This window comes from Marmota monax, unplaced genomic scaffold (genome assembly GCF_021218885.2).
Source record: "Marmota monax isolate L192 unplaced genomic scaffold, Marmota_monax_Labrador192_F-V1.1 WCK01_AAM20220418_F8-fsc00008, whole genome shotgun sequence".
NCBI lineage: Eukaryota > Metazoa > Chordata > Mammalia > Rodentia > Sciuridae > Marmota > Marmota monax.
In genome coordinates this window covers 28,669,189-28,791,084 of record NW_026694432.1, presented here as the reverse complement: position 1 = coordinate 28,791,084, position 121,896 = coordinate 28,669,189, and the positions used below count along the sequence as shown (strand labels likewise).

The window sequence follows — 121,896 nt, the reverse complement described above, 5'->3', positions numbered from 1 at the left end:
CCTTCCACTAATTGTTGTTTGACCAGATCATGGGCTACTTGTATCTTTTCTTTAGTCAGGAGCCACTGAGGAACCCACACTGGTCTTTCTGATTTCCAAGTAATTTTGATTGTCTCAGTGGCCCTTTCTGAAAACCCAATCCATGTCTATTTATTCCTTGATCTATTTGAATTGGTGCTTCTATACCTTGTTCTTTTTCTCCTAATCTTTTTTCTTTCCTAAAACCTTGTCTAGCCCTAGTAGTGGGCGCATTAGGATTGATGTTATTTGTTAACGTCAAACCTAATTGATCTAGGACATCTCGTCCCCATAAATTTATAGGAAGATGATCCAATACATATGGCTGTATAGTTCCTTCACATCCTCAGGATCCTTCCAATCTAATACCATTGCACTTCTATGGGGATTAGTCGCCACTCCTAGGCCTCGAAGCATTTGAGTGGCTTGTTGTAATGGCCAATGTTTTGGCATTCTTGACGAGATATGATGCTAAGGTCAGCACCCGTGTCCAATAGCCCATTAAACTCATGTCCTTGAATATTTAGTTTTAGCATTGGGCGAGAATCTAAATTTAAAGACAGCATAGCCCAATCTACACCTGTGGAGCCTAATCCCCTGGAACATCTTTCTACACTATGGCTGGAGAATTTATCATGTAGGCTGGGTATTATTAACAACTGTGCTATTCTATCTCCTGGTGAAATTACTGATATACCTCTTGGAGAACTAGCTATAATTTTTATTTCACCTACATAATCGGGATCAATTACCCCAGGACTTATCATAAGTCCTTTTAGTATAGAAGAACTACATCCCAATAATAAGCCTACTGTTCCTTGGGGAAGAGGTCCTTTTACTCCTGTGGGAATGATTTGAACTCCCATCTCTGGAGTTAGTACTGCTCTGGCAGAGGCGCAGATGTCCAACCCTGTGCTCCCTCTGGTTTGTCTGATGAGGGATTTAATGGACAATGTGTCCTGGGCACTTCCCTGATGGTGTTGCTGAGTTCCTCCACTGCCCCGTATATTTGTGGTTGTGGGCCCGGGAGCATTGGGCCCCCCAGTCCATTTTTTGGCAATGGAGTCTGATGCCTTTCTCCACGATATCATGGGTAAATACCTGGTCCTTGTCCGTTTTTTGATATGGGAGTACCCTCTATGGTGGTTTGAGAATGGCATTCATTAGCCCAATGTCTCCCTCTATGGCATCGTGGGCAAATACCCGGTATTCTATTCCTTTGATACCTAGTTTTGTTAAATCCTTTTCCTATGGGGCAATTCCTTTTAAAATGTCCTGTTTGTTCACAATTATAGCATGTTTTTGGCCTGGCATCTAAAGCCTGTTGTACTGCAGCTGCCAAGACTTGCCCTTGCTCATTAATGTCTCTACATAATTTAATATATGTGTTTAAATCTTCATGTTTCCATGGTCTAATAACCTCTCTGCAGTAACGATTTACTTGGTCATAAGCCAGTTGTTTTATTAATGGCATTGCTTGTTCTGTATCCCCAAAAATTCTGGCAGCTGTTTGAATAAGCCTATCTACAAATTCAGCGTAAGGTTCGTTAGCTCTCTGTATTACCTTAGATAGCTGACCTTGTAAATCTCCATGTCCTTGTAAAGTCTTCCATGCCCTAACTGCATCTGGAGCAATTTGTGCTTATATAGCAGGATCATATTCAATTTGTTGCCGTTGACCCTCATAAGGTCCTTTTCCTAACAACATATCTAGATTTCTTTGAGGGTAACCAGCCGCTGCATTTCGCCTAGCTGTCTCCGTGCAAAATTCCTCATTGGCAACCTTCCATAACAAATATTGTCCTCCATTTAGCACAGATTTACACATGCTAGCCTAATCTGCTGGCGTCATGTCCAAGTTGGTAATGGATTCGACCATGCTTACCGTAAAGGGTGCTTGGGGACCATAGGTTGTTACAGCCTCCTTTAACTGCTTCACTGTTTTGAAATCTAAAGCACGGTGAATTTGCTGCCCTCCTGTCTGCTCAAGTACAGGGCATGCTAATCTTTGAGGTCCTGTCTCATGATCCCATTTATCAACTACGGGGGTTGAGGGCCACTCAGCTATCTCCATAGGTGGAGCTGTTGGTTGAATTACGCCCTCTGGTGATAGAACAAAGTTAGTAGCAGCCTCCTGTTGTAGCCTTTTTCCTAATAGCCCCTTTTCCTTTAAATTTTCTTCCTCTGTCTGACTAGTTCAGGAGACCTTCTCTTTTGCTTGATCTAAAATGTCTTTCTCCATGGTCTGAACCTCTAACAATTTACTTAACACTCTTTCAGTTTGTTTTTTACTAATTTCTAATCTACTATAAAGATAACGCAACCCAATAAGATAACACAAAACAAAACCGAAACTGAATGAAACAAAAACGGAATAAAAAATCGTTGTATCAATTTTCTCTTCCTCAGGGCCGACAAACTTCAGACCTTGAGCCAACCATTTTTCCCAGTTTGACTGAGAAATTTCTAGGGATAGGCAGCTTGAAACAAAAACAAAATAAATCAAAACAAGAACACATTGTTTTTTGAAATGGTCACCCATTCTCTCGCCTTCCCTCAGGGGCGAGCAATTTCACTTACCTCCAAGTTTCAGGCATTCCCCGTATGGGCCACCAAATGCCGCAGTCTGGCTGGGCACAAAATCAAGAGACACTCACAGCCTTGTAGATTCAAACAGCAATTCTTTATTCTCAAACTCTCACCCACACTCTACACCACGTTCTGGGAAAATCCACACTTCCACTGGGCTCTGCATCCCAAAATACTCTCTGAATCCCGCGAGAACTCAAGGAGCAAGCGGGCGCCTGAGGCAGCAGGATATGCCCTATTCCCAGCAGGGTCCACCTTAAACCTGGAACCGCACTAATCCAGCAGGATCCTCCCTAAACCCGGATCCACCCTGGCCTTGAGCAGGGTCACCTTTCTCATGCAATGTCACTGCAAATGACCTGGGTCCAAGGCAAGCCCATTCCCACAATGGAGAGTCCTTCCTCTAAGCAACATGGGGTAGGCTGACAAGGAAATTGCCATGTGTCATTCCTACTTAGCTATGGCTCTCAGCATTTGACTTTTTAAAAAAATTGTAGGTGAACACAATAGCTTTATTTATTTATTTTAAAGAGAGAGAGAGAGAGAGAATTTTTTAATATTTATTTTTTAGTTATTGGCAGACACAACATCTTTGTTTTGTACGTGGTGCTGAGGATCAAACCCGGGCCGCACGCATACCAGGCGAGAGCGCTACCGCTTGAGCCACATCCTTAGCCCAATACCTTTATTTTGTTTAGTTATTTTTATGTGGTTCTGAGGATCAAACCCAGTGCCTCATCCGTGCTAGGCAAGCACTCCACCACTGAGCCACAACCCCAGACCCAGCACTCTGAAATCCCATCCATAGTCCCCAGAAGTTAGGGGGCACCCCCTCTACCCCATGAGGTTGTTTTTATCCCCTTGTTCCCAGACCTGACTGCAGCCTGGTTGGGGAGATTCTGCAACCCACCTTTCTACTCACCCCGAGAGAGAGGGGGAGCCCCAGGAGAAGCCCGAGTCTCCCTGGAAGTTGTCTTCTGAGTTACACCCTCTGGTCTCCTTGGGACTTGTTTCCTGATAAAGAGGTTCAGAAGCCCACGTGCCTGCGGTTGGAGGTGGCCATCTGAGGGGCGAAAGAGGAATCTGACTCGCACATCTTTACTCAGTTTAGGTTCTTTTATGAAACAATCACGTGTTACTTTGGTAAAATAAAAATCAGTTTGATTAAAAAAAAAAAAAAAAGACCCAGAGAGAGGAAGTGTGAGTGGGAGGACCTCAGGCCCTGCAAAGATGAAAGAGGAAGCTGTGACGATAATCTGCACCTGGTAGCCCCAGGTGGGGCCAGACTGCAGAGCCCAGCTGCACTGCTGCCCAGCTGTGTGCCCCACACAGTCCCTTACCCTCCAAGTCTCAGTGAGATACTGCAGGAAGGGGGAAGCCCACCCTGGCACTAGGAGGTGAATAGTAATCTATAACTAAAAAGAATGAGGCAGAGAGTGCAAAAACACACTTCAAGCACAGCAGGAGGCACACGTCCCCCCCCACACACACTTAAAAAAAAAAAAAAACCTGCTCCTCAGCTGTTGCTGGGTCCCAGGATACTTGGAAAATTATTTGGAAAAATCTATGCTTTGAAAGCCAGCCCCATCTCCAGCCCAAATTAAACAGTAACCACCCAAGGTCAAGGAAAGGGACTTAATGGAACAGGCTTCTCTCCAAGGGGTGGCTCGGCCTTGACCAGGCAGGCCCACCCCCACCTGCCTATAAAGACCTCTGCCTGCTCCAGGGCCACACAGCCCCAACACCTCACCATGCTGGGTGTCACGGTTCTCGCTACACTCCTGGCCTGCGGTAAGCTGGGGACAGGGACCGGGTGGGCTGCACTCAGCCACTGGGGAGCTCAGACTGGCCTCCTGGGGACATGGACAGGAACAGGAGACCTCCGTCCACCAGGAAAGTCACTTTGGGGTCCAGGGTGGGCCCGGCTACTGAGCAAAGGTCAGATAAGCCACCTCCTGCTCGGCCACCCTGTCTCCACCTCAGCAGGACAGGGCTGAGAAGCCGACTCCCCGGGTGAGGACTGGAGATGAGGGGTGGAGGCCCAGAGAACAAGGAGGCTCCTGTCCTGCCCAGCCTCCACCGCCTCTCCCCCTGCCCACCCTGCCCTTCTCAGAGGGCAGCCAGCCCCACTCACCCGCCCTCCTCCCTCCTGTTCCTCCAGCCTCCAGCTGCGGTGTCCCCAGCTTCCCCCCCAACCTCTCAGCCAGGGTGGTGGGAGGGGACAATGCCGTTCCCCACAGCTGGCCCTGGCAGGTGAGTGTGCTGCAGAGTGGGATCGCTGGATGGAAAGGGAGGTGAAGGTCCCCAGGACCTGAGGGCTGACAGGCGGCTCTTCTGCACCCTCCTGCAGATCTCTCTCCAGTACCTCAAGGATGACACTTGGAGACACACCTGCGGTGGCACCTTGATCTCCAGCAACTTTGTCCTCACGGCTGCCCACTGCATCAGGTGAGTGACATGACACCCACATCATCCCAGGGGAAGCCTCATGAAACTGCTTTCATTGAGCACCTGCTGCACACTCCAGGCTCTGGGCTCAATAAACTACTGACATCCACTGAGTTCATTTATTCAGTCAATGAACATTTCTGTGCACCTGCTGTGTGCTGAGAAACTGCAGTGAACACAGCGTCTGCTCTCAGGGAGCTGATATTCTAGTGGGAGGCAGAGCAACAGGCAGACGAGGAAATATGAGAAGAGGCCAGAAGATGTTAAAAACTCTGGGTTTCTAGGCGATATTGGAGCAGAGAAATGAAGGAAATGAGGTGGATATCATCCATCTGGGGAAGGGTACTTCACATGGAGGGAACAGCCAACATGGTGGCCAGGAGGAGGGAGCCTGCTTGGTAGCTTTGAGAAAGAACAAGCAGGAGCTTCAGTCAGGGAGAGCCGGGAGGGGATTTGGAGAGGAAACCAGAGGCCGATCATTGAAGCTTCTGTATGAACTTGGGCTTGGACCCTGAGCAAGTTAGAGCTACTGGAAGGGCTTTGACGGTGGCATCCAGAGACTCACAGCTGAGTCAGAAGAGGGCCAGGGCACAGGCTGGTGGCCAGCGAATGGCAGTCCTAGGAGGTGAGCTTGGGCTTCCCCACCTTACAGAGGAGGCACAGGTGGTCCAGCCCCCTGGATAGAATGGCAGGGCCACACCTGGAACCCCAGTCCCTGGAGGCCAAGCCTCGGGCCCTTCCCCTTGTCCTGCAGAGAAGCAGCAAGACAGATGCCCCTCCCCCAGTGAGACCCACAAGGGCCTCACAACTCAGCCTCCAGAGCCCCAAGTCCCCTCGTCTGACCCCTGGCGGGCAGGGACCACTGGCCACCTTGACCTGGTTCCCCTCCCTGCCCAGCAACACCCTGACCTACCGCGTGGCCCTGGGGAAGCACAACCTGACAGTGGATGAGGAGGGCTCCCTGTTCGTGGGTGTGGACACCATCTATGTCCACGAGAAGTGGAACTCCTTCCTGGTGCGGTGAGTCCCCCTGCCCAGGGTTAGGGGCGGTGGACAGGGAGCTGCAGAGCCTGCCCCACCCCCAGCCATACCCTGTCCCCCACACAGCAGGCAGGTGATGGGGCTCTGCTAGGAGGAGCAGGGGACCTTCCTATCCCATCCTTACCTAAGCATTCCCAGGAAGGTGCCCCTGGAAGGAAGACCCCATCCCTCCACACTGCCTCCCCTGACTCTCCTGAACTGAGTCTGGGCCACCACGTGGCAGCAGACCTGATAGATGCCCTCTCTCAGTTAATCTCCCAACAGCCCTGGACAAGCCACCAAGACTCAGAGAGGTTAAGGAATATGCCCCAGGGTGCACAGCCCAGCACATGGCCAACTAGGGATCAAGCCGGGCCTGTTTAGGGTTCCCAGCCTCCATTCTGGTAATGGAAAATATTGAAATGTCATCTTTTATTATTATAAGCACGCTGTTTTACCATTATACATACCCCACTTTTATTCTTACGATTTTCAATTTCATTTCTGATGGTGCCCACCCCCCACGGTTGAGAAGTCTTCTGCTTCCCGTCTCTTCTGATCTGCCTTTCACTGTTGGAATGTTTAAGGACACTCTCTGGTCACCTTTTCGTGACCACAGCTCACAACCCCAAGTCTCCTAGCACATTCTGGAGAGGTCAGGGCCCCTCTGCCCACTCATGCCCTCTGCTTTGGATTCCAGCAATGACATTGCCCTCATCAAGCTCGCAGAGCCTGTGGAGCTGAGTGACACCATCCAGGTGGCCTGCCTGCCAGAGGAGGACTCCGTGCTGCCTCAGGACTACCCCTGCCTTGTCACTGGCTGGGGTCGCCTCTGGAGTGAGTACAGACCCAGGGGGAATCCCCAGAGGCTTCCTGGAGGAAGCAGCTCTCAATCAGCAGCCACACACACCTCTCTTCCTTTCTGCCTGAACATTCTCACCTCTTTTTGAACTGTACAATAACAACTGCTAATATTTTTTAAGCACATACTATGTGACAGATGTTAACAAATGGATGTAATGGGTGCAGTAAGGATTAAATAGATTTGTTTACAGCAGGGCTTGGCATGTTGTAAGTGACATATAAGCCCACTAAATAAGCCTTGTGGGGGTGGAGAATTAGATCTTATGGTATACCCCATGCCCAAATAGATTGCAGCTGAATTAAAAGATTAAATGCAGGGGCTGGGCATGGCTCAGTGGCAGAGCGCTGATCTAGCATGTGTGAGGTACTGGAGTCCATCCTGAGCACCCATAACAAATAAAATTAAGGTATTCTGTCCATCTACCAATACAAAAAAAAAAGATCTTTATAAAAATTTTTAAAAAGAAAATATTGCTAAGTGCAAATAAATGAAACTATGGGAAACAGATTCAGAACATTACTTAGGACACCTTGGGGTAAGATTGATCCTTAAATATTTAACCCCAAAGTCAGACCTACAGGGAAAGGAGTGAGGATTCAACCCCCAGAATCCCAATGAAACACAATTCAATCTGGGCACAGTAGCAGGAAGATCACAAGTTCAAGGTCAGTCTAGCAACCTACCCATTCCCAAATTAAAAACAGAAAGGGCAACCAGGCACAGTGGCACACTCCCATAATCCCAGCTGCTCCAGAGGCTGAGGCAGGAGGATCATGAGTTCAAAGCCAGCCTCAGCAATGCCCAGGTGCTAATCAACTCACTGAGACCCTGTCTCTAAATAGATGTGGCTCAGTGGTTGACTGCCCCTGAGTTCCACCCCCGTACCAAAAAAAAAAAATACAAAGGGTTGGAGATACAGCTCAGAGGTAGAGCAAACTGGGGTTTAAACTTCAGCACACACACACACACACACACACAAATGTTTTCATTTAAATTAAAAAAAAAAAAAAACAGACAACTCAGCACACAGCTGTATCTTGAGGCTCTGAAGGTAGCCCCTGCACTCCTTCCCCACCTTTAGCAGATCCTTGGCTGGCTGAGGGTCCCAAAGAGCACTTGTGTGGTCCCTATTGAGTTGCAGCAGGACTCAGCTGCACCCTGTCCCAGGCTCTGGCCCCTGAAGGCCTGGGCCTGGATGGACACAGGGCTGCCTGGCTGCTCCCTGCTCACTGCCCACTCCCTCCCTCCCTCCCCAGCCAATGGCCCCATCGCTGATGAGCTACAGCAGGGCCTGCAGCCCGTGGTGAGCTATGCCACGTGCTCCAGATGGGACTGGTGGAGCTTCATGGTGAGGAAAACCATGGTGTGCGCTGGGGGCGACGGCGTCATCTCCTCCTGCAACGTGAGTGTCCAGACCCCACACAGGCCCTGCTCCACGCAGCCACACCACTGGGGACACTGGAGGGTGGGGCAGAGCACATCTCTCCTGGCAGGAGACTGACCCTGCCTGGGCCTGGTAGGCTCAGGGGAAACCTGTCACCACTCCCCCAGCACAGGGTGACAGGAGGAGAGCTGAGCATCAGCAGCTGCATCAATTCCCTGTGCACCACTTAGGAGCTCTGTGACCTGGGGCAGACTGGTGAACCTCTCTGGACCTCAGCCTTCCCTCTGATGGAAAGCGCTGTAGCAAACACTCCCCAGCCTTGCTGTGGGGACTACATGAGTCAAAGGGCCACAGAACAGGCTGCACTGAAGTCTCTGTGCATGTCCCTGCCACCAGCTGTGTCAGTCCAGGCTGGCTGGGGCGTTAGGGAGTCTGAGAATCACAAAACTTCTAAGATAACCAGGGACTGTCCTGCTCCTGACCCACGCCCTCTCCCCACTCCCACCCTCCTGTGCTGCCCAGGCTCCAACAGGGCTCCAGGCCCCAGGGGTTCTCTGGGCAGATCACAGAGGCTTAGCCATGCAGACCTGAACAGCCAGGAAACCAGGGCACAGAGAGGGCTGACATCATCCCGAGATCACACAGCCAACCAAGGGCTATTCTGATGCCCCAGGACTCCCAGAACCAGGCCAAGGCAGCCCCACGCCACACTTCTGTGCCTCCCTCACCAGGAGCAGGCTGAGGCCAACAGTGGGTACTGAGGCTGACAGCTCAGCACATGCCCGCCCCAGCCCATTGCTGAGTCCCCAGCCTGTCCCTGAGGGAGGCCTGGGGACTGATGCCTGCTGGGGTCTCTTGCAGGGGGACTCGGGCGGCCCGCTGAACTGCCAGGCGGAGAACGGTGCCTGGGAGGTGCATGGCATCGTCAGCTTCGGCTCCAGTAAGGGCTGCAACGTCCGTAAGAAGCCCACGGTCTACACCCGTGTGTCCGCCTACATCGACTGGATCAACCAGGTGGGCCCCGCCCACGCCTCGCCACGCCCACGCCCTCGCTCATTGACAGTCCACCACGCCCCTCCCTGTCTTTGGAGAAGCGCTGGCTGAGCGCTCACTGCTGCTGACCTGAGTTGGGCGCAGTGAAGGTCACAGTCAGGAGCGACATCCAGCCCTCCCTGGGCTTCAGCACACACCTAGGTCCCCGCCCAGGACACACCTCCCCCCCAAGAGGGAGCTTTGCGCCTAGAGTTCAGGGGCCCCAGCAGAGAGCGGGTTCCACAGCGGCCATTCACCGTGGGGGGCGGGGGGTGAAGTGCCAAGTGGGGATCGGGTCCTGGGGCAGAGACCAGGGTGGCTTCTCTGGGCCAGAGGCTGCCTGCTGTGCCATGCACGCCCCCTCCCCAGGCCACCGAACCCCCAGAGCTTCGTGCTGTCCCAGAAGGTGGCAGGTTTCAGAGGCCTAATATTGTCCCCTCTCCTCCAGAAAATGCAGCTGTGATTCGCCTCTGGGAACCGCGGCAGCCAATCCCACAAGAGCAATAATAAACTTCCTTCCCTGAAAGTGGCCTGGACCTTGATCTCTGCCCCCCCCCTTCCCTGCTGTCTGGCCAGCTCCCCAAGAGCTGCCCCTCTCTACACAGGGGCCCACTGAGAGACACCCTCAGCCAGGCTGGCAAGGCCTTGGAAGGAGGCAAGGGAGTCTTGGGGCAGCGTGGGTACCTGAGGGGCCAGGATTAGGACACTTGGAACATTTTTCCCCTCCTCTGACCAAGCTATGAATGAGGTGGCTCTGATCAGCTAATGGCTTCTCTGGTCCTGCCACCATAGTGAGTCTGGAGCGGCCTCAAGGGCCCCAGCTGCAGGTGGAGCATGGGCTCTCCCCAAGAGCAGCCTCCCCAGCCCAGAGAAGCCAGGCCCCAGGAGGATGCACAAGCTCAGGACCCCACTGAACCCTTGGGGAAGGAGCTCCCATCAGGTTCCCCCAGCCCCAGCCCCCGGAGATGTTGGCCTGGGCTCTGTGCTTGGAGCAGCACGTGGTGAGCCCTGACGGGGTGAGATCTGCAGGGACTCCAGGGGGAGCTCTCACTATGTGAGACAGGGAGGGAAACTGAGGCCCCCAGAGGAAGAGCTGGGCCCCGAACACACAGCCTGAGGAGCTCGGGAAAGGAGCTCTCCTGTGGTCGATGGAGGGCCACAAACGCAAGCAATCCAGTGTCCAGTGAGGGACAGCCGAGGTGGGCATGCACCCTCCTTTGGCCACTGGGGCTTCTAATCTTAGTGCTCCTAGGAAAGTGCTGATCTACTGGATGGTCCCCAGCCCTAGACTCTGGCCTCATAGGAGAGCCTTAGCTACAGCTTTTCTGATTGGTCCAAAATTATTCCATTTCCCTATCAGACTTCAACTCCTGGAGGTTAGGACCTGGGACCTGCCTCCCACCCTCCCATGATGCCTAGCAGATTGTCAGGAAAGACTTTATTTACTCAGCAAGAAATGGATTCCACAAGGAGCCAGGCACCTGCTTGGTTCTGGGAATCCAAGGATTGTTTGGACAACATCCCTGTTCTGCTAAGGGAGCAGATTGCTGCATGCCTCAGTACACATGCAAAAATAGAACAAGAGACCCGGAGACACTGAAGCCAGTGTCAGCTGGCAGGAGGAGTCTGGGATGGCTTCCTGCAGGTGGTGACACCCCAGCTGAGTCTTAAAACTTAATTAGAGGGGGCTGGGGATGTGGCTCAAGCGGTAGCGCGCTCGCCTGGCATGCGTGCGGCCCGGGTTCGATCCTCAGCACCACATACAAACAAAGATGTTGTGTCCGCTGAAAACTAAAAAAATAAATAAATTTTTAAAAAAAATAATAATTAAAAAAAAAAAACTTAATTAGAGGATATCTGTGTACAGATGATACTGCTGATTGCCCCACCAAAACTGCGTTCCCAGCCACCTTCTCTCATGTCTGTTTCTGTTGGAGATCATAAATGCTAAATATTGACTGTCCCCAGCTCTGACCTAGGGTAGCACAATTAATCTCTTATGTTGATTGAGCACTTAGTATGTGTTAGGCTCTCTTCTGTAGGTTTTACATTTATCTCTATACCCCCAAAACAACCTTATGAGTTAGACTGTTATTAACAACATTCGCCATTTTACAGATCAGAAAACTGAGGTCAGAGAAAGCCAGTGACTTCCCAGCGTGGCTTAACTAGAAAGTGGTGGAGCTGAGATCCAAACTTTGGTAATTTGGCTCCAAAACCCATGTATCTGACTACCACGCTGCACCGTCCTGCTGTGTAAGGAGAAGTTTGCTAGAAAAGTAAATGGTTCCTGCTAACAGGGGCCTGATACAATTGCTGCTATGCCTTCCCCTTCTTGTCCTGAATATAGTCATGATGGCCAGAGCCAGGGAAGCTGCCTTGTGGCCAAGAGAACTGCAAGGACGTCAGCTCAGACCCCACCATGTTACAGATCCAAGGCCAGCAATCTGACTCTCCTAAATGTCTTGCTACATAAATAAATAAATAAACAAACAAACCTGATTCATTTTTGCCACTGTAGTAGGCTTTCAGTTACTTGCAGCTCAACACATTCCTGATTCATATCAGAGGGAAAAAACAGAAGAGGTCACTTTCCTGGCTGAGGGGACAACTTGAGCAAAGCCACAGCTACCACACAGAAAGAACTCTAGCAGCTGGTCTTGCCAGAGCAGAGGAGGTGTTGGGGTTTTATTCAGAGGACAGCCATGGAGAGGTTTTAGACAAAGAAGTGAGGACTGAGGCAAGCACAAAGGTGCAAGCCTGTAACCTCAGCAACTCAGGAGGCTGAAGCAGGAGGATTGCAAGTTCAAGGCCAGCCTCAACAACTTAGTGAGAACCTGTCTCAAATAAATAAATAAATAAATAAATAAAAAAGGCTGGAAAGTGGGTCATGGTGAATTGCCCCTGGGTGTTCAATATGCAGAACCAAAAAATTAAAATAAAAAGGACTGGGGATGATGTAGCTCAGTGGTAAAGTACTCCCGGGTTCAATCCCCAGCCCCACAAAGACACAAAGAGAGAGGTAAAGGCTGAAGTCATGTGTACAACGAAGTGTTCTGATGACCATGTGGAGGGTGGCTTGGAGCAGGCAAGAGGGGAAAGAGTGGAGGCAGGGAGGCCAAGTTAAGAGGCTTCTGCAATTGGTGTAAACCAAAAACATGTAGCCTGGGCAGAAGCAGTAACAGAAAAGAGAAAGGGAGATTCCGTCATTATCTAAGAGGTGCAAACTGAAGTGTTGAGAAAGCTCCCAGCCCCAAATCTATATAAACTTTTGGGAATGTGATCAAATGATTGAAACTATTATTTAGTAACTAATACATAGTGAATCATGAGCCACAGTCCTGTTCATTTAACAAGAGTATGAAACTCTCAGGCTTAGAGACAAAATCTGCTTTGTCCCCAAGAATCAATGCCCTTGGCCCCAAAACCTTTGCACATGATGCTACATGGCAAAAAGGGATTTTTCAGATATGACCAGGTATCCTGAGAAGGGGTGATTATCCTGTATTAAATGGCTGGGCCCAGGGTCTTTGTACAAAGGAGATCTGAACTGATCACAGGGATGCACACCTGTAATTTGAGTAACTGGGGAGGCTGAGACAGGAGGATCACAAGTTGGAGGCTAGCTTCAGCCACTTAGTGAGACCCCCATCTCAAAATTAAAAAGTAAAAAGGGCTGAGAGTGTAGCTCAGCAGTAGAGCCGGTTCAATCCCTAGTACCAAAAGGAGAAGGAAGAGGAAGAGGAAGACACCTAAGGACCAAAGCAGGGAGAGATATGCAGATGCTTCCCTAAAGGCTTTGAAGAGGGAGGGAGGCTCCCAGCCAAGGAGCACAGTGACCTCTAGATGCTGGAGGAGGTGGGGCCCTCCCTCCCGGGTCCAGAAGGAGCACAGCCCTGCCAACACCTTGACTTTGGTCCAGTGAAATAGTGGCTTTCTGATCTCCAGGGCTGGAAGATGATAAATTGGCGTGGTCACAACACTGCACCCGGGGTGACTCATTATAGCAGCAGCAGGTTCCTGAGGCACGAGCCACCCTCCTGGGTTGGAAGGAACTTTCAGAGAAACTGGGTGAGGGGGAGGGCAGGCTCAGGAAGGACTTCCTGGGACCTTTGGGATTCATGGACTTTATCCAAGAGGTCATAATCTGGCTGTTGGAAGGTAGGGAGCAGACAGACCAACCTCTACCTCCACCTCCATCGCCTGCCTGAGAGGAGGGTCCGGCCAGGGTGCCAAGAGCCCTGTGCCAAAGGTCCACTGCGATGCCACTAGGTGTCCAGCTGTGGTTGCTATAACTAGTGTGCACCGAGCACTTGGACACCTTGCTGGGCACCACCCAGGGCCCTCGCCTACACTATCTCATCTAATCCTCACAAACACCCCCATGATTATCCCCCTTTCTAGAGGAGGAAACTGAGGCTCAGAGTGATTTAAAACCTCACCCCAGATCACACAGCTAGTGACGGGACACCAGGACTTAAACCCAGGGAGTGTAACTGCAGGGCCTGTGCAGCCAACGAGTGACCTGCCCACGCTCAAGTCCTCTAGTGACAGGGGTTGGGGGGGGGTGCTGGAGGGAACTGACAACTTCAGTGACGCAGACAGGGAGCCCAGGGACACGGAGACGGGAGGAGAATGCTCCACATGGCTTCCAGCCACCTCATCAGCTGCTGTGGGGTGCAACTACCCGACCACAAGGCCCCTGTGGCGGGCCACGGTGAGTATCTGTTGGGGCCAACCAGGGGTCAGTGAGGCTGCCCGGCTCCCTCGGCTGGCCTCGCTTCTCTGCCTGGTAGTCTGCTGGGGCTGGCTGCCTGGTGTGGGACCCTGGGCAGCTGGGCTCTGCGTCTCTCGAGCTTACCCCTGGAGGCCACTGTGCTGAGGTGCGGCAAAGGGCATGGATAGGAGGGGTGGAGCAGGGCCACCTGCCACTCCCACGTCACCTCTGACCCAAACTCACAGTATACATTACAGCAGGGCAGAGGAGAGGGCACCCCCAGGGCTGTAGCTCTGAACCCCAACGGTGACAGGCAGTGTCAGCCGCCAAGGCACTTACCTTTCTGATCCTCGGGTCCCCTCATCTTCAAGTGGACACCTGCCCTGTGTCCCTCTAGGGAGATAATGAAATTACAGTGCTGTGCGTTGATGGACTCACTGCCGCCACAGCCTCACACCTGAAGCCCTGGTCTCACGTCTTCCCCCTGCCCTTTGTCCCCCGGGAGAGGGAGCCTCATTCCCAGCAGGCCTCAGCCTCCAGCACGTCCATGGGGACTGTCCCCAGAAGCTCACTCTTGTCAGCTTGAGACACGTGTCTACAAAGAGTCACGTGGCAATGGGCTAAGGAGCCACATGAAGGCAGAGAATGAACTTCACAATGGAATAAACCCAGCTCTATGACAAAGTCGCCAAGTTCAGCTGGGTGAGGCCGCGCACACCTGTAATCCCAGTGGCTAGGGAGGCTGAGGCAGGAGGAGCACGAGTTCCAAGCCAGCCGCAGCAACCTGGAGGCACTAAGCAACTTAGCAAGACCTGTCTCTAAATAAAATACAAAATAGGGCTCAGTGGTTGAGTACCCCGGAGTTCAATCCTTGGTACCCACCCACCCCCTCAAAAAAAGTCACCAAATTCAAATTAAGCTTTTGAGATGAAGAATGAGACTTTTTCCAAAACAGTTCACCGCTGTGCTTTCTGCGTGCTTGACTCCAGGTCACTGTTGCTGCTGTAAATGAGAGACTACAACCAACCCAGTTTTGTAAATAAAGTTTTATTGGAACATGGTTATGCCCATATGGCCCCTTGGCCCTACCACTGTGAAGTTGACTGGATGCAACAGAGACTGTGTGGCCTGCAAACCTAAAATATTTGCTGTCTGGCCCTTTCTACTAAACGTTTGCCCACTCCGATCCACAGGGATTCTTGGGAAAGTCTGAAGATCTGTGTGCTATTCTGATCTCGAGGTTTGCCTGACGAAGGAACTAAGAATGGACATTTATTGTGCATTTACTATCCTGAGTGCCTTAGATGAATAACAGGTGTTCAGTTCTAGCCAGCACAGGAAGGGCTCCATGCCATTGTTATTGTTTCTATTTCAGGTGGGGGTGGGGGGATGGAGACAGGAATAGAGGGACCCAGCCTCGACCTGGTGCAGAGCTTCTCAAACCTTAACATGAGGGGAGCAGGGCCGCCTGGAGAACTGATACACTGCAGACGCGGAGGCAGAGGTCGGGTGTGGGGGCACTGCATCTCCACCCAGCTCCTGTGCACCAGGCCAACATGCAAGGGTCCAATCCAGTCACTGTGCAGAAGCTCTGGGTGTAAGGCCAAGCCCTGAGCCCCGAGCTAGGTGGCTTGGAAGCCTCATTCTGAATCAGTCATAAACCCATGAGAATTTCACATCTGCCCCCACCAATGGATGCGGTCTCTCCAGCACCACAACAATTGGTTCAGGGATGGTCATGTGACCAGAGGCCGGTCCAATCAGAGAGTTTGCAGGACCGTGGGCGGGGAGCAACCAGAAGACTGTGACCCTTTGCCCTCAGGGGATGTGGGTGGGCAGCAGAGAAATGGGGAGAACGCTGGAAGAGGGTTGATTTTGAAACCACCCCCCCTACATTTGGTAATGTGTGGAAACGGTTTGGGTTGTCACAGACTGCAGTGGGTGATAGTGCTGGTATCGGTGGGTGGGGGACAGAGACCTTGCCAAACATCCTCTAGTGCACAGGACACTCCCCCTAACAATCATCCAGCCCCAAATTCAGAGCTGCAGTTCAGAAAGGCTGGGCCAGAGATTTCTGCAGTGATCTGGTCCCAAAGGAAGGCAGAAGCTGGTGCTGCCACAGGCACACTTGATGGAACCTGAGAAAGTAGAGACAAAAAGCAGAGAGAAACCTGGGACCATATCAGAGTCCTGAATTCAGCTGTGCCTGAAACCAGCTCTGCTCCTGGATTTCCATTTTGGGGTCCAATGAGTGACTTTTGGGCCTATGCCCATATGGGTGTTGTTTTGTGTCCCTTTCAAATCCTCACAGCAATGTGGCGGGACAGGGCAAACGTTCCTTTCCCTGTTGTTTTAGTCAAGTGTTTTCAATGCCGTGACCAAAAATGACCTGATGAGAACAATTTTAGGAGGAAAAGCTGATTTGGAGGCTCACAGTTTCAGAGGTCTTAGTCCATAGACAGCCAGCTGCATTCCACAGGGCTCCAGGAGGGAGGCAGAACATCCTGGTGGAAGGGAGTGGCAGCGGAAAGCCAGTCAGGTCAGGGCCATCAAGAAGCATGCCCTCAGGGACCCACCTCCTCCAGCCACACCTCCATGCCTACAGTTCCCACCCAGTTAGTCCCTGTCAGTGGATTAACACACTGATTGGGGCTAAGGCTCTCATAACCCAGTCATTTCACCTCTAACCCTTCTTGCATTGTCTCATGCCGCAGTCTGGCTGGGCAGAAATCAGGAGCCACTCAAGAGGAACAAACTTTATTTCTGAACTCCACCAGCACACTCCACACACGCTCCCCAGGAACTCTCCCAAACACCATGCAGCTCCTCCAGGAACCACCAACCGGAAATCCCGCCTCCGGCACTTCCCCAACCAATAAGAACTCTCCGGGAATCCCCGCGAGAACTCCAAAGTAGCGAGAACTCCAAAGTAGCAGGCCAAATGGGACAGCAGGGGTCTAATATACACAGCTTAACATAACCATTATCATCTCAATGGCTTGATGGCGTCACCTCTCAACCACTCCGTTCTGGCAAAAATGCCATGCGTCATTCGGACTCGGCTATGGCTCTCAGCAGTCTCACACATGAGTTTTTTGGGGACGCCTCACATTTAAACCATATAATTCTGCCCCTGGCCCCCAAAAGCTCATGCCTGTCTCACAGTGCAAAATACAGTCAGCCCATCTTCAAGATTTCCCAAAAGTCAAAAGGGCAAACTTCAATTCCATGAGGGACAAATAGGGACACAGAAAGAAGGGATGGGAGCAAAACAAGACCAAAGGCATCTGGGGCACATGGCATGACGACATTCTCTCCAAAGGGCTTGTGTAGCTCCCCCCTGTGGCTTTGCTGGTTGCAGCCCACCAGGCTGAGAAACTGATGTGACTCCATTTTTGAAAAAAACAGCCTCTACTTCAGAGCAGGGCCTGTCCAAAGGTGGGGGTGCAGGGATGACCCAGGTTCCTAGGCATGTAGCTACCCTGCTGAGTCATTGGTCGTAAGTCCTTGACTCAGCAAATGCAAGTTCCTGAAAAGACCAAAAGAATGCTTGAGGCCTAATTTCGGACCATAGCAACAACCAATCAGAGTGAGACAGGGAACATATCTGAAATGCCAGGTGACCCTCCCAGTAGTTTCGGTGATTGATAACGTGATTAGGCCACCCAGCAGTTTAGCATATACACTCTTGTAACCCCTCGAGGCCTAAACCAATCAGTTCAAAGGAATCCCCCTCTTGTACTAACCAATCACCCCCACCCAACTTGTTCCGGCCAGTGAATGTGCTAATCAACGTTAAGAGTTGCTGTTTGATTTTCCCGCGGTGTGAAATGATTTGCTGTGTGACGTTGTGACACATAGAGTATCCCCAAGAACCAATAAAATCTCACTGAACAAAGGACCAGGACTCAGTCCCTGAGACCGCTGCCTCGGGAACGGTTGTGAGTCCAGGCTCGAGCTTGCAATAAAGGGTGTGATTGCATTGGATTCGGCTCCTGGAGGTCTATTGGGGTCCCACGAATCTGGCATCACATGGCCTCTCTCTTGGCTTGTCTTCGCTTGATTCCTGGAGCTTTCCTCTGCTGACGTCCCTCAGGACTGGCTTTCCTTAATCTGGGGAGGAGGGATCTCCACCGCAGCTTTGGCTTCCTCCTCACATCGCCACCCGTCACCCTCTCAGGAGCAGCCTGCAGGGAATCCACCCCTGCTGCACCTGGCCTAAGCCTCCAATGACCCCCTGACCCCAGCATCCCGCTTTCCTACAGAACCAGCACCCCATGGTTGCTGCCAAGGTTTCCCTCCATCTTGAGCAACAGCCAAGCCTCCAGGGACCAGGGCTGCAGCAGCCTCTGAGTGCCTGGTGGCTGGGCCTGGTGCAGCAACTTCCTAGGCCCCCCTGTGCAAGCAGGATCCCCACTGGTCTCTTTGAGGAATTTTTACTTTTATTCCCTTGAGCCTGAGATGGGAGTGGTCTTGCGGTTCCTGAGATGTCCTCAAGCCATTTTACCTACTGTCTCAGGTTAAAGAACTTAGCATTTCTTTGGTAGCTATAATGTCTGACAAATCCAACTTCCTGAGCCACAGTTTCACTTGCAGTTTTCCGGCCAAATTGCAAACTTTTCAGACCTTTATGCTTTGCTTTCTGCTCCTGATTATCACAGTACACTTGGCCAAAAGCTGCTGGCCATATCCATGCCACGGCCTGAATGCTCTGCTGCCTGGAAACCTCCTCTGCCGGATTAGTTAGTCCATCACCTTTAAACACAGTCTCACAGAAAGTCTCAGGTCATGGGCAAAAGTTGATGACTTCTTAACCAATACCTGACATGAATAGCCTCTCCTCCAATTTCCAAAATAGTCCTCCTCCTCTGAAGCCTCATGACCCCAGTCTCGACTGTCCACAGTCCTCTGGGCATTCTGGTCCTCTGGCTCCCACCAGAATCGCCTCTTAAACTCTGCTTACAACAATCCAAAACCTTTCCAGCTTGCATCTCTAAAGTTTTCAAAACTCCTCCCACAAACTCCAAAAACCTCCTAAAGCTTCTAAACCACATGGCCAGGCTAGTCACAACAGCAACCCCGCTTCAAGCTACCAATTTCTGTTTCAGTCAGCTTTTTGGCTGCTGTGACCAAAAGACCTGACAAGAGCAATTTTTTTTTTTAATATTTATTTTTCAGTTTTCGGCAGACACAACATCTTTGTTTGTACGTGGTGCTGAGGATCGAACCCGGGCCGCACGCATGGCAGGCGAGCACTCTACCGCTTGAGCCACATCCCCAGCCCCTGACAAGAGCAATTTTAAGGAGGAAAAGTTGATCTGGGGGCTCTCAGTTTCAGAGGTCCTAGTCCAAAGATGGCCAGCCCATTGCTGTGGGCCCAAGATGAGACAGAACATCACTGGGAGAAAGTATGTAGAAGAAAGTAGGTCAGGACAGGCCACCAGGAACCACAGAGAGAGTTCTCACCACAACAAAACATTAACCCCAAAGGTTCAACCCCAAGGATCCATCTCCTCCAGCCACACCCTCCTGCCTACAGATACCCAGTTAATCCCCATCAGGGATCAGGTCAAGACTCTCCGAACCCAGTCACTTCAGCTCTGAGCTTTCTTGCATTGTCTCACACAGGAGCTTTTGGGGGCTGTTAGCTGCAGGGTAAACTGAGTACCCAAGCCCCACCCCTCCTTAGCCCTCTGGGTTATTTGGCACCTTTTCCCTTTACTTCCTCTTTTCAATTTGCAACCCACACCTAGCCTATGCTCAGTCCACTTGAAGGCAGAAGATGACACCCTTAGCAACCACTGTGTGACCCCATCAGTGCACACCAACAAGGCAAATTGCAGACCCAGGGACCCTATTAGACTTAAGCAGCACACCAAAGGGCTATAAAAACTTTCTCCTGCCAGCCCCCTCCCCCTCCCCCCTCCTCCCTCTTCCTCTCCCTCTCCCTCTCCTTTTCTCAATAAAGATCTCTTGGTCACTCCAAGTAATCATGGTCACTTTCCTTCCTAGGGCCACCTCACATCTAAACCATAATGCTTGTTTTGTAAAAATGGGCCAGAGCGCCTCTGTGATTTGCCCAAGGTCACACAGCAAGTCCCCAGCACGTGTCACCTGGTGTTTGTCCAATGACTCACACAGGAAAACTCTGTTTTTATATTAAAACAAACATATACAGAATGCCACATTCACATTTACCTTTAAGATAAAATATGAGGCCTCAGGAATAGTTGGCTGCCATAGTCTAAGGGTCCAAGGTGTTACAGGAAGTCAGGAGTAGGACTGGGACCAGAAGCCAGGTCCTCTGACATCCAACCCAAGGGGGACTCTGCAGCCCAGGTCCCCTCACCCTGTGTGATCCTTGGGAGGTTACCAAGTTCTTGCACCCCCAGATTCTAACACATAACACAATCCCACAAAATACTGGCAGGCAAAGACTTGATCCAGGTCTACAGCTGATGTCTGAAGTTTTTTTCCCTCTGCTTTTCTGGTTGGAAAAAGAAATAGAGTCTGTGATCAGAGCAGGGCCACCTCACCAGCACCGGCACTGCCTGGCACTGTGCTCTGCCCACAGCAGCAGTTAAGGCCCCAGGAAGAGCAGGAAAGCCCATCAGGAAAACTTGCTCTTTTTCTCCACTCTTCTCTTGCCAACAGGGGGCTTTTACAGCACTGAGATGTCAGACAGAATGTCATCTTCAGTGGCTCAAGTAATTAGACCATGGCTTTGGAATCAGACCATCCTGGGTTTGAATCTTCATTCTGCTGCTTAGAAGCTGTGTGGTCTTGAGCTAGTTACTTCACCTCTCTGAGCTTCAGCTTCCTCATCTGAAATAAAGGACTTTCTTGCAGGGTTGTCTACGGTTTAAATAAGAAATGTGCCTGCATCTAAGGTGCTTGGTGAGTGTCAGCGGGTCTGCCTTTATTTGCTCCCCTAAGAAGCTCTTGCTTTGTTCCCATTTGGAAGACAGAGTTTGGAAAAATGCAAACCACTGTTGTCTTAGGAGCAGACAATAAAAGACATCTGATCCACCCCAGTGACCCTGTCCTCTGCCAGCACTCTCCTCTGTCCCATCACTGGGACTGCTAAACCCCAACTGTGGGGGTCCACCTTGCCCTTCTCCTAAGCATGTTCCCCTATGCTTTGCAAATCCTCCAATGCTCTGAGACAAGCTAGATACGTTTCCCTCCCTGTTTCACAAACAGGTGACCCTGGTCCTACAGACTTACATGACTCAACCTGGGTCACACACAAGCCATGGCATTGCAGGGTTTCTGCATCTCAACACCACTGATGCTGGGAGGGGGACAGTTTCTTATGTCCTGTGCATTGTAGGGTGTTTATCAGCCTCTCTGTTCTCCACATTTCAGATTCCAAGAGTACCCCAACCCCAGCCCCAATGACCCAAAACAGCTCCAGACATCATCCAATGTCTCCCAGTAGCTAAACCCGAGAACCACGGGCCCGGGTGCTCTTTGCCAGTTTCATCTTTTCTTTGAAAAATGCAACCCCAAGAACCAATAACCCATAATTTTCTTCTCTTGACACACACATAACCTCTTGAAAGTAGATAGAACTCACATTTCAATAGCTACCTTTGGCATCTTTATCAGTGTGTTTTCAGGATGACGGTGGTAGAAGACGACGGAAAAAAAACATTTGGACGCCAACCTTTTATTCCATTGAGCTTTGGGAAAATCTCCATCTTGCAGCTCCTGCTATATCGCCTGCTGATAATCAGCTCATAAAACAAGGGCTCAGCCACGGCCGGGCTTCCAGAACTCCCACGGACTCACCATGATCAGGACCCTACTGCTGTCTGCGTTGGTGGCTGGAGGTAACCCCATCACCCGGAGGCGCCACTCTCCCAACCCCTGGTGGGACTGGGAAGGGGACCTCCCTGCCCTCCATCCCCGCCTGGCCCTCTCCCACTGCACTCCACCTGTGTAGTTATAGGAAGGTTGGAGTGGAGTTTCAGAGAAGCAAAGCAAGGCTGGACTGTGACCTCTGGAGTCCTTCTAGAGCAAGGCTTTTCTATCTGGGTGCTGGGTGTGCAGAAAGCACAGTCTCCATTGATTGGGTCGCTGCTTCCTGTACTCGCCTCTGTTTCTCCTTTCACAGCTTTCAGCTGTGGGCTCCCCACTCACCTGCCCCAACTGAGTAGGGTGGTTGGAGGTGAAGAGGCGACACCCAACAGCTGGCCCTGGCAGGTGAGTCAACCGGTCTGTACCCCCCTCCCATCCCATCATTTCTCATCCCCCCCTTTGCCCTCCCACCCTGGGGTCTGTTATGCTGGCAGAGATGAGGATTGGTGGGACCTCAGAAGGCAGCTTGGACAACTTCACCAAAAAAAAAAAAAAAAAAAATTGTGGCCTTGGCCAACCTGGGGGCTGGGGAAAGGGTCCTTTTCCAGCTTCCATAAGGAGCTGCGCCCAAGTTCCTAAATAGTCTCACTCTGTTAACCAATCAGACATTTGCTTACACACGTACTGTTATTTTTATGAGCCATTCATCACCATCTATGCAAATGTCCATGCTTTATGAAACCAATCAGTGCTGCTTATGCAAATTAATCTTCAATTCCGTGTTATCAATGAATACAAATGCTTTCTTACTTTGACATAATCATACAGAAATCAAGACTGAAACACCGTATGGGACACAGGCCCACATTATAGACTGTTAGTGACAGGGCACACAAAGATGAGTGAATTTACAATTGCTTAAACAAATGTAGGAAACTCTCCTGTCTGACATAATTGGGACTGAGTGATTGAAAAGTTGGTATAGAAAGATCATTTTCAATCTTACATATATGCTTTAAACATTTTACTTTGATTTAGAAATGCTTAATACACATTTTACTTATCTGTTCACCAATCTTTTGAATTCTTAACTTTCTTATAAAAACCAACCCCTGTAATATGGCATCTACGTCCATTTCTTTCAAGTAGAGCAGAATTTTTTTTTTTTTTTTTTAGCTACACATGACATTACAATGATCTTGGCAATTCATACATTTGAAACAATTGGGGTATAATTTCTCATTTTTCGGCTTGTACAGATTGCAGAATCACACTGGTCACAGAGTCACCTATGTACATACAGCAATCATATTGTCTATTCTATTCTGCTGCTCTTCCTATCCCCCCTTCCCCTCCCTTCCCCTCCCATCGTTTCTCTCTATCCAATCTAATGTGACACACTTTTTTTTCTTTTTCTCCTCATAACATCATACTTGTATTCTGTGTAATGATGAGGCTCTCCTTCCATCTTCCGTGCAACTCCCCTTCTCCCTCCTTTTCCCTCCCACCTCTCTTCCCTATTTAGTGGTAGTTTTCTTCTCATGCTCTTCCTCCCTATCCCAAGTAGAGAAGAACTTTAAGCTGCTCCTGAAGCAATCTGAGTAATGAGTTGGTCCTGACTTTTGTCATCTCTGCCCCATCCCCACCCCTTACCCCCTTCTTTCCACTTTTTTCACAGACACCTAATTCAATAGCCTTTTATTTTTTTTGGGGGGGGGGATTGCCATTTTTTAAGAGTCACCATTAGCCAGTGTCTTCCAAGCATTTAGTTTCTCTATAAATCACAGCTCTATTTTTTTAAAAAAAAATTAATACCTTTATTTAATTTATTTTTATGTGGTGCTGAGGATGGGACCAGTGTCTCATGCACACTAGGCAAGCGCTCTACCCCTGAGCTTCAACCCCAGCCCCCACAGCTCTATTTTTGAGCTCGTATTTCATCAGCTCTGTGTCTTATCAAAACACATTAATTGCAAGTGTAACTGATGGAAACAGGCTGGGAACAGACCCAGCTGGATCAGGGCACATTTCTAACCCAGGTGGTCAGAACACCTGTCAGAGATGAGTGCCCAGGGAGTCCCATGCAGCAGGTGCGTATTTCATCGAGGGAGTGAATGGCATCTAGGTTAAGGAAGTGACAACTGGGGTGTGGGGCATAGCTCAATGGCAGAGCGCTTGCCTGTCATGCAGAAGGCCCTGGGTTCCATCCCCAGCACAGCAAAAAGGAAAAAGTGTCAATGACAGAATGGTGCCTGATATTCCCCAATTTGCACTCATGGCTCTGGGTACTTCTGCTAGTTTTTCACCTTTTTCAGTCTCACACTGTTTTCTGTGGGAAGTTGGAAGACGGGCAAGAGCCCCTCCCCTATGGGATCCCCAAACCCAGAGTGTATTTGTGCTGAGAAACCAATTGATGTTGCATAAAATACTTCCTGGTACGATCCTTGCCTTGGGAACCAATTAATGTTAGTCTTGGGGAGCTCCCGCCCCTCCTGCTTCTGTTTCCCTGAGGAGGTGTTTGTTGTTGTTGTTGTGTTTTTTTTTTTAATTGGGACGGGCAGCCAGATCTAACCCAAGTAGAGTCTCAGTTGAGGCAAGTAAATCCCTCAATTTGGGAGAATAATTTAAGGGGGTACCACAAGGCTCAGCACCCAGAATGAGTAATATTTTTATGCAATATTTTAAAAATCAAACTATGCAAAAATATCCAGGATGAACAAAATGTCAGAACTTTAAACAAAGCCAGGATTAATTAATGTGCCTGGCAGTCTACTGCCTGAGAGGACTCTCCCACCCTCCCCAAGACTATGGCCCTATGTCAATACCCCTAAATCCAAACCATAACATGCTCAGAAATACCATTAAGCACTTTAGAACTAAAGTAGAATTTTTTACTTTGTTCTTGGCGTTCTGCATAGCAATAGGTTCACTCTGACATAATTATAAAAGCATGGGCTATAATTTGCTCTAATTCAGTCCCCAGTACTTCCCCTTCCCCTCCCCCTCCCCCTTCCCCTCCCTCTATTCTTTCTTTCTTTCTTTTTTTAAATGGGGAAAAAATGGGATTTATTCTTTTTATCTTTTACTTTGAAGCAATATTGCACAGCCTGGCCCATAACATTTTGATCTTCCACTTAATATAGCAACAACATAAATGATCTAATACTAAGGTCCCCTTCCCTCACCACCCAGACATGTGTAGTGAGTTACATAATGTTAATTAATTGCCTGTCCATATCCACTGGACTTTAAGCTCTCTTATTTTTTTTTTCAATTTTTATTATTAGTTGTTCAAAACATTACATAGTTCTTGACTCCCCTCCCTCTGTTCTACTGATCTTTCTGCTATTTACTTTTAGTTGATGGTGGAATTCACTGTGGTATGTTCATATATGTACATAGAAAAATTAGGTCAGGTTCATTCCACTGTCTTTCCCTATCCCATTCCTCCTCCCTTCCCTTCATTCCCCTTTGTCTACTCCTTTGATCTTTCCTCTATTCTTTTTTTTTTACCCCCACCTCCCTTATTTTGGATTAGCTTCTGCATATCAGAGGAAACATTCAACCTTTGATTTGGGGGGACTGGCTTATTTCACTTAGCATGACAGTCTCCGGATCCATCCATTACAAAAATATGTTCAGGAGCGGGGACCAGGCTCAGCTCTCGGCTCCGCCAAGTACTGTTGGATGACCTGGAACAAGTAAACTGACCTTTTTGCACACATCGTATTAGAAATAGTTAACAGTCTTTACGGCACAGACCACATTGTACACGTGCTCACAGCTGCCTTAATTAAGACATGAGCCAATACACACTCAGCTTAGGGCGGTGCTGGGCACAAGGTGAGCGGTCAAATTACTGGAAATTCATAGTGTTGGATACTATGATTATTAATCATCCTGAGGACCCTGCATGGTGAACATTATGGGCCCTATCTTCCGTATAAAGCGATCAGGACCCAAAATGTGCCCAAAGTCACGCAGGCTTCAGGAGGAGAAGGTAACCTGGAACAGAGACCCAGAGGAAGTGGAGGAGATAGGTTGATACCTGGGAGAAAAATATTCCAGCAGCAGGAATATTTTATAAATATTTTATAAACAGAAGCCAGGGCAAAGGCCCTGGGGCAGAAGTAGGCTTGGTATATTTGCAGAACTGATGGAGGTTAGCATGGCCAAGGGGAGGGGAGTGGGAGGCTGAGGTCAGAGAGGTGATGTAGGACCTAGTAGACCACCTGAGTTTTGAGTTTCCACTGGGCAAGAGGGGGAGCTATTGGAGGTTCTGAACAGAGATATAATCAGATTTATGTGTAGAAAGGATCATTTTGGCTGCTGTGTGTTTGGGGTGAGGGGTGGGCCAAGGTGGGAGCTGGAAGAAAGATGGGCGACTAGGAGCAGGGGTACAGCTCAGTGGTAGAGTGGGTGCTTAGCATGTGTGAGGCCCCAGGTTCCATCCCAGCACCACCACCACCCCCCAAAAAAACAGAAGACCAGGATATCATCCAGGCAAGGGATCAGGCGTCTGGGACAGAGAGTCAAGATACAAGGGAAGCATTCTCTCCCTGTATAAAGTCACCGCTGATGGGGTTTGGTTTTCTTTGGGGTTGTTTGCTTGGTATGGGATATTGAACCCAGGGGCACCTGACCACCAAACTACACCCCCAGCCCTTTTTATTTTTTGAGGCAGGGTGTCTCTCAGTTTCCCTGGCTGGCCTCAAACTTGTGATCCTCCCACCTCAGCCTCCTGAGTCTCTGGGATTGCAGGTGTGGGCCACCCAGCTGGCTCGCTCTTGGGTTTGAGTGAGGGGTAAGGGAGAAAGGGGCCCAGGGCGGCCCCAAGGATTTTAGCCTGAGCAGCCAGGAATGTGGAGGTGGCATTGACCGTGCAGGGAAACCTGAGGATGGAACAGGTTTGGGGGAAATTAAGAGTTTGGGTTTGGACACATTAAATTGGAGGGCCGTGTCCTAAGGAAATAGTTCCGAAGAAGGGGCATATCCCAGAAAGATGTTCAGAAGTTAATTTTTAATAGTCTAACTTTTCAATATTGTTTAATCAGGGCTTTTTGTGTAGATTTGGACTGTTTATATTCTACAAAGCACTAAAGGGTTTTTTACCCTGATGACTGAGGTTCAGGTGCCCCTTAAGTTTTGCACCTGGGGCGAGAGGTGCCACCTCACCTGTTCTCAGCGGAAGAACTAAGCCCACAGGTGCCTCTCCACAGGTCTCCCTGCAGTACAGTGCCTATGGCCAGTGGAGACACACCTGCGGAGGGTCCCTGGTGGCCAAGAACTGGGTCTTGACAGCTGCCCACTGCATCAGGTAACTAATTGCCTTTCCCAGGTCACCCAGGCTGCTCGCCCCACCAACCAGTGCTCACCTCCAAGAGAGGGGACCCAAAGGCCTGAACCACACTCTAAAGGGGCCTTGCAAATAACCACTTGCCTGGCCAGACACAAGTTTTAGATGACCTGTAATTCAGTCTGTGGTCGACTGACAATCTTGGCTGGACTGAGGAACGGTGTGGAGGACGGGGAGGCCCAGTTTCTGCCCTCCTGGGAGTATCAGATGTGGCCTCTTCATCTGGAACTGGGTCCACTTCACAGTGTAAATAACTTCTCTAAGTTTTAACATATCCCCTGGGGAAAAAAAATGAGATAACAGAATGTTGGTTTTTTTTTTTTTCAGTACTACCACTAAGACACATTCCCCAGCCATTTTTAAATTTTTGAGACAAGGTCTTACTAAATTGTCCCAGCCGGTCTCAAACATGCCATCCTCCTGCCTCAGCCTCCTGGGTGACTGGGATCACAGGCGCCTGGCAGTCATAACAGAATGTAGTGTGAATTAAATGAGAGGACACCCTCTTCCTCCCCATGTCCGCGGCTTATCTCACATCGGCTGGAACTCTTCAGCATTCCACTTGGGTTGGCGTGGGTTGGTCCTGAAATTGAACCTACCCCCACGGATGTATAGGCTTTAAGAGGGGGTGGGAAAAACAAAGAGGCCGGGTAACCAGGCATCCTGCGCTGCACTTCTAGATTCTCTCTGGCCTCTTTACCCCTCCCTGGGCCTCAGTTTCCCCAGGAGAAAATAAGGGTGGAGAATCAAACTAAAAAGGGACTCTTATTTTTCTCATTCCCTCCAGAGTAGTATAAGATTTCTATTATTACAACTTTTATTAAGTCAGTTTATAGTTACTTTGGGGTTGTTATAATTATCACAGTGATGGGTTTTATGTTATGGCATTTATGCTACCTAGTAACCAAAGATGGCTCCCAGGAAGGACAAGGTCCCAAGCCCCACTAGTGGCTCATGCAGCCGTCACTAACTTGGGCCCATCCCAAGTGGCACATGTCCTGGGTGTCCCTGCCTGGGGCGCCTAAGGGCAAGGCACTGACCCTCTGTGCTTGGCCCTCCCAGCTCCTCCAGGACCTACCGCGTGGTGCTGGGCCGGCACAGCCTCTCCACCGAGGAGGCGGGCTCGCTGGCCGTCAAGGTCTCCAAGGCTGTCGTACACGAGAAGTGGAACAACAATCTGGCCCAAGGGTACGCTCTGTCTCAGGGCTCCCCCGGTGGAGGTGGCAGGAGCACAGACGGGGTGTCACCAAGGCCATGGGCTGACCCCCACCCCCATGGCTTCGATCCTTCTGTAAGGAGGGGAAGGGCTCTGACCTCATAGAGGTGCGGCCAGTGCACAAGTTGCCTGGGTGGGGGGTGATGGGGGGCAGGGAGCAGACTCGGGGAACAACCTGGGTCTCCTGCCTCCTGAGCCTGTAAGCCCCTGTGTGCCCCAGGCCATCACTAACCATGTGTGTCTAGTCCGTGACAAGGGACACAGGGATGGTGATCTCAGTGGAGCAGGACACAGTCCCTCTGTACTTCCTGTCCCTGAAGCCTCCTAACAAGGTCTTTTACATTTTCAAAGATGCCCAGCTACACTCCCTGGGGACCAGCCCAGGGAACATTCCCCAGGGAAATCTCTCTGCACTCTTCAAAGCCCTGCTTGGCTAATGCTCTTGAGCTCTGCCTCCTTCCTGACCAGGAATGACATTGCCCTGCTCAAACTGGCCACACCCGTCACCCCGACTGACAAGATCCAACTGGCCTGCCTCCCACCTGCCGGCACCATTTTACCCAACAACTACCCCTGCTATGTCACAGGCTGGGGCAGGCTGCAGAGTAAGTGCTGGCCAGGAGCACCCGGGCCAGGCAGGGAAGGAAGGTGCTGTCACCTGTCAGGTTGGGTCTCTCACCCCACTAGTCATCCAAGGGTGTTTATCTTGCAGAGATAGGAGAATCTCTCTAAGCCGGCCTGGGTTCAAATCCCAGCTCTCCCATTATTTGCTCTGTGACCCTGGGCACATTACTTAGCCTCTCTGTGCTAGTTTCTTCATCTGTAAAACAAGGATAATAACAGCACCTACATCACAGAGAGGCTTGAAGGAGATAGTCCAAGGGAGGCACTCAGACCAAAAAGCAAGGGCACATAGTAGCTGCTGTGTGCTAGTTGTTACTGTCACTGGAATTGAATGAGCAGTACAGAGACCATATGACACTTCTGCATAGCACAGATGGGCCCAGAACAGCACAGATTCTGGGACCTCAAGGTTCTGGAGCTCCACAGAGGTCCCTGGAGCCCGCATGGACACCCCCCCTCCGCTTATCCAAACCTGTCTCCTGGGCCACTTGGTCTTGCTACTGAGAACATGGCTGATCGTGAGTCTTCTTTTGACATAAACCCAAGGGTCAGAAATCCCATGACACCAAAAGGGACAGAGCACCTACCTGTCCCTTATAAAATCACCAGAGGTTTGGAAGATTCTAGGGAGGTCTGTGCGGAAGAGGGATTTCTTTTTCATAATGACATAAATCTATGAGTGACAGATGAATACATCAACACTGATGCACTCGGAGAAATGACTACGGCCCTCCTGACTAGCTTGTCTTCAAAACCAAGGGCACAGAAAAACTGTGCAGAAGCAGGAAGGGTGGAGGGGGCGTCTCATGCAAATCAGATACAAGTGTGCCCCCCTGTTTGTTATCCAGAAAACCCCAGGGCAGGGAGATGGTGAGATGGTGGAGTGGCCAGGGCCAGGGATGTCCAAATGCCTGCCTGAAGATCACTATGTGACCTCAGCAACCCCCTCTGGACCTTGGTTTCCTCATCTTTAAAGTGGAAACTCTGTTGGTGAAGATTAGAAGACATGTGTGATAACGTGCCAGGTGTTATCCGAGTGTTAATTATATATCAGTGAGAGTGATCTTAGGCAAGGGACTTAATTTCTCTTGATTTCCGTGTCCCATGTATCAGACAATATTTATTGCTATTTCTGTGAGGACTGCCTCTTTGGAAAGCCTAGTAAAGGGCAAGAATGAAAATACTCCTTATCCTCTCCATTAGTAGGGGCGGTAACGCTGATGGGGTAGTATGTGACGGTGGCAGTGTCATAGGGGGCTACTAGGAAAGTGCTACCCTGACCACACCAACTATTTTTTCCAACTAGTGTGCTTTAAGATTTTAAGGATTGAAAAGTCTCAACCCTGGGGCAGAGAGACACAGCCAGCCATTAGGAACAGGCCAGAACCAGGAACTGGAGCCTGGAAGAAATTCATGAGCCCGCCCTAGGAATTTCTTTCCTGGGTGGGTCCCCCTGAAGCTTTTCTCCATGGAGAAAAAAAAAAAAAATAGCAGCCACTGCTGAGCCCTCCCTGGGCGGGAATTCTTAGTCTCCAACTCCAATTCCCAGGAGAAGCAGCTCATTGGCTTAGTGTAAGTCAGGTGCTCACCCCCGAACCAATCAGCAGCGGCCAGAACACTGACCAATCAACTGTGAGGGCACAGAATAGGAAACATGGCTGCTCCCATTAGAGCCATAGGAGAAAGTGACAAGGGCCACAGCGAAAGGGGCTAGAGGGACAGCCCAACAGGTGTCACCACTTCCTTCTTACTCAGGAGTCCCTCTGTCCCTCTGATCCGTTCTTTCTGGTCTCGCTCAGCCAATGGGGCTTCTCCCGACATCCTGCAGCAGGGCCTGCTGCTGGTTGTGGACTACGCCACCTGCTCCAGCGCTAGCTGGTGGGGCAGCTCCGTGAAGACCACCATGGTCTGCGCTGGGGGTGACGGTGTGACTTCCAGCTGCAATGTGAGTATCCAACGCCAGGGCTCCCTTGACAGTGAAATGGGACTGGGGACGAGGAGAGGTCCCAAAGGTCCCAGCATCCGTTCTCATCCCTCCTGACACAGCACTGGAAACCCCTCTGGACGTTTCAGAATCTGGTCCTTATAATCTCCAGAAAAGGTGGCTTGAGATGAGCCCAGCGCCTCAGGCATGCTAGAGAGGCACTCTACCACTGAGCTACAATCCCATCCCGAGATGGTGTCTTAACTGGGCTCTGCAATAGAGTGGGAACTGAGATGGAAGGGGTTCTCATGTCCTTCAGACCAAGTGTGCCCTCAATCTGCCCATAGAGACCCCAGGAAACTCCTTGTCATGGGAGGAGGTGGCCGGTGGTGGATAAGAGCTCAGCAGCCTAACTGGTGTGCAGCTCCGCAGGGTCATTTGTGCCAGGACAACCTCAAGCAAGGTGCAGCCTCTGAACACCCCAGGTTTTCCTCTCAGGTGAACTGGGTACTCACAACACTTGCCTCATAGCTTTTGTAAGGAGATGAGGCCAATAAAGTGCTTGGCTCAGCTCAGGACACCCAGGGACAAATGCAGCTCTTGTAAGTCCTACCGTCGCACCCAGAGCTGTGGCAACCCACGACAGAGCAGCATGAGTGCCTTGAGAACAGGGGTCCCCCTGGGCAGCCCCTTCCCTTCCCTTCTCTTCATCTGACTCTTGTTCAGGGCGATTCTGGAGGGCCCCTGAACTGCCAGGCGGCTGATGGCAAGTGGCAAGTGCACGGCGTGGTCAGCTTCGGGTCCTCTCTCGGCTGCAACTATTACCGCAAGCCTTCCGTCTTCACCAGGGTCTCCAACTACATAGACTGGATCAATACGGTAAGAACCAGACCAGTCCTGAGCCCCATGGGTCCTGCCCTGCTCACCTGGCCCCACAAATGCCACCTAGGGTCTAGAATTCCCTCCCTCAAAAGAGTGGGGGGGGGCCCTCAGAGGAAGCTGCATAATCGCATCCAAAATTTCTGCATGTCAAATTGGGTGAAAAGCAACATAGAGGGTGAGTTTGTCCAAGGAGGTTGGACACAGGACACCCCTCAGGCATTTTGAGTGGGTTCCTTAGGATTAGTGGGATATTTCATTTTTGCTTATCAGTGTGGGGGCCCAGACCCCACCATCTAGTGCTATAAATGACCATATTTATTTGCAAAGCTCAAACCTAATGGTCTGAGACACCCCCCAACCTTAATCATTAGAAATTAGTCCCCCTGGAGAGTATTCTGTAGGGTGACCAACCATCCTGGTTTGCCAGGACTGAGAGGGTTCCTGGGATGAACGTTTTCAGGGCTGGGTTGGGATGCTTGTGGGCAAATGGGGCCGAGTTGGTCCTCCTGTGACTGTAAACATGTCCCCAGAGAGCTGTGTTCCTATGAGCTTCCACAACAATTTCTATTTTTTATTACAACAATAACCATAAAAATCATTAAAAATAATTTAAAAAATAATCACTGTCCAGTAGCTCAGGAGGCTGAGGCAGGAGGATCACAAATTCAAAGCCAGCCTCAGCAATAGCAGGGGTCTTCACTCAGTGAGAACCTATCTCTGAATAAAATACAAAATAGGCCTGGGGTTGTGGCTCAGTGGTAGAGCACCCCTGAGTTCAATCCCCCATACCCAAAAAATAATCATCCTCATCCCAGTGATTAGAAGCAGCTGGATGACAGGAAGACTCATCCCTAAGAAAGGGACTCTGGGGGCAAGTGGAGGAGGCGCACTGTCTGGGGACCAAAGCCGGGAGGGAGAGAGACTGCCATGGAGGCAGGTTTTAAGCCACCCCAGCATTGCCACCAAGTTGGTTTGCTCTTCTGTAAAGTGGGACTTTACAGAAGAGCAAGTGGGGATTGCGGTGCTTCTGGCAGAGCCTGCAAAGGAGGGGAGCTGGCATCTGATCTCGTTTAAGTTTAATCTGCAGGAAACGGTTCAGTTGAATTAAATTGTCACTCTGTTACAAAACAAAATAGGAAATTGCAGCGTGAGCCTGGCCACATGAGGAAAACCATGCTGTCCAAACGAGCAGGTGGCTGCTTCCGAGTTGGCCCAGACTGCTTGGTGGCTCCATGTTCATTTGTCCACCTCTGGGCTCTGCTTGGCCAAGCGGCCACAGGCCCCAGAGATTCCAAAAACGTTAGTTGATTTTCAAGGTTGTGTTGATGCTGGGGCATTGTCTGTCGACTAGAGAGCCAGGACTGGATTTGGCAGGACACTTGCATGCCATTTTCAAGGAGCCACCAGCACTGCTGAGGGCCTCGCTGACTGAATGGAAGGGCACTCGGGGCTTTGGCCCAGCCAAGGCCTAGGAAGCTGTTCCAGCCCCAGCTGCCCTGTGAGTCTGTGCAGCTGGGCCTGGCAGCACCTTTAGACCCAAAGCAGGGCCCAGGGCAACTGCCCTGTTGTGTTGCCCAGCCTCAGCTGTTCCCAGCCCCAGAAGCAGCACAGCAGAGCGGGCCAGATGGCAGGGGGATCAATGGGAAGCCAACCTTGGGTGGCAGCTGGATGGAGGCTGCATCCACCACAAAGCAGCCAGGGTGGCACTAATGCCCAGCCACGGGTTCCGGAGTAGACAGTCAGGCAGCCAGCTGTCCCCTGGCAAAGGGTGTCCCAGCAGCTGCAAGAGGCTGGTAGCACCTTGCAGGGGTCCCAGGCCAGGGACACACCATGAGCAGCAGGAGGCACAAACAGCTAAGGCCCAGGGGTGCTTGGGAGCACCTGCTGGGTGAACCTAGACAGGTGGTGGGTCAAGGTCAGGAGCTGCCCATCTGTCTCCTCCCTGCAGCTGCCCAGAGGCAGGTGCAGGGAGGAGACAGATGGCCCGGGACTCCCACCCTCTCAACAGATGTCCCCTGGATGACAGCAACACATGAACCTTCAGCAGTCACTAGCTTTGTTTTCTTTTTCAGAAGGTAAAACATTTCTTTATAAAAATATTAAAATAAAACAGGAGGGCATCAGATAAAAAAGATGACGTTCCCACACTTTCCGTCTCTACTCTGCAGATATCGTCACTGCTAACAGTGCAGGCTCGTGACCTGGGCTATGTGTGCATATAAAAAATATCTACAGATGTACAACGATGCTCCCAGACTTCTAACCAAAACCAGGGTCCAACTCCTGATCTGCCACTTAGCTCTCCACTTGATCCCCTGTCACATTTTGACCCATGTCACTCCTTTGAGTGGTAACTGGTTTCCCCACTCCCACCATGAGGAGAGGGGATTCTGTTTCCTGTTTCTCACCCTTATGTCGCTACGGTGAACATCCCTGCACACACGTCCCGCACACCAGCCTGAGGATCTGTGCTGCAGAGATCCAGAAGCTTCAGTGGGTCCTGGATCATCATAGTAAAGTGTTCAGGGGCTAGAGGTGTACCTCAGTAGTTGAGCAGGTGCTTAGTAGGTGAGAGGCCCTGGGCTCAATCCCCAGCACCAAAAAAAAAAAAAAAAAAAAAAAGCCTGAATAGAATCTGGGAAACATTCTCTGAAGGCAGGTCGCAAGTGCCTCACAAACAGCACTTTGGATTTGAGAAACAAACTAAATAAAATCTAAGCCCACGCCCATCTGCATATGATTTTGAAGGGTTGATAGGCCCCTGATCTAAAGCCCAAACAGGACTCCAGGCTGAGACCCCTATTTACTGTAAGATCCCAGGAGTCAATGAAAAGCTGTGGTCTCCCGTTTCTCTCCCAAATGTCATCAGAATTCCTCAGGTGGAGACACTGCCACACGGGCCACTGGCTTATTTTCTTGTGTGTGTCCTGCAGGTCATTGCAAATAACTAACCAAAGAAGCCTCTGGACTTCAGAACTGGAAAGATGGCAGAAGCAAAATACTAATAAAGTAGCAATTACCACGATTCACATCTTGGTGTGACTTATTAGCAGACCATCCAGACCTCATGGTCCTGCAAACAAGGACAGCAGGGCTCAGGGCCAGGGCAGGCTTGGGCAAGCCCAGCATTGTCCAGGGCACAGCACAGTCATCTTACCTGGATGGGGTCCCTCAGCAAGGAAGGCACGTGGGAAGCAGGGGTCAGGACTTGGAAGACCTGGATCTGGCCAGATCTGGTAACAGTGTTCCCCTGGACAAGAGACTTGTCCTCTGCGTTTGTGGTCTCACCCCTCCCCTGGGATGCAGGGGGATTAAGTGGAATAAGACCACTTTCTCAAACAGGCAGAGTCTCCATTATGAGGAAGTACAAAGCACCAGAGCAAAACGGGGAGATATGCCAGAGGGTCCATGTTCACCTGAGAGCTGTTTGTGAAGACTAGATAATGCAATAAATTTCTGAAATTCCACTCAGAACTCACAGGCCCCTGCTGCCAGAGTCCAGAGCTTGTTGATTTAAGAGAGATGCTGGCTGGTTTGTAGCCCCAAATCCCTGCAGATGGATTATTCTCAAGCGTGGGCGGTTCTGTCCCCCCAGGGCATATTTGGCAATGTCTGAAGATATTTTTGGTTGGCATGACTCAGGATTGGGGAGGGATGCTCCTGTATCTGGAGGGAGGGAGCCAGGAACAGGGCAGGGAAGGCCCACAGCAAAGGGCCGTTTGGCCCTGCAAATAACCAGTATGGGGCCAGAGGCACTGCTCCGGGGAGAACGTGGGGTCACAGATCCAGGACTGGCCACCGATGAAGAGGTCCTGTGGACCCATGACTTTCTGCTCCTTTCCACACAGTTGGCATCTGCCTCCAGACCAGAAGCTGCCCTCTGGAGTCGGGAAGGAGCAGGCCCTGCACAGGCCACAGAACCCTCAACTTGTAGGAGGCCAGGCCTCTCCGCCTCCAGGACCACAGCAGAAGGTCTTGGGATGACGATGAGGCAGGGTGAGCATCCCGGCCCCTTTAAGTTTTAAAGAAAAGTTTTTTCCGGAGGAAATTAAAACAACCAGGAATCTGTTTGTAAATTCCTCTCTCTGAAACAGCATTAGCCACCTGCAAGAAGGAGAGCACAGGGAATCAGAGTTCAGTTCTCAGCTGAAGCAAACCAGGCTGGGAGGTGAGCACCAAACGGGCCCGGGGTGTGTGGTGTGCAGAGCTGGGACTGGACCGCCTCTCTACGCTCCCAGCTCATTATTACTTTTTTTTTTTTTTTTTTTTTTGGCAACAGGGTCTAAGTTGCTGAAGCTGGCCTCGAGCTAGCCATTCTGCCACCTCAGCCTCCCTAGTCGCTGGGATTACAGGTGTGGCCACCACACCCAGGACTACTATAAATTTAAAGAGCACAAAACGCAAAATTTCAAAACCCAAAACTTCACAAAGTTCAAATCAGAACAAAAGCTTCACATGAAGAAAGGTCGAGAGAAGAGACTAGACCAGGAGTCCTGGTGGCCTCTGGGGGTCACCTACCCAGGGCTGTGGCGCCTACACCCCAGCACTGTGGGAGGTGGCTGTCTGCGGCCTTGGCTCTGCTCGGCCATGCTCAGGCCAGAACCTCCCTCAGAAGCAAGCACGACCCTTAGAGCCCCTTCTCATGGTGCAGAACACCAGGGCAGAGCAGGAGGACCCAGAGGCAACCACATACTCTGGGACCCTTGGAAGAAGCAGCTGCTCCAGATGGGGTTTCCAAGGAGCGGGCCGAGCCCTGCCCTTCCCTGTCTGTCACTCCCTGGATCCCTGGATGCACTGCAGGGGCATCGTGATTCCTCAGGGTCAAGAGTAAAAACTATGCCATGGGGGGAGGGGACAGGGGGCCCACAACCAGCCTTCACTGAGCCATCCACTGTGGCAACAAGGACAGCTATGTCAACGGGGACTCTGAGGGAGCGAGGGGGCGTGACCCTTGCAGGCAGAGAGAATCAAAGCCCAAGGCTCAGAAGCACACAAGGCCCACCTGTCCCTTGCCTTTGGTGTGGGCTTGGTGTGCTGTGCCCGCCCATGCCCTGAGGAGGACATGCTGCCCTCCAAAGTGAAATGGCACCCACCCTGAGCAGGAGGGACAGCAGGTCTTCAGAGTGAGCCCAGCGCTCGAAGACGCTGTCCAGTGTCTCAATGTACCAGGAGCCGCTCGAGGTGTCCCTCCAGGAGACGAAACCTGCGGGAAGAGGAGAGCTGAGCTCCACTGGAGAGCTGTGGGGGCCACCTCCGGACTGGGGCCCATCTGCATGTGGCGGAAGGAGCCACGTCCCCATGGCCCTGTACACCGGTGGCATTACTTCAACCTCGTGATCACCTCCTGAGCTTGGCTGAGACTGTTTCCCCAGCAAGGAAACCGAGGCTCTGAGAGCCCAATGACTCACGGGGGAGAGTCAGCCCTTCCTTCCTCCTGTGTGCTAGGCACTGTGCCCCATGACGCACCAGCCCCTTGGATGATCCCCAAGAACCCCAAGGTAGGATTACTATTCCCATTGTAAAGAGGAGGAGGCTGAGGCAGAGCTGGGGGAGGGTGAGGCAGAAGCACCCCAACCCAGTGGCTGTGCACCTCAGGCATCTCACCCACTTCGCCCTGAGCTGAGGCTCAGAGAAGTGAAGTAACTTGCTTGGGGTCACAAAAGCAGCAAGGTCAGAACCAGGACCTCACAGCATGGCTGCCTGTGGGGCAGACGGGAAGACCCCCAAGGATGCGCTCACCTGGGAAGGTCGAATAGGACACAAGGATGTCACTGGGTGTGGGCAAACTCGACACTGCATCCAGCTCGTCAGAGGTCCTCGAGCCTTCCTGGAAGGGGACAGCGTCTGGCTCAGGGTTGCTGCCAGAGGCCCTGTCTCCAGGAGAAGCGTGGGCCACCATAAACCCATGGTCTTTCTGCTCTGCAGGAAGCAGAAACAAGCACTCATCACCAAGACACACAGAAGAAAAGCCCTGGCCCTGAAGGCTTCGCTGGTGAATTATACTAAACGTTTAAAGGGAAATTAACACCAATCCTCAAACTTTTCCAAAAAATTAAGAGGAAATACTCCCTAACTCATTCTTCAAGGCCAGCATTCCCCTGATATTAAAGCCAGGTGCTAAGATACGATGATAAAACTGCAGACTCATAGTCCTTATGCACATTGCTGCAAAAGTCCTCAATAAAATAACTAGCAAGTCAAATTCAGCAGCACAGTAAACAGATCACACACCATGGCCAAGGGGGAGTTACTCCTGGAATGCAAGGATGGCTCAGCACTGAAAACCGATCCGTGTAACCCAGCACACTAACAGAATGGAGAGAAACTACATGACCCTCTCCCACGACACAGAAAAAAACATTTGATAAAACAAACAACCTTTCATGATAAAAACACAACAAACTAAGGACAGACAGAAACTACCTGAATATGATAAAAGCCATGTGAGATCAGCAGAATAAAGGAAAGGGACCCAGAGGGTGAGAAGACGGAAGCGGGGGGGGGGGGGGGGGGGGGGGGGTGACATTAGCCAAATGACATTGTATTTTGTGCACACGAATATATAATAACAAACCCCACCATTAGGACAAGTAATATACCAATTAAAAAGGACTAAAAACAAAAAAGCCACATGTGAAAAACCCACAGTGAACATCGTACTCAGTGGTGAAGACTGAAAGCTTTTCCTCCAAGGTCAAGAACGAGGCAGGAATGACTGCTTTTGCCATTGCCTCGCAACATGGTACTAGAAACTCTAACCAGAGCAATTAGGCAAGAAAAGGAAAAGGCGTGCTGTGTAGAAACTTCCTCTGTTCACAGAAGGCTTGATCTAATTAAGTAGAAAACCCTGAAGATTACACCAAGAAAACTGTTAGGACGGATAAAGATGAAATCAGCAAAGGAGCAGGGTACAAGTCAACACACACACACACACACGTGCAGTGAACTACATACCAAATAATGAACAATCAGGAAAGAAAATCATGAAACCAATTCTAGCATCAAAACAAAAAAATTAGGAATTAACCAATGAAAACTACAAAACACTACTGAAATAAATTAAAAACAGGGCTGGGGCTATAGCTCAGTGGTAGAGCGCTTGCCTCGAATGCATGAGGTACTGGGTTCAATTCTCACCACTACATATAAATAAATAAAAATAAAGGACCATTAACAACTGAAAAAAATTTTAAATAAAAGAAATTAAAAACAACATAAATACATAGAAATACTACCCATGGCTATGAGTTAGGGAACAATATTGTTAGGACATCAATATGACTCAACACAGCTATAGATTAAATACAATTCCCGTCAAAATCCCAATGATTTTTTTTTTATTTTTTTTTTTGGTGGAGCTGGGGATTGAACCCAGGGCTTTGTGTATGCGAGGCAAGCACTCTACCAACTGAGCTCTCAACCCTGCCCCATGATGTTTTTTGCAGAAATAAAAAAAACAAATTCTAAAATTCAAAAGAAATCTCAACGGATTCCAAAAGAGCCAAAACAATGTTGGGAAAATAAAAAAGAATAAAGCTGGAGAACTTCCTGACTTCAAAACTTACTACAAAACTAAAATAATCAAAACAGAGTGGTGCTGGCATAAAGACAGACACATAGACCAGCAGACTAGAATGGAGAGCCTCAACGCAGTCCAGTGAATCTTCACAAGGGTGCCAAGACCTTTCAAGGGGGGAAGGACAATATTTAACAAACACCGCTAGGACAACTGGATAGCCACATGCAAAGGAATGAAGTTGGACCCTTCCTTAATATCATATACAAAAAATTAACTCAAATTGGATCAAGACCTAATTTTAAGACCTAAAAGTATAAAACTCTTAGAAGAAAACATAGGGCAAAATCTAGAACCATGAGCCAAGTAAACCATTTTTCTTTATAAAATATCCAACCTCAGGTATTCTATTATAGTACCAGAAAACTGACTAATATGTGGGAGAGACCATAAGGAGGACCAAGGGAGACAGGGATGAGCAGAGACTGTGAAAATGAAAGGACAAAGTGGGCTCAAAGACAGGGGTCTGCGGGAAAGGGGAGAGGCTGAGTCATACAGAAATGCCAGCTGCATCTCCACACATGTGTTGTCTTCACACTGCAAATCTGACGTGAAGGCCTGGCCTTCAGGGTTATGCACTGTAGGCACAGCTTGGTTCTTAGCCTCGTTAACTCAAAACTCCCTATAGAGCAAGACTAATCCCCACAGAATAAACACACAGCAGGAGGAGGGCTCCCTCCACACACAACCCACAACCACAACCAGGTGGCACACATGCCTGCTGTCTGCCTTCTCAGCTTGGTCACCCCAAAACTGACAGCTCGCCATCATCAAGGCAGCCACCTGGCTTCCGTCACGTGGACCACACATGCCATGCTGTGTCACGCTGACTCCACACCAAGTTACTGACTTCACGGCCCGCTGTTCAGCCCTGGAGCCGTGCCACCTCTGAATGAAGGGGTGGATAACATTGTGGCATTTTAAAATTATCTTAAATTATAACTGAGTTTTAAAATAGCATTACGAAAGTCACCAAAATGCAGGGCAGGGTTTCTGACGCACATAAACAGGACACCCTGCCAGGAATGGAGACAGTTTTGCATTTCTGTTCTCGGCTGATGTGGCGCCACCGCGTGGCAACAGCTCTGAACACCAGGCAGCAGAGCGGGTGGGGAAAAGTAGCAGAAAAGAAACTTGCCAAGGGTCTGCTTTGTTTTCGTGGCGGGTTCCATGCTGTAGAGTCCCCTTGGGTGGGCTGGGCAGCTGTGTGGGATGATGGTGCCCACTTCTCTATCAGGTCCGGCAAAGGGACAAGGAAATGAGAGGCCTTCCAACTGTATCAACCCCTGGAGAGTCCAGGCAGAAGGGACACCAGGGACCGAATTTCTGGCGTTCCCCACTATCTCCACCATAACCAAGCCAGGAAAGCAGCACTCCTCTTTTGTCTTTGTAATTTTTTTTTTTGGTCTGTTGTTTTGATTTTTGAGATGGGCTTCACTATATTGCCCAGGCTGGTTTCAAACTTCTGGGCCTCAAATGATCCTCCTGCCTTAGCCTTCCTCCTAAGTAGCAGGGACTACAGGTGCTGCTATTACACCCAGCTTCTTTTCTATATGAAAACCAGGAAATAAGCTAGGTGCAGTGGCACATGCCTATAATTCTAGGTACCTGGGAGGCTGAGGCAGGAGGATCACAAGTTGGAGGCCAATATGGGAAATTAGTGAGAATCTGTCTCAAAATAAATTCTGGGGATGTAGCTTAGTAGTAGAGCACCCCTGGATTTAATCCCGGATATGAAAGATAGAAGAAAGGAGGGAGAGAGGGAGGGAGGAGTCGGAGCAGCAGCATACACCTGTAGTCCCAACTACTGGGGAGGCACAGGCAGAAGGATCACTTGAACACGTAAGTTCAAGACCAATCTATCGAGATCCAGTCTTTAAAAATCAGGAAGTAGAGAGGGACCCAAGCTAGCATGCTTGTTCTGTCTCTGACACTCTCGCCAGGGTGACATGCACCAAGACCCTCCCATGCACCACAGCCTGCTCTTCCTTACCTCCTGAACCTCGAGCTACACAAACCTCTGTCCTCTATAAATCACCCAGTGTGTGGTATTTGATTACGTAACAGAAAATGGAGTGAGACACAGCATAAAGCAAAACTACAAATAATCCTTTAGGTTTCTTAAATCACCAAGATCCGGATTCTGGGGAATCCCAATGGCTAGATTCTTCGGTTTCTCCCTGTCGTTCAGCTGTGGCCTCTCTCCCCCCAACAGTGGAAACAAAGGTCAGAGGAAAGATGACCAGGAAAACAGAAAGACAGTTTTCCACTCTCTCCACTGCTTTGTTTTTACCAAAATTCTGAAGTTGCCAAAGTCACATGAGCCTGTGACGCTACTGCAGTGTAAAATGAAGACCACCCTGTTCAGAGCGGACAAGCCTGGGTCTCCTCTGGACAGCTGAAGCACTGCCACCCTGCAGCAGGAACTGTGCCTGGTACTCTGACTGCCTGGGGCGGCCCTGTGGACACGGGAGGTGCTGCTGGGGACAGGAGGGGCAGAGGCTCCTTCCCCATCAGAGCTGCTTACCCCCACCACAGGCCTGGATGAAAAAGAGCTTGGGCTTCCCCCCCAGGCTGGGGCAGCTGGTCCCGTTGAAGATGTTCACAATCCTCTCGACGGACACAGAACATCCATCTGTGCCGTAGACAGCACCCGGAAACTGGAGGTGGCTGGCCTAGAAGACCAAGGACCCTGGTTAAAACCAAGACACCGCGGCAGAAATCCAGCGGCCTTTCCAGAGGCTTTGTGGGGGCCACACACTCAGAAGGTCCCCCTGGGGCTCTGGACTGACTGTGACAGAGCAGGTTGATCCTGGAAGGGCCCTGAGCAGCATCTGTCCCTGGACAGGCCAGCTATCAAGAGTGCTGGGCAGCTGCCGCTAGACCAGAAGCCCCCCCAAGTGTGATCCCTGGACCAGCAGCATCCGCATCACTCAGAACATTCAGGAAGTGTTCATCCTCCCAAGCGCTGAGCAGTCAGAGCCGCTGCTCCAGGGCTCTTCCTATGCACAGGACCACAAGGCCACCCGTCAAAGCTCTGGACACAGGTCCACTTAGGGCCTGAGGCTTCTCATGAGGCTCAGGGGACACCCCTGCTGCCACACTGTGAGTGAAAGGCCCAAAAGGTTGCGCCTGCTGGCAACAGGCCAGAGTTCTGCTCTGGGAAGATGGCAGGCTGGCAGGCCAGACCATGATGGTTTCCAAGAAGGGGAAATCCTGACTTTTTTTTTTAAAGAGAGAGAGAGAGAGAGAGAGAGAGAGGATTTTAATATTTATTTTTTAGTTCTCGGTGGACACAACATCTTTGTTTGTATGTGGTGCTGAGGATCGAACCCGGGCCGCACGCATGCCAGGCGAGCGCGCTACCACTTGAGCCACATCCCCAGCCCAATCCTGATGTTTTATGTGTTCTGAAAACAGGGTGAAGGCCAAGGGGTAACTGTTGGGCTGTCCAACCCCCAGCATAAAAGATGAGGACTCCAAGGCCCGGCAGGGGCAGGGGCAGGGGCTTGGCCACAGTGAGTCAGCACATCACTGGCCAAGCCCTGAGCATGTCCCGGTGCCTGAGTCCCCCAGAGCAAGGGCCTGAACACCCTGCGGGGCCTGAGGATTTGAGTGCCGCACACAGCTCCACACAGAACTGGGTGGAAGCTTTGAGAGTACAGCTCGCCCCTCCCTCATGTCCTGTGGGCATCTCTCGGGAGGCTGCCCACCCGGGGCCCCCTGGGAGAACGGCAAGAGGTGGACAGGGCTGCACGGTTCTTCACAAAGCCAAGGGTGCGGTGGACACGAGGGACAGGAGTCCTGCAGGGCCTCTCGCCCAGCTTCGCCTGTGCCTGACGGGGAGCAGGGTCGGGGAGAGGCCTCCTACCTGACAGCCGTGGGAGAGGATGACCACCGCACAGCAGTCCAGGGCACGGTGGTCCCGCTGCGCCAGCTCTACCAAAGCCTGGACCATCTTCTACAAGGGAAGGCTGCAGGTGAGCCAGAGCACTGGCCATCAGGCCACCTGCCTGCCGCAGAGGGCAGGGCCCAGCATTCGCCCTGCCTCCAAGGGCCAATTCTGAGGTAATCGTCACAACAGCCCCATGCTCAGGGGAAAAGGTCTGAGCTCAGGCACCTTCTTGTAATCCCACAGCAGCCCCCTAGGGGACTCTTCTGGCCTTCTAGACAGGGACACTGAGGCACGTGTCACATGCAGGCAGCAGGCCGCATGCCCTCCTGAGTGTCACCCTGGGACACACCCCATGGTCCTACAGAGGCAGTGCTCATCTGGGAAGTCCCCAGCCTGCTCCCAGGGTCTCCTGCAGGGCGCTGCCCACTCGCCTCGGCTCCCCCACGTGCGGTGACAGGTGACTGTACCTTGGCAGTCAGGTTGCACGTCACCTCCACGGTGAAATGCAGCGAGCGGAAGCGGCGCTGCATCTTCTCACAGTCCACGTTGGAGGCCAGGCGCGCGCTGAGCCCCGATGCGCGGGAGAAGCTCACGTTGTTGATGATGAGGCAGTGGCCGCAGGGGTCCGCGCGCAGGACGTACGCCTGCCCCAGGGACGGGGGACAGGACCAATGTAAGCGGGGCTGTCCCACTTCCTGGAGGAGGTGACCCTGCTTCTCACTCAGGGGCTGACAGCTGAGAGGTGGGAGAGGCATGGGCGTCCCTTCCACTGCAGGCCCCACCCGGGACTCCAGGACACAGAGGGACCGAGGGAGCCGCAGGGCGGGCACTGGCTGCCCCTTACAGAGAGACGCAGGCTTCCGACTCTGTGCTCAGGGACGGAGCAGCTGGCTTAGAAAGCCTGTGACCCACTGGTGCCACACAACAGTCGGTGGCTCTCACCCAGGTGCACTTGGCGGTGAGGCAGCTGCGTCCGCAGACTTCGCCCAGACCTGGCCCCGGAGGCCGAGGCCGCCTCCCCCGGCCCCCGCGACCCTCCCACAGCTGCCTCTTCCTGCTCTGGGACTTGCTGCCCTTTATTTGCGCCTTCCCTTGCCGAGCTTCCCTCCCCGGCCAGACTGAGGGCTCCCTGTGGCCTCCATCCCAGGGCAGCGCCCAGGAGCCACCCAACAATACACAGGTGGGGACAAGAGTGCGAGTGTCCTGGCATGGAAGAGCACCACAGCCGGTGCTGACGACGTCCCGTTAGGTGGGACCTGATTCTACCGCTGGGGTGAAGCAGGCCTGCTCGATGGCTTCAGTGAGCACCAAACCCAGGTCAGAGCCATGGACGGCGGGGCCGGAACCTCGTTCCCCAACTGGGCTGGGTCCCCAGGACTCCTGACGGCTGCAGGGAAGGGGCGAGGCTGATGAGAGGGACAGGCCCCTAGTCTCATGGAGACTCACCAAATCTGTGTTTCCCCTCGACAGCTCCTGAGCATCTGGAGAGACAGACAGAAAGAGAAACGTGAGTGCTGGGGCCCCAGGGAAAGGCCAAGGGACCACGTGGGGAGAGCTCCCACAAAACAGAGCGAGCCGGGACTCGGGACCCCAAGCTCTGCTGGTGATGGGATCAAGTGGCACAGCCACCGTGGAGAACTGAGTGGAAGTTTCTAACAAAGTCGAACACACACAGACCCTGGGCCTCTGGCCACATCTCCAAGAGGCCTCCTCATAAAGCCCCCGAGCGACGCTACCAACCCAACAACAGGCTGACGGACACACAAACTGACAAGCAGCCACACAGCCCACCACAGAACGGGCTACCACACACGCGGTGCCACAGGAGGCCTTAAAACAGGCTCTGCGTCAGAATGCCAATTAGCCCAATTTAACTGGAGTGACCCCTGAGCCTTTTAGTCGCAAGAACAGAAACCCGGCACGCTGCCTGATATGGCCACCAACAGCTCTCCCAGCTCCCTGCTGCAGGAGGCCCTGGCCGGGACAAGCAGCCACACACGAGCCATCACATTTTTTTTTTAATATTTATTTTTTAGTTGTAGTTGGACATAATACTTTTATTTCACTTATTTATTTTTATGTGGTGCTGAGGATTGAACCCAGGGTCTCGTGCATGCAAGGCAAGTACTCTACCGCTGAGCCACAACCCCAGCACCCGCCACCCGAGCCATCACATTTTAAAAGCTCATTCCATTCTGAAGCAAACGCATTTCCCCCCAATGTACACAGACAAAGCCACGCGCTCTGGTGGCACACAAACAGAGACGAGAAAGAAGATGAGCCATTTGTTCTTTGAGGCAGTAGATGGAGTGAGTGAGATCTTGGAGCCAAGGTTCAAATCCTAGCCCTGCCACTTATCTGCTGCATGACCCTGGGCAAGTTGCTCAGAGTCTCTGAGCCTCTGTTCCCCCATCTGTATCCCAGGATGAGAGAAGCAGCTGCCAGCATCAGGGTTGTGGTGAGTTCCCAGTTGATGGGCACACCAGTCCTGCCATAATCGACAGCTCAGTAACACTGAGTGTGCCCATTTTTGTTTTTATTCACACTCCTGCTCCAGAGCAGCAGGGGTACTAACCAGCACCCTGACATTTTGGGCTGGGTTACTCTATTTTGGATGGCTGTCCCATGTGTCATGGGATATACAGCCACATCCCCAACCTGTACCCACCAGATGCCAGCAGCACCCACTCACCTTCAGCTGTAATGACCAGATGTACCTCTAGGCACTGCCAAACATCCCTGGGGAAGGGGACAAAATAAAAATTGCTCTTTGCTCAGACACACTGACCTTCCTATAGCACCCTTCCCGGGCCGACTCAGCAAAGGCCCTGTGAAGTCCTGTGGTGGCCCTGCTGCCGTAGCCCAGATGTTCCTACCCTCGACTGCAGAATGAAATCCACCTAAGGAAACCCTCTGGACAGTGCCCATGACCTCACGCCCAGCACCTAAAAAGGACAACTCTGACCAGCACCAGAAGTCAGAGCCCAGTGCTGCACCGGAACCCTCATGTGACCTGCTCTCAGAGACCCGCTTCTTCCCCTACAAACTGGAGATGATAACAGAGGGGCTTTCCCTGCCCGCCACTACAAACATTTGTTTGTTTACTTCATGAGGTTTTTTAGTGTTTTGGGGCTTTTGTTTTTTGGTAACTGGGGATGGAAACCTAGTGTTCTACCACTGAGCTACATCCCAGCCCTTTTTATTTTATCTTTTTTTTCATTACAATTCTTATTACATATATAGAGCACAATTTTTCATATCTCTGTATATAACGTATGTTCCTTTTTATTCTATCTTGAAACAGGATCTCACTAAGTTGCCCAGACTGGCCTCCAACTTATGATCCTCCTGCCTCAGCCTCTGAGTTGTGGGATTACAGGTGTGTGCACCACCGCATGTGGCCATGGCACAGTTTAGACCACCTAGAAAAAAACAGCATGCATAGTAAAGTGATGTTCATATTTAAGGTGATCCTATTATCACTAGTATCATCTATCTACCCGTAGGACAGCACACTTCAAGTCTAGACCGTTGGTCCTAAATGACTCAAACGGACACTTCTCAGAACCAGACGGCAACATGGGAACTTTGTATTTTGCCTGCCTCTTCCCTAGCCGGGCAATAATGCATAAGAACGATTCCAACACCTCACTTCCTCATGTTGTTGGCTGCCCTGCTTTAGCAGGCTGTCTGAAGTCACAGTCATCAGGACAGACAGCACTTTTCACACGGCTCACGGGAAAACGCGTAAGGCATCAAAAAGGGCGTCACTGTTGGCAAGGACATGGAGGAAGGATCACCTCTACCCTCATTTCACGAAATTATAAAACACATTTTTGAAAGCCAAGCTGGTAGCATCTATCAGAGGGATAACCACGATTTCTTTTGAAGATACACGTTGTTATGGGCCAGGCTATATGGGCAATGACCACACAGACTCCATTTTACCCTGAGACTCCTTAGCATGTACGAAAGGCTTCTCCCGTGGGAAAGCCCGCCTCTGTTCCCACTAATAGTCACCCAGCATAGCACACTTGGCAACACAAAATAGCAATTCTTATACAATGTAAAATTGTTCTCTTTGGTTTCCATTTTTTTTTAAGAGAGAGTGAGAGAGAGAGAATTTTTTAATATTTATTTTTTAGTTTTCGGCGGACACAACATCCTTGTTTGTACGTGGTGCTGAGGATCGAACCCGGGCCACATGCATGCCAGGCGAGCGCGCTACCGCTTGAGCCACATCCCCAGCCCCTGGTTTCCATTTCTCTTGGGCAATGTACCTTGTCAAGATTGACTGTCTAGACATTAGTAACCATTCTCTAACATGTACTGAACTAGGGTCATTTTGACCCCCTTCCCTTCTGCTGGCTTGCTGCCATGCCAACCTGGAAAGTCCTGTGGGAAATACCAATGTACCCGTTGCATTGTCTCACTAACTGCCCAGCTCAGCTTCTGTACCTGCTTGCTTGCAGCTACGGCAACCCGGATGTGGTTTTTGCCTTTAACTATCCTAAAATGCTTAGGCTCGGGACTGTTCCTTGCAGAGACACTTATGGGTCTTGTGGGGGAGCAGTCACGGCCAGGCAGATAAATAAAGACTCTTCAATTTGGACAAAACTGGGACTTCATGTGTTTTCTGAGCAACCTGCCCCACAACAACATCCCCTGTCAGAGAGAGACGTGTGCCAGGAGGGGTGGGACAAATGACACACAGCGGCCCACATGAAGCTGCAGGAGTTGAGTACTTAGCACAGAACAAACTGGTCAATCCACAGCCCTGCTTTGGTGGCACCTAAGGTCTGAAAAGGTAGCTATCTCAGGATGCCTGGTTTGACCTCAGCCCTATAATCTATTCCTCTAACAGCAAGAGAAAGAGATATATATAGTCAAGGGAGGACAAAGGTATGTTTGCTCAGAAGGGCACACCGCCTAGACCTCTTAACACCACCCTGCGCAGCACAGAGCAGTGATTCCCAGACCTGGGAAAGCCTGGTGCTGGAGATGGAGCCCACCCACCATAAACTCTGCAAAACCAGTTCCAATTAGGACCTGTCAGCCAGGCCAAGACCACCAAGAGATGCCCTCGGTTGTAATCAACCCCAAGCCCAGAGGTGACACCTGGGCAGGATCTAACAAACTCCCTCCTTCCCCAATAAAAGTTGGGACACCAGGAAGTGAGCTGTCACTCTCCCTGGGTGATTTTCCCCATCCTCTTCCTCTTTTAATAAACTGCACTATACTTTGATCAAGTCTTGTGTCTTGCTTGAAATCCTCTCACACAGACAGAGCTGAGAACACAGCGTGACCTCCGGGAAGCTCAGGTGTTATCTCTACTGCCAGGGCTAGAGAGCAGTACAGGCAGAGCAGGGTGGCCTAGGCAGCAATCCATTTCATTTCCATTTCCACCTCACACCAGCTGTGTGATTTGGGGACAATCATTTCCAAGTCTATAACTTACTCTGTTCAACAGTAAAATAGGAAAACCATAGCACCTGCTTCACCCGAGATGGAAAGATTAAATTAAATCATGCAAGTGCGGCGAACGGGGCCTGGCAGACAGCAAGTAGTGGATGACGCTAACCCTACTGTTGTTACTAGCTCAATGCCACGCAGGGGTCCCTCAGGCAGTCACAGAAGAGGAAGCACATGCCAGGTGAGGTTGTGCACATTGTAATCACACAAGGCTGAGGCAGAGGATCCTAAGTTCAAGGCCAACCTGGGACACTTAGACCCTGTCTCAAAATAAAGTATAAAATGGGCTAGAGAAATAGCTCTGTGGTAGAGTGCCTGGAGATAGGGGTGGGGGGACATGAAATATCCCTGGAGGCAAAGCCCTAACTGACAATAAACCACCAACAGGAGGTTAGATAAACCCTAAGCGGTTCAGAATAGGAGTTGCCACCACCTGAATGGAATGAAGTATTGACCCGCACAGCACAGTGACTGGATCCCACAGAGGTATGACAGGAAGAAGCCAGAGACTCCAGACTCACACGTGGGATGTCACTCACGTTGCACTTCAAGCAAAAGGGATCAGTGATGACAGAGACTGGAACAATGACTACCTCAGGCTGAGAAGGGGGACAGACGGAAAGAGAAGAGTCTCCTAAGACACTGGAATATTCTGTACCATGATGAACTGGGCAGTGGTTACCTGTGTGGAGAGAATCATCCAGCTGCACTCCGGGGATTTATGCATGTTACTGGATGTAACCTTGTGACTTCAGGCAAATTATTTCACCTCCCTGGACCTGGCTTCATTCCTGTCCCTCAGGACAGACAGCACTAAATACTGCCTTTTAGGGCTGCTGTGAGGGAAGGAGGTCAGGGTGTACGCCACGCTGGGCTGACCCCCTTCTGCCACAAGCCATGGGCTAGTCCAAGCTACTCACCACTACCCAAAGGCAAATCCAGAACAGCTGGGCTTTGACACTCTGATCAAAAACAGGGACACCCAAAATAGACTCCAGCACCTGCCAAAATTATGTCTTTGAAGACCTACTAGAATGTTCCACCTATCAGCACTCAGTAAGACAACACCATGATTGAATTCTGACCTCAGCCTACCTGGCTGTACCCAGTGACCACACATCATGCCCACCCACCAACCACCCTCTCAGTACTCACGGGCATCCCTGAATTCTCCAGAACCAACGTCCACTGGCCTGAGAACCTCTGGCCTGAGCTTAGCTGGCGGGAGCTCCCTGGGCCCCAGCACCACTGGGGTGAGGTTTCCTGAGGCTGGCTTCACTGGATCCAGCATCATCACACGCAGCTCCTCTGGCACAAGGTCCAGGGATCTGACGGCCTCAGGATCCCGCTTTACCGCTTGCCGACTTGTCCGCAGCAATGAAGCCAGTGTGTCCTGACCCGTGTCCTCTAAGCAGGAGATGAACAAAGGAAGGGCCTGCCTCCCTCGGGTCTCAAGATCTATGACCAGCTGCCGGGCCTGATCCCGGCGAGACCCAGAGCCTGCCAGCTGTTGGAGAGAAAGATCAGACATACATTACCCCAGGCACCCTCATGTGGCCCTCACCTGTGCCCCACTTCCCACCTAGCAGAAGTCTAGACAACCAGGCCACCAGGCAGAAACCGAGCTGCACGTGAGCCCACGCTCCTCTGCAGCCTTTGCTCATCTGGTCACGCAGCATCTCAGAAGCACATGCTATTGCCCAGCATGGTGCTACGTGCTAAAAGCACAGCAGGGACAGGGTCAGTCCTCAGGTGCAAACATCTAGTGGGGGTACAGGGAGGAAAAGCACCGGTGACACAGCAAGGGAAAGCCCATGAGGCTGTCAGGGTACAACTGCCAGCCAACTCAGCCCTGGGGGCTGGAAAGGCCCCAGAAGGGGAAGGCTTAGCTGAGACCCCAGGGAAGATGAAGAATGAACAGTGAACTACAGAAACCGAAGGGAGGAGGTGGGTAGTGGTGAGGGATGAGACCTTTGTGTGGCCAGGCCTAGAACTCATCCTGAGAGCTGTGAGGAGCAAACAAAGCGACAGAGTGAGATCTGACTTTTGAAAAGTCACCTGCGGACAGGGAGGACAACGGAAAGGAGTGAGCCACAGCCACACCGGGAGGTGCCAAAAATGGCTGGAATGGAGAGAAATGAGAGGACAGATCAGGAGGGAGAATCCACAGGACATAGGCACTGACTGGGTGGGACGTGAGGACAGAATGATCAAGACTGACACAGAACAGGCGGAAGACAAAACGCTGGTTATCTGCTGCCCTTTCTTGGAGACCTGACACTGGACAAGTTCTTCAGGATCCACAGGACAAAAAAAGAGGTGGGACCTCAAGATCCACAGGGATATGACACCATCTTGTCCTCAAAATTTCTACTGCAGCACTGTCCAAGATAACTTTCCATGGTGCTGCAAATCTGCACCTGAGCTGTTTGACATGCCAGCTATCAGTCACTTGGGGCTGTTGAGTGCCTGGGACAAATAGATGAGGAACCCAACTTTTAATTTATTTCATTTTAGTTACTTAATATCCATTTAAATAGCCACATGTGGCCAATGGCTGCTAAACTGAACAATAGCCCTCCATGTTACTGGGAGGATAAGTGTCTCTGGCAAAATGGCTTCCTGCAAACAGACAGTGGTGTTGCGATTTCTCTGGGCACTAATGGTGATATTAGATGCATCATTTCATTTCCCCCCCTCAACCACTTCAAAGGGCTAAGTTACAACTTTTCACCTTACTCATGAGGGAAACTGAGTCACCAAAACTTTTTTGTTTTAGTTTCTTTTGCTATTCACTAATACAGACTGAGCAACCCTAATCTGAAAATCAAAAACACTCCAAAATCCTAAATATTTGGAGCCCAAAAATGATACTACAAGTGGAAAAATTCACATTATGAAACTTTATTTCATGCACAAGATTACATAAAACATTATGTTAAAAATTACCTTTGGGGGAGAAGGACATGAATGTGTATTTTAAAGATAGTGGTTATTTTATTTCTTAAAGTGGGTAGTACATAGGTATTTATTTTATGATTTTTTAATGAGCATGTTATTGATGTATATTAAAAGTTTCATATACATAAGAAAATATATTTAGTGTAATAATAATGACATAGTCAACAACAATAAAATTATTTAATTGTGCATCACTTTAGGAAAATAAATACCTTCAGGCAATGTGTATAAGGTATATACATATATATGACACATAAATGAACTTCTTATTTAGAATTGGGTTCCATCCCCAAGGTACTTCATTATGTACATACAAGTATTTCAAAAATCTCCCAAAATCCAAAATCCAAAACATTTTGGTCCCAAGCATTTTGGATACAAGATATTGATTCAACCTGCATGTAACAAAGCCAGAATGGGGGTCCAGATTCATCTAGGTCCTAAGCCTGTGTGTTTACCAGCCATACCAGTGGTGGCAAAATGGCCACCTCTGGTTACTTGAAAAAATTTTGAATTTGTTGCTAACATTTTAAGTCAAGGAAAAATGACAGAAATTGAGATTCCCAGCCTCTCTCAAAATTTGAAAAAGGTAGCAACACTCAGCTAGAGTGAGGCTGAGGGCAGAGGCTGCTCTAGTGTCCACCTGTGGGCCTTCCCTTTAGCTTGTGGTCCCTGTGCATGTGTCTGAAAGCAAGGACTATGGCCTGGAACCACTTTCACTGCCCAGTATGGGCCACAGAATAGGTTCTCCTGATACTTCTTTTATTATTAATTGGTAATTACCCATATGACACTGGACCACTTTATCCTATTAAAGATGCCTTCTCAGGACCAGGCCAAGCTCCTGGATGATGCAGAGGATGGAGCCTTGGCCTGTAAAGCAGCCCCTGGGGCACCAGCCAGGGGCCTCCAGCTGGCCATTCATGGCGGGAAATACTCCTTCCTGTATCTTTACAGGCCTGTGGTGAGGCTCAAACTGGGCAAAGATGTGAAAGTGCTTGTTTAGAAAGCCTCAAGTTTGCCTTTATTAGTCCATCCATCCCCCGCATCAGGGCCCGTCATTTTCAAAACCTCTCACTTCATGCAGGAGGTGGGTGAAGAGGGCAGGGGCACACTGTCTGCGCCTGGCGCCGCCCCATTTCACACACTGTTTCGCTTCGTCCTCGGGCAATATCACTGCTGCCCCATTTCTCAGAGGATCGGACTCTCTCAGGGGACAGCAGTGGGCGTCCAGAACCTCTGTGCTACCGAATGAAAACACACAGCCTCCTCCTCACAAGACACGCGCATGGTGGCAGCGCTGACCGTGCGGGGCGTCGAATCGCCTTAGCAGACCCGCAACCAGGGGGGCCTGGGATTCTCTGGTTCCATTGCAGGATTTCGGGGGCTCCCCAAGAGGGATGGGCACCGATGTGCAACGCGGAGAGAGGAGGGCGGGAGCGGGGCCTTTAAGCCAAGGGGTGGCTTCTACAGCCTTCGTGGCACATCCTCGCGGCTCCCACCAGAGACGTGAACGTCCACGCGCCGCACAAGGAGCAGAGAACGCAGACGAGCAGGGACACTCACGTACCTGGATGTCCTCGATCATGTCGGGCGTGAAGAGCTCGCGACTCAGCAGGGCGTCCCAGAGCGGGGCCACCTGCAGCTCGCTCACCAAGCGCACCCGGCAGCGCCGCAGGAGCTGCCGGTCCGCTTCATCCATGGCCGGCAGAACGCTGGACCCGGGACCCTGCCAGCTTCCGGGCAGCGGGGCCGCGCCCCGCGCCCCCCGCCCCGCCCCTCCATCGCCCCGCCCCTCCATCGCCCCGCGCCCTCCGCAGGCCCCGCCCCCGCACCGCACCGCTTCCCGGGAGCCCGCCCCTAGGCCGAGCCACAGCTACTTCCGGGCCCACTTGGCTCCGCCCCCAGCCTATCGCCCCGCCCCACAACCCGACCCATGACGCTGCTCCGCCCTCGCCCCGCCCAGGACCTGCCCCCACGTCAGTCTCCGCCCTTGAGCCTTAACCCCGCCCCCTGCGTGCGGTTACGTCACTACACCGATGCCGCCTACTTACCCTTGCCCCGCCCTCGGGTCAACCCCGACGCCACTGCTCCGCCCCTGAGTTGGGGCTTCCCTTCGGGGGCCCTCCTGCGGCCCGCGCCGCCGCGTGCAGGTAACTGTAAGCGATTTTGCACCTTCCCCTCTCCCTGCCTTCGGCACGATGACCCTCTTTTATGGAGACTCGGGCACTCACACGACTAGCAAAAGGGAAAGCCCGGCCTAGAGCCCTGTCTGTCCTGACGCGTTCAGCCCCCTCCAGTTGAGGCTCCCCTCTAGCCGCCTGCCTCCGCTCCCATTCCTCCCGGAGACTCGGATCTGGCGCTTACCTTCCAAAGGCGTGTGTCTCATCCGACCTACACAGTCTACCTTACACAGTCTCCAAGCCCCACTTCCCTCCCTCCCACCGTAGCACATCCCACCAAGAAAAAACACTGGCAGAAATCTAGTCTACTGAACGCTAATAGTTTTCTTGTGCTCATTTCTTCCTACTTTTCAAAACTAGTTGTTCTGTTGAGCGTCTACTAAATGCCACCTTTGTACTACTCACTTTACAAGCTTTATATCACTTATTCCTAAGTCCTGCCAGAGAAAAAAATCTTTGCCTAATATACAGATGTAGTCACTGGGGTTCAGGGAAGAGAAGTCAAAGACAGGCAGAGATATGCAGAACTCAAACCCTAACCTGACTCTCAACACACTTTCATCCCTAAGGTACTGGGGATTGAACGCAGGTCTACCACTGAGCTACATCCCCAGCCCTTTCTATTTTGAGAAGGGGTTGTTGAATTGCTCAGGCTGGCCTCAAACTTGAGATCCCCCACAGCCTCCTGAGTCTCTGGGACTGCAGGCGTGCACCACTACACTGGACTTGACTCTACACATTTGGGGGGGGGGGTACTGGGGCTTGAACTCAGGGGCACTCGACCACTGAGCCACATCCCCAGCCCCATTTTGTATTTCATTTAGAGAAAGGGTCTCACTGAGTTACTTAGCACCTCACCTTGCTGAGGCTGACTTTGAACTCCAGATTCTCCTGCCTCAGCCTCCAGAGCTGAGCTGCTGGGATTACAGGCATGTGCCTCTGCGGCCAGCTGACTCTACACTCTTAACCAAGAATCCACTTTGGAATATGTCAAAACACAAAAATAATGTTAAGATCTCAATTTGCTTCATGATTCTAAAATCAGGAAACACTTCATCCCATAAAATGGAATGAACATTCTGATAAACTGAGCAGGGGAGGTTGGTTTTCTAGACAAACCAAAGTTAAGGAAAGCAGAAAGAGGAAACAGAAAGCAGATTAGTTGTTTCAAAGTTACTCTGTTGAACCAGGACGCAAAGACAAGACCACTGACTCCAATTTTAAATCAAATTAAAGCAAGCTTGTATTGTGTACACAAAAGCTGGCCAGCGGCTGTATCTTCCAAAGCCGGGCTAGAGATTGGCTAGAGATCAGCCCAGCTCTCAGGAAGGAAAAGGTTTATATAGCATAAAAAGTGACAAAGGGGGGTGTCTTGGGAACTTACAGCCAACAGGGTTCTGGCAAACATATTACAAGGGCAAATAGCAGCTTAATGATCTACATGGCATGATATTTCAAGGTAGGAAGTAAATTCAGATCCTAACATCAGAATTTATGAGGTGCTGCTGAGGTTTCAGAGAGAGTTGTTATCTGATCAAGGGGAGCCAGGATTTATGAGGCACCACTAAGGTTTTAGAGAGGGTTGTTATCTGATTAAAGGGAGCCAGGAATGGGTGAATTCAGAGCACGGCCAGGAATTCCAAACAAGTTTAGAAATCTCAGTAATTTATAATAAAATAGAAATTATCTTTTCACGACTTTGTGACAAGATGGCTCCCAGTCTTAAGATGGAATTAGGCTGAGTTCATCAACTTTCCTTACACAGGTTAAAACAGGGGAGACTTGGGGCTGAAGATATAGCTCAGTTGGTAGAGTACTTTCCTTGCATGCACAAGACCCTGGGTTCTATCCCCAGCAACACACACACACTCACACTCACAAAAGGGAGACTTATCATGTTGGCTAAAACTGGCCTGTTTGGGGATTGGCTATTATCTCTCTCCTGATTTCTCAGGTCAGATAAACAGCTTAGCTTTGGCTTGGTGTCAGAATTTTGGCTGGAGAGACTGAAGGATATTCAGAATAATAAGTCCAAGGACATTTCCACTATTTGCAACTGTTCCCCCACTTGTCCTCCTTCTCTGGGGTAAAATTGAAACTTTTGTCATTTAAAAGTCCAGGCCTCAGCACAAAAAGAATCTGATTGGCACCAGACCCCAATACCATAAGCCCCAGGAAATTCCCTATTCACACTCCTGTCCCACCCTAAGGTATCAGCCAACCCAATACAATGAACCCCAGAAACTACCCTCCTGTCACCACCAAATGAAGCCTATATAACTGTAAGGATGGCCTTAACCTAACAATGGCCTTAGCCTAAGTAACTCTGGTTTAAAATAAACCTGCAGGTCCACCAGGCACAGCCTCCAGAGCCCTCCAATATGAATCAGGCATAGCCTGATGAAGTCACTCTCTACAACCCTGACAAAACCAAGAGTGAAGACCCTGGTGAGAATGGTGACTCCTCTTTAGGACTCTCTCCTCAGCCAGCCGTCAACTCCACCCCAGGAGAAGCCTCCATGAGTTCCTGACCTGATCACTGCAGCCTGAGTGAGTGAGCATCTGCTGGACTTAAACCAAGACTTGAGACTCTAGACTTGACACTTAAGCTGAGCATGCAGAGAGAATGTCTGGCACGAGTCTATCATGATTAAGTGTGTTTGCAGTGCTTAGAGTTAACTTAGAATTGTTTGTTTTGAATTGATTATGTCTATTGCAGTGCCCAGCACTAAAGGTTGTAATTTTCTTTTTTCTTTTCTTTTCTTTTTCTTTCTTTTTTTTTTTTTTAGAGACAGGAGAGAGAGAGAGAGAGAATTTTAATTTTTTTTTTTTTTTTTTTTTTAGTTTTCGGCGGACACAACATCTTTGTATGTGGTGCTAAGGATTGAACCCGGGCTGCACGCATGCCAGGCGCTTGAGCCACATCCCCAGCCCTCATTTTCTTGATTAATAATCTAGTTCTTAATCTTGATTAAGTTCATAACTAGGTTCTTAATCAATGATTTTAAAAAAAAGAACCTATAGAGTCAAATTGTATTGAGTGATTTAAGCATTGAAAACAGCATTAGCACATGAACATTCTTCATGTCTCCCCTTGACATCCCTTAGGGTCGCAAGTTTGCCATCCAGAGGATAACCCAGACCCTTGTTTTAGCCCTCACCATTTTCCACCGTGAAAATGAGCCACACAAGTTGTTCAACTTATTGACTCTGCCGTTGAATAAGAAAGAGCTTGCAGATCTGAGGCCTGCTTCCCACTTCCAGCCCTCCTCCTTTGAGCAAAACTTTTGCTTGCAGAGACTGTTTTGATCTGTTGGGGTTTAGTACCCATGCTCAGTCCAAAACAACTAATTTTGGCTTAACAAATGAAACCACTTGAGCTGCAGAACGGTAGCTCAGAGGCTGGGGTGTAGTTCAACGATTAGAGCACTTACCTAGCATGGGACTGAGAGCCTCAATTCAGTCCCCAATACTGGAGAAAATCAAAAGCAGCTCCATTCTTTTACATATTTCACAAGTATTGGAGACTGCATGTGCCAAGGTCTGTGCAGGCACAAAGAATATAGATGTAGACAATACAGATAAGATCCTTTAAGGACTGAGGAGGTAGCTCAGGACAGAGCTTTGCATATCTAAGGCCCTGAGTTTTATCCCCCTCCAGGACCACACAGACAAAATAAAACCTTTGCCTCAGGGGCTTACATTGCAGTAGGGAGATAGATCATAAAAATTATAAACAAATAAAAGGTACAGCATGATAAATAGTGATAAATGCAAATGATAGAAAACTAAGAATGTTGTGAAGAGACTGCTCAGAAAATACACCAAATCCGAATTTGAAATCATTTGAAGAATTTTTATTTTACCTATATTGCCAATTACACCTGTCCAGGGGCTGAGTCTAGCAGAGTCCAAGTGACCCTCTGAAAGAACAGGAGCCCCCTCTGAGGGAAATTTGCTATGTAAGGATGAAAACCACATCCTATGGAATTTTTCAGTTAGCAAGCAAGCAAGTTACAGAAGCTAAAAAAATAAGATTAAAAAATTGTTTTAAATTTTAAAAAGAAAGCTGTTAGCAGAACAACTCAGTCAACCTCATCTTGGGTCCAGCAGGTGCTAGACAACAGTCAAACAGGTGGTCAGCTGGGGTGAGAATCTACTTCAAAGTCATATAGGTGACCAAGACCACCATATCCTGGGTTGAGTACATTTTGTGGGGAACAAAGTACAGAAGACAATATGTTTTTTTGAATTTAGCAGAAAACAGCTTTCATTTTGTTTTCCCAGAAATGGGTCCTGCAACTGTCTCTTCACGGAAGCTATAACAGAAAAACTAAGGTGGAGCCTAGAATAGCTGAGATGGAGTCCCTACAGCCACACCTGTTTGCTCCTATAGCCATAATGACTCCATTCCTGCAAGGAGGGAACTGTTACAAGTGATCAGGTAGTTTTACCACAGCAATTACTTTACACACCCAGGATCAGTCTATAACCTATACCTACAACTTATACTCTTATTGACTTTATTGATTAGTCCACACCACAACAAGAACAGGGCAGGGAAATGGGAAAGCTTTCTTCGTGCCCCCAAAGGACCTCTGATGGCTCAAAAAAAGTTCACGTCATTCACCTGTGCCTCCACATTCTAGAGTGGAGCTCCCGATAGGTACACAGGACTAGGAGTCCTGGATTCTAGGACTTGGTTAAGTCCCTGACCTTCTCTGGGCCTCAGCATACGGAGGAGTCAGACTAGAAAAGGATCCCTAAGGCCTCTTGCAACTCTGACGCTCCAGGATTCTATGAATAGGGTTAAAGAGAACAGGGACCAGCTATTGCTTCCCCATCTTAGTAACTGTTGCTAGACGAGGGCCATCTCCTGGTAGGAGTGGAAACCCCTCTGTGAATCCGGGAGGTCCTCCAGGCATCCCATAATGCATAGCGACTTCGCCTCGCTAGGAGGCACGTCTCGGTCTCTTTGGTCACGATCAACCCTTCGGATCCAGCCAAAGAGTGCGCCTCGTTTCTATAGCAACCGCGCCAGGTCCATGCGACCACGGCGGGTAGAAAGGGTCAAAATATATTCGCAAAATAGCATATCTAACTCAGGTCAGTCTCTGACTTTGGTGCACGGGCCCTTTAAGTATCACGTGCCTTCCCTCTGCCGGGTCCCCGCCTCTTCCCCCCCCCCAGGCCTGGGTGAGCGCTGGTGTGGACGGGAAGCTCCCGGCCCGGCGGACTAGCTGGAGTGCGGACGCTGCAGCCGGTTGGGCCGGTGCCCTTTCCCGGTAACTCCTTCCCGGCGTGACGCGCGGAGCCGCGGACGCGGCGGGGCCGGGCAGGCTCAGGGATTTCCCGTCAGTTCCTTCTCGTTCCGGTCCCCACTGGGCCCGGGGGGAACCGAGAGCCGACAGGGCCCAGCCCAGGGCTCTCGGGGGCGGCGGGGGAGGGGGCCGCCTCCTGGAAGGTTGCGACCTGTGGCTCGAGGCCCGGCTGAGACCTAGAGCGTGTCCCCGGGAGCCGCCGCCTGGTCTGGGGATGCTGCCCCGAGGGCGGGCATCCTACCTGTTGGGCAGGTGGTTTCCTGCCCTGAGGCCCGCACCGTGGAGCTCGAGACTGTCAGCAGAGAACTTCACAGCCCCCGCCCCGCACCTCTAACTGAAGGGACTGGACTGACACAGTTGAATCAGGCAGCGCAGCCCTGCGTGGCAGAACTAGTACTAATGCCACCCCTCACTGTCGGCTCTACTTCGTCTTTTACATACGTTTAACCCCCCGTGACGATCCTTCCAGGTGGTGATATTCATTCCTGTTTTAAGAATAAGGACACTGAGGCTTAGTAAGTTTAAGTAAGTCGTCCTAGGTCACAGAGTGGCCCTAGGTCACAGAGTGGCGGAGGACGGTAGAGTCTGGTTCCCAAGCCCCATGTGCTTAACCAGTAACCACCTCGCCTTTGCTTTTTTGTTTGTTTGTTTTTGCTTTAGGACATAAGAGGTTGTCTTTAGGAAGAAACTGCTTTAGGATTTGATTCGGCTTGCATGCAATTCTGAGCATTGGTCATCAGATTAATCAATTTTGTGGGGACTCCCAGGCAGCATTAGTCTTCCACTTATCAAAAATCCACTGCTGTTAAACTTTGCCCCTTTTGAGTAAAGCATTACATTACACACTTGAACCTTAACACATAGTAGCTTATGAGATGTCAAGACACATGTGACCCATGGAAAAAGCATTGTAAACACAGATCATAATCTTGGGATGTGAATGTCTGTGATACTAGCCCTAACATGCTCAAGAAACCGCCAGGAATATTTCCAAAATCTACAATGAATTCAATCACTACACTCACCAGAGATAGAGCGAAAGATATTTTAAGACCAGGCCTATTCTTCACTCTTTGCCATTATTTCTCCTTTATGTAGAAAACTAAATAGCAGCTGCTTTTTCTCATCTGAAGTTTTCATTTGTAATGACCATATTGGTGATGATTAAATTAAAAAGCAGTTTGATTTTTTTTCCTAGTTCGAAGGGACATGATGAGAAAAACATAAAATTGAGGCATACTGAGACTTGCCTAGAGTATTTCACTTTTATATTTGTACTTACTGAAAGCCCAAGAACAGCATAGTGATTTCACTCTATAGTTCAGCACATGGTAAATCTTGTGACTTCATGAGTTTATTTAACATATTCAGTGAAGTCATCTTAAATCACATATTTTAAGTTTTCTGTCAGGGTAGATGAAATAATGTATTTGAGGTATAGTTACCCTGATTATCTTACTAATGTTTTCACACTCACTTATTTCTTCATCTCATTTTCAGTCATTTTTAAAGCTTTTCTAATCCAAGGATTCTAGAGAGTTGCTGTTATCTTTTCATCTATAATCGTTCTTAATTGTGATATTCAAGAGTGGTAGTGAGATTGTTGATTTTAAAAGATATAGTCAAACAGCTTGACATATTTCCCGCAAAACAGGTTTTGTTTATTTTGTTTTTCATCTATATATCTTATACCTTTACCTGAAAAGCAAGACTGTCCAGGTTTCTACCACTGAAACTTACTGCCTCTTCAATCATTTCAGCTCTGGAAAGGAAGAGAAATGGAAGTGAAAAAATTGAGCATTTCCTGGCAGTTCTTGATAGTTCTGGTTCTGATCCTGCAAATTCTGTCTGCGTTGGATTTTGACCCATACAGAGTCCTAGGGGTCAGCCGAACAGCCAGTCAGGCTGATATTAAAAAGGCTTATAAGAAGCTCGCCCGGGAATGGTAGGTGAAACAAAGAAATGGAAGTTTAATATAAGCTAAGAAGTCTCAGCAAAGGAATGAAGCCTCATTCATAATTGGCTTATATCTGTCTCTGTTTCTATGTTCAAAAAATAAAATATATATATATATATATATATATATATATATACACACACATATACATATACATATTTGTCTAGAATATTTACATAGAACTAATGTTTATGTACTATAATTTTTAGTGGTAAGATTCAAGATTATATTTACTATGAATTCCCTTTTAGGAATACTTTGGCTTGGCTTAAATTCTTCCCTTAGTACTGTTAGCATATTTAGTGTTAAACTAAAGTAAGAAGAAACTTTGATTAAAAAAAAAATGCAGTCAACAATGGGTAAGCTAACCTTCCCATGATATGTTATTCATAAATCAATTCTTTATTAGTATAATTGCTAAGGGGAACACAAATATCATGTTCACTTAAAAAAATTAAAGTGCTAGGGATTCAACCCAGGACCCCTCACACATGCTAAGAAAGTGCTGTACCACTGACCTACCTCCCCAGCCCTAAATTATTAATTTTTCAGCTTTAATAAACAGTTTAGAGCCAGGCACAGTGGGGCACACCTGTAATCCCAGTGACTCAGGAGGCTGAAGCAGGAAGATTACAAGTTCAAGGCCAGCCTCAGCAACTTGGCAAGGCCCCTCATCAACTTAGCCAGACCCTGTCTCAAAATAAAAAAAAGGGCTGGGCTTGTAGCTGATAAATGACCCATGGGTTCAGTTCCCAGTACAAAAATAGAGAAAGTTTCAAGAGCTTTTTGCCTTCATTTCAAAAAATAATATTCAGGAACTGAGTATATAACTGTTAAGAAAAAATTTTTAGTAAAATAATTGTTTTCTTTTGTTGGCAGAATAACAATAAATCTAAAACTTATTTTGGATAGACATCATTGGTTTCTCCCACCAAAGGTTTGGCTATGACATAGAAGAATTGTTGGTTATGTAGCTATCAGGGAGCAGCAGAAAAAAGGTTAGAAAGGACACAGGTTGAACCAACCATCAGCAGTGAAGAAAAGTTTGTAATAGGTGCTGTCATTGAGCACCTACTGTATACTAGCCTTCAGTTTTATGCATCTTATTTCATTGAAATCTTATAATTGGGGTTGGGGTTGTAGCTTAGTGGTAGAATGCTTACCTTGCACGTATGAGGCACTGGGTTCGATCCTTAGCACCACATAAAAATAAATAAATAAAATATTTTTTAAAAAGAAATCTTATCATTAACCCATGAAAGAAGATATCATTTGCCCTGCTGTACAGATGAGAAAATCAAGGCTTGGGTTGGTAAAGGTAGATTACCTCTCAGTTCCATGGTTTGGCCTCTGCGCCATTAGTATTTTTGGGGGGAGAGGGGTCTTTTTGCAGTTTTTTTTTGCTTTTAATCATTTAAAGTATGGGTGAGTGGGTTAGTGTTTGTAGGGGAAGGATCTGAAGGGGAGGAGGGACTTAGGCAGGAGCAGAGCTGCCACGTGGGGGTGATGGCATGTGACTCTGCCTGGCACCATTCTTCTTCAGTAAGCAGATGTATCTTAGAATTGGCCTGGTTGCAATAAAGGTAAAAGAGAGTTTAAAATATAAGATTTTGAGCCAGATGCAGTGGCACACACCTATAACCCCAGCAGCTTGGGAGTCTGAGACAGGATCACAGGTTCAGGGCCAGCCTCAGCAATTTAGCAAGGCCCTAAGCAATTTAGTGAGACCCTGTCTCAAAAAATTAAAAGGCTGGAGATATGGCTCGGTGGTAAAGTATCTCTGAGCTCAATCGCCAGTACCAATACATGTGTGTGTGTGTGTGTACATGTGTGCGTGCACACACACACATATATATACACATATATTGCTCTCAATAACATTTCAAACTCTTGCTTCGGTTTAAGGCAAAGTATACAAATCTGCAGTTAATCCATAAGTACACACTTGGACAGGGCATAGCCTTGCATAGTAGTTTCAGAGCAGAAAAGATAGCTTGGGGACATGGGACCTATTAAATTGTACTGCTTTGACTTTTCTGTCTTCCAGAGCTGAAAGGGGTGTTATGATATTAATTAAATGAGTCATATGCTTCTCTTCTTTAATTAGATTCTCTCTAGGAATAATTCATCACCATACAAATATATAGTGTCATCTAGTGAAAATCTAAAATTTTATTTTACTTTTGTGTCTTTACTGTTATTTTCTGCAGCTTTGGTCATGGCAGCATTTTATCACTTGGAACAGTTTCCATTTCACTTCACAATGGTTTCATATACACTGAAAAAAGCTGTGTTTCCCTTGTAGAAGGGAGAAGTGGTTGTTAGATCTTATTTTACTAAGTGTTTTACTAACCATTTCTTAGACTTCACAAGAATCTTCCCTTGTTTGGTGAAACCACTTGAAATTACCTTTTTCCTCTCAGGGAAAATTATGTTTCTTTCCCAATAATTAAGTTTTCTCCTAGGTACTTTTCATTTGTCATCCATATTAGCAAAATAAAAGGGTCCTTCTACCCCAAGAAAAACAAATTGGTATGGCATGGCTCAGGCAACTGCATGGTTAAATGATTTCGTCTTGTTCTCTGCTGTATTTTTCTGTCTTTGTTTTTATTCCTTTAGTGTTTAAGGCAAAGGTACCTCCTCGATAGCCAGGAGGTACCATGCACACTGTTCTCTTCACTGGAATTTAAAGGTTGCCTATCGTTAACAGCTCATGAGATAATTTCATATTCATTGAAAACAGCATTGAAGATACTTTCTTAAGGCTCACCTTATCCTTTTTAAGTGTTTTCAACTTTGCGGTATCTTCCCACATTTAGGAAAATGCTCTTTCTAAGCTGACACTGTCTTGTGCTCTCCCTGGTTCTTAAGCCTTGGCCACCTTGTCGCAGGATCCATGTTCCCTAAGCCAGCCATCCTTGAGATTCTGCTTCCGTCTCCCAAAATATCCCTTTCTACCCTTCTCCCCCAAATTCTTTTTGTTAAATCATTTGTATGACTGCATAATCTTATCTACTCAGCCTTTAGCCTGAATTTGAAATTGGAAACACTGTGTTTTTTTGTTTGTTTGTCATTCAGAACCCTTCTGTGGAGTTGCCCTCTCACTTCCTTAAGTCATGCTCTTTTCGTTATGCCTAGCCAGGATTTTTTTCCCTAACATCCATAACAAAGGTTAAATAGTGAAGGAGGCATGATGTCCTCATTCAAGAGTCAACCATTTTGAAGTTTCCTTGTTTTTAGAGAGACCAGAATATGTAGTATAATTAATTCAAGCATATTCTAGCTAGAATAAGCTTGTCAAATTGTAGTTTTTTAAAAAAATATTTTTCCAAAACATGTGATGTGTTTTAGTCATTTGCTTTCCTGTGAATTATTTTCCTTTCCAGAACCTTTGCTAGGGGAGATTTAGTAGAGGTTAGCAAACAAAGTTTCATAAAGAATAAAACTCTTGTTATACAGGGTGTCTTAATAAAACGGACATTGAAAAATTAATCTATACAAAACACAGATTTAGATCTTAGTGGGTTGCATGGAAGTAAACTTAGCCCCAACTCCCCAGGGCTTTAAAAGCCCCAAAGCTGGAATTAGTGTAAGCACAAAAGGGTCATAGAATGATACATGACTTTAAGAAGATGAGACAGTTCATTACCAGCTGTAAATAACAGCAAATGTTGAAGATTTTGTTCATATCAGTTGAAGTAACCTTGCATGAATGATAGACGTTTTCACAGCTTAAACACGTGACCTTGGAAAGTCATTATCCTTTCATAGGTAGAAGGCAGAATGGACGACCAGAGTACTGATGAACACTAAAGTGTTCTAATTTGAAAGTTAGCAGCAAGATGCTACTGGAAACCTGCATTACTTTCATCGCAGAACCTTAAAGCCGTTTCTTAGGCTTGACTGCGCTGTCACAAGACACACCTGCATCAGTATCAAGCTAACATGAGGGAACACTGCTGTCCTGAGAGAAAACACCTGTTCTTTAAGGATAAGTGATTTAGCCTGAACCCACTTGAGCAGCGTTGGGGAGCAGAGCAAAGACAGGCACATGTCCCCCATCTCAGCGAAGTGCCATGCTATCTGGCACTTTGAAAATTTGCCCAGCTGGGAGGAAATTGCCTATTTCAAAATTTCATTTATTATAGCCATGTGAAGCAAATGATTGCTTCTACCATTTATTTTAGGAAACTGTCCTAACAAAATGTCTTCCATTTGCCTCTGATGTGGTGAACTGTGTATGTAAGGATGTTAAGTAATTGTGGGTAAAGAATGAAACCCTGTCTCACTGGCTGCCCGTCTGTGTTTCAGGCATCCCGACAAAAACAAAGACCCTGGAGCAGAAGACAAGTTCATTCAGATCAGCAAGGCTTATGAGGTACTGTGTCAACCTGTGGTGCACCCACAAGCTCTTTGACTTGGGTGGTCAGTTCTAGAATGTCCTTTCTGAAAAACATGCTCCGACCCTGTTTCTGAAAAATGGTGGAGAAAACCTACTTGCCACATCCACTATGTTGAATCATGTGCCTGAATATCAGCTCTTAAAAAGTCCAGCCTATTTTATTTTTTTTTAATGTTTTTTAGCTTTAGAGGGACACGATACCTGTATTTCGTTTATGTATTTTTGTGCGTTGCTGAGGAGGATCGAACCTAGTGCCTTGTGCATGATCTACAGCCCCAACCCCAAGTCCTGCCTTTTTTGGGGGGTGGGGTACCAGGAATTAAACTCAGGGACACTCAACCACTGAGCCACATCCCCATCCCTATTTTGTATTTTATTTAGAGACAGGGTCTCACTGAGTTGCTTAGCGCCTCGCAGTTGCTGAGGCTGGCTTTGATCATCCCGAGCCGCCGGGATTGCCTGCACCATCTTGACCACCGAGCCCTGCTAAGTACTGCATTTTTTTTTTTTAATTTTTGATAGTTGTGTATGAACAGCATGCCTTTGTTTTATTTGTTCATTTTTATGTGGTGCTAGAATTAAATGCAATACCTCAGACATGATAGGCAAGCCTCTGCCACTGAGCCCCAGCCCAAGTCCTGCCTATTTTAAAGGTTTAATTAGAATTGTAAAATTACCCAGAACGTGTCTTTATTACCTTTCTAGAAACTTACCTTAAAGAATCATACACCCACTAGGTGTGGTGGCACACGCCTATAATCCCGTTGGCTTGGGAGGTAGGAGGATCACAAGTTCATGCCAGCCTCAGCCACTTAGCAAGGCCCTGAGCAACTTAACAAAACCCTGTCTGAAATAGAAAAAAGGGGGAGGGGGCTGGGAGTACGGCTCAGTGGTTAAGTGTCCCTGGGTTAAATCCCCAGTACCAACAAAAAGAATCGCCACCATTGTGCCTATGTTTATTACAGTGACACAGTGCCCAGATACCTTTAAACACAAGGTTTTCATTAATCTTCCAGCACAGCAGCTCGAGTAGCTTGGTCTGGGATGAGCTTAACAGAGAATTCCCTGGCTTCCCAATGAAGAGGATGCTCTTCAGCAAATACAACTGAGCCCCTAGGTTTGTTACCAGACAGGGTTCCAAGGAGGTCCCTTCTGAGAGAGTGTAACTTTGACTTGGCCCAGATAGACTTTTTGTTTGTTTGTTTGTTTGTTTTGTTTTTTGGGGTTTTTTAGTGTGTTTTTAAAAAATTTTTATAGTTTTTAGATGAACACAATATCTTTATTTTATTTATTTATTTTTATGTGGTGCTGAGGATCGAACCCAGCGCCTCACACATGCAAGGCAAGCTCTCTACCCCTGAGCTACAAACCCAGCCCGACCTTTTTTTTTTGAATGGACATATTTATTATCTATCCAGATATTGAAAGTGAAGTGAGATGTTTGACATTATGGAGCAACATAAATAGAAATGTGCGTCATGAATTCAGTGGATAGGCATTAATTCATTTAATGGGATCTACTGAGACCTCATCCATGTTAAGGTTGTTATTCAGTGTGGGATACAGTGACAAATGAAACACTCCCTGCTTTCAAGGAGTTTTGTTTTTTGTTTTTTTGGTTTTTGACTAGGTATATATGACAACAGTTGCATTTTGATTCATTATACACAATTACAGCACAACTTTACATTTCTATGATTGTACACAATGTAGCATCTCACATGTTCCTCAGGTAACGATGTCTGTCTCATTCCACCATCTTTCCTGCCCCCGCACCTTCCCTACCTTCCCTCCCCTTTGCCCAATCAAAGTTCCTCCATTTTCCCTGCCGCCCTCCTCCACATTAAGGATCAGCATCCACTTATCAGAGTGAACATTCGGCCTTTGGTTTGGGGGGATTGGCTTACTTTGCTTAGCATGATATTCTCCAACTCCCAGATGGACTCTTAACTTATAGCCCAGAAAACGGGAATTTGAGGGTGTGTGGGAAGGAGGGCACAGGCAAAGGTTGGTCAAAGGGCAGCGAAGCAGGGGCAGGGCGAGGAATGAGCCCTCTATGTGGAAGATTTTCCTGGGAAGAGAAGTGCGGGTTCCCAGGCATACTTTTGTAAAAATCAAATTCTGTGTCAGTCATTTGATATCCAGGGTTCAGGGTGTTTCATGTGTAAGCAGTCCAGCCATAATCAGTTGTGGGCACATTGTGTAGGTCTGTGGATCTGGTGACATTTATATCGATTATGTTTTTGTTCTGGTTGATCTGGTACAAATGTGCCCTAGAGGTTTTCTTCACCTAACTAAAGTGACAAGCATGGCTGGTCATGCTCATAGATCCGGGTCTCCATCTAGTAAGGTTCTCTTGCTCCATCCCTAAGAGCCCACCTGTCTCAGCCTGACTCATCTTCCTGAACAGATTCTCGAATGCTAGATGTCAAAGGCATTTTTAGGTAAAACAGAGTTAACCAACCCACAGGCCCTGGACTCAATTCTGTGACTACTCTTTGGGACTCACAGCTTTCCCTACCTTGATCTGAACTTTCCAACCTCTAAAGTATGACCAAGTTAGTTTTCCTGTGACTGAACCCTGGGGGTCAACGCTATGTTAAGTTTGATCTGTTTTACTGAAGGGCTCACTGCCTAGATCAAAGTCTTTAATGCCGACACAGGCATGAGTATCTGAACACCTGAAACACGTCGGTCTTGAGTTTTCTTCACTGTTTCTTTCTCTCTCTCTCTCTCTCTCTCTCTCTCTCTAATTAATTTTATTTTTTTACATAAACGGAGCACAACTTTTATTTCCCTGGTTGTACACGATGTAGAGTCACACCATTATTACCCATACCTAGGGGTGATGATGTCCATCTCATTCCACCATACCCCACCCTGCCCCATTTCTCTTGAGAGAAGTTTCTCGTATGTTGAGACTGTGTGTTTAGAGTGTCTGATCATGTCTTATTCTCTACATTTATATTCTTCCTGCTTCTCAAACTGCTTAAGAAAAGTCCTTTGGTTTAACCTTTTTGTGGATTAGATTTCTCATCTTTCTTTCTTTCTTTCTTTATAGATTCTTTCCAATGAAGAAAAGCGATCCCACTATGACCACTACGGCGATGCTGGGGAGAGCCAGGACTACCAGAAGCAGCAGCAGCGAGAATATCGCTTCCGCCATTTCCATGAGAATTTTTATTTTGATGAATCCTTCTTTCACTTTCCTTTCAATTCTGAGCGGCGGGACTCCATCGATGAGAAGTATTTATTGCACTTTTCCCACTATGTGAACGAAGTAGTTCCAGACAGCTTCAAGAAACCCTACCTCATTAAGATCACCTCGGATTGGTGCTTCAGTTGTATCCATATCGAGCCTGTTTGGAAAGAAGTAGTCCAAGAACTGGAAGGATTGGGTAAGAGAATTCTCTCCATTGGGGGAGACTTATTCACCAGGTGACTTTTATCATTCTTGGATTTTATGGGTCTCTGGGGGAAGGGAGCAATGAACGTGATCTCTCGGCACAGGTTCATGGTGATCAGGGCTTTCCAAGGGTGCATTTTTGCAGAGGGTAGATGTGTAAGCTGCTTTGATTTTGCATTACTGATTGGAAGCTTTATAGATACATTAGATGCCTACCTAACACATGAAGAAACTAATAAATTAATTATGGTTGATTAAAGCAGCCCCCAGTATTGGGGTTTGTTTTATTTTGGTACTGGGCATTGAGCCCAGGGGTACTTTACCACTGAGCCACACACACACCCTGCCCTTTTTATTTTTATTTTGAGACACAGTCTTACTAAATTGCCAAGGCTGGCCTCAAACTTGTGATCCTCCTGCCTCAACCTCCTGAGTCACTGGGATTACAGGTATGTTCAGCCACACCTATTTTCAAGCATCAATTTTAATGCCAGTGGGTACTGCAGATGCTACGGTACTTGTCATTTCACTGTGCATGAGTTTTCTAGGGCTGCCTTAACAAAATGCCACAGCCTGGGTGGCTTAAAGAAGAGGTTTATTTTCTCATAGTTATGAAGGCTAGAAGTCTGCGACCCCAGTGTCAATAGATTTGGTTTCTTCTGAGACCTCTTCTCGGCTGGCAGATGGCCAGCTTCTCACTGTGGGGCCGCACGGTCATCTCTCTGAGCATCTTTTTTTGTATCTTTACCTCTTGTAAGGACACATCATTTCGGATTAGAGCTCATCTTAATGGGCACAGTTTCACTGAATTTCTTCTAAAAGTTTCACTCTTAGCTCAGGCTTCCACAATAAAACACCACAGGCTAGGTGGCTTAAACAGTAGGTTTCTTTCTCACAGTTCTGGAGGCTGTAAGTCCAAGGTAAGGGGCCAGCTTGGTTGGGTTCTTGTGAAAACTCTTTTCCTGGCTTGTGGGCAGCCATCTTGCTGTATCTCATATCTCTTCTTATAAGGCCAATAATCCCATCATGAGGATGTCACCCTTCATGACCTAATTTTCTTCCTCTGGCCCCTGTCCAGATAGCATCATAAATGGGATGAGGGCTTCAACATAAGGATTTGGGGAGAACCCACATTCAGCCCATAGCAGTCTGCAATAGCTGTAGGGTACACATTAACCTCTCTTTCACCCATATTTACTTCTTAGTGCCAGGAAGATAGTAGTGATTCAAGACGGTGATTCTTTTAGTAACTCCTAAAAGTTGGAATTACTGAATTAAGTATGTGTATGCTGTGTTTTATAGGCATTAGCAGACCAGTTCCTCACTACCTAAAAGGGAACAAACTCAGCCCTAGGGGCTGAGGGGCCTGGATTTCTCTGGCGAGAGCAGACTGCTGGAAGTCATTGGTTCATTTATTTTACACAGATATTGAACCTGTTGTCCAGAAGCACTTGGATACTCAGATTTGGTGGGGTGCTTTCCTGAGACTGACTGAAGCTGCCCTTGGAAGAAGCTGAGGGGCAGAGTGTAGCAGGGTCTGGCATGTGGTGGGCTGTCAGTGGATGCTTAGTGTGGCCAACTGTGAATGAATCAGGTGGAAGTCACAGAATCAAATAGCTCCTTCATCACAAGGCATAGATATGTCTTATGCCATGCTCAGTGGTATACTGAAAACCAATCCAGGAGCTGATGTTGTCCTAGAGCATAAACACTAAGCCACTGCATGGTTTGGACCAAAATCAAATCAGGGCCCAAACTGCATTTTAAACATGCCAGACAAACATAGGTGGTGTGAGGCAGCACAGCACAGTGGTCATGGCTATGGGCTGAGAGATCAGGTGGACCAGTGTTCACATGTCAACTTGTCATTTACTGTCTTTATATCCTTTTGAAATATTATCTAACCCAGGTTTCTTCACCCCTAAAGCAGGAGCAATAATGTCAAACCAGCCATATCATTATGAAGATTAAATGAGAAAAACTTATGCCAAGTGCCTAATAGATATTAAGCACCTAATAAATGAAACTTAGGAAATTTCTGATTAACTGGGTTTTATGGTTTACCAAGGTAAATTTGGGGGTTGGAGGTGGGCAGGGGTGGTACTGGGGACTGAGTCCACTTATCCACCACTTATCCACATCCCCAGTCCTTTGTATTTTAAGACGGGCTCTCATTGAGTTGCTGAGGCTGGTCTCAAACTTTTGATCCTCCTGCCTCAGCCTCCCAAGTCACTGGGATTACAGGCATGCACCATTATGCCTTGTACCAGAGTAAAACAAATTTTTTAAAATATTTTTTGTTGTAGTTGACACAATACCTTTATTTTATTTACTTATTTATATATGGTGCTGAGGATCGAACCCAGGGCCTCACATATGCTAGGTGAGCGCTCTACCACTGAGCCACAACCCCAGCCCCCAGAGTACAAACCCCTTTTGAAAACTCTTAGGTGAATTACTCCACTATCTTCAAGCTCATTAACTGCAGAGCACGGCTTTTGACTTGTGTTGAACTGACTGAGCCTTGAAGAGGGCTGGAAGCTGGCTGGGCAGAATAGTGAGGAGTGGCATCCAGCCACAGGAGCAGGGCAGCAGAGAAACAGGAGCACCCACAGACCAGCTGCAGCATCGAGGCTGCATGGGTGGAAGAGGAGGAAGCAGGAAGAGCATCGAGGAGCCAAGCAGGAAGGAGCCTGGACTCCAGGCCAGGGGAGCTGGGCTTGATGCTGTAGTGTGTAATAAGGCCAGTAGTACAGAATAGGGTCTGTACCCAGAGGAGTGGCGTTATCACATCTGCACTTCAGAAAGCCCGCTGGGAAGGCCATTTGAAGGGCATTTGAGGAAGGTAAGAATGGAGGCAGGGAGTGCTCCAGCCCTGGCAAGAGAGCAGCCACTGACCTGGACAGGGCAGCAGGGAGAGAGATGGAAAGTGCAGGCTCTCCTGGAACCATTGAAATGTAAGACATGAGAAAAGAGGAAAAAGGGGTCAAGGTGGACTCTGCACTTGAGCTACCAGGTTTCAGGGAATACAGTCGAGAGCCGAGTCAGCAGGGGAGAAGTGGTCAGAAGTAACTACTGCTTGAGTGTCACCGTGACACACACAGGCACAGTCATGACGCCAGCTCAGTGCAGCTCTTATTAGACAACAGCCCTGGAAGATGGGAAGTTGAACGTGTTAGGTTAGGGGCTGGGGCTGGGGCTCAGTGGCAGAGCACTTGCCTAGCACATGTGAGGCATTAGGTTCAATTCTCGCACCACATAAAAATAAATAAAGGTCCACCAACAACTAATTTTAAAAATGTGTTAGATTAATTAGGTTTATAGGACATTTTCCCTTTTGGAACATTCAGATTGGCTGAAGATTCTTGACAGCTGGTTCTACTTGGTTGTAGTTTGGTGATGTTGAGATAAGGTCAGGACCGTTCCCATGGCTGTTCCCCATCTATGAGGTAACACCACACCTTAGGAGGTTGCTGAGAGAATATTTCTATTTTGAATTGACAGGAGCAGCACAGTCTCAGAATTAGCTGAGTGATCTGGGGAAGCTTGGACATCATCTTAGAATTGGTCCCTAAAATGCAGCGTGTGGAGGAAGTAGAACAGTTCTGCCTGGAGCAGAGGTGTCACGACTCTTTAGGGTCAGTCGACAGCTGTGCAACGTTGAATTAATCAGTGTAGAAAAGCAGCCGCCATCAACAGCTGCCCCGGGAAGGAGGGCCCAGAAATGGTCAGCGCCATCCCCTCAGGGAGTGCACCCCTTAGTGTATGCAGAGAATTAACATGGACCTCACATTTGCAAATGCAGATCAACATACTGCTGAAGGAGGAGTAGGTGAGGGGACCAGGGAATTTGTCCCACATTCTGTTTTTTTTTTGTGTGTTTGTTTTGTTTTTTTGGTACAGGGAATTGAATCGGGTGCTGCATCTCCTCAGTCCTTTTTTTTTTTTAATATTTATTTTTTAATTGCAGTTGGACTCAATATCTTTATTTTATTTTTATGTGTGCTGAGGATCAAACCCAGGGCCTCGCACGTGCCAAACAAGTGCTCTACCACTGAGCCACAATCCCAACCTTCCTTTTTCGTTTTTTATTTTGAGATAGGGTCTTACTAAGTTGCCCAGGCTAGCCTCAAACATGTGATGCTCCTGTCTTCAGCCTCCTGAATCCTTGGAATTACAGGCATGTGCCACCACACCCAGTTTATATTCTCATTTAAACCTTTTTTCTTGATCAATTTTTGTGTGCCAATTATTACATTAGGCACTGAAGAATATGTAATAATAATTTTACTGATTGAGCATTTCATTACCTTCCATTGTGCTAAACACTTATATGGATTATCTTCATCTGCAAAGCAACCCAGTGAGGGAGAGGCTATTATTATCCCTATTTTATGAATGTAAGAACAGGCAGAAGAAGGTTAAGGAATAGATTCAAGGTCACACTATCAATAAACAACAATGGTGGTAAGGACCCAGGAGTCTCACCCTCTTAGACACCGCACTGTGAGCACTGATTCAGAAATAAGAAAGTCCGGCCCAGTACGGTGGCACACACCTATAATCCCAGAGGCTTGGGAGGCTGAGGCAGGAGGATCACAAGTTCGAAGCCAGCCTCAGAAACTTAGCAAGGCCCTAAGCAACTCCATGAGACCCTGTCTCTAAATAAAATATAAAAAAGGGCTGGGAATGTGGCTCAGTGGGTAAGCACCTCTGGGTTCAATCCCTGGTATTTAAGAAAAAGGAGAGAGAAAGAAGACCTGGTATGTACTCCCAGGAAATTCAAGAGATAAAAACATCCCAGCACACTAGTACTTGCTGGGCGTTGCAGACAGTAATGAAATGATACTTGATTTCTAGGTTGAGTACCTTGAAATTAAATATCAATGCAGGGAGCCCCCATTTGGATGCCCATGCAGTGATTATTCACCATGACTTCTTATTTAAAATGAAAAAATTGGCCAGGGGTGGTGGTGTATGCCTATAGTCCAGCTACCTGGGAGGCTGAGGCAGGAGGATCACCTGAGGCTCATAGCCTGGGCCACATAATGAGAACTAGTCTCAAAAAAAGAAGAGCCTGGTGTGATGGTGTACACCTGTAATCCCGCTACTCAGGGTGCTCACCAGGAGGATCACCAGCCCTAGCAGTTTAGTGAGACCCTGTCTTACAATAAAAGCAAACAGGACTCAGGATGTGGCTCAGTGGTAAAGCACCCCTAGGTTCAATCCCAAGTACCAAAAATAAAAAGCAAAAAATTCCTCTCTTTCAAGTATTTGCTGTGTATAACAATCTCATATAATCTAGGAGAAAAATTTGTGTACAAATTGATGTATATATATATATTTTTTTTAATAGCAATTAATTCTGTTTTCTTGGTTTTATTTCACAAAATTTTGCATCTTCATAGTTTGTTTAGCAGCAGGTTTGTTTTTAGCCAGATTTGACAATGGTGGATTCCTCCACTGGCCCTTTAAGGCATATTCAGAGATGGGAAAAAAATAAATGTTTATGTAAGTGTACTGAGGGGGGGAAGGAACATCCCTGAAGGATGCACTGCGTGTGTGGGGCTCCGCAATGGCATGAGAATCACTTGGCACCTCAAAATACAGGCGTAGCCGAGAGGTTGAGCACTGCTCAGAAGGAAGGCTCTCAAAAAGAGGAGAAAATATGGTGTTTTTAATTTCCCAGGGCATACAAATTACCCAGAAACACAGGTCCATATGAAAAACAACATCACTGAAAGACGTCCCCTGTACTTTTTTTCTTTTAAGTTGCTACTAAGGGCTAGAGGTGACACAGTGGCAGAGGACTCACCGGCATGTGGGAGGCTCTGGGTTTGATCAAACCCAGATCTCAGCACCACATACACAAAAGCTATGTTGCTCAAGTTTATTGGCCTCTGGGCAGGTCTGTCTGTCATCTAGCCAGATCCTGCTGAATCAGGACAAGTATGTGTAAATGATTTCACTTGCTATTGGCCTCTCTCAACTTGTTTTTTTTTTTTTTAAAAGAGAGAGACAGAGAGAATTTTAATATTCATTTTTTAGTTTTCGGCGGACACAACATCCTTGTTTGCATGTGGTGCCGAGGATCGAACCCGCGCCGCATGCACGCCAGGCAAGCGCGCTGCCGCTTGAGCCACATCCCCAGCCCCGTCAACTTGTTTTAAGAATCCTGAAGTTGTGTGTAATCCCAGCAACTCAGGAGGCTGAAACAGGAAGATTGCAAGTTCAAGGCCACCCTGAGCAATTAGTGAGACCCTATATCAAAATAAAAATATAAAATGGGCTGTCGAAATAGCTCAGTGGTGGAGCAACCTATATTCAGTCCCTAGTGTCACATACACACACGCACAGCATCCTGAAGTTAAGGAGCGGGGAGGGTAGCTCGGTGGCAGAGTGCTTGCCTGGCATGCGAGAGGCTCTGGCTTCCATCCTTAGTGCCCACCAAAAAAAGGAAAAGAATCCTTAGTGTGAGAATTTGAAGATAGAGGAGTCGGGGGAAACTTGTTTGCTGTGACTTGAGACCCTAAGTCCTGCCAGTCCTCACGGCCCTGTTAGAACAGTGCTGCGTCTCCCGGCCACTCTGGGTGGACTCCTGGACGGGGGCTGGACAAAAATAACCACGCCATGACTACAAGTTTGGAAGCTTTAGCCCTCCCTCCATCCTCCATAAAGCCCCTGAGCTTCTGGGGGCCAACATGTGGTGTGCTGGAGGGCACGCCCAGGCAGGCAGTAGCTGCATACCCCTTCCCCATGCCTTGCTCTCTGTGTCACTTCCCTGCAGTTTGTCACCTGTGGCCTTTATAGTATTCTTTGTAATAAATAGGTAAGCAGTCCTCTGAGCCACTCTAGCAAATTAATCAAACTGAAGGTCAGGATCATGGGAACCCTTGATTTAGAGCCAGTCGGGCAGGGATGCAGATCACAGCCAGGGGCTTTGAGCTGGCATCTGACGTGGGAGCAGTGCTGTGGGACCTGGCCCTGAGGCTGTGGGAGCTCCTGCTCTCCAGGTAGGGAGGTGGCATCAGAACTGGTTTGAATTATAGGATCCCCGCCTTGGTGACCCCTGGAGATCTCTTGCTGTTTAAGGAAACCCCTGAATACCTGGCATCGGAAGTGCAGTACAGATGTGTGTAGGGGTGAGAGTAGGGAAATCAGTTTGTGTTTCCTTTCGCTTTCATAACTTCAGTGGATAACAGTAGGGCACTAGCAAGGTAGCTCGATGACCCAGTTCCAGTGTGCCCTGCTCTGCCCAGCTCTCTTCTGATGCTAGGTACACGTCATTGAACAAAACAAAGATTTTTGCCTTCGTGAGGCCTCTGTTCTGGAAGGAAAAGGCAGGCAATAAGTAACCAACAGAGGCTGAGGCAGGAGGATCATGAGTTCAAAGCCAGCCTGATCAAAAGCGAGGTGCTAAGCCCTCTCTAAATAAAATACAAAATAGGTCTGGGGATGTGGCTCAGTGGTCGAGTGCCCCTGAGTTCAATCCCCAGTACCCCAAAATAAATAAATAAATAAAAATCAACAGAAAAGGGTGGCACCTGTTGTATGTTAGAAGAAGGGAGCAGGGGCCAGGGTCTAACTCAGTGGTAGAGCACGTGCTTAGCACCTGCAAGGCCCTAAGTACCATTCCCAGCACCACAAAAGACAACAGTAAGCCTGCGCTGCTCCGTAGGCAGAGGCAGGAGGATCGCTAGTTCTAAGCCAGCCTGGGCAACTTTGTGAGACACTGTGTCAAAAAGGGCTGGAGGTGGAGCCCAGCGGGAGAGCACCTCTAGGTTCAATCCCCAATACTGGGGGGGGGGCGGGCAGGGATGGGGAAGAACACAGGATAGAGTAAGCACTGTGACAGGAGTGAAAGCAAGCAGGGTGCAGGGCCCTGCACGTGGGGAGTGCTGCTTCACACACTGGGCCAGGTTGACCCGTGGCTAAGGGCAGCTTCTTGAAGCTGATGAGGAGTGAGAGGGAAGATGGGCACCCCAGCAAGCGCCCCCAGCGCCAGGCCCAGGCAGGAACACACTAGCTAGCGTTCATACAGGAGCAAAAGTGCAGGGATGGAGCAAGCTGCAGGAGGAGTGGACCCAAGGCAGAGGGGACCAGGAACCACAGCACAGTGGGTTCTGTTGGCCTGTTTGTGGATCGTGGGTTTTATTCTGAGTGAAATGAGTGAGTCTTTGCAGGGTTTGAGCTGAAGAGCATTGTGAACCATTTTTATGATTTAGAAGGAACCACCCAATAACTATGTTAAGAATAGACTGTCAGAGCCAGGCATGTGGCGCAGGCCTGTGATCCAGCCATCAAGGGGCAGAGACAGGAGGATGAGAAGCTTGAGGCCAGCCCTGGGCAACTTAGCAAAACCCTGTCTCAGAATAAAAATCAAAAAGGGCTTCCATGCCTGTATGAGTTTGTCAGAATGAACCCAACAACTGTGTGTAACTATAAGACTCTTACAAAAAAAAAAAAATAGTAATTTAAAAAATTTAAAGGGCTGGGGATTCGGTTCAGTGGTAGAGCACCCCTGGGTGCAATCTCCAGAACCAGAAAGAAAGAAAAAGAAAAGCAGGCAAAACCAGAAGGCAATCTAGGAGATTAGTATAGCCACCCAGGCTAGAGGGGGGTGACTCAGGATAATAGAAGCGATTTAAAAAAAAAAAAATAGTCAAATTCTGGCCACACTCTGAAGAGAGAACCATCAAGACTTGCTGACAGATTGGACGTGGGATGTGAGAAGTTGGAGAAGTGGAAGATGACTCCTCAGATGTGTGACCCCAGTAACAGGAACGAGGGAGTCACCAGCTGAAGTGGCAGAGGCGTGGGCTGAACAGTCATAGATCAGGAGTTGCGCTTTGAAGCTCAAGAGTCTGTTAGGGGCTGGGATATAGCTCAGATGGTATAGTGCTTGCCTCACATGCACAAGGCCCTGGGTTCAATCCCCAGCACCACAAAAATAAATTAATTAATTAATTTTAAAAGTCTATTAAACATCCAAATGAAAATGTTCACTTGTTATTTGTTGGCCATTAATCTTTCACGTGAGTAGATTAATCTTCCAGTGAGTAGCAGAATACTAGCCCTCTAGATACATTGGTTGAATCAAAGAACAAGAGAAGTTATTCTTATTAAGGAAATAAGGATTAGATGACCCCCACTTTATTTTAGGCATGCTGTACATACAGAACAGCGACAAACAGATACCAAAATATTAACAGGTCAAGTGGGATGTGGGTTTTCAAGTGATATTAACTTTATAGTTTCTTTTACTTTTCCGGGAATCTGTATTTTACTAATATCTCAATAAAATTATTTCTATAAGCCAGGCATGGTGGTGAATGCCTGTAATCCAAGTGGCTCCTGAGGCTGAGGCAGGAGGATCACAAGTTCAAAGCCAGCCTCAGCAACTTAACGAGGCCCTAAGCCAACTCAGTGAGACCCTGTCTCTAAATACAAAACAGGACTGGGGATGTGGCTCAGTGTTTAAGCACCCTGGATTCACTACCCAGTACCAAGATGATGATGATGATGATGATGATGATTCCCAAAATTAGAAGTAACAGACTTGAGATATATGTGCTTCTTAATATTGCCATTTTGTGGGACTGGGTTTGTAAATCAGTGGTAGAGTGCTTGCCTTGCATGCGCGAGGCACTGGGTTCGATCCTTAGCACCACATAAAAATAAATGAAGATATTGTGTCCACCTAAAACAAAAAAATATATAGTTTTTAAAAAAGATATTGTGTCTATCTACAACTAAAAAAATATTTTAAAAATAAGCAAATAAATAAATATTGCCATTTCTGCAGAAAAACTGACCAATCTAGAATTTCAACAATGAAAATACAAGCCAGTCTGTTAGAATGGTGCTCTCTCCTGCCGGGTGCAGTGGTGCACATCTGTGATCCCTGCTCCCCAGGGGCTCAGGCAGGAGGAGGATTGCAAGCAAGGTGAACCTGGGCAACTTAGTAAGGCCCTATCAACTTAGCAGGACCTGTCTTAAAAAAGGAAAAGGGCTGGGGATATGGCTCAGTGGTAGAGCACCCCTGGGTTCAATCCCCAGTACCAAGGAAGGAAGGGAAGGGAGAGGAAATTCTCTCCTGCTAAGTCAGTTTTAATTTCACACTGAAAACTTCCTTGTCAGTGTTTCTCCCAGCTGCCGTGGGACACACAGAGCCTACATGTAGATTTTTCATACTTTGCAGGTGTGGGAATCGGCGTGGTCCATGCTGGGTACGAGAGACGCCTGGCCCATCACCTGGGAGCACACAGCACACCCTCTATCCTAGGAATCATAAATGGGAAAATCTCCTTCTTCCACAATGCAGTTGTTCGTGAGAACCTCCGGCAGTTTGTAGAAAGCCTTCTTCCAGGGAACTTGGTGGAGAAGGTGAGTATCTGGGGAGAATATGGCAGGAAGTGGTTTACCAGGTGCCTGGCTGCCCACAGTCTACCTGTGACACTCTCAGACTTGAGTTTCATTTTGAACAGGATAAGATATATTAATTGATCACTTTAAAATGAATCATTTAAATGAAAACTGTAGGAGACTGAAACAGATGAAGTACAGAGACTGAACAAATTCATTCATGTTAATAAGCGTCTTGCAGATTTTACCTTGTTATAGGTAAAATTTCATTTGAGCCAAAATGACTTGTTTTCTAGTCAACAACAACAACAAAAAAATTAGATCCCATAATAGGATAAAAGATTTCTTTGTGGCTCATGAATTGGTTCATGCAGAGTTATTTGTCTTGTGAAAATATTCAAATAAAATTACATTTGCTCATGCATTGAATGTTCATATCTATAGAAAACACCAGATTCCATGAACTCAGTTATTGTTTTGGGGTCTCTGAAAACTTACAGTGATACAACAATATGGATGAAATTCATGAAGAAAAACTTGATCTAAAGAAATCAGACATACAGGGCTGGAGTTGTGGCTCAGTAATCGAGCACTTGCCTTGCATGTATGAGGCACTGGGTTCAATCCTCAGCACCATGTGTAAGTAAATGAATAAAATAAAGGTCCATTAACATCTAAAAAATTTTAAAAAAAAAAGAAAGAAACAGACATATAGTTCATATTAGTTTTTGATTTGTATATTTAAGCATCTTAATGTTTTTCCAAGTGTGTTAGTATAGGGATCAAAGCAACTAGGAAAGGGCTCTTATTGTACTTTAAATAATTCATTCATTCACAATACCAGAGAGGAATTATAAAAATTTCTATAATATTTTTACCTGGGCTGTTTACTGACTGTCCCACCAGGGTTATCCACAGGAGAAAGATTTGTTGGAGTTGGCTTAAAAGGTCAGAGAGCATCACAGGCTCCTAAAAAGATGAGAGGTTGTTACGATAAGTTCTGAGACATTTATAAAACATCTGTTCTTGGGGTGGGGCGGTGGCTTAGTGGTAAAGTGCTTGCCTAGCATGTGTGAGGCCCTGGGTTCGAACCTCAGCACCACATATATAAATAAAATAAAGGTATTGTGTCCATCTACAACTAAAAAATGTATTTAAAAAAAAAATCTGTTCAGTGCCAGGTATAGAATAGTGTTGAGGACACTTTCTGAGCAGCTCCTGGGCTAGAGGAGCTGCGTATTTCCATCCAGTGTTTTGGAGCCCATCCTAAGAATTGGAAAAGGCTTCTTTACAGAAATGGTACCTATAGTGAGTTCGGCAGGTAAGGTGAGAAAAGGAGGGAGTCAGCCGCTCCTTGGTGAGCGGGTTAGATGGGTTTACAGGAACCTGGCTGGGAGAGCCTCAGAGTACCTCCAGGCCCTGCAAGAAACCTGGAAGAACAATTCAAATGTGGAACTTCTAAGTGAAATTACCTGAGGTACAGTGGGATGGGCTACCTTATTTTTATTTATGCCATTTAAAAATGGCAAGTATCGGGCTGGGGATGTGGCTCAAGCGGTAGCGCGATTGCCTGGCATGCATGCGGCCCGGGTTCGATCCTCAGCACCACATGCAAAACAAAGATGTTGTGTCCGCCGAGAACTAAGAAATAAATATTAAAATTAAAAAAAAAAAAATGGCAAGTATCAACCGGACGCAGTGGCGCACACCTGTAATCCCAGCGGCTTGGGAGGCTGAGGCAGGAGGATCACAAGTTCAAAGCCAGCCTCAGCAACAGCGAGGTGCTAAGCAACTCAATGAGACCCTGTCTCTAAATAAAATAGGGCTGGGGATGTGGCTCAGTGGTTGAGTGCCCCGATTTCAATCCTGGTACTGTCCCCCCAAAAATAAGTAAATAAATAAAATGGCAAGTATCAAATATCTTCGGTTTTTGTAGATCAAGAAGTACACTCTCAGGTGTTGGTAGTAGAGTACATGCTTGCTTATTAGCATGCAGGAGACCCCTGCATTCAATCCCCACCATGGAAAAAAAAAATTACATTCTACCATTAAGCAAGAATCAGCTGGGTGCAATGGTGCATGCCCGTAATCCCAGCAACTCCAGAGGCTGAAGCAGAAGGATCAGAAGTTCGAGGCCAGCCAGCACAACTTAGTGAGATCCTGTCTCAAAATAAAAAATGAAAAGGGCAAGGTAGGGAAGTGGCTCCGTGCTTGAACACAACTCCCCCCACCCCCACCCCCAGGTTCAATCTGCAGGACCAGGGGAAGAAAAAAGTTGTCTGTATTTTTTACGTTTTGCAGACAATCTTTTACACATATCTAGTTTTTTAATTTATTTTACGACTGGAGTATAATATAGTTGTTAAGAATAAATATTGAGGGCTGGGGATGTGGCTCAAGCGGTAGCGCGCTCTCCTGGCATGCGTGCGGCCCGGGTTCGATCCTCAGCACCACATACAAAGATGTTGTGTCCGCTGATAACTAAAAAATAAATATTAAAATTCTCTCTCTCTCTCTCTCTCTTTAAAAAAAAAAAAAGAATAAATATTGAAACTAACGTCCTCTTTTCAATTGAAGGTTACAAATAAAAATTACATCCGATTCCTCTCTGGCTGGCAGCAAGAGAATAAACCTCACGTCCTTCTGTTCGGCCAGGGGCCTACTGTGCCACTGCTGTACAAGGTACTTATATCTGGTAAAGTGTTCTTATATTTTAGGTGGAACACTTGTAACCTGTGTGTCTTTTTGTAAGCACTAAGTGAATCTGAGCCTCCCTAACCCATAAAACCAAAATCTGAAAGCTCCATAATCAGAAACTTTCTGAGCACTTTTATGGCACCAGGAGTGGGAAATTCCACACTCGACTTGGTGGATAGGGCACCGTCAAAATGCAGGTGCGCTAGAAATACTGCGTAAAATTACTGTCAGGCTGTGTGTGTCTAGGGGTTGTGGAACAAATCAGGTGTGTCATGGCTCGGCCCTGCCCCCAGGCTGTCTCACTGTGCATATTTTAATATTCCAAAATCTGAAAAAATCCAAAACACTCGTCCCAGGCATTTCAGACAAGGGACGCTCAGCCTGTGCTAGTTAATTGCATGAGAAATGTTTGAAGCCCAGACATTTTCCTCACCAGTGCCCATGGAGCACCTCATGGTGCTGGTTACCTCATGTGCGAGTGCTCTCCGCCCCCAGGTGCCCTCCGTCCCTAGAGGAATCTAGGGGTAGGAATATTATCCATATTCTAGAGACCAAGACGCTGAGGCTCAAGGCAGACATCCAGCCTGCCCCTGGTCTCACTGCATACCTGCTCTTTGTGAGACCCTGGACTACACTTCCCACTCACCTCTGTCATCACTGTGACCTGAGATGAGAGGAAAGTGCCCATCCATTGGCACAGCCACTGCCTTCTGACATAACTCTCCAAACATCCCAGCCTTAGATCTAGTACAAATATCAATAAAATGATTATTTTACTTTATCTGTAGAAAAAAAAAAAAGCTGTTTACTTTTATTGGTACAGTTTTTGTGCTGGAACGCCATGACATTCGGGAGGTGTGGGAGGGTGTAAGAGACCTGGTAGGTCTGTGTGGGGATGTGCATCTCCACCCATTGATGTCAACTTGCCATTTGATTTGTACCTTAGATGGCATGCTATATATAAACTTCATTTTCTTCTCCCTTATGCTCTCACAGTTGACCGCTTTTGCATACAAAGATTATTTGTCATTTGGATATGTATATGTCGGTTTGAGAGGGGTGGAGGAGATGACCAGGCAGTACAACATCAATGTATATGCCCCCACCATCTTGATCTTTAAAGAGCACATAAACAAGCCGGCTGACATGATTCAGGTATGTGAGAATCTCCATGTTTCAAGATAGACTTCACATTTACTTGGGCTTGGTGGCCACACCTGTAATCCTAGTAACTTAGGAAGCTAAGGCAGGAGGATTGCAAGTTCAAGGCCAGCCTCCACAACTCAGCAAGACTCTGTCTCCAAAAAAAGGGTTGGAGCTGTAGCTCAGAAGTAAAGCACTCCTAGATTCAATCCCCGGTAATTTAAATTAAAAAAAAAGAACTATATACTTAACGTAAACTCTCCCAAGGCAAGCTGCTTAGCATAAGTAACACTGGTAGCACCAGTTGTTTCCTGTAGTCTAAGTAATTTGCTTTCCCGGCTATATTGTAGTTTGACTACGTTATAATTTATTAATTCATACTTCTGTCAGTGGCCACTGGGGGGCTTTGAGGAGCAGTGTTGCCATGAATATCATACGTCCCCTGCTGCACCTGAGTTCAACAGGACAGCAGTTTCATAATGTGGTCACGGCCTTGGGAGTTCCAAAGACCCTTTAAGAGGGAATCCGAGGTGAAGCTGACTTCATGATAACACCAAGACATAATTTGCCTATTTCACTGTGGTGACATTTGCACTGACAGGACAAACAGCAGTGGGTAAAGCTGTCAGCACCTGTGCAGGAATCAGGGCTCTGTAAAACATTTCTGCAAAAATGAGTGGAGTGAGGCTGGAACTTGATGAAAACAACTGATGGCATCCGTTGCCAGTGATAAAATTCGGACTTCCAAGAAAATTTGAAGTTCAGAAAATTTACATTGGCAAATTGACAGCTCTTCAGAACTTTCTGATTAGATTGGTCCATCAATGCGATGTGATTCTTTTTCCGATAGGTATAATTAACCATATCAATGTACTGAAAGTCATTGAACAAATATTCCAAATGACCAATGCATGATATTATAGAATCAGGAGTGTTACTAAAATAGAACATGAAAAAATATCCATTCTAAGTAAAAGGTAATTGATAAACTATCCAGCATTTATTGTATCAACGCAGCAATTAACCCTAAAGAAACTACCATTAATTGAGTTTTGATATAGCAAAGATTAGTCACAGATATCTGAAAACAAGCCTCCCTTTTCCAACTGTATTATCTGTGGGAAGTAGGGTTTCAGCCCTGGCAATCAGTGGGGTGGGATATTGAGCCTAATAAAATGTTATCACTGCACCCTATAATCCCAGTGACTCTGGAGGTCAAGGCAGGAGGATCACAAGTTCAAGGCCAGCCCTGGAAACTCGGCAAGATCCTGTCTGAAAATAAACTAGAAAGTGCTGGAGATGTGGCTCACTGGTAGAGCACCTGAGGTTTGATCCTCAGTGCCCCTCAAAATAAAAAATTTTAAAAAGAGCTGGACATGTAGCTTATTGATAGAGTGCCCCTGGTTTAATCTCTCTCTCTCTCTCTCTCTCTCTCTCTCTCTCTCTCTCTCACACACACACACACACACAAAGTTCTGGTCAGAACAAATGTGAAAGTCGATATGAAAATCATATCCTTTGTTTTGGCATCCAGGGAAGTTTGGGTGGTTTTTGTTTGTTTGTTTGTTTTTTTGAGAGTTTTTGGGGGTTGTTTTGTTTTTGTTTTTCTTCAAAAAGCATCTTGGCTATTTTTAGTCTTTTGTACTTTTTTATATATATTTTAAATTCTGTCCACCAAGTTACATCAAAAGAAACACACACACACACAAAAAAAAAAGAAACAGAAAAAAAAAATCTACTGGGGTTTCGAGAGTTTGTACTGATTGTTTAAATCAGTTTGAACACAATCGGTTTGGGGAGTTTGTACCAATTCTTTAAATCGATCTTTACAAATCTGAGCCTTCTAGCCCGTAAACATGACGACTCTGTGGGATTTGCTTGGGTGCTTTGTGTGTGTGTCTCCCTAAGGTGTTATGATTTTCCCTGTGAAGAAATTTTTTTCTCAACTTATTTCTGATACCTCATACTTTCATGCTATTAGAAAGGGAATCTTTTTTGTTACATTTTCAGTTTGCTGGCATAAAACATATAGTTGACTTTTAAATACTGATGCTGCATGATCATCCATCACTCTTGCCAAACACTTACTGGTTTAAAAAATTGATCTCTGTCATCTTTTGGATTTACTAAGTACACAATTGTATCATCTGAGATTAATGACAATTTTGCTGCTTCTTCCACCCCCACCCCTTTTTTTTTTTTTTTTTTTGATCCTTTCTTGCACTGAGCTCTGGTATAGATGAGAAGTGGCATGACGGGAGGGGCACCTTGTGTTTAATCTTAAACTGCTTTTGGCAGTCCCCCAATAAGTATTTCTCAGAAGGCTTTTCAGAGATACTTTTTATCAGATTCAAGAAGTTCTCTGTTCCTTAGTGACTGAGTTCCTCCATGAATGCTGTAGATTCTTATCCTGAGCTGTGTTTCACATCTGTTAGATCCTAGACTGGCTTTGAACTCCTGGGCTCAAGCCATCTTCCTGCCTCAGCCTCCCAAGTAGTAATTTTGACAGTATTTTTCTTTTAATTCTAAATGTATTCTAATATCTGATAGGCTTTTTTCTTAGGTAAATGGCTTATTCAAAATGTGTTTAATTTCCAAACATAAAAGTGGATTTCTGGCTTATATTCATATTAAGTTTTAGTCTGATTCATATTTTTAGTCTGCGGCCATGCCACTCTGAACGCACCCAAGCTTATCTCATATTAAGGTTTAGTTTAATCACATTATGTTCTATGAACCTGCTGCCTCTGATTTCAGTCCTTCAAAATGTATAAAACAGTCGTCATGTGATTTTTTTTTATTTTGGTACTGGGGATTGAACCCAGGGGCACTTAACCACTGAGTCATATCCTCACCCCTTTTTATTTTTGTCTTGAGACTGGATCTTGCTGAATTGCTTAGTGCCCAACTAAACTGCTGAGGCTGGCTTTGAACTTGCGATCCTCCTGCCTCAGCCTCCCAAGCCACTGGGATTTCAGGTGTTCAGGCTTGTGCTACTGCACTTGGCCCTCATATGATTTTGTAGTCTGTCTTTAATGTGAAGTAACATTGTTACTTGGGAGTTTATTTTTAATTGTACAGCTTGCTACAGATCCTGAATGGAAATATATTTGCCTAAAATTCAAAGTGACTGACTTTTTAAATTGTCAGCATGAAACAACCTACAGAAGTTCTCTGTGGAAAGACCCCTTGACTTTTGCTTTGACCGGAATAGCAACATCATTCCTCTCATCCTGCATGGTTGGCCTAGGTCACTGTATTCATTTACTCAGACTGGCCCATCTAACCCGGTTTTCTTACTTTAGCCAGGGTCCACCAGGTTTTTATTAGTCTTTTAAGTAAAGTCAACTTGCAGTGAGAAAACTGAATCCAGTTAATTGCTTCTTGGTTCTCCCCCAGGCTCGAGGTCTGAAGAAGCAGGTCATTGAAGACTTTATAACCCAAAACAAGTACCTATTGGCAGCCAGGCTTACCAGCCAGAAGTTGTTCCATGAGCTCTGCCCAGTGAAACGATCTCACCGACAGAGGAAGTAAGGCCCAAGGCTTTTCCTGTCTTGGAGTTTACTACAGGGGAACTGATCACCCACCTGGTGACAGCATTTATTCTTCATTTGTCAATGAAGGTACCTTAGGGTACCTTAGGGCCAAATTTTTGGTTGTGCCAGCCTGGCCTCGGGGTCAGAGCACACCAAGATGTAACACTTTAGCTGGAACCTGACAGACAAGCAGATGTTAGCAGGTGTCAGGAGGCAGGTCCCTTAGTGAAGCATGAGCATGACTGTTCCTCTCCCTACAGAGCATGCATGCAGGGCGAGTCCCTGGAGGTCTGGAGAGAGCCAGGACAACAGTTAAATGATAGGGAAAGTGAGGTAGGGTGCAGAGGAAATGTCAGAATGATTAGCCTGTGATTTCAGTAAAGAATGTGGAATGTGATTGTGCAGAGTGTCTAAAAAGCCTGGAAATACAGGGAAATGTCTCGTATACCTTTTTCAGATAGGTACAATTAATGAATCAGTGGGGCTTTAAATTTAGGATTATTTTATCTGTAAAAGGTATCTGATCATATTGTTTGAAAATATTGTTTAAATTTTAAAAATCCCCCTGTATTTTCAGACTTTGCCAATTCCTTTATAGTCTGAGAGGGAAGGAAAAAAAAAAAGACGTTAATTAGATTTTTAAAGAGTGTCCTGAACTATAAGGATTGTCATTTACATAAAACGTGTTCCAAACCCACACGCCTGGCTTCCTTACCGCTGCGGCCCTGGAGCAGGCCCCGCCTCCCATGCAGCCTCCTGCTCGCCTCTGCGCCGTCTCCTCCTCCTCTGCTCCAGGCGGGTTCTCCACACACCAGCCGTGATCTCAAACACCCAAACCCATCACTCCCCATCCTGGGGTCTCCATGCTGTGGTTCTCTCTACCCGGGACACTCTGGCCTTGTTGCCTCTTGTGCATACTTCATTCAGGTCTCTGCAGAAGTGTTACCTTCTCAGGTGCCATTTCCCTCACCAACCCATGACCTCCCCCAACACTGGCCTCTCTATATCCCTTTCTCCTCTCTTTCTTAGAGCACTGGTTGTTTATTGTGAAATCTATTTGTTGTCTGTCTTCCTCACTGGAACGTGAGCTCTGAGGGCAAGGAAGTCCTCTGTCTTCCCTGGCATGTAGCAGGTGCTCAGTCAATGTTCAGGAGAATGAATGGCTGAGCTTACATTGGAACCTTGCAAAGGAAGCTCCTTCAGAATGAGGTTTGGTGGCCGCTGTCCTAAGATAGATTCAACTAGTCTTCCCTGTGGTAGCAGAACTGGGACAAGATGACTTCCTTAAAAGGACCTTCTGCATCAAGGATCAAGGCCCAGTTGCCTAAAAGAAATTCCTAGATGTTATGGAGTTGGGTGTGGGGAGAACATTACTAGTCTGGAAAAGGAACAGGTCATTACTGACTTGGAAGTCTCAGAGATGGCAGCTCGCAAACTGGGCACGATGATGGGCGCCTGTAATCCCAGCTACTTGGGAGGTTGAGGCAAAATAATTATAAGTTCAAGGCCAGCATGGGCAACCTAGCAAGACCCTGTCTCAATATAAAGAATAAAAAGAGAGCTGGGGATGTACTCAGTGGTAGAGTGCTTGCCTTGCATGCACAAGGCCCTGGGTTCTAATCCGCAGCACCACATTAAAAAAAAAAAAAAAAATCTGCCCCTGGGGTGGACTCAGCAACATATTGAAGGCAATAAATGAAGAAAAAAGAATTTAAAAAAAGAAAAGAAAGGACCAGGGATGTAGTTCAGTGGTGGAGCACACCACTTTCAATCCCCAGGATCACAAAAAAATAAATTTAAAAAAGAGATGGCAGCTCTCCTGATGCACAATATCTTCTTCACCCTGCAAAGTGACTCCTCCTACCCTTCATCATGGATTGCAGATTCTGGCCCTGCCCAGGAACTGGTTATAGTCCTCTCTCTCCTTCTCATGCAGGTACTGTGTGGTCTTACTGACTGCTGAGGCTCCCAAGTTGAGCAGACCCTTCGAGGCCTTCCTGTCCTTTGCCCTGGCAAACACGCAGGACACCGTGCGGTTCGTCCACGTCCACAGTGGGCGGCAACAGGAGTTTGCCCGCAGCCTGCTGCCGGACAGCGAGGTGTTTCAGGGGAAGTCAGCGGTGAGCCACGGATTCTCTCCTGACCCAGCCCCTTCACAAGCACTGCCCTCGCTTCCGTTTCCTTCTTTCTGGGGGACGTTGACTACAGATTCCAAAAATCTGGAACCTTCCGGGCCCTGTTTTGTAAGGCTACCCTGACAACAGTCTTCCACGTGGTCATTTCACCTCCTAGAGGTCAGCCTAGGCCTCCACAGAAGGCATCTCTCCTATGAGTAAAGGTTAAGGTACATCGGTCCATCTCATCAGGTTGCCCAGATCTGGTCTGCAGAATCCAAGATGCCAGATTTTACAAAACCGTAGGCACTGATGGTACTCCTGGCAACTTCCCCCGCCTTCTGCCTTTTCCGCTTCATCCTAATGGATTTCTCCTTTTTCCCTCTTCTCCAGAAGCATGAAGTTCTCCTCTTGGAGATGTAGCTAGTGGTAGAGCATTTACCTAGGCCCTGGGTTCCATCCCTTGCACTGGGGAAAAAAAAGAAATTCTTCTCTGTCCTCATTTTGGTAATCATGAAAAAATTTTCTAAAAAAACTAAGGTTTTGGGGACTGGGGCTGGGGCTCAGTGGTAGAGCGCTTGCCTAGCATGCGTGAGGCACTGGGTTCGATCCTCAGCACCACAAACAAATACATAAATAGATTAATTAAATAAAGGTTCATTGCCAACTAAAAAAAAAAAAACACTAAGGTTTCATTTATTAAATTATAGAACGAAGCCTATTGAGGGGGAAGAAAGAGCTTTAACTTTTGACAAAAGCTTTGAAAATTCACCATGAAAATGATTCTTCTGGGAGCTGAGCCAGAAGAATGACTTGAACCTCAGAGTTCACAGCCAACCTGAGCAACATAATGAGACACCTGTCTCAAAAAATAACAACAGCTCCTTTTATGAGAAAGATTTCAATCTCTTGCAAATATTTTAGACTCTTTAGCATTTATGTTTGAGCCTACTGTGACTTCTCTCATCCATCCTCCCTGCAAAAATACAAACGACTATAACTTATGATGCTTTTGAGACTTCTCATGATATTTCTCTCCTTGTCTCCCAGGTGTCTATTTTAGAAAGACGTAACACGGCAGGAAGGGTGGTGTATAAAACCCTGGAAGATCCCTGGACTGGGAGTGAGAGTGATAAATTTATCCTTTTGGGTTACCTCGACCAACTGCGGAAAGATCCAGCTCTTCTGTCCTCTGAGGCTGTGCTCCCCGACCTAATGGACGAGCTTGCTCCCGTGAGCATCATCACCAGGGAGGGTGGGCTGCCAGGGGGCCCATGGACTGCCAGGGCCAGCAACTAAGTCCTGCTAAGAGCAGAGTGTCACAACAGCTCAGTGCTGTGGGGTGGGGACCCTCCTCTGGTCAGTGCTGACCATGTCCATTTTCTCCCTTGATAGATCTTTCTCCTCCGGTGGCTCTACTCTGCCTCTGACTACTTGGCCGACTGCTGGGACGGCATATTCCATAGCAACTGGTAGGAATGATGCTGGGATGGGGTGCCCTTCATCTGCTAATACCGGCGTCACCCATTTTCTTTTGGAAAGAGCCCATCCTCCCTTGAGTTCTGTTTCTTTCTCTTTTTTAATTGCAGAGCTGTGGATTGCACCCAGGGGCACTCTACTACTGAGCTACATCCAAAGTCTTTTTCACTTTATTTTGAGACAGGGTCTTGCCAAGTTGCCTCAGACTGATGTTCTCTGGGATCACAGGCGTGCACTACCATGCCCGGCCTACTTTGATTTCAGTGTGCACTTAACATAGCAAGTGGAAGAACTTTTACAGTTTCCATTCACTGCCCACCTGCTTGCTTTCAGCAACTTCACTTTTTTAAAAATTTGTCAATGAACCTTTCCCATTGGCTGGGAAAAGATGACCCACTGCCCTTCCAGAGAGCAGAGCTAGGGCCTGGCACGTGGAGTCCGTTTGCAGGTGCACCAGTGAAGCAGCACAGTGGGCACAGCAGGATGCCCACGCTGCCTCTCCTGAAGGGCAGAACCACCTCGAATTCACACTTCTAACTCCTGGCACCCAGCAGGGCCCCCTGAAAGATGGCACGCCCTTGGTGGGTGTTGCAAGAGCATAGAGTTTTAGAACAGCAGCCCTGGGGGAAATCATGAAAAACCATCATTCCCTCCCTGCTCCATGCCTTAACCCCATCTGGATTATCCTTTCTTACTACTTATCTGTATATGTATATAGATATATAGATACATATATATATATATATATATATGGAGATATAGATAGATAGATAGATATACACACACACACAGATATAATGGGCTGGGGCTATAGCTCAGCATAGAGAACTTGCCTAGCACTTGTATGGCACTGAGTTTGATCCTCAGCACCACATAGAAATAAATGAAGGTTAAGAATATATAATAAATATGTAAAATATATACATATAATAAAGTTGAGATCATTCCACAGCCGTTTTAATCACTGATATCTCAGCATCAGAAGGTTGGTCCACATTTACAATTTAAATCCTTTTTATCCTGTCGTGTCCGCCACAGAGCTTCCTAAGCACAACCCATTATGCTGAGATCCCCAGTCAGACTTCCTGAATGAGCTGTTTGAATCAGGAGGACACGACCTCCCCCTCCCCGCCGCCCCAGAAGCAGCGCTGTCTGCTGGGATGACGGCTTCTGGGCTGGGTTGTTTCTTCTGAGAACTGAGAGAAGAAACTAAAGCCCGGCACTGCGCAGGCACTCACCCAGCTGTGCTCTTGGTTTCAGGCGGGAGATGATGCCCCTCCTGTCCCTCATCTTCTCTGCCCTCTTCATCCTCTTCGGCACGGTCATCGTCCAGGCCTTCAGGTGAGTGCAGAGGGCTGCCCACAGCTTATGTGCTCTTTTTTCATAAAATTTCTTCTCATTATTTTTCCCCACATTTTTTGCTGGTGCATTATTATTGTCATCATGTTGGGGGTCATCACGTGTTCATTTATACATACAATATCCTTTTTCCTTCTTTAGTGACTCAAATGACGAGCGAGAGTCCCACCCTCCAGACAAAGAGGAAGCCCCTGAGAAGGTCGGGAAGACTGAGCCGAGCTTCACCAAGGAGAACAGCAGGTTTCTCCCACACCACCTCTGCTGCCCTGGGCGCCCGCCCCGCAGATCCCCGAGCTGTGTCAGGACACGAGTGTGTAGAGTGGCTGGCTCCGCTCCTGAGTGGGAGATGGGAATACAGGTTGAGCGCCCCTGATTAAGACCCAGAATCTGAAATGATCCAGGATCTGAAATTTTTTAGCACCAACTTAACACCACAAGTAAAAAGTTCCATACCTGATTTGTATGACGGGTCATAGTCAAAATGCGGGTGCACCAGACACACAGTGTGACGTTCCCTCTGGGCTGTGTGGGTAAGGGGTACACAGAACATAGGTTAATTCCATGTTTGGATTTGGGTGTAACTGGGCACAGTGGCACACGCCTGTAATCCCAGCTGCCTGGGAGGCTGAGGCAGGAGGATCCCAAGTTTAAGGCCAGCTTCGGCAACTTAGTGAGACCCTGTCTCAAACAGTATAAAGGATTGGGGATGTGTATTAGTGGTAAAGCACCTCTAGGTTTAATCCCTAGTATTAAAAAAAAAAAAAAAAAAAGCAGATTTGGGAGCTTGCCCTACGATATCTCATTATATGTATGCAAATATTTTAAAACATGGAAAAATCTAGGGCTGGGGTTGTGGCTCAGTGGTAGAGCACTAGCCTGGCACATGCAGGGCCCTGGGTTCGATCCTCAGCACCACATAAAATAAATAAATGAAGGTGTTGTGTCCAACTACAACTAAAAAATTTTTTTTAAATGTGATGTTTATCTTTAATAAATAAACAAACAAACAAATAAATAAAACATGGGAAAATCTAAAACCTGAAACGCTTCGTCCTGAGTATTTCAGATGGAGGATACTCAGCCTATCCAGGGAAAGGCAGCTGCTGGCTCATGTTCACTAAGACCTCCTAGGCATCTAGACATACGACCTACTTACTTTATGCCCTGGGACTTTGCTTTCTCAGTCACAGATGTAATAATGAAGGCAGGAAGTGAAAAAGCACATCAGGCCACGTATAGTGGCGCACACCTGCAATCCCAGTGACTTAGGAGGCTGAGGCCAGCCTCCTGGCCTCACAGGTTTGAGGCCTGTCTCAGAAAGTAAAAAGGACCAGAGATGTAGGAGTGCTTGCCCAGCACATGGGAGGCCAAAACTGCAACCCACACATACACACAACCAGGAAGGTGGTAGTTTACCCAGAAGCAGAGTGGCATGACACCATAATTCATAACAGTGTGGATGACTGATCTGTTGAGAGCACACAACCAACATCAAGGGACCTGGGTCTCTGCAACAAAGCAGACCAATGGCTGCCTCCGTAGCGCCACCCTTCAGCCTCAGGAGAAGGGCTGCTGTAGGCCAAGGGCTACTTACTAAATCAAGGTCGTCTTGTCCTGCCACATCAGAGTCATTATTAAATAACGTGGTCTGGTTCAAATACAGCCTCTCAGCCAAGTGCAGTGGCACACATCGGTAATTCCAGCAGCTCAGGAGATGGAGGCAGGAGGATCCCAAGGTCAAAAGCCAGCCTCAGCAAATTAGTGAGCCCTAAGCAACTTGGCAAGACCCTGTCTAAAAATAAAAATAGAATAAAGGGAGCTGTGGACGTGGCTCAGTAGTCAAGCACCCCTGGGTTCAATCCCTGGTACAAAAAAAAAACAACACAGTGTATCATTCAACCTGTTCCCTTTTAAAGTAGTGGCATCAGCTGCCCTGGTAACATCTTAACTTCTCCCCGTTTCCCCACAGCAAGATTCCTAAGAAAGGCTTCGTGGAGGTAACAGAACTCACGGATGTGACATACACCAGCAACCTGGTGCGCCTTAGGCCAGGCCACATGAACGTGGTCCTCATCCTGTCCAATTCCACCAAGAACAGCCTGCTGCAGAAGTTTGCCCTGGAGGTGTACTCGTTCACTGGGTAAGCGCGGTGTGAGGAAAGAGAACCCAGAAAGGAAAAGACCTCAGCGGATCAGAGATTCTTTGTGAAGCGGTGGAGGGGCACAGTTTCAAGAGGGAACTGGCACTGGCTACGGCCAAGGGCCGAGCTGTGTAGGGTTTATTAGTGCCTATCAGGGGAGGAGTTGGTCAGATACTTTTGGGGGTCACGGGAACCTGGGCAGATCTGGGAAATGACGAGAGGTCAGAGCCCTAAGTTTCTTTTTTCCTGAGGGGTTGTAAGTTTACCGCCTTCAAGGAGTCTGCGGGGGTGTGGAAGCCGCAGGGAGAGAGGGAGCAGGTGTGCACCTTTGGGTGAAGGGCCCCCGGGGACCACCGTGCCCACTCCTCTGTGGCTGTGGGCTTGATCCATGCAGCGAGGTCTTGGACACTTCGGGCCATCACGGGGGCCCTCTTTTCCCCCTCAACTTTCATGATCTCTGTTCAGAACAGAGCTTGAGATCCATGCTGCTCCCTGAGCCCTTCAGAAAACAGACTGTCCCCGCCACTCTCTGAGCCAGCAATGGGTCGGGGCGGGTGAGTGAGCCAAGGGACTGTCACAGGCCCTCGGCTTCTTCCTGTGTCCAGGCCCCTCCTTTTCCTTTCCTTTCCAGTCTGACTGGCGTGGGAAGCGCCCTGAGTCCGCCCCTTCTCCCCACAGCAGCAGCTGCCTGCACTTCTCCTTCCTGAGCCTGGACAAGCACAGAGAGTGGCTGGAATACTTACTGGAATTTGCTCAAGACGCAGCCCCGATCCCAAACCAGTATGACAAGCACTTCCTGGAGCGGGACTACACTGGCTACGTCCTGGCCCTGAACGGCCACAAGAAATACTTCTGCCTCTTCAAACCCCAAAAAACAGTGGAAGAGGAGGAAGCCATGGGGTCCTGCGGTGACCTCGACCCCTCCCTCCCCCTGGGCGAGTCTCGGGGGAGACCCTCCTGCGGCCTGGGACCCCGGCCCATCAAGGGAAAGCTGAGCAAGTTGTCCCTGTGGATGGAGCGCCTGTTGGAAGGGTCCCTGCAGAGGTTCTACATCCCCTCCTGGCCCGAGCTAGACTGAGAGGCTTCAAAAAGAGATGTGAACTCTCCAGCTTTTTAACATGCCCCAGGAACAGGTATTTTTCAGGACTCAGTCACCACGGACAAAGCATAGATTTTAGATTCCTCTTTTAGAACAGTGGTGGGAAGAACCTCTCCGTCCGGCCCTCACTCCCGTCCTCACCTGGGAGGGAAACACGCTACAGGTTCAAATTCTCTAGATCAAAATATTTCCCTTTGGGTTTTTTGACATCAGTTGAATGCCGCACTATTTAAATAGACTGCTCATTCCCTCCTCTTTGCTGCCCCTGTCCCGGGCTCACACCACCTGCCCCTTCCTGGCCCTTCATTGGAGAAACAGCGGCACCCAGACGGAACCTCAGGAGCCTGTCCCACAAGTCCAGTCACTTACCCCTGCGCACCCTCAGGCCCACGCTGGCCCCTGCTGAGCTTCTGCCCAGGCGCATGCTCCCCACCCTGACCACCACCTTGCCTTCTCGGCCTGCCCCTTGAACGAGGCCTGGTGCCAAGCAGTCTCATGCACAGTGGTGGTTGTGGGAGTCAGTGGCAAGAAGTGCATCTTGCGGGGGATCCCCCACAGCAGTTTGCCAGCCACAGCTTTGAAAGGAAAGGGTCTAGAGGGGTCTCCGCATAGGAGCCTGTTTCCTCCCCAGCCAGGGGAAGGGAGGTCTGGGCAGCGGCTGGAGGGATCCTTTGTGAGCATCACATCACCCCTCCATCCCGGGGAGGAGTCTGCCCAGCAAGAGCACTGTCATGACTTTGAGCCGTTGACCTGTACGTTCTCAGATGCCTTTCTGCCTGTCGATTGTAGGGTGTGGATATTAGGAGCCATAACTTGTGATCTTGTTCTCTGAACGTAGATAAGCTGCTATATAAAGCCAGTAGATGTCAGACTGAAAACAGATTATTCCTGCCTGCCAGAGTCGGGGAGGAAGCTCTTCACTCCGGTGGCGTCTGTCTAGTAACACTCTAGACACATCTTTGTATCAAGGAACTTAAACCCTCAACAACTGTATTTTGAATACTGTTACACAAAAAATGCTTTGTCTTCAAGTCGTCTTTTGTGACAGGTGAGCTCAGATGGACTCTAGGCCCATTTTGCAAGCAGCCTGCCTTCCTCCTCTGGCTGTGCTTTGGCACTGCGGCTTTGTCGCTGTTACCCTCTCCCTCAACGGTCAGCTCTGGGTTTGCTGCACACTCTACATGGGCTCTGGGTCCCTTGAGGGCAGGCCTTTGTTTTTAGGGCCAGACCATCAGGAATTTGGACAATTTCCAAGAGTGGTCTGTCTGTCAAAGCAAATGCCCTTTTGTAGAGTAAAGGGCAAAAATCAGGGATGGGTCATTTACTAAGTTAGTATTTCTTTAATCATAATTGCTTTAAACCAAGCCACTTGGATCCTGAATAATTTAAACCTTGAGCTACAGTGGTAAATAATAAATCATATGAGCCCAGGAATTCATACAGCTTCATGGAGTCAGGCTAGAGCTTTATTTAAATATAAATAAATCACTGCCAGGGCTTCATTCTTCCCACGATCCTTTGGAAGTGGATGCTCACTCTGGAATCCCTGTCTTGTGGCACCCAGCCCCAAGAGCTCCTCAGCTCTTTGATACACCAGTCCTTAAAATTAATTTCTGGAGTTTTGTTTGGATACTAGGGACTGAACCCAGGGACACTTTACCACTGAGCCACACTCCCAGCCCTTTTTATTTTTTGAGACAGGGTCTCACTAAGTTGCTTAGGGCCTCGCTAAGTTGCTGAGGCTGGCTTTGAATTTGTGATCCTCCTGCCTTCGCCTCTGAAGCCACTGGGATCACAGGTGCGCTGTGCCCTGCCGTTGTCTGGATTTTTTATGGCCTGTTGCTCATGTGAACAGTGCTTTGTTCCATTGGCAGGCTTTTGTTTTTAATTTCTGGTACTAATGAAAAACCAAAAATTCCCCCCGATTTTCCCCCCTTTTTGTACTATTAAAATGAAGAGAACCTACAGACCACTGCACTTTCCATTTGCACTAGGAAAGGAAAATGGTGATTGGAGTTGACAATAATCCCGGCAAATATTTCAGTCCAAAAATTCTGCAGCTCTGTCGGGGGCTGATAGATGTGTTCCACGAGGACGCTAGGGAGCTTTTTAGATTGAATTTTATCCTTAACCATGCAAGCCTTTCCTTCTGAATGTTATTTCCATGAGTTTTATTTTGTGTCAAATGTATGAGCCGTTGTCACACTCAGCCAGTGCCACCACTTCTCATTCTGATGTACGTAATCACCGAACCCAGTTGGGGTGTAACTCTCTAGTCTTCAAATATCAACGCTGATGTTCTCAGAGGTGGGTATTTCTGGTCTGTACAGACTGTGCGTCATGTTTAGCAGAGGAATGAGAACTAGCCTGAAGTGAGTCTTTGTAGAATACTCTCCCATCTCAGAAATACTTGTTTATCGCTCAGGTATTTGTCTAACACTGACGTCCTTGGCCCTTCCTCTCCACCAGCAGGACTGCCCCGCCTGGGAGGCATCCTGGTCTCCCAGGAGAGCTGGGTTGTGGTTTTCAAATAGGTGGAACTCCTCCTGATTCACATCCTCTTCTACTCTAGCCTGTTACTTATTATCATCCTAATCAGTTTGCAGCTGCCATTAGTGCTTAAGAGTTCCCGTGGTGTAGAAAGACAGGGGAACTATTGTTAAGTGATTTGCTTTGTTTGGGAATAGAAATTGGAAACAAACACCCAGCCTTGTTTTGTTTTGGGTCCCTTTAAAATAGAACTTAAAAGCTGATGCAGGGGCGGGGATACAGCTCAGTAGGTAGAGTGCTTGCATCTAGTGCAGAAGGCCCTGGGTTCAATCCTCAGCACCACACACACACACACACACAAAAACTACTAAAGCTGATACAGGGCCTGGGGAGTGGCTACACCTGCCTACAACCCTAGCACTGCAAAATAAAGAAACATGCAAAACACTCTTAGCCTCAACTTACATTGTCTCTTGAAAAAACACACGCCATATGGCAGCTGCTGACCCTGTTGAGTTTATTCAGAAAGATGATGGTACTTGGGAGACATATCTAAGAAGGTGACTATTTTGCACTTTTGATACCCTTAGGAACGAATAACTTATTTGGCAAATTGTGTCTTTTTTATGTTTTAGGGTTTTTTGTTTGTTGTTTTTTTAAGTTTTGTTTTTTGTATTGTGAACAGGCACTGAAGCTGATATTGTTTTAAGACTATTACAGACTGGAAACAAATAAACTATTTTAATGTGTGATGACTGTGGGTAGCTCTTGAACTGCAAGATGATCATCTTGAAGTTTCTCTCAGCAACGCTTGGGATCAGCACAGCCCAGCTGCAGATTTCAGGAACTGCTGGCCAGAAGAGCGTGTTGGCTTAAAGTAAATAATGCAAAATTGAGTCTCCTAGAGAGTGGATTAGAAGGTTCATCAAGGGCTCAGCTGATGTTATCTGGGCTTCTGGGGACATCTCTTTATTAGGAACTGCATGTTGTTTTTCTTCAAAGATCATTTATGTTTTCAGTGATCCTAAAACCAAGATGCGGGGCTGGGAATGTGGCTCAGTGATGGCATGAGTGAGGCCCTGAGTTCAATCACAGCACCGCAAATAAATAAATAAACCAAGATGCAGCTCTGAGCTCCTCAAAGGAGCTCTATCTTAAAGGAAGATAGTATTGAAATGTGGAGTCTTTGTGCACTATCCTTTCATAATTTTTTTTATTCCTTCATCCCATTTTTAGATGACCTTGAGTGAAATTCTCCCTCCATTTCCTCTCCTCCTCCATCTTTCATCAAAGAAAAAAAAATCTGAGCAGTGTCAAGTGCCTCAGTTTTTAAAGTCAATTGAAACCCTTAGAAATGTGTTTGGGTTAGAATTCTGAATGTCCTTGTTCTATAGCCACCAACGACCCTGAGCAGCAAGCTGTCCTGGCCTACCCTCTTCAGTACTGCTCGCTAGTAAGCTCCTGAGGAGTGGTCGGCAGTGCTTCCATTTTGTCTAGAAGAGACAAGGTTCAGGCAGTTGCCACTTTGGGGAGAACACACAGCATCTCAAACAGCAGGTTAGCCGCCAGGAGGGCTGTATTCCCTAGGACAAAATCAGAAGAGTGAGACCCGGGTGAGTGGAGCACATAGCCACCCTCCCTGCTGCCCATCCCCCAACTCCCACCCTGGGGGTGCCCCCGTGGCGCTCTGCCCTCCTCAAGCAACAAGTAGAAATAGTATTTGAAAATTCAGAAGCTTCTTGGTTTACACTTAGATCTTTTTCCCCAAAAGGAAATTTTATAATAATGGCATGTACTATATTTATCCTCTGAGGCTAACAGGCCTAACTTTATGAGCTTTTCTAAATCAAAATTATTGGCCTGGGGGTGTAGCTCAGTGGCACAGCATATGCCTGTGCATACGAGGGCCTGAGTTTAGTCCCCAGCGCCAAAAGAAAAAACAAAAATAAATTAAAATTATTAGGACAGCACCTGCTTGGAAGATCTTAACCAGCCAACGCCCCACTGTGTGTAAACATTATGCTTTGAGAACTTACTTAGAGCTCGTTGGTAGAGGGCTTGCCTCACATGCATAAGGCCCTGGGTTCAATCCCGAGCACCACAAAAAAAAAAAAAAAAAAAAATTTAGGGTTGGGGATGTGGCCTGTGGCTCAGTGATAGAGCATTTGCCTGGCATGTATGAGGCCCTGGGTTTGATTCTCAGCGCCACAAAAAAAAAGTGAAGTATCAGAGGAGGACAAATCATGGCACCCATCTCCTCCTGATATGGGCAAGCTATTAATACCTGGCACCTCCAGAGTTTTATCGGGGTTGCTGCTCATATTTATAGAGGCTTATTTTCTCCCCTGTCAGACATACTCAGCAGGTTCCCCAGGCTGGAGGTGGTGGTGCACACCTCTAACCTCAGCTACCCGAGAGGCTAAGGCAGAAGGTTCACAGGTCCAAGGCCAGCCTGGGCGATTTAATGAGACCCTGACTCCAAAAAAGGCAGGGAGGTGCCCCACTGATAGAGAACAAGGACTTTGGGGTACTTCCCCCAACTTCACCCTCTTTCAGCAAGAAGCAGCTTGGAGACGTAGTCACCCATTTTTCCATAGAAATGCATTGTAGAAACTGGCAATGCGGAGATGCCACAGTGGGCCATCTTATGCTCTGAATACAGCCCTTGCTGCTCTGCCACTGCAACTTGATTTTTTAAATGGATGTGGTTCTCTTCCCCTCGCTGCTCCTCCCTAATCTCAGGGGAAAAGGGATTGCCTTTCTTCCCCATTTTAGGCACAATTTTCTGTCCCTGAGTACACACCCACCATAGGAAGGAAGTAATCTAGGCTTTGGGCCTGGTACCAGAAGATCTCAGAAATGACTATCTCCCAAGTCAACAAGTGGATTACAACTCAACAGACCAGTGGACTGTAGCCTTAGAGTCACCTTAAACCCTCCCACCCACCCCCTCCCCATTTCCTGTTGATGGGCAGAATCAGCCTCTGGGACAGAAGTCTCCTGTGTTTCTCCTTTGCTAGCAAAGTAGTAAATCTTCTTTTTCTTTTTCTCAAAAAAAAAAAAAAAATAGGGCCGGGGGTGGGGTGTTGAGGAAATGCAGCTCTTTGGTGGAACACCCCTGGGTTCAATCCTCCATGCCAAAGAAAACGTGAACCAGCAGCTGCCCACAGGTCAGTTTTCCTGCTTACTCACCAGAGAGATCGTACAGCGGGGAAACCTCCACAAGATCACAGCCCACCACGTTTAGGCCCTGACAGCCCCGGATGACCTCCAGAGCCTGTCCAAGATGAGAACCATACTAGTAAGTTGTCATTACTGGAATCATTAACGAAGAAAAATGACCAGTGGAGAAGATTCCGTGGGTTGCTCCGGGCACATGCCCATCCTTAGAATTCCTGCAGCCACACCGGTGGCCTCCCAGAGGCACGAATAACTAGTGCCCGGTCCCTGCTCCTGAGCACTTCACTGATGACGAGACAGGCCAATCTGTTCAATGTCGTGTATGAAAGGGCTTTAAGAAAAGCAAGCCCAGAATAGAAAAAGCACAAGTAACAGCCTGGAGAGGAGAGGAGGAGGAAGGCTTCCGAAATGTGGAAACATTTCAAGGCCTTGGCTAAGCTCAAGTGGAAAAGAAGGACATCCCAGGCCCAGGGAAAGAAGGGGTAGACACCGTGATGGGAGGAGCCCAGGTAGTGAGGTGTGGTCTGAAGACAGGACAAGGGAAGGCAGGTAGGAAGACGGCGTGGAAAGGGTTTCCATCCTGCAGGCAGGAAGCCCAGAAGGAGGATCTGCAGAGGGTGAGGATTTTGTTTCAGAAATCCTTCCAATTTCTGAATTCTAAGGGCACCGCAGCCAGGGTACAGTGCTGCATGTCTGTAATCCCTGCTACTGGGGAGGCTGAGACAGGAGGCTGGCAATTTCAAGGCCAGCCTGGTCAACTTGGTGAGGACCTGTCTCAAAAAATAAAAAGGACTGGGATGTAGCTCAGTGGTAGAGCACCCCTGGATTCAAGTCCAGTTCCATGAAATCCTCTCCTGATACTAAAGACTACAAGTCCTAGAAGAGTGGGGTGTCAAGTTTCCCCTGGCCCAGGACTCTTCCTGGGGAAGGCTCCTTACCTGACTAGGGGTGAGACCAGCAATTTCAGGCGTCCCTGTCCCCGGGGCATAGGCAGGATCCAAGGCGTCAATATCAAAGCTGATGTAAAGGGGTTTGCCTCCCATCTGCTGCCGGACCTCCGCCATCAGAGGGACCAGCGACTTCATCCAGCAGTCTTCAGCCAGGACCACACGGAAGCCCTGAGGAGGGGGCAATGGAAGAGCTGGAGGTCAAGGCCAGCTCCTTGCTCAGTTCTTCATGGGCACATCACATCCGACCCTCAGCCTCCACGGGGAGGAACTGCTGTCCCCGGCTCACAGGTAAGGGGAGGGAGCAGGGTCAAAGCTAAGCACTGAACAGGGAGCAGAGGGAAGCTTTGCTAAGGCAAGAGACGGAACCTGGGCTGCCCACAAGAGCCCCTTCTGGATGGTTCTGTCCAGAACACTGCCTTGGCAAGCCCCAACAGCAAGGGAGGTGTCTTCCCACTTGGATCTTTATCCTGTGTTGACCCCAGAGCCACTCTACCAAGTGGTAAGGATGAGAACTCAGAAGGAAGCAACCTGCCTTGTGTTGGGACCCCCACCTCTTTTCTGAGAGGTTGGTTGTTTCTTTTGGCCTCCCCAGCCCCCAAACAGGCCTCCTCTGCCTTACTAGCACCCTCACTCCTCTTTGCCACATGACCCTCTTGAAGGAAAATCAGCCCTTTGACCCTACCTTGAACTTGATTAGCAAAGCCCTGGCCACATGATAGGCAACGGAGAGGAGTTGGGGGGCATTCAGTCTTTCACCTGGTTCCTGTTGTATCTGTAGGGATCCAGGGTCATGGAAGAGCCCCGGATGCCAATCTGCACCACCCGCTGACAGTCCAGGAGGCCCTCCTCCACGCACCGCCGGAAGGGTGTCCCATGGTAGAGCTTCTCCCCCAGGGCCTTGTCGGCAGTGTCCAGGTGGGCGTCCACATGCAGCAGCCCCACAGGGCCATACCTGAGGACAACAGGACAGTTAGAGGCCAAACATCCCTGTGGGGCCCAAACACAGCCTTCAGGTCGCCAAAACTTGATGACAGTTCAGAGTCACAGAGGAGAGACTTGGCCTCAACTACCCACGTGCCAACTGGTTTGTGTCTTCAAATCACTTAGCATCTCAGAGCAGCGGTAAACAGAGAGCAGCCAGGCAGAAAGAGACACGTAATTAGGCTACCACCCAGGGTCTCCCATCCAGGACTGCTGCACCTTCAGAGGGCTGGAGGGCTGGACAGGGTGGCAGTTGTAATTCCAGCAACTCCAGAGGCTGGGCGGGAGGAATGCAAGTTCAAGGCCAACCTTGGCCACTTAGCAAGACCCTAAGAAAGTTAGCAAGGCCCTGACTCAAAATGAAAAAGTAAAAGGGCTGGGGGTGTGGCTCAGTAGTAAAGCACCCTGGATTCAACCTCCACAACCAAAATTAAATGAATAAATGGATAAATAAAAGAGGCCGGGAGGACGGGAGAGAGCTCAGCTAAAGGCCAGATCAAGCAGCCACGGCGATTCCGACTGCGGAACCAACAGGGAGCTGTGAGCCGGCTCTTCTCCAGAACCACCAGCAACCCTGAGGACTCCCCACGGGGACATGTGGTCCCCGCCAGTGGGAGGCAGGCGCGGCTTGGAGACAGGATCTGTCTCCATGTACCTCCAGCCACAAAGCTGCCCATACGCCCTTCCCAAAAACTAATTCTGGAGCTGCCACCCACTGCCTCAGCCCTCTGTCTCCTCCTCCAACTAAATTAGCCAAAGCTGGTCAGTCCCTGGTTGACTTCATCCCTGAAAAGACACTGCCTGTCAGGGCTGGGGCTGTAGCTCAGTGGTAAAGCACTTGCATCACATGTACGAGGCACTGGGTTCGATCCTCAGCACCACATAAAAACAAATAAAGACACTGTGTGTTCATCGACACTGCCTGGGAATTTGGATTCAGCCCTTGAAGCGAAACAGAAACCAAAGTGAACTGGGGTTGTGTATTTCACGAGGGGCTCACCTTCCCCAACAGGCCAGTGGAGAGGGCTGGGTGCGTACCAGAGCAGGTCTGGGCCAAGGGAAGGGCCAGAGACTGACAGACACACCTGGAGCTCAGCCTTAATTTTTTTTTAATTTTTTTAGTTGTAGATACCTTTATTTGATTTACTTATTTTATGTGCTGCTGAGGATCAAAGCCAATGCCTCACACGAGCTAGGTGAGCGCTCCACCACTGAGCTACAGCCCCAGCCCCTCAGCCTTAACTTTGATCTCAAAAGCAAGTTGGTTGGGATTTTCCTGTCACTCCCAATAACCTGAGTCCACAGCAGTCACCCAATACCACCTGGCAGCAAACCGCTGCTCCTTAGCTCCTGAATCTTGAAACCTCACTTGGCCAAGCCATTTGGGACTTACTTTTTTGCCAGTGCTTGCAATATGGGATACGTGATTGTGTGATCTCCACCTGCAAAGCATAAAATAGAGAAATATCTGGAACATGAGTAAGATGATCATGTGCAACAACCCCGAGTTTGCCAATTCTGCCTCCCTTTCAGCTGGACTAGAGGTCTAAAAACACAGCCAAAGAGCAATCTTGGTCAGTAGAGGGATGCTTAAGATGTCACTGTCACTGAAAAGAGAAAATTAGATGAATCTATGAATTGAATTGCTTACAAGTAATTCCCTAGAACAACTCTGTCCAAGAGAACTTTCTGGGATGATGGAAATGTTCTGTCTGCGCTAGCCAATATGGTGGCTGAGGAACTGCATATTTTAATTAGTTTAAACTTAACATGTAGCTAATGGCTACCCTTTTGAGCAGTGCAGGCCTAGGAAAGTATTACTATTGATAATTATTAATAATCAATAGTTAACGTTTATTTAAGCCTAAAATAGGCCAGGCACAATGATGGGCAGTTTATGTGTTCATTTGTGGTGGCAGAAATCAAGCCTACACCCTCTCACATGCCAGGCAAGTGCTCCACTACTGAGCCACATCCCCTAGCCCCTTTCATTTTGAGACAGAATCTCACTAAGTCACTTAGGGCCTCACTACATTGCTGAGGCTGTCTTCAAGGTGCAATCATCCTGCCTCAGCCTCTTGAGTCGCTGGGACTACAGGTGTGCCCCATCATGCCCAGCTAGGATGGGCATCTTGTATGCCCATTCATTATATGCTTCTTCCACAATACAATGGGTAGGCATTATTACTATGCCCATTTCACAATGAGGAAATGAGGCACCAAGCAGTGGATACAGTAACACAGCTAGTGAAAGGTAGAGCTGAGATTTCAAACCTTCCACCTAGAAGCCAAGGTCCCTACCACCATGCTGTGCAGACTAGGACCTCTCATTTGGCAAAAATAAATTGGAATATTTAGAAAAATTTCTGGGTCATTTTAACTATTTACAAATCAGAGAAGAAAGAAATAAGAAAGTGAGAGTGGAGGAGGGTGAAGGGAAAGTTACCCTACGGGTTGATTAGGATCCTGACCAGGACAGACACCCTTTGCAGCTCTCCCCACAGTCATGATGAACATTGTCTTTGAAATCCTTGGAAAGTCACAGGGAGTCCCTACTGGCAGCCTTCCCCGGGCCTGGGATGGTGAGACACATACTGGGGTATAACATTTAAAGGAAGCCATAGCACTTAGTAGAAGAGCGACCCTATTTTAACACAGATTTTTGTTTGTTTGTTTGCTTGTTTATTTTTGTACTGAGGATTGAAACCAGGAGTGCTCCACCACTGAGCTATACCTCCAGTCTTTTTTACTTTTAATTTTGAGATAGGGTCTCACTAAGTTACTGAAGCCGGCTTCCAACTTGTAATCCTCCTGCCTCAGCCTCCCAAGTTGTTGGGATTATAAATGTGCACTATTATGCCAGGCTTAACACAGTATTGTTGAAGATCAAAATCAATGCATGGCTGCAGAGATAGCTCAGTGGTAGAACTCTCACTAGCCAAGCATTGACAAGGCCCTTGGTTCCACCCCTAACCTTACAATAGATTTAAAAAAAAAAAAATCTGTGATGACCAAAAAATAAAAATAAAGACAAGATCAGTAACCATGCTGTTCCAGCCATGCTGGAGCCAAAGGCAAAAAAGAAAAATTGGTAATATTTATCCTGCCATATTGATTTTGATTGCTGATTTTTTTTTTTTTTTTTGGCATCCTTTAAATTATACACCAAAGCAAAGGCCTCATCCGCCTTCCCCTAGTCCACCAGCCCTACCGGCCACACTACTCCAATATTTTACATATCCTGTCCCCAGGGACTAAAATAAAGGAATTAGAATGTTCTCTTTCCTACTGTTACCATCTTCTGCAAAAGTAGCAGTACTCAAGCGAATGACAAATGAGCCCAGAGAACTCCCCTCACCCTAGCAGACATTACCCAAGGTCAGAGGAACACAACCAGCTGCTACTATCTTCTGATAGGCTTCTTGAATTAGCCGGCAGCTGTCCTGAAGGTTGTAAAGATTGACATTCACATCGCCCAGGTCAGCTACTGTGAGGGACTGGAAGGGCAGGGCCCCCGTGCTAGGATTGACTGTCCGGAGCATCACAGATTCTTCCCGGATGCGTCGGGGTCCGAATCTGGAGGAAAAGAATCACCTGTCAGCCCCACGCCCAGGTGTGAAGGCTCTCTCTGCTAGGCCAGGCTTTAACAGCTCGGGTCTGCTGACATTCAAGTAGTCTCTTCTGCTGGTTTTTGCCTTGCAGGATGTTTAACAGCTTCTCTGGCCTGTACCCACTAGATGTCAGTAGCACTTTCTCCCCCAAGTTGTGACAAGCAAAATACTTCTAGGCATTGCCAGATGTCCCCTGGGTGCAAACCCACCCCTACTGAGAACCACTGATCATATATATATATATATATATAAAATTTTTTTTCTTCTTTTTGCGGTGCTGGGAACAAACACAGGGTCTTGTGCATGCTAAGTAAGCTGTCTACTTCCCAGCCCTAGTTTGTATATTAAAGAAATTAAAGGCACAAATTTGCTGGGCATGGCGGCGCAACCTATAAGCTCATCAATTTGGTGAGGCTGAGATAGGAGGATTACAAATTCTAGATCAGCCTAGGCAATCAAACAAGACCCTGCCTCAAAAAAATGCGGGGGGGGGGGGGCTGGGGATATAGCTCAGTGGTAGAGCATCTCTGGGTCCAATTCCCAGTTCTGCAAATAAATAAAACACAGAGTTAGGGGCCCACTCATCACCACTTATTAAATGACATTAGATAATATTTTAATCTCCCCAAGACTCAGTTTCCAAATCCATATGATAATAATGGTATTTACTTCACATCCTTGTTCTAAGAAATTAGGTAATCTATGCAAAGTGCCTTACATTTGCCAGGGACTAGAAGGGAGTTCTCCTTCAAAGAATAGCCTGACAGTGCCAGGGACTAGAAGGGAGTTCTCCTTCAAAGAATAGCCTGACAGTTACAAGAAACAGCCCCCTGGGAGACATCTTGCCTGGGAGACACCCTGCAGCCATCCATCTCCCTGAGACATCCTGCGGCCATCTGTCTTCCTGAAACATCCTGCGTTATCTCACCTTGTGAAGACATCCAGCAACTGCCGATAAGAGAGCTCCCCCATTCCCAGCCCATAAATACCCCTGTGTGAACAATAAAAGTTTGCAGCTTGATCAGAACTCCTGTCTTGCTGTCACCTTTCGTGTCTCTTGTCCCTTCATTCCTCCCCATCTAGGTTCGCTGCCCACGTTGATGTGTCCTGCCGGTGGGGACATACATTTAAATAATAAATGGTGGCTTTGGAGCTGGGCCTATGGGCCACACCTGTAATCCCAGTGACCCAGGAAAATGAGGCAGAAGGATCACAAGTTCAAAACCAGTCTTGGCAATTTAGCAAGACTGTCTCAAAAAACAAACAATTAAGGGCTGGGGATGTAACTCAGTGGTAAAGTGCCCCTGGGTTCAATCCCCAGTACCTACAAAAATAAATAAAATAAGGCTTTGACCATTTAGACAGTTACAATCAGATTCGAAGAGCTGAATTAGAAATTGCTGATGCTCAATAATTAGGAAAAGGGGTTTTACTTTCTCTAATTTAATCCTGAGAGATTTTCCTTAATTCGAGCTTCTTTGCTTCCCCGCCACCCCCAGTCAGTTATACTTAGAGATTTGGAGAAGAGGCAGCCAGTTTCTGTTCTCAAACAAAATGTCACCTTCCACTGTAAGGCCGGGTGGAGAGAGCAGAGAAGGTACCCACATCCTCCATCCCAGCAAGGTCCCAGGAGGGGGCTCCAGAAACCCTTCCTGACCAATGATGACACGAGAGGACCAGCCCTCCAGTCACGTGCTGAGCCCTGGACGGCTTGTGGAGGAAGGAGGGGAATCAAAGGTCTCTCAAACCATTTTGGAGCCGGCCACCAGCTTCCAACCTACCCAGGGTGAGCGGAGGTGTCTGTCCTCGCGCCTTCCACGCTCCATAATCAGTCCCAGCCACACGTCCCAACCCCGACGCCGGGGACCTTACCTCGCACCGGGCCGGTTGGAGGTCCCAATGTCCAGGGGCACCCCAATGAAGGCAGCGTCCAGCCCCTCCGGGGACGTCTGCACGGGCAGGCGCATCATGGAGCAGATGCCCACCGACCGGGCCACCAACTCGGGGCTGGGCGGGTGGTTCCGGGGCATGTCGGAGGCTCGGCGGCTCTGGCTGCGTCCCGGGAGGCAGAGCCCGGTGGCAGGACGCGCAGGCACGCTGGACCCCAGGCCCCGGGTGCAGCGGGTCCCCAGCAGACGCAGCATGTCGCCCGCCCGCTTCCGAGCCCGCGAGGCCACGGGACCAGAGTGCCCCCGAAGGGTCCCACTAGCCCGCAAGGCGAGAGTGCCAGCCCGGAGGGAGCCGCCAGGCTCAAAGGACAGGGCGCCCTGCGGATCAAAGGCGGGGGAGGGCTCGGGACCAGCGTCTCTGCCCCCAGCGCAGGCTGAACTTCAGCCTCTGGCTCCGTCGGTAAACAGCCAGCAGGGCTCCCAGCTCCTGCCACCGTTCCTGCCCCAGCTGCGCCCTGCGTCCCCCCGCACCTGGCCTCTGGCAGGTTCTTCTCCCATTCGGAGTATTATTTTTAAAGCCCAAAAGGTTTGAAGGAAAAGAGATCTTTCATTAAGCAATGGAAATGGAAATGCATTTTTTAAACAATAATGTATCAAGACATGTCTGAGCTTGTTGCTTTGGTGCTCACGTGTAATCCCAGCGACAGGGGAGGTCAAGGCAGGAAGATCCAAGTTCGAGGCCAGCCTCAGCAACTTAGCAAAACCCTGCCTGAAAAAATAAAGAAATAAATAAAAAAGGCTGGGGATGTGGCTCAGTGGTAGAATACACCTGGGTTCAATCCCCAGTACCGGCAAAAAAAAAGGAATTCTCAGGAAGCAGTCTAATCTTTATTTTTTTTATTTTTTACTGGGGATTGCACACAGGGACACTGTATTATTAAGCTACAACCCCAGGCCATTATATATTTTTAGTTTTTGAGAATGGTCCTGCTAATTTGCTGAGGCTGTCCTCAAACTTGTGATTGGAGTTGCTGGGATTACAGGTGTGTGCCACTATGCCTGGCTAACTTTTGGGGGGGGGCAAGGGGGTGTGGTTATTGGGGATTGAACTCAAGGACACTCGACCACTGAGCCACATCCCCAGCCCTATTCTGTATTTTATTTAGAGACAGAGACTCACTGAGTTGCTTAGTGCCTCACTTTTTGCTGAGGCTGGTGTTGAACTTTCTTTTCTTCTGCCTCAGCCTCCGGGGCCCCATTGGGATTACAGGCAGGGTAGTACCCAGCTAATTTTGTTTTTTTTTTGTACCAGAGATTGAACTGGTACCAAAAGTGACTGTGATGGAATTATGTGAACCATTCAGTGGTTTTATTTTTTTCATCTCTGACATTGGATGGTCCAAGTTTGAATTAAATTGTAACCTCTATACAAAGATGACACATTGAACCCCACATCACCCCAGCCTCCACTCTGCAGGACCAGGACAAAGTTCTGGACAAAGTCCACAGCCCTATTTTGTATTTTTAAAATATTTTTTATTTTTATGTGGTGCTGAGGATTGAACCCAGTGCTCGGCAAGCGCTCTGCCACTGAGCCCCAGCCCCAGCCCAGCCTATTTCATATTTTATTTAGAGACAGAATCTCAATGAGTTGCTTAGCGCTTTGCTGTGGCTGAGGCTGGCTTTGAACTTGTGATCCTCTTGTCTCAACCTCCCTAGCCACTGGGATTACCAGGCATGTGCCACCGTGCCCAGCCCTAACTTTGTTTTTTAAAACGAGGGCTGAGGGTGTAGCTCAGTGATAAAGCATTTGCCTAGTATTCACAAAATCCTGGGCTTGATCCCCAGTGCCACACACGCATAAATTAATTAATTAATTAATTAATTAATTAATTAATTAAAAGATTTAAAAGGACTTGGGACAGGGCACAGAACCAAAAGTCCACTAATCTGCTATCCTCTTTATTTCTAAGAAGAAAAATACACCAGGGAAGGAAAGGAGTGACTGTGATGAATTATGTGACCCATTCATTGTTTTTTTTTTTTTAATCTCTGACATTGGATGGCCCAAGTTTGAATTAAATTGTAACCTCTATACAAAGATGACACATTGAACCCACATCACCCCAGCCTCCACTCTGCAGGACCAAGACAAAGTTCTTTAGTGGTAAATAATGAGTTCATTGTTGCAAGAAACCTTTTGGCGAGTCCTGACCATTTTCCAGAACAAATTCAACAATTTCTGTTATTGTCAACACTCAGATTCTACTATTTGTTTCATATCATTTGTCCTAAGTGTATCATTTTCTTACTCCTGATTTTTCTTTCCGTGAGGCAAATAAAAAGAGACACAGAGACGAGATGCAGAGGCAGGAAGAAGAGAAAAAGAGTGGCTGTCCCTCCAAGCAGCCAGCTTTCTTTATATCAAAAGTTCCATAGCTCCTTAGTACCGTGACTATATTATTATTTAGTATTCCTTTAATCCCAGGTACTAGATAATTGAGACCGAAGTCCGGGCTGTTTAAGACAGCCCCCTTTTCTCTAAGGACATTACCATAGTAACTAGATACTGCACATGTAGAATTATCTTACTAGCTTCAAAGAGAAATTGCTGGGCATTCCGAGGGTGGAGGACAGAGCACCTGTTCCCCCCCAGCCCCGGAGTTTGCTCACCAGAGAAACGCTTCCCTGTACATTTCCACGGCCAGAATACCTACAGGTCCCTATATTCCCAGGAGCTGTGTGCCTGAGGTGAAGGTCGAAACTGATAAGACTCCAACACAGAGTTTCCTTGTAAAGTACATTGCTATAGCAGCCAGGCATCCTGTGTCTTTGCACAGAAACTTCCTAGTCACCAAGCAGGCCACAATCAGGCAGTTTACCAGAGACCCCAATCCCAGACACAGATTCTACTATTTCTTTCATATCGTTTGTCCTGAGTGTATCATTTTCTTACTCCTGATAGAGCTATGCAAGTGCTGTACCACTGAACTACACCCTTGGCCAAAAAAAAAAAAAAGATATTTTTTTTATCATGTTTAGTGTATTAGTTTATTTTCCCATATCAAAATGCCTGAAACTGGCTACTTATAAGAAAACTCACACAGTTTTGGAGGCTGAGAGACCAGCTTGGACATACCTGTTGGTTAGCCCTGTGCTGAGGGCTACACAGGGGTTGCTATCGCAATGGTAGAACAAGAAACAGGAAGCCAGTCTTGCTCTTTTATAACAACCTACTCTCTTGGGAACAAACTGGGTCCCATCAGAACTACATTAATCCCTTCTCACGGTGACCCCAAATGACCTAATTACCTCCCAATACACCCCCACCTTTTAAAGTTGCTGCCACCTCTAACATGGCCACTGGAGACCTTTAGGGATGAACCACATCCAAACCATGCCATTTGGAATACATGCCTATGTTAAAGAAAAAAAAATTCAATCACACTTGCTAAGGCGTGCGAAGGAAGACTTCACTTAGGATTGTGGAAATGACTGTTGCAATAGGGTTCTGCAGATAGGAGACAGAGATCGGGCTCCAGTCAATACAGCATGGTGGCTATAGCCAAGGAGTGGGTTATGGGGGACAGTCGATGGAGTGACCAAGAGGAAATGCTCTTTACCAAGGGTAAGGAGTGTCCTGGCTCACTCGACCTAGCTGGATGTTTGCTGAAGACAGGCAGGGGGAGAGCAGACTTCACCTGTGGGAATTGATTGGATACTGAGAATGATCAGATATCCACAGTATGGAGTTCTTGCTAAATTGACTTTGTAGGGTTCTTTGCTAAAACTTGATTTTATAAGAAAATACACAAAAAAGGCCCAGAAGATGATTCAGAAACCTGAATAAAGTTTGACCAAGCAAAGAATCTGTCACATCCAAGTGTGTCCAAATCCAGCCAGGCACAGTGGCGGACACCTGGTAATCCCAGGGACTCAAGAGGTTAAAGTAATGCCTAGCATTATGAGGCCCTGAGTTCAATCCCCAGCACCACCAAAAAAAGAGGCCAAGGCAGGAGGATCATAAGTTTGAGGCTAGCTGGGAAACTAAGTGAGAGCTTGTCTCAAACAAAAATTATTTATTTGTTTGTTTGTTTGTTTATGGTTGTATTGGTACTGGGAATTTGCAGGGTTTCTGTTCTCAACTAAAAGGCTCAGGGGTCACTCCAGTTGAACTGGGCTGACTGGGCTGTGCAAAATAACCACACAAGAGACACAAATACCTTTTTCTTTGGGGTCCCTGTGATGGCTCCTCTGACCTTAAGGGTCCACAGGAAGAGAGAGCGAGAGCTCGCGCTGACCCCTTTTATTGAGGAGAAGCTGTTCAAATGAGGCAAGGGGTCAGGTTTCAGGGGTCTGAGTCTATCTTCATGATGTCCACTGTCAGCAGGTTGACTGACACCTGGGTAGGCCACACCCAAGGGCATAGTAAGAGAAGGGGACACACACACAAGGCACTTCCATGGAAGATTCTATCCTAAACATGGCAAGGGGTTATATTACAAAGGAACAGGTGAGCATAGCTTCACTCATGGGGCTGTAGCAAGACACACCCAGGCAAGAAGACAGTCACTAGAACCCTAGAAGAGCAGGCGGTCTAGCAGCATGGGTGCCTGACGCCACATCCCCCAGCAGGGGAGTTAACTTAATCACATATGAGGTTGGTCTCCCACAGGGATTGAACCCAAGGGCACTTTACCACCGAACTTTACCACTTTTCATCCAGTCCTTTTTTATTTTTTGAGATAGGGTCTTGCTAGATTGCCAAGGCTGGCCTTGAACTTGAGGTCTACCTATCTTGGTCTCCATAGTTGCTGGGATTACAGGCATGTGCTACCACACCAGGCTAAAATAAAAATTTTTAAAGAAGGACTGAGGATGTAGCTCAGTGGTAGAGTGCTTACCTAGCATTCGTGAGTGAGGTCTGGGATTCAAAGCTGTTTATTTTGCCTATAATACATCTCATGGTATAGTTCACAAACTCACATGGGGTTACCTCCAACAATACCATTTTTAATACAGAATGCAGTGTGAGCCAGGTATGGTGGCGCACACCTGAAATCCCGGGGGCTCGAGAGGCTGAGACAAGAGGACCTTGAGTTCAAAGCCAGTCTCAGCAACGGCAAGGAGCTAAGCAACTCAATGAGACCCTGTCTCTAAATAAAATACAAAAGAGGGATGGGGGTGTGGCTCAGTGGTTGAGTGCCCCTGAATTTAATCCCTGGTACAAAAAAAAAAAAAAGATATATATATATATATATATGAGAGAGAGAGAGTAGTGAGTAGTGTGTATTATTTGAACATGTGATTGGTTATTCAGTCTCAGTTCAGCATGACCCATGAACATCTGAAACCAGATTAATCTCACCACTTTTCTCCAGATACTAAGTAATTGGCCCTGTCTATCCCTCATCCTCTAAAATGAGCCTCCTGCCATTCATTTACATGTGTAAATGTAGCCACCTAGGAGGCTGAGGAGGAGGATCCAGGTTAGAGGCCAGCAATTTAGCAAGACCCTGTCTCAAAATTGAAAAAATAAAAAAGGACTGGGGATGTGGCTCAGTGCTCAGTGTTAAGCTCCCCTGGGTTCTATCCCTAGTACCAAAAAAAAAAAAAAAAAGAAAAAACACAAAGTAATAATGATATAAGCCTCCTAGAGCAAGACAAAGGGAGGAAAGAACATGGATTTATTTAAAGACCCATCCCTGAAGGGGGGAAAAAAATCACTGTTACATAGTTTCAATGTCAAGCCAGGAGAGGGCCCAGAAAACCTCTGCTTGATCTGCTAACAGAGAGGAAGAGAGGAATTCAGACAGTGGATAGAGCTCTCCCTCACTCAATCAGGTGACAGTTTATATCACAGTTATGACAAAATTAACATCTGTCCCCTTCAACTGACACCTGAGATTATGGTAACAAGGTAACTTTAGGAGAGACCCTAAAGACTGGACGCCTCTCAAACCATCCAGAAAAATAACGGAGTCATCTGACTTCATCCTGACACCTCGGTAGTTTTATTACACATTAGGCTATCTTAATGTAGTCTTTGCACCACTTAAAATTTTATTTTTTTAATATTTTATTTTAATTAACTATTTATTTATTTATTTATTTATTATTGCTTTGCTGGAATTAGGCTTATCCTTCCTTCCTTCCTTTTCTTTTTTTTGGGGGGCGGGGGGGGGAGCCAGGGGCAAAATCCAGGGGCACTTAACCACTGATTCACAACGTCCCCAGATCTTTTTATTTTTTTATTTTGAGACAGGGTCTCTCTAAATTGCCCAAGCTAGCCTCAAACTTGCCTTCTTCTTGCCTTAGGCTCCCAAGGCACTAGGATTACAGGTGTGCACCCCTGCACCCACTCTTAAAGTTTTCTTGAAGAAAACACTGAGATTTTTTTTTTTTCCAAGCTCCAGCCAGTCTCAGATACATTTGCTTTAGATGGCACTCCATCAGTTGCTGCTTCTACCTGCCCCCTCTTGGTACTAGGGATTGGACCCAGGTGTGCTGTACCACTGAGTTTATTGAGACATGGTCTCGATAAGTTGCCCAGGCTGGCCTCAAACTTGGGATCCTTCTGCCTCTGCCTTCCAAATGGCTGGGATTACAGGCATGCACCACCACACCCACCTAAGTTAGCTACTTCTGAGTAGCTCCTCTTGTCTGCAAAGTGAGAACTGCCACTTATCCTTCCTGTCTGCCCAGTGATGACATACTGTCACCATCAACCTGCTCCTTAGAGAGAAAGGCATTAGACAAATGCAAAGGATGATTATTAATTTTAAACTATATACTCTGGCTAAATAGATCTGACTCAAGTTATTAGTAAGACTGAATACTCAATAATTGATGATTAAAGGGACTGTAACTTAAAGGACACATGGGAAACTGTGTTTTAGACAAAAATGCCTCTTTAAGCCAATGTGTGCTAAGCAATAAAAAGGAAGAAAACATTGTATGTGCTTGGAGGATAAGAATGCTTGAAGTTCAGATAGAGGGTTCACATAAGTCAAGCGCCTGTGAGACAATGTGTCCTGTGGCCTAACAAAATCAGTGAGACCATAAAATATTTGTTCTCTTTTATGACTTGCATTTACATCTCAATTTCTTCTGAATTCAACAGTTGACATATTGTAAGGGTCCGGCGAACGTTGGAGGAAGAGACCACCAAGAGACCGTGGCTCATGCAACAGCAAAAGGGGTTTATTGAGGATCCAATCCAGCGCGCTGGGGCTCCGTGCTCACTCAGGAAGGGAGAGCAGCCCAGAGCCCCGAGGAGGGGCTGAGCACTGCTTAAGTACACTTTTTGGGGAGGGCAGGGACTTTACATACATCACAGTCTCCTTTAACAAATCATCATACACCACGGGAAAATCAAACAACAACTCCTAAACATAATTAGTTCATTTATTGGCGGGAACAGGTCGGGCGGGGGTGATAGGTCAGTTCTAAAGCAGGGTACACATTCAAACTGATTGGTTTAGGCCCTGCGATGTCTACGTGCAAGGTCGCACAGGGTCCTAGGTTATTAAACAACCAGGCGGTCAGGGGGAATATTTACTGGGCAGTTCCGAGTATTGTCTTAACAGCTACCGGAATTTCAGGTTTTGCGTGTAGCATAGGAACTTAACAATACCTGGTCCTTTACTTTTTAACTCAGGCCTTGCAGCTTAGAAACTTTACAACACCCGGTCTTTTACACTTTAACTTCAATTTCTTTTACCCTTACAATACTTTCATTTGTACTTCCGATTACCCTGTAAAATATTTATGTTTGATAAGAAACTGAAATGCTAAGACAATGATGTTATTGTACCAGGACAATTAGAGATGGCCTTACCTGTTTGATTTAGGTCAGAGTGATTGGTAGAAAAGGAGCCTCATCACTTACTGAAGAACTAAGAAGGGAACAAAAGGATCCCCGGTGTTGACACCTTTCCCAAAGCTACTATCAAAATTGTTTTGGAGTTCTTTTTGTAGACTTCTCTTGCCATGTTGCCCAGGCTGGCCTTGAATTTCTGGGCTCGATCCATCCTCCTGCCTCAGCCTCCTGAGTAGCTGCTACAGCACCAAGCTAAAATGAAGCAGTTTTTGATTGGGTTGGTTTTTTATTTGGGCAGGGGCAGGTACTGAGGTCAGATCCAGGGCTTTGCACATGGTAGGCAAAAGTTCTACTGCCGCAGTCTGGCTGGGCACAAATCACCTAGCCACCACAAAGCACTTGTATGTTTAAACAGGAAACTTTATTGCCCGAACTCCACCAGCACTCCACGCACATTCCCCGGCCTCCAAGCCTACCCCACTCGGACCTCCAGGAGAACTCCAAAGTAGGGAGCGCCCAAGGCAGCAGGAACCACCCGGAGCCACCCTATGGCCAGATAGCATGGGTCCATATACAACTGAATACACAGCTTAACATAACCATCATCATCTCAATGGCTCCCTGGCGTCACCTCTCAACCACTCCCTTCTGGCAGAACGCCATGGTCATCCCAACTAGGCTGTGGCCCTCAACATTCTACCACTGAACTACAGCCCCAGCTCTTAAAGGGTACATTTTTGTAGATAATTACAATCATGAATAACAAATCTCAGAAATTTCCATTTTGCCTGGCTTTCATTTTTCTGCTGGCAGGCAAGAAGAAGATTGCAAAAGCCCATCAGCAAATGTTGCAAGAAAACACCATAAGCTCATCAACAGCTGTTTGCTCAAAATAGTTTATCCATCTAGTCCAGCTCTCACTGGGCATGAGCCAAGTGCCAGGCATTGGCTTAGTCTGCCAGGGGTAGAAAGCAGGACAAAAGCTTTCTTCCCCTGGAAATAACTGGTTATAAATTCAACAGTATATAATCCAATTTTAAAAGAGTTTCATGGGGCTGGGGATGTGGATCAAGCGGTAGCGCGCTCCCCTGGTATGCGTGCGGCCCGGGTTCGATCCTCAGCACCACATACAAACAAAGATGTTGTGTCTGCCGAGAACTAAAAAATAAATATTAAAAAATTCTCTCTCTCACTCTCTCTTTAAAAAAAAAAAAAAAAAAAAAGAGTTTCAGCCTGGTGCAGTGGTGCACACCTATAATCCCAGCTACTCAAGTAGCTGAGGCAGGAGAATCTCAAGTTAGAGGTCAGCCTGGGTGTCATAAAAAGACCCTATCTCAAAACCAAAAGAAAAACAGACTGGTGATGTAGCTTAGTGGTAGAACAGTTGTCTAGCATGTGTGATGGCACTGGGTTCCATCCACAGTACCACAAAACAATAAAATAAAATAAAGATACACAAAACAACAAAAAAAAATTTCAATATGCAGTGATTTGGGGGTGTTCAAAGTGTTGCAGATGGGCAAGATATTTGGACTTCTGCTTTTAGAAATAGAGACAAAGAAACAGACTTTATTTACTTTGCTGCCTAGAACAAAGAAAAGAAGGACGGAAAAAAAGGAAAGAAAGGTAAAAAAGTTTTCAAGTCCCACTGGACATTGGTGCTGGGGCTGGGGCTCAGGGGCAGAGCACTTGCCTGGCACGCGTGAGGCTGTTAGACCAGGACGCAAGAAAAGACCACTGACTCCAATTAAAATCAAATTAAAGCAAGCTTATTATTTCGACCAGCCGGGCTGCCTCTCCCTCCCAAAACGGCGGGAACAAGACAGCACCCCAGTTTTCCTACAGCCCAGCTTTATAGCCCAGAAAGTTACACAAAGGGGGGTTACAGATAACAGAACTCTGACAAACATCACACTAATGGTAGTTTACAATTTTTGCTGGCCCCAAGATCAGAATTTAAGAGGACCATTAGAGCCTCAGAGAGGGTCGTTGTCTGGCCAGGGAAGGCCAAGATTTGTGAGGCGTCACTAAAGTTTCAGAGAGGGCTGCTATCTGGTCAGAGAGCCAGGCATGGGTGAGTACAAGGCACGGGCAGGCATTCCAAGCAGGTTCAGAATTTGCAGTAATTTATAGTAAAGCCGAAATTATCTTTTCATGGCTTTGAGGCGAGATGCCCAATTTTAAGAAAAGATCAGGTTGGGTCTATCAAGGCCCTGGGTTCGATTCTCAGCACCACATAAAAATAAACAAATAAAATAAAGGCATTCTGTGTCGCGACCCCTCGCCGGCAAGGGAAAACACGACACAGGATTCTTCTTTCAGCAGTTTATTCAGGCCTTGATTCATGTATCATCTTCTAGTGACCCCCCCGCCCAAGCACAGCCTAATAAAGCCTCCCGCATACCAATCCCAAGCTGCCACGTGGACCTTTCTCATAGGGTGGGAAGGGATTGCATGCCAATTCTCCATATTAGGAGTTGTTTATCACAGGCCACAGTGGAAGCCGGCGCCATCTTCTAATGGCGGCCACGGTCTACTAGAACGGCTCACCACAGTTCCCCCTTCTATTTTATATAACAATGCAGGCGAAAGTAGAGGTCTTATCCCACTGTGCAGAAGTGGCTGCAGTGTATGGTTCAGTCCTAAGGAGGGCCCTTCCCTAGACCTGGTCCCATATCAGCCGACGCCTTTTTTCGTAGGGCGGGGCGTGGACGTCAAACCCGCATGCAATAGGACATGCTTTCCTTGAGGTCCGTTGAGGGATCACTCAAGTGCAGTGCTTTGCCTCGCATCCTGCATCGTGACGACGGTGAGAAGTAGGATAACACAAGTAGCCTGGTAGTAATGACAAAATTTAAATTGGCAACGTCATCCCCAAGCCCTAGAGGAAGGTATAGATTCTGTAGCAGAGAAGAAGTACCAGTCCTGAAACCCATCTGCGTGCAATGGTAACAAGACCTGCAGAGTGCAAGGGCTATTCAGCACTGGGAGAGAATAAGGAAGAGGACAGGCCAATCCCAGTGCAATGTGAAATTAACTTGGGGTGCAGTGGCCCTGCCCAGAAATCACTGTTTAAGATGTGCAAGCCAGATTTGTGGAGAAATGCCATTTTCTAAGGCTGCAAGAGCCTGTACGATCATAGCCTTCTCTTGCGCATGGCGAGTTTTAAGGCGACAGAGAAGCCACAAACAAAGTACAACACCGAAGCAACACATTGCCCCAAAAATGCCCACTCCCACCCATTCCTTAAAAAAGGAAAAGGCAGAGGATAGCCAACTGGTGAATTGACCCAAAGTCACTGGTTCGACACGGGTACTATTCAAAACAGCAATCTGAGTTAGTTGAGACTGGATCAAGTTTTCGGCTTCCATGGACCAGGTTCCGGATAGATATTCCCCGATGATGCGGGAGGCATTCCTGGAATCATTAAATCTGACAGAGGTTATACATAAATGTGCACGTTGATCAATACAACCCAAATGTACTAGGTCAGACAATTCCTCAACTTAAGCTTGAAGCAGATCTATCCTTTGATTAGCAGCTAGAATCCCAGATAAAATGTGTTGATTAATTTTACTTTGAGATTCAAGTATGGTGGATGTTTGTTGAATAACCTGATTAATAGTGGCAGCAGTTTGTACCTGGCTGGCCATGGCTACTCCAGCTGTAACTGCTGCAGCAGCAGATACCGCCACAGCTGTCACCATAGCTGCCGTAATTCCAAAATCTCTACGGGCTCCAATCAGTTCAACAATAGGAAATGACTCTGTATCTGCAGTAACCGGGATCGAGACAAAAGTTGGAATTTTCATAATCACTGCCGTAGTCCAGGAGCCATTCCAACACTCAGACAAATAACAGGTAATATTAGAACAATTAAGCATCCCCTGTAATGTAACATTAGCCAAAAGAAACAGGAACGGAGATTGGAGACAGACTGCTGCGGAGGGTAATGTAGCATTAAACAATTGTGAATTGTGTGAAGTAATTTTAAGTCTCCTACCTCGCTCCGAGTCTTGGGTACTGCCAGAAACATTAAACAGCCAACTTTGGACTCCTAATATTTCCCTGGGGAAACACAAGCGCGGACTAGACTAGCCCAATCTGAGGGAGTCATGCAAAATCTAGTAAGTCCCTCCACCTGAGTGAGAGTGAAAGCGGCATCTATGCCATAAGTGCGGACAGATTCTGCCAAGGTTTTAATTATCTTAAAGTCTAAAGGCTCATGATATCTTCCCCTGTTATTGTCCTGAAATACAGGGTATGCAAGTCCCATATCTGTATTAACTGTCCTCCAAACTTGTGCATGAAAAGATCTCCCAGAACCTTGGCTCCCCCCACATACGGAGGTGGGGCAATCGGCACCATATCTTCTTCTAGATATTCTACCTCCTCCTCCTCAGAGTTTTGTTGACCGATGTTAACTCCTTTCCCCTTCTTACAGTAGGCCTGCGTGCCCTGTGTCTCCTTTTTCTTCTTTTTCATTTTTATCTTATGTAGTTGTTGTAACAATATATCAAGGTCCTCAGAACTCTCTGAGTCGCTTGTGTTCTCAGGCGTTTTTAATTCGGTCAAGTCTGGGTAGAGCCTTCTCCTATTTTTATCTTCAGGCTCTTTTGCCTTCTCACTACTGTTACTTTTAATACTCTCTGCCACTTCACTACATGATCCTTCAGATTTTTCCTCATGCAGTTGCTCGAGAATAGCTTGACCCTCACTCACAGCTTCCTGGCATTTACCATCTGTTATACATCCTCTAACTAACTTCCAAAGTGGTATAACGCCACCCTCTAAGGTGCCTTGCTCACAAGCGAAATCTAGATCTTTCCCTAATTTGTCCCAGCTAGGAATCGTAAGACTCCCTGAAAAAGCAAACCAAGGAGCCGCTATATCAGCTTCTCTTAAAAACATCTGCAAAGTACTCTGCTTTATCTTAAGTCCTTTTGAATGTAACAACCCATCTAGGGCCAACAAAATTGGGCTTGAAGAGGTAGCGCCCATAATGTTTTTAGAGCTATAAAGAAAGTGAAAGTACAAAAATCCCCGCTCTCTTCCTTTTACAGGGGAGCGTCCTTTTTCCCGCTCTCTCTCTATTTACAGAGAGAGCACCCCGCTATTTGCTTGCGGATTCCCACTTTACCTGGGAACTTACCGGTGCACCACCCTGACTGCTGAAAGTTCTGGATCCTGGGTTCGAGGAATATAATTCCCCGTCCGGGCCACCAATTGTCGCGACCCCTCGCCGGCAAGGGAAAACACGACACAGGATTCTTCTTTCAGCAGTTTATTCAGGCCTTGATTCATGTATCATCTTCTAGCGACCCCCCGCCGAGTGCCCAAGCACAGCCTAATAAAGCCTCCCGCATACCAATCCCAAGCTGCCACGTGGACCTTTCTCATAGGGTGGGAAGGGATTGCGTGCCAATTCTCCATATTAGGAGTTGTTTATCACAGGCCACAGTGGAAGCCGGCGCCATCTTCTAATGGCGGCCACGGTCTATTAGAACGGCTCACCACAATTCTGTCCATCTACAACTTCAAAAGACAATTTAAAAAAGAGAGAGAGACCCACTGGACATTGGGCCACAGAGGAAAGTAATGTTTTGAAAATGGATGACAAATAAGATCAGTGCGATTATTGTCCCAGTTCACTGCCTTGAGAGTTTCCAGGCTACCGTGCAGAGAAGGAAAACCGAGGCTAAACTCGGTGGAATCCCTGAGTTGAGCAGAGCTGAGAGTCCAAGGAGGCAGAGGCAGCTAGAGCATCAGAGAGGAGGGGGTCAGGAAAGAACCCCAGAGGCGGGTAAAGTACATGCCTCTAGAATTCAGCAGACCACTGCTGGGCACCTGTGTGTAAGAAAACGCCTTGGGCAGGTGCTGCAGTCTGGCTGGGCACAAAATCACGAGCCACTCACAGCCTTGTAGATTCAAACAGCAATTCTTTATTCCCGAACTCTCACCGGCCCTCTACACGCATGTTCTGGGGAAAT

The 121,896-nt window shown here is 47.8% G+C and overlaps 5 protein-coding genes and 2 long non-coding RNA genes across 13 annotated transcripts; 5 read left to right on the top strand and 2 right to left on the bottom strand.

The window, feature by feature from the left end:
* The first annotated feature begins 4,264 nt into the window (after nt 1-4,264).
* LOC124075328 (chymotrypsin-C) lies at nt 4,265-9,882 on the top strand. The gene is made up of 8 exons (XM_046418841.2): nt 4,265-4,398; nt 4,769-4,860; nt 4,958-5,055; nt 5,953-6,075; nt 6,776-6,912; nt 8,197-8,342; nt 9,186-9,338; nt 9,805-9,882. The coding sequence occupies exons 1-8, from the start codon at nt 4,359-4,361 to the stop codon at nt 9,817-9,819; spliced, it is 804 nt and encodes a 267-aa protein (XP_046274797.1). The 5' UTR covers nt 4,265-4,358; the 3' UTR covers nt 9,820-9,882.
* An 11,893-nt stretch (nt 9,883-21,775) lies between these two features.
* LOC124109897 (chymotrypsin-like elastase family member 2A) lies at nt 21,776-36,043 on the top strand. Of its 2 annotated transcripts, XM_046468803.2 has the most exons (9): nt 21,776-21,908; nt 22,193-22,281; nt 27,096-27,193; nt 28,295-28,420; nt 28,917-29,053; nt 30,872-31,017; nt 31,723-31,875; nt 35,727-35,874; nt 35,973-36,043. In XM_046468803.2, the coding sequence occupies exons 1-9, from the start codon at nt 21,869-21,871 to the stop codon at nt 36,026-36,028; spliced, it is 993 nt and encodes a 330-aa protein (XP_046324759.1). In that variant the 5' UTR covers nt 21,776-21,868; the 3' UTR covers nt 36,029-36,043. The 2 variants fall into 2 exon arrangements, with proteins under 2 accessions (XP_046324759.1, XP_046324761.1); XM_046468805.2 differs by lacking the exons at nt 35,727-35,874; nt 35,973-36,043 and adding an exon at nt 34,812-34,903.
* Nucleotides 32,938-53,550, bottom strand: Casp9 (caspase 9). The gene is made up of 9 exons (XM_046468802.1): nt 53,353-53,550; nt 49,977-50,328; nt 44,796-44,830; nt 43,817-43,993; nt 43,326-43,415; nt 41,982-42,129; nt 37,618-37,797; nt 36,972-37,081; nt 32,938-35,982 (listed from the first exon to the last, which is right to left on the bottom strand). Exons 1-9 carry the CDS (start codon nt 53,482-53,484, stop codon nt 35,893-35,895), a joined length of 1,314 nt encoding a protein of 437 aa, XP_046324758.1. The 5' UTR covers nt 53,485-53,550; the 3' UTR covers nt 32,938-35,892.
* On the top strand, nt 43,952-47,966 carry LOC131423224 (uncharacterized). Its single transcript, XR_009224387.1, has 2 exons — nt 43,952-46,728; nt 47,495-47,966. It is a non-coding gene; the product is annotated as an uncharacterized LOC131423224 (long non-coding RNA).
* A 281-nt stretch (nt 53,551-53,831) lies between the features above and the next one.
* Nucleotides 53,832-58,563, top strand: LOC131423223 (uncharacterized). Its single transcript, XR_009224385.1, has 3 exons — nt 53,832-53,935; nt 56,314-56,515; nt 56,810-58,563. It is a non-coding gene; the product is annotated as an uncharacterized LOC131423223 (long non-coding RNA).
* Nucleotides 58,564-59,112: 549 nt separating this feature from the next.
* On the top strand, nt 59,113-98,225 carry Dnajc16 (DnaJ heat shock protein family (Hsp40) member C16). Of its 5 annotated transcripts, none has more exons than XM_046468855.2 (15): nt 59,113-59,250; nt 61,047-61,231; nt 65,555-65,621; nt 68,707-69,043; nt 79,253-79,437; nt 81,994-82,098; nt 83,110-83,268; nt 86,656-86,786; nt 88,729-88,912; nt 89,957-90,139; nt 90,302-90,378; nt 91,646-91,726; nt 91,886-91,984; nt 93,714-93,884; nt 94,566-98,225. In XM_046468855.2, the coding sequence occupies exons 2-15, from the start codon at nt 61,065-61,067 to the stop codon at nt 94,960-94,962; spliced, it is 2,343 nt and encodes a 780-aa protein (XP_046324811.1). In that variant the 5' UTR covers nt 59,113-59,250; nt 61,047-61,064; the 3' UTR covers nt 94,963-98,225. The 5 variants fall into 5 exon arrangements, with proteins under 5 accessions (XP_046324811.1, XP_046324807.1, XP_046324813.1 ...); XM_046468851.2 differs by having other exon boundaries at nt 94,563-98,225; XM_046468854.2 differs by lacking the exon at nt 59,113-59,250 and adding an exon at nt 59,370-59,755 and having other exon boundaries at nt 94,563-98,225.
* A 444-nt stretch (nt 98,226-98,669) lies between these two features.
* Agmat (agmatinase) lies at nt 98,670-108,491 on the bottom strand. 2 transcript variants are annotated; one of them, XM_058571135.1, is made up of 8 exons: nt 108,068-108,491; nt 105,958-106,160; nt 103,978-104,026; nt 102,360-102,555; nt 101,592-101,771; nt 100,666-100,750; nt 99,510-99,552; nt 98,670-99,056 (listed from the first exon to the last, which is right to left on the bottom strand). In XM_058571135.1, the coding sequence occupies exons 1-8, from the start codon at nt 108,337-108,339 to the stop codon at nt 99,032-99,034; spliced, it is 1,053 nt and encodes a 350-aa protein (XP_058427118.1). In that variant the 5' UTR covers nt 108,340-108,491; the 3' UTR covers nt 98,670-99,031. The 2 variants fall into 2 exon arrangements, with proteins under 2 accessions (XP_058427118.1, XP_046324814.1); XM_046468858.2 differs by lacking the exon at nt 99,510-99,552 and having other exon boundaries at nt 108,068-108,486.
* Nucleotides 108,492-121,896: the final 13,405 nt, after the last annotated feature.

Coding starts and splice junctions, on each gene's coding strand:
- LOC124075328 (XM_046418841.2), top strand. CDS start 4,359: ATGCTGGGTGTCACGGTTCTCGCTACACTCCTGGCCTGCG. Junction 6,076..6,775: donor TGGAACTCCTTCCTGGTGCG/GTGAGTCCCCCT, acceptor TTTGGATTCCAG/CAATGACATTGCCCTCATCA. Junction 8,343..9,185: donor GCGTCATCTCCTCCTGCAAC/GTGAGTGTCCAG, acceptor GGTCTCTTGCAG/GGGGACTCGGGCGGCCCGCT.
- LOC124109897 (XM_046468803.2), top strand. CDS start 21,869: ATGATCAGGACCCTACTGCTGTCTGCGTTGGTGGCTGGAG. Junction 28,421..28,916: donor AACAACAATCTGGCCCAAGG/GTACGCTCTGTC, acceptor CTTCCTGACCAG/GAATGACATTGCCCTGCTCA. Junction 29,054..30,871: donor AGGCTGGGGCAGGCTGCAGA/GTAAGTGCTGGC, acceptor GGTCTCGCTCAG/CCAATGGGGCTTCTCCCGAC.
- Dnajc16 (XM_046468851.2), top strand. CDS start 61,065: ATGGAAGTGAAAAAATTGAGCATTTCCTGGCAGTTCTTGATAGTTCTG. Junction 83,269..86,655: donor AGCCGGCTGACATGATTCAG/GTATGTGAGAAT, acceptor GTTCTCCCCCAG/GCTCGAGGTCTGAAGAAGCA. Junction 90,379..91,645: donor GGCATATTCCATAGCAACTG/GTAGGAATGATG, acceptor TCTTGGTTTCAG/GCGGGAGATGATGCCCCTCC.
- Casp9 (XM_046468802.1), bottom strand. CDS start 53,484: ATGGATGAAGCGGACCGGCAGCTCCTGCGGCGCTGCCGGGTGCGCTTG. Junction 44,831..49,976: donor TGGAGAATTCAGGGATGCCC/GTGAGTACTGAG, acceptor CTGTCTCTCCAG/ATGCTCAGGAGCTGTCGAGG. Junction 43,416..43,816: donor CGTGCAACCTGACTGCCAAG/GTACAGTCACCT, acceptor CTTCCCTTGTAG/AAGATGGTCCAGGCTTTGGT.
- Agmat (XM_046468858.2), bottom strand. CDS start 108,339: ATGCTGCGTCTGCTGGGGACCCGCTGCACCCGGGGCCTGGGGTCCAGC. Junction 104,027..105,957: donor TTGTGTTCCTCTGACCTTGG/GTAATGTCTGCT, acceptor TATGCTTTGCAG/GTGGAGATCACACAATCACG. Junction 99,057..100,665: donor CCCGCTGTACGATCTCTCTG/GTGAGTAAGCAG, acceptor ATTTTGTCCTAG/GGAATACAGCCCTCCTGGCG.